Raw genomic sequence first — 144,179 nt, 5'->3', positions numbered from 1 at the left:
AAAGCATGAAAACATTTGCAAAGTCACTGATGTGAGTAGAACAGTGAGTTAATTAGATAGAGGGTTGTAAAAGGATTACCTTACAGAATTGAAGGTCCACTTGGGATTGTGAAACATAAATTTATAAGTGGATCCAGTCAGCATGGTTTTGTGTTTTTCTCTAATTTTGTTTAGCAGTAAGTGAGTAGGAAAAAAACAACAGAGGATGGTAGTAGTATCTTGGAGCTGGTGCTTAGTAGGAAAAGATTGCCCAGATAATGGGGCAAGGGTTTCAAAGGAAGAGAATGTGTTGAGTAGAACTGGTTTATCAAAGGGTCAAGATGGGGAAGGATAGAGAATATAGCCAGTACAAGGGTGATGACCTGGGAAAGAACTAAGACTTCAAAGTCTTAATATTGATGAAGAATAGGATTTGAGTAACAAAGAACAGGTAAAATGACAACAGATTGTGACTAGATAAATTCTTCCAGATTTTAGTCCCAGTAATTTAATAAGGAAGGGAGGTTTAGATTAAAAGGAATAGTGATAAGGGAACAGGCAGTGGAAGATGGAGAATAGATTTTGAATAGAGACAGCTAGGATAGAGATATAGACAAGTAGGTTAGAGAAGGCATGGCGGGGTGGGTGTTTGTTAATTGTTGACAAATGAATTCTGGTTGGGTTATCAACATCTCTAGGAGTCTGGCTTCAGCGTATAATTCTCTCAGGTCATTAGGCAAATAAATTGAGGGGATCAGTGTGGGGAGCTGATGGTTGCTTTTTCCTTTTCTCCGCAGACAGATCAGACCAGTAGCTAGGTAGAGTAAACAGGACAAAATAGCATTTCTCTGTCCCCTTCAGAAAGGAAATGTCTCTAGTAAATGGGAAGAGGTCAATCTAGGAGACTAGTTTGCTTTCTATTTTTCAGGGATATCTGGGGTGAAATCATACCTTTAACACTGGACAGATTAGTTAACTTCTGTGAGCCTCAGTCCCCTCATTCATAAAATAATAACACTAATAATAATAATAGCTATAGTTCCTATTTCATAGTGTTGTTATGGGACTCAAATGAAAAATGTCTATAAAGACATTTATATGTCTTTATAAATGACTAAAAAGTCATTATGTCTATAATGATTGTAAAGTCTAAAAGTACTTTGCCAACTTTAAAATGCTACAAGAGTGCCAGCTTCTTTATCTTCTGGAGGTGTTATGAATAGTAAGCCTCTCTTGTCACAGAAGGGATATTACTCTTCTCAGATTAGAGGAAGCTGGTGGCCCTAGGCCTGGAGCCACCTGAGTCCAAATCCAACATTTACTAGTTGTATTACTTTGGGAAAAACACTTAAACTCTTTTTGCTTAAATGTTTTCAGCTGTAAAATGGGGATCATACTAGATTTATCTTTTGTGGTTGCTGTAAGAATCAAATGAAAATATTTTCTCTTTATCTCCCTCTATTAACCTTTTCTTCTTGTGCCTTCCCTTCTTCTCTCTCCCTTTTCCTCCCTCAACCCTCTTGGCTAGTTATTAAGAAATTCTTTCCTTCATCTAGACTGTACCTTAAGGTAACAAAAGCCCGACTAAGAGCAGGAATCATCTTTGAACTAGAATTCTACTGTTTTCTCCTCCAAGTCCCTCAGTTCAACTTTCTTCTAACCTCTGATCAGAAATCCATTAGAGAATCTTATGTTCTGTCCCATCTCCTCTCACTCCCTCCCCCAGAGAAACAAGGTTCTACTGCGGTAAGAAAATGCAGTGTGTGTGTGTGTGTGTGTGTGTGTAATTCTCCCTCTTTTCCCCATGTAATAGATGAATTGTGATTATTTTTCTACTCCCCTCCTCCCAATCTCCCATCCCCAACAACCCCTTATAGTTTGGTCTCTTAGACATTTACATAGTGCTTTAAATTTTACAAAACTCTTTACATACATTATCTCCTACTATAATTATCCCATAGGGAGGAGTAAGGATCAAGTACTTTTAAGAGAAAAAAATAGTGTCACATCACAGCACTGTCATATGGCTGAAAAAAAAGTAAGCTGCTCATGAAGTGAACGATAGGTAATTAGTGGACAATCCATATGTTTCATTGATATTGCTTTCAATGTCAAGAGGACAGGTGTCAACACTTTGGATAGGACTTCCTGTGAAGGGCTTAAGGAGGATATGGATGAGACACAAAGGATTAGAAGGCATGGATGGAGGTGTTACCTACATAAGATTTTAAAATCCATTGAAAAGATTTCAAAAAAACAATTGTAGGTATGTAGGAAAAATCATCCATTCCAATCTTTTCATTTTACAAATAAGGAAACTAAGAATGAAGTGACTTGTCCAAAATCACAGATTTAAGTATTTGACCCCAGGTTTTCTGATTCCAAATACAGTGGTTTTTTAATTTTTGTTTTGTTTTGTTTTTTACACTATTCTTGTTAACTGTTATCACTGTTACACTGGGCATAAGCGTAGGAGGGAAGACAGGGAAAGCATACATCTATTTGGAGAAACAAGTTCAGAACTTATTTTTTAAGTTTTTACTTTGTTTTGTTTTGTTTTCTATAGTAACTGCAACTAAAAAAAAAGAAAGAAGGAAAATAAATACATTGCTCATTGCTCAGCTTCTTTAACAGAGGAAAAGAAATCCCCTCCAAATATGTTATGTGCTAATGTCATAAACAGCTGTTAGTCCTGCTCAGTGGGAGGTAGCCTAGAATGTACTATTCTTAGATCTAGAAAACATAAGTAGGTCGTGTTGCAACGACTCTTGTAAACATCATTTTTTTCACACTCAAGCAGATAAAAGGTCAGAAAGGTATACATATATGTTTTAAAGAATATAAAATTTTTGAAACATTTAGTTGCCCATTACTCTCAAGTTCAAGTAGGGAAATTATATGTTGTATTTGGAGGGCAACACAGCCATTTCTTACCCTGAACCCAATTTGAAGATAAGGAATTCTCTGAAAATCAATAGACACCATTATTAGCTGCACTTTCCATTTAAGGATCCAGAGACAATATTGAACAGGTCTATATTAATGCCCAAGATACTGCCCCTTAGGCAAAGTTCTTCTTGTTCACCTTGTAAATGTGCAAAAATGTTATCTTACTTCCTAGACCTAATTATGAGTGTCCAATTACTCTTTGAGGAATTATAGTTCTAATCCCAGGGAAAAATGACCCCAAAGTTCCCATATTCTTTCCCTTTCCCTGAGATAACCGTGTTGTTTCTTAACTTCAATTTATCCATTTATTTTAATGTTATCACTTTTTAATCTTAACTCTATATTCATTTCCTAATATACTTCTCTCACTCATACATAGTACTCTACCACATAACAAAAACAGCTAAGTCAAACCAAACAGCATAAGGACTGAATTTGACAACACATGTACCATTCTGCACCTATAAATGACCCCTCCTTCTAGAGAGAGAGGAAGAAAGTGGATTTTGTATTCTGTCCTTCATTTAATCTGAAGGTCAGCCACCTTTTTGTGATGTCTTCTGTAATCATTCTGTGTATTGTTCTTTTGGTTTCACTTTTTGGTCTTAATTATTTCTTCTCATGCTTTTCCAAGTTGCTCATATTCTTTATTTCATACAGAGCAGTTATATTCCATTATATTCATATACTTGTTCAGCTAAAATATCTCTTTATTTCAGACTTTTGCTATCACAAAGAGCACAGCTATTGATATTTTGGTAGATAATGCCATTTGTTTATTTTCATATCCTGAGCATGTATGTTCATTTTTATAGTTAATGCTGATCCATTTGTTCTTAGGACCAAAAGCTAAGACCAAATGAAATCATTCAGAAACAGCAAAGAATGTTTTCACCTATTAGTTGTTATGTTTTCTAAATCATGAATATGTTTTCCAACCTGATTAATGTCCAAAAGAGAGCTAGACAGTGCAGTAGATAGAGACCTAGAGTTAGGAAGACTTGTCTTTCTGAGTTCAAATATAAATTTAAACACTTACTAATTCTGTGACCCTGGGCAAGTTAACCCTATTTGCCTCAGTTTCTTCATCTGTAAAATGATCTGGAGAAGAAAATGGCAAACCATTCCAGTATTTTTGCCAAGAAAACCATAAATGTGTTCATGAAGAATTGGACACAACTGAAAATGACTGAACAACCACAACAATACCTCAATCCAAACAATAATAAGATTAATGTTTTTCGCAGACATTTCTGGTTAGAATTTTGTGATAATTCAAAAGGAGCATATGAAAAGAGGGATTGAATTATTTTTATCCATCATAAAAAAATTAACCATGAATTTTAAATCTGGGAGTATTCTGAGGCCAGATGGTATTTGCTTAGTAGTAAACACATTCTTGGGTGCTTTTTCTTCAGTAACTATGTTCAGTGTATTGTGAAGAAATCATTTACTTATAAAAACTTATTTTACAACAGTGATATGATTGTTCCAGAAAAGAATAAATATGTAAGCACATCTTTGATGCTTTCCTCAAAGTAATGAAATTCATTTTTATTTAATGACTCTTGTGAAATAGGCAGTACAAAATTATTATTTTTATTTTTCAGATAAGGAAACTGAGATTTAGAAATGTTAAATAACAACCAGAGTGATAGAATTAGAAAGTTTTAGAGCTGGAGGCCAAGTGTATTCTTCTGTAATTTATCATCCCTCACCCCCATTTTAATAATACTGTCTCTTAAAGACTTTGTTTATATCTAACAAAAAATTAGAGATTACAAGAAAAAAAATAAAAAGATGAACTTGTAATTCAGTGAATCAAATCAAGAAGTATTTAACCAAGCATCTATTGTGGGGTCAGTCCTAGCTTGGGCACTGAAGGAGGAATAAAAGCAGCAACATATCAGCTCTCTTTGTCCTCTGGAAGTTTCCAGTACAACTTTGGAAACAAATTTCATATGCTTGCAATAGTGAGATAGCAATATAGGACAGTAAGTATGAGATCCTTCAAGCAAAGACTAATGGAAAATGTCTTGGCTCTGAGTCAGAATGTCTTGGATTCAAGTGCTTTCTCTGACACTAGTTGTTATATGATCATAGACAAGTCACATCTCCCAGAGTCTCTCAGGTACCTAATATAAATGGCATACTCTTCATCTGCAAGATGGAGAAAGTTTCCACATGTCAGCATGACCAGTTAATGATGTAATCTAGTATTAATTTTATGATATATCCTCTAAATGCAATAGATCATAGAATGATTATATGATTCTTTGGTTTCTATAATAATTACCATTCCTTTTGAAGGAAGTTTGTTTAGGGAAGATTGCCTTTAAAATTTTTTTTTAAATTTCTAAATAATATTAGGAGACAGACAACTTATTTAGCAGGATGTACAGCAGCAAAATCTCTGTTATTAGGGACTCATTGAAGGCCATAAGAAAGAGAATCAGCTAAAATACAAGTAATAGTGTAGTTATTATATATCTTTTAATAATAGAGAGAATGTCTCAAAAGCCTTTTAAAATTTATGATCCATCATTTTAACATATAAGAATACTATTCTTCTGTCATACTTGGACCATTTTGAATGCTTCCTTTGGTCTATTTATTTTAGAAAATCTTATCCTTGAAATTCACCTGAGTTTATGATTTTTTCCAAGCATAATGGGCATCCAATAGAATAAATCCTTAAGGGGAGGATTATCTTTTCCAGCTTTTTTAGAAAGCATGGTATAATAGATAGAGCTCTATACTTGTTTTCAGGAGACCTATTTACTTATTAGTTTTGTGATTATGGACAAGTTACTTTAACCTTGGCAACATCTCTTATTTATATATTCCCTTCTCTCCTGAACACAGTGACGACTCTAATTATAAGTCCTCCTCAACTTTTGCTTGCACTATTGTGATAATCTTCACAAGGTCTCCTCATCTCATGTCTAGTTTCAGCTGCCAAATTGATTTTCCTAAAACATAGAGTCGACCTCCAGGAAAAAGACAAAATTCATCTGTTTAGTATTTAAAGCCCTTGACCACATGGACCCTTTCTACTTTTTCAGTTTTCTTATAGTTTACTCTCTCATACATGTTCTAAAATCCATCAGTGATGATCTACTTGCTGTTCCTCAGAAATAACACTCCATCTCCAAACTTTATGCACTTGCAATGGTTGCCCACCATACCTAGAATGCTTTCCCTTTTCATCTCTGTCTTCTAGTTTTCTTGAATTCTTTGAAGACCAGATAAAATCCTCCCTTCTGAAAGAGGCTTTTCTTTGTGTCCTCGGAGAAGGTACTTTCCCTCTTCCTGCCAAGTACCTTCCCTCCTACATTAGTTTTTCTTTTCCTCCTGTCCTGTCCTGTCCTGTCCTGTCCTGTCCTGTCCTCTCCTCTTCTCTCCTCTCCTTTCTTCTCCTCTCCTCTCCTTTCCTTGTTCCTGCCTTTCTTTATATCTAGCATATAGCACAGTGCTTGGAACATAGTAGGCATTTAATAAATGTTTATTGATTTGATTGGCATATAGGAAACATTTAATAAATTATTGTTGACTGATTTAATGTCTTTATTTCACCTAGCTATGTATTTTTAAAGGGTTATTTAAAGTGGATTTTTCCTCAAAAGTATTTTATTTTTCTAATTACACGTAAAGATAGTTTTCAGCATTGATTTTTGTAAAGTTAGGGTTAGGGTTTTCTTCCTTTATCCTTTTCTTCCCCCATTCCCAAGATAGCAGGCAATTTGATATAGGTTATACATATACAATCATTTTAAACCCTTTTTCATATTCATCATGTTGTGAAAAAAAAATCAGAACAAAAAGGAAAAAAGAAACACAAGAAAGAAAAACCAAGCAAACAAACAAAAGTGAAAATATTATTCTTCAATCCATATTTAATCTCCATAGTTCTCCCTCTGGATGTAGATAACATTTTCTAGTCTATTGGAATTGTTTTGCATCACCACATTGATGAGAAGATTAATTATGAATTTATGAACAATTAATTTAAACTTGCACGGCCTCTGTATCATCATCTATAAAATGGTTCTGATACTACTTGCATTTCATTGGATTGTTATAAGGAGTGTGCTTTGCAAGCCTTAAATTATTATACAAATGTGAGTTAGTATTACCAAGACCAGCCTAGTACTATGCCTTTTAATACATGCTCCTTTATTAAATTAAGCTTTGTTTAATCATATCATTCTATTGAAATTCAACTTCTTTTAAAAAAAACAATTCATCTAACTATTATTTAAATAACAACACATCAATGATGGTGAATTAGTATTTTAAAAACTTGTTCCAAGGCTATCATCTACTCATGACATAAGAAGGCTTTTCCTCATATTCCCCACTTTTTTGAGAACTTTTTTCTTTTTGGTGCTCCTTAGTTTTAGAATAAACAGCTATTCAAGATCTTGGCAATCATTCATCATTTGCAGGTATTCATGTCCTTTAAAGCCCTTTTCTGATGATGTTGGAATTGAATATAGGGGCCAATATGCTGTGGATATCACAAAGACCACAGACAATTCTAAGAGAGCTTAGTCTTTTTTTTGAAACATAGACACACAGACCTTGATCCAGACATGCCTAAACACACACAAACACACACTCACGCACGCGCGCACACACACACACACACACACACACACACACATACACACAGAGACGTATGCTTCCTGGAAACAAAGTTAATAAGTTTGCTTCTCTGGATTTCAGCTTGAAAATTTTAGTGCCAGCTTAATAAAACATTTACAAAAATATTCTGGCAGGGAATTCCTTCTCCTGAAGATGGAGGATCTCTATTCTTAGGTCTTCATGGGGGGAGAGGGTATATACATTTTTCTGTGGTTTCTCCTAGGAGTGTAATCATGTTAACTAACCACCAAGACATGTTATTCAGCATATCTTAAATGGTTGTGCTATTTGTGAAAGTTGGGGAATTGGTGGGAGGGTTGAATGTAGTCATGATTCTGTTTCTTCTTCCAAAAATACATCAAGGAAAAAGTTGTAAATATGAAATGAGTTAATTAATTTACATCCTTGGAAAATATTATTTAAATTAGGGTTATAGTTAATATATAGTCACATCACTATATAGCCACACTTTACATTTCTTACCCTGAAGGGAGAAACAGACATTTTTGGAAGAAACTGGAGATGTTGGTAAGGCTGGAATTGATGAGATCTGATAATACTGCATCACCAAATCTCAGATTTGAAAGGTACCTCAAAGGCCATCTGGTATAACTCAGTCAATAAATGGTCACCTAAGTTTTACCTGGAAATCTATAGAGAGAGGGGAGTACAATTAGTAAGGGAAGTCATTTTACCCTTGGAGAGTTCCAAGTTCAAAAGCTTGGGAAAATTTTCTTTATCTCAAAATGTGTGTTTTTTTCAGTTTCACCCCTTTTCTTTTCTGACTCTCTCCTCTGAGGACAAGAGGAATGAGTCCATTACTTCCATATGAGAGCTACTCATATATTTAAAGAAAGTCATCATGTTATCATTCAGCCTTTTCTTCTGGAGGCAAAACATCCACATTTCACTCAACCAATCCACATATGACATGAATTCTAGGCCTCCTTTTCCTATTTTATGCCTCCTGTCCGTGCTTGCCTTCTTCTATACTTTTTCCTATATATTCTCTAGTCTTTTAGTGTTTTTCTTCTAAACTGTAATGGTCAGAACTGAACTCCAGATGTAGTCTAACTAGGGCAGAGTTCAATTAGAATGATATTCTAACTATGAAAACTGACATTCAGATTTGTGTAAAATGTACAGTATGTCTTCAGTATCCAGTTACAACCTTAGAGGTACAGGGAGGAGAAGGAACAGAATAAACAAGAAATACCTTGCCCTCCTCGTTGCAGAATGAGAATATGGCTAAATCTTAGTCCTGGGGAAAAAGTGAGGGGAAAAAAAAAACTTGCTTTCTTCCTTCTCTTAGAGGAGAGGAAGAGGACTATGGAATAGAACATGGCATAAACAGTTGAACATGATCATTGTATTGATTGATTTTCCTTTATTTTTCTTTGTTAATGGGACAGAGTATTAGAGAAGGCACTAAAGGTTTTCTATCTTTAGGCAAGCACACTAACTATCTTGATTCTGGGTGTAAAGTTGTGACACTGAGAATGGAGCCTGATGCTATATTAATTACTAGTGATAGGCCAGAAGCTTAACACCTCTTGAAAAGTCACCACTGAAATTTCCCAGCAAGTCATAAAATTGTAGAATTCACAGACTCATGTTCTCATTTTCAAAATCAAGGCAGAGGAAGGAAGGAAGAAGCTGTTTCAATTTCTAATCTTGCAAAACATTTCCCAGAGAGTATAGTGTTTAACCACAAAAGATGTTTAATGTATTATTGCTGGGAGAAGATACAGTTAGAGTTTCAATGTCAAATGTTGATTCTTTTTTTAAAATGATTTTTATTGATACTTTTTGTCCTTACATAAGTTATTCAGCCCTACAACTTCCAAGTGAATACGTCCATTTCAAAGTGAAATAATAACACAAAAACATCTAATAAAGTGAAGATGTCAAATGTTGATCCTTGACTCTTTTCAGGGTTTATTTAAGGTGCAGGATTTATAGCTTGAAATAGGAGATCAGATTCTCTTCCCTATCTTCTGTGAAGTATAACAACTAGAGTTAATGAAGTTAAATTAGGTACCCTTAGATAATTACCATAAATACTTTGATTGATAGAGAAATCACTTAAGTAAATGCTCCCTCCACTGGTATACATTAACAACCCACCACAAATAACATTAAAGATATTCCTTTGGGTGTTTTAACATTTCATGATATTTTAGTTATAGAGATAGTGGAAGAAAATGAAGTCCAAAGAAGCTATATGATGTGTCTAAGATCATACAGGTAGTATATATGTAGGGTTGGATTTGATTTTTTTGTATTCTAGGCTAAATTGGCCTCCTAGTTCTAACTCTATGATCCTATTACAGACCCAAAGAACACTCAAACTTTTTTTCATGTGATTCATGAGTAATTTGCATTTTTGAGCAGAAGACTATAAAATTTTGCCTCTGTCCTGTCTTTATTTCCTGCTTCTATGCACAGTTATTATTTTGATACAGTAATCAATATACTTGTCAACTTTATGCAATGGCTTGTCATTACGGGAATTTCCCACATCTCTCTTTGGACAGAATAATCCAACTGAGTTTATATTTAAAAGGGCAAATTTCCAGGTCACATGACAGATAAAATGGACAAGTAGATATTTTCTCTAATCTACTCACTGAAAAATCCCTAGAAGAGGGATTGTGTAAGAGAGCTAGTCTCTGCAGGACAAGAACCCAAGAAGTTGAAAAAGGTAATATGAATTAACAGTGTAGATCAGTAATCCTTAACCTATTCACTTAAAATTTCAATTTCCACAATCCATCATTGTTCACAAGCTGACCCAAAAGACTGCTCTGCTACTCACTTATTAATTTCCTTTTACCCAGTGACAGCATACTCTGCACCCCAACATCTCTGACGATAAGCAGTGGATTTCAGTTTTGTCACAATCACTTTCAGAAGAAGGGAAGATTCAGGAGGGACCATGCTCTACTTGGGAATGACCTTATTAATCCAGAGAACTAAAGATAGAAGTAAATTGGGTAGGGCATCTGTATATACTCAGGGCTGCCTGGTCTTGAAAGAAAGAGTACTAGAATGCATTTCAGGTAAGTCCTGTCTCTCCAAAAGTCCTTTGGGACTAGAATTGAGGTTAGTAAAAAAAAAATCAATTACCCAAAGTGGAAGAAAAATATGACATACTTTGAGATCCAGGAATAAACCCACCACAAAAGTCAGAAAGTGAGTGATAGGGAAATATGAGGGGGGAAGATCCCTGAACTACCAAAGCTCTTAAGAGAAAGGAAACTCAGTTAAAAATCTAGAATTCAAGCAGATAAATCTTTAGGAAAGATACTACTATCAGAAGAGAGATAGTTACAAACTTCTCTAAATAAATATTCCAAGGTAAAGGAAATTGAATCAACATGTGGTGAAAGACAGAACCTTGTGGATTCTCAAGAGATCATTAAATCATAAGATGTTCTGAAAGAGTTCAAAAGAGAAAACAGAGTCTGGAAAGAAGTTAAAAGGAAAAAAATGGCAAAATTTATGGCTTGCACAATAAAAATAATTAGTAGAATAGAAAAACAGGAATCCATGATAGTGTCTTTCCAAAGAAGTAAAAGGGGACAATTGATTGAGAACACAATATACTGAAGTGAAGGCCTATTTGAAAGAAGAGAAACAAAAAGCAATAACTTTAAGAAAACATATGCCTCCCAGAAGACCAGAAGAACATGAAAAATTAAAAAAAATCTGACTACTACAATGCAAGAAACAATACAAGAAAACTATTCAGAACATATGAATACAGAAAACAAAACTGTAATCAAGAAAAATCTAAAAAATCACTCCAGAAACCTAATAAAACAAAAAATCTTTTGCTTCAATTTCCAAGAAACATAGTAATTTCAATTTCAGTGACAATTTCAACAACAAATAGCATCCAGTCTTCTGCAAGTAACCAGAAAAGGGACCTTCAAATATAAGGAGATAGAAATTTAAATAATAAGACTTTTCTGTACCCATCAAAAATGGAACAATGTGTTCTGAAGAACAAAGGAGCTCATTATAAAAACCAAAAAGGCATAACCAGAAAACCTGAACTTAATGATAAAAAAAGGACATTGTAAAAAACAGAGATCTTTGAAACATTCCTTAAAATGATATAAGCAGGAAATCAAACTAGCAAATACTCAACCCTAGAAAGATCACAAAGGTAAACAAATGCAATTACTAAGGCAAGCACTAGTAATGATGTAAATTACCCCATAGCTAGAAACAACAAAGAAAAAAATAGGCTGGGGAAAAAACCAAACAAAAACAAAACTACACTGCATAATTTAAAAGAAGAAAAAAAAAGGCAACAGATAAGCGTATTGGCCCTAGAGTTAGGAGAATCTTAGTTCAAATTTGAATTCATTCTCTTGACATGTCCTAGCTGTGTGGGCAAATCACTTAACCCTTTATGCTTCCAAAAATATACCAACAGAGGATTCATTAACAAATTTCTTTCTAAATGTTCACTAGGGGGTAAATCTAAATTGGAACTCAAAGAAAAAGGAATAATGGTAGCAGAAGAACTGGTCTGGAAAACCATGGACTAAATCTCTCTCCTCCACATGAATCAATGTATTTTGTGGAACTAAGCTACAGAATGGAAGAGAGCATAAAAGCAGAGAAGAAAAGTGGAAGATAGAAGGGAATATGTGATGAACATTTATTAACAAATGGTAAAACAACAAAGGAAAAATAACTCATGCTGTCTCTCAGAAAGAAGAGAAGCCACAGAAGAATGAGCAAGGTGGCAAAGAGAGGATTTGAAAAAGGGAGAAAGAAAAGGGAACATGTCAGCTCACTAGTAAGAAGGAGTCTCTTTGAAGAACATACCCAAGAGGGGTGTGATATAATCTTTAATGGAAAATAGGGACCTTATAATTAATGTAATTTTCAGGGAATTTGTGCTCATGAAGATTACTTTCTTTGAGAGAATTATTGCTGTATTGTCATTTGTTGTTCATTTTCAAAGAAGTCCATGACGTTTTAGGGTGGATAGCTTGACTTCTGCATGAATTGGATTTAAATGAGGCAGAGCTGTACAAAGTTATTAATTTCACTCTCTCCTTTAGTCATTGAAGTGCAGTAGAAGGACAAAAGTCCGGATGACTGGTCCAGGATGTAATGGATGACCTTGAAGTCTTCCATGTCTGACCAAGCTCTAAGCATTCCATGATGCCTCCTTCAGTCAGCATATACATTTTTTGGCTAGCTAGACTTCCTATAGAAACTTCTTTGTAGAAACAAAAATTTGAGACTGGAATTGTATCTCTAAAGACAATATTTTGCCCCAGGAGAAGTGGAATCTGAGTTCCAGGAACAACCAGAACAACCAGGGAAAGCATGTATCTACAGAGGAGATTCCATAACAGATGGGAAAGAAAATAATTATAGAGAGTCCATTGGGTGGCCTCTCCCAATAAATTAAGTAAAACTATAATACTAGGGAAAGGATTGACAAGTAGAGGTGAGGGTGAGAGAGAAAGGTGCCCATGAGAATAGGTTTATCTTAAAGTAGATTAAGTGAAAATAATTGTAAAGATAAAATTTATCTTATAAGAGAAAAATGAAAAAGATATAATAGAGTAAAAAATAGAGGAAAACATAAATCTAATTCTTATAATTTTAAATGCGAAGAGATTAGAAAATCCATTAGAATTAAAGAGTGATTGGGTAGAGTGATAACCTACAATCTGTTGCTTAGAGAAAAATACTGAAAAGGAAAGACACACATATAATAAAAATGAGAAGATTTATATCCACCAATTAAATCCAAAAGAGGAGTTGAAATGATGCTATCACATTAAAGAAAAGACAAAAATTAATAATACAAATAGGGATAAGATTTGAAAGCAAATTATGCCGAAAAGAATCAAATTCAACAAACCAACACCAAAAGCAAACCTTTATACTCTAAATGCCACAACATTCAAATTTATAAAGGAAAAAATTTATTGAATTACAAGAAGACATAGAAAGTAGCACAGTAATAGCAGATGACTTTAATGTCTCTGGTTCAGATTTTGATAAATATTTAAAGGGACAACTAGAGAGATAATTTAAAACTTAATTTGCTTATTCATTTAATCTGACCACCAATTTGATAGTTTTTTTCCCCCAAAACACATTGAATTGAGCAGCTTTTTTGTTGAATTGATAAAGTTGTTCATTGTTTTAGCATTGTATATACAGTCAAACTGTATTATATGTTGAATGTAATACTTCAAAAATTTATATTCCGACATCCATGTTAAGTACTAGCTATGTAGACATATTGTAGTATAAGCAATTTGGGTGAATAATGATCGAGGGAAGTGTTTCTTAAATTTGGCTTGTCATTTCCTTCATAAATCCTGGTTTACCCTAATTTTATACAAAGAGAAAATATCTGGATAAAAAGTAACATAAAAGAGGCAAGGATTAGGATTTGGTGGAGAGGAGGAAAGAGATTACTACATGAATTTGGAATATCCAGGCAAAGGCTCAGAGTCAAAGATTCGACTGTATGTGAGGAATCTGCCAGATGGCAACCAACTAGTTGTGAATGTTTGACTGTACTAAAATTATTACTCACTCTCTGTCACTCCAGGCTGCTATATTGTTACAAGGCATGCGGTGACAGAAACTGTATCAAGATTGCCCATTGCTGGAAGAAACATAAAATTCATCAAGCCATGTTGGGCTTATGTTATAATGAAGATACAGAGAGTTGTATGTTCCCTTTAATAATGTCACCGAGCTTTGAAGAATAGAAAATGTACATCTGTGAATATAAACACATGCAAGTTTTTTTGTGTGCATGAATTAGAGTGAACTTCCATTACCACATTGGTCCAAATATAAATCACAATTCCTCTTCTCCCCTCTAAATCTGGCCCTGTAAAAAACCTGAGTCTAATAACACCCTTAAGTGTTGGTCAGGAATAAGGGAACAATGAAAGGGAGTCTGCCAGATGGTACATTATAAGTTGTTATTTATTTTAATTTTAATTTTTTTTTAGCATCAACATGTAATGTTATTAGAAACATGAAGACAGTGTGATGTAGCAGAAAGAGTACTGGAGTTGAAGTCAGGAGGGTTCAAATATGAGCCCTATCTCTTGCTATTTGTGTGACCTAGTCCCTCTTTGGGTGTCAGTGTCCTTATCTATTAAATTAGGGAATTGGGCTATATATCTTCTAAGATACCTTTCTAGTCTAAAGCTATTATTCCATAAACAGTTTAGAAAACAGTAATGAAAGAGGTAGTCCTAATGTGGCAGATGGGATGATAGAGTGAGGTTAGAAGCTTTCCTTGGAAGGGAAAATGGCATCCAGATGGTAGATGTCATCTTTGTCAATAATCTGGATATTGAACAAATTGTTCAAGAGAGAAAATGTAATGATAAAAATGAATAAAACATTCAAGCGGAAAGAAATGTGAAAAGCCCTGCTTTGATAGTGAATACATTTTCTGCTAATTTAGTGTGATATTTCCCCGTGAAAGTACATATGTACATACTTATACATAAACATATTTAGAAATATATAGATATAGACTAGACCTGTCATCTTATTGATACAGAAAACTCTTGAGGAGGAAATTCCCCTCCAAATTCAGTTCTCTGCCATTTATAATCTTAATTGTTTAGAATATTTTGAGGTTAAGTGATGTCCAGGGTCACACATTCAGTATATGTCAGAGGCTCAACTTGAACTCAGGCTTTCTAAACTGGCCAAGGTCAGCTCTCCTTTTATCACTCACACAGTCTATTGCACATACATATATGTTTGCATGTATGCATACATACATACATTTCTTTTCTGAGAGACCTCATTTTAGAGCTGTCATCTATAGTCAGGGATAATTTGTTATGGCAATCTGGATAGAATAAATTTGTAATTATATAGAAATCTTACTGGTTTATGCAGTACTACTAATCTATAAAATTTTACTGAATAAAATTATAATATATGGATGATTATAAGGAGATGATTATAAATTCTTTAAGAGAAAAAATTCAACAACACTCACACTCTTTTAAATATATAAAAGATATGTTAATTATCAGTTATATCTAATCATCATGTGACATCCCATCTGGTGTTGTTCCCTCAGCCTGCACTAATATTAAGTAGGTTGGGTGCCCAGAGGGAATACTATTATTTTTAGAGTTCTCAGTGCAGTCCTGAGGATGGTTATTCTCTTTATACCACTAACTCATGAGCTCTTACCTGTCTGCTTCTTGTTAACAATTAGACAGTAGAATAAAATCTTTTTTCTTTTTTTCTTTTAGCTTTTTATTTTAAAAAATATGTATAAATAGTTTTCAACATTCACCCCAACCTATTCCTTAGACAGCAAATAATCCAATATATGTTAAACATGTGCAATTTTTCTATACATATTCCCACAATTATCATGCTGCACAAGAAAAATTAGGTCAAAAAGGAAAGAAAATGAGAAAGAAAACAAAAAGCAAGCAAACAACAAAAAAAGGTGAGAATACTATGCTGTGATCCATTCAGTTCCCACAGTCTTCTCTCTGGGTGCAGATGGCTCTTTTCATCACAAGTTTGTTGGAACTGGCTTGAATCACCTGGCAATTAATAAGAGTCATGTCCATCAGAACTAATCACCATATGATCTTCTTGTTGCTCTGAACAATGTTCTCTGAGTTCTACTCACTTCACTTAACATTAGTTCATATAAGTCTCTTCAGGCCTTTCTGAAATCAGTCTGCTGATTGTTTTTTATAGAATAATAATAAGGAATCAATTCTTTAGCATAGAAAAATATTTACTCAGAGACATAATAGGAAGAAAAGTTACAAAGCATTTCCTCTAAAAACATGGTATATACACATCTTACAAAGACAGTTTGTGAGGGGAAAGAATAGGCACAGATTTAAAGTATAATGGTTGTAGGGTACATATTGAGCCAAGTTAACTCACCAATTTGAATCTGCAGGTTCATGATTTTGGGGAGGCTTTTTGGTCTCTTTTGTTTGTTTTGATTTCTGGAGGGTCTTCATGAACTCTGCTAAGGAGTTTAGCACTGATGATGGAAAGTTGCTCCCGTGCTCAACTGAATTGATTTCTTGCAAAGTATGATGTCTTAGATGAATAGGTGAATTCACTGTTGGAATGAGTCAAGCAGATTCATTGGCTACTGAGCTAGCCAGGGCTCAATGAGTGCTGGGATGGATCAGGCAGTTTGCTTAGCTACTGGACCCAGCTGCAACTTGGCTAAGATGGTTGTTTAGTTCCTAGGCAGCTCATTTCAGAATGGCTAATGTGACCACTGTGCTCATCACAAACCATAGTTTCTCTGCTCGACAGGTCAAGCTGCTGGACACCCAGCAGTGGCTTTTTCATGGACAATTATAGCTTTTTACCACCTTCAGCTACGTTTGTCTAGGTGGTACTATTTCTTCAACTGGAGTTCTGTAAAGATCTTTTTTAGCTGAAGTGCCATAAGTCTTTCAGAAAGAGAAATGATTCTACCTAGGATTGGCAGAAGCCTCTCCTTATTAATTCCTTCAGAGTCTATAACTCTGATCTCCAGGAAGGAAGTAGGAGAGATTTAACCTCCCCTGTTTATTATTTCTTCCTGATTTATGGGTGACTTTCCTCAGTTTTAATCTCTATTTTATTTATGATGATCAGTCATATTCCCATTGAGTTTTATGTAGATGAGTGGTTGGAGTTAAATTTTTTGAAATAATCTGTTCTCTGGAGAAAGGTAATGGTCTTGCTGGCCTTTTCATAGATATTTGAACTATTTAAGACTAAGATTCTTTTTTTACATTCTTTTTTATTACAACTTTTTATTTTCAAAACATATGCATGGATAATTTTTCAATATTGACCCTTGCAAAATCTTGTGTTCCAAAATTTTCCCTCTCTTCTCCCCACCCCCTCCCTTAGATGGCAAGTAACCTATGTTAAACATGTTAAAATATATATGTTAAATCCAATATATGTATACGTATTTACACAATTATCATGTTGCACAAGAAAAATTAGATCAAAAAGGAAAAAAATAAGAAAGAAAACAAAATGCAAATAACAAAAAGAGTGAAAATGCTATATTTTCATCCACACTCAGTTCCCACAATCCTCTCTCTGGATGTAGATGGCTCTCTTCATCACAAGATCATTGGAACTGGTCTCAGTCATTTCACTGCTGATGAGAACCATGTCCATCAGAATTAATCATCATATAATCTTGCTGTTGCCGTATACAGTGATCTCCTGGTTCTGCTCATTTCACTTAGCATCAGTTCATGTAAGTCTCTCCAGACCTTTCTGAAATCATCTTGCTGATTATTTCTTATAGAACAATAATATCCATAATATTCATATAACATAACTTATTCAGCCATTCTCCAATTGATGGGCATCCACTTTTTAGTTTCCAGTTTCTTGCCACTACAAAAAGAGCTGCCACAACATTTTTGCACATGTGGGACCCTTTCTCTCCTTTATGATCTCTTTGGGATAAAGTAGAAACACTGCTGGGTCAGAGGTTTTGCACATTTTGATAGCCTTTTGAGCATAATTCCAGGTTGCTCTTCAGAATGGTTTGATCAGTTCACAACTCCAGCAACAATGTATTAGTGTCCTAGTTTTCCCACATCCCCTCCAACTTTTATCATTATCTTTTCCTGTCATCTTAGCCAATCTGAGAGGTATGTAATAGTACTTCAGAGTTGTCTTAATTTGCATTTCTCTAAGCAGTAGTGATTTAGAATGCCTTTTCATATGACTAGAAATGGTTTCAATTTTTTCATCTGAAAATTAAGACTAAGATTCTTTATGAGAATTAGAGAGTTTCCTTTGCCTCTTAAAAGGCTTTCCCTTTGCATTTCAACAATTTAAGTAATTAAAAAACTAGGTGAAGCTTTGTCAGGTTCGTTCCACTTACTTTGTATATGCAGGGCAAAGGACTTAGAATCTGAAATATGAATTTAAGTCCTAGCTCTTCCATTTACCAGTAATGTGAATTTAGGCAAATGATGTACATTTTCTGAATCTTAGCTTCCTCATTTGAAGAATGGTAGATGGCACAGTGGATAGAGCACCCAACTTGAAGTCAGGAAGACTGATCTTCTTAAGTTCAAATCTAACCTCATTTATTAGCTTTGTGAGCCTCGGCAAGTCACTTAATCCTGTTTGGCTCAGTTTTCTCATCTGTAAAATGAGCTGGAGAAGGAAGCACAAAATACTTCAGTAACTTTGCCAAGAAAACTGCAAATTGAGTCAAGGAGAAGAGGACATGACTAAAAAATGACCATACAACAAAACAAAGGGTGCTATTGTGAAAAGAATACTGAATTTGGAATTGGGAAAACCAGGGTTCAGATCTCACCTCTGAAATTTTCTAGCCATATTATTTTGGCTAAATGACTAAATATGTCTGAGTATCAGTTTCCCTACCAGTCAAAAGGAATTAATGATAGCACCTATCTTATTCTATTGTCATAAGGCTCAAATGAGATAAATATGTTTAAAAAGAGGAGAAGGGTAGGGATTGGACCTGGGATTTCAATTGCTAGATAGAAACTCTGTCTACTAAAGCAGGGAAACTTTTCTGCAATTTATAGTATTAAAAGAGTAGCCAAGGAGCAGTGGTAGGTTAAATAATCTGCCATAATCTTTGTAAAAATAAAACTCCAGTTGCCTCATAGGCACAAGGAGGGATAGCTAGCATTAATGTAACACTTTAAAGAGGGCAAAGTTCTTTACAAATATTATCTCATTTTATCCTTACAACAACCCTGGGAGGTAGGTGCCACCTCAGGAAGCTCTTGATTTCAGGCCTAATGCTTTCTCCACTGCTTCACTTAGCTGCCATTATTAGCCTACCCCAACTAAAATCCGATCAGATAATCTAAATAATTAACAAACTACTCTCTATAGTTATTTAAAAGTAAAAAGTATTATTTGAAGAGATACTCTATAATTTATATTTCTCATGAACTTTGTGTGTGTGTGTGTGTGTGTGTGTGTGTGTGTATGTGTGTGTGTGTGTGTGTGTCCAGCTTGTTTTAGTGGAAAGGATTGGATTAAGTCAGAAAGATCTTGATTTAAATCCTTCTTCAGACGTATTCTAATTGAGTGACCATTTCTAAATCCTTTAACCTCTCAATGTCCCAGACAAGTCTCTAAGATTATAAATTGTTCATCTGCATTTTATGAAGAAAGGTCAGGGAATTCCCTATACTGCCTGAGGAAAAAAAAAAAACATTCTCTTTATGAATATTGGCTGACTTTGTTCCAACTTGTCCAACTAAGTGAGTTTTTACTACAGAAACATACTAATAATTTTTCTTGTTATAGAAGGGTACCAATCACATTTTCCACAGTTGTCTTAGATTAAAATATATACTAGTGTGATGACCTACAGAGAAAACCATAGTTGAAATATCATGCAGCAACAGGTGCAAATGCTAGTATATTTGTCTGGCCTCTAGTCAGTTCTGAAAAAACTAAAGATGACTTCATTCAGGACTGGACAAGAATTTTCTAGTTCAATTAGTTCAGTCCTGGTGTAGTGCTCTAATGCTTGGTTCTGTTCCTGGTGTGAGTGCTGAGCATGACATCCAAATGTCCTGTTACAGTGTTAATCTTAATCTTTTCTTAATTCTTGAGACTCAAAAGCAAACCCAGCAGTCCATATTTGTTAAAACCTTCTACACATGGATTCAGTGAAAGATTACAAGCTCCAAATCAAACACTGCTAAAATCAGTGGAAAACAGAATTTTTGAGATCATCATGATTTTAATAGCAATTGATAACAAAGAACAGAATTATCTTGTGTAAGTTAGTACAACCCTCTGGCCTTCCAAAGCACAAATAGCCATCCATCTGTCCAGGTTTCTCCTTGGAAATGCTTGGCTAATGACATCACTATGATTGCCACCACCCTTGTGGCCCTCCTCCCAGGGGCTGACTACTTTAGTTGCTGCTCAGAGACTGGGAGTCCAGACTGCACTGGGAAGGGCAGTGAGAGCAGAGCAAAAGCTCAGGATCAAGATCCAAACCAGAGTGTATCATCTATCCTCAACTGGTAACGAACAATTGTGATTTAATGTTTATGTTGAATATCTGTATGCGTGTGTGTGTGTAAAAGTTGTAAATGAGAGTAAGAAAAATTGATTTTGAAAAATGTGCTTAGAGGAAATAAACATTATATAATTAATATTCCTTAAAAAATAAAGTGAATAGTTTTTTCAGGGTTCTCACCCCCCACATTCTATGAGGTTATTTTCCTTTTAGACTGGACCTCTGAGGTTTTTTTCAGCTCTAAATCTATGAGCCTCTTACCTTACTGGGGGAATGCTACATCAAGAGGTAGTGCGATAGAGTGAAAAGTGTACAGGATTCAAGGGTGGAGGGTTGTGTTTAATTGCTGTCTCCACACCTGTGTTACTTTTGCCTCCTTTTCTTCCCCTTTAAAGTGAGGGTACTGGACTAGATGAATTTTAAGGACCTTTCCAATCCAAAATCTATGAGTCCATGAGAGGATACACAAGTAAAATTGGATGGAAGATTGAGAATTTGGCTCTGAGTTTGAAAAGTGGTGAAAATTGTCTTTAAGTAAATTAATCAAGAAGGATCTATTAAGCAACTACTATATGTCAGATGAAAGAGAGCCATGATATAGTGAATAGAGAGCCACTGGCCCCAGAGACAGGAAACCGTGAACCTTCCTGTAACAGGACTAGTCCTCCCTCTGATATGCACTGGCTCTCTGACCTTGAACAACAATCTAAACAACTTGTTAAGACTATAAATTGCAGAGAAAATGCTATCCTTTATTGGTAATCAGAGTTTCCACACCTAGGAATTCCTTATACCAATGATGGGCCAATACCAATACAGTACAATGGATAGTGCGCTGGGCCTGGAGTCAGGAAGACTCATTTTTCTGAATTGATACCTGGTCTCAGACACTTACTAGCTGCAGGACCTTGGGCAAGTCACCTGTTTGCCTCAATTTCTTTTTCTGTAAAGTGAACTAGAAAAGGAAATTGCAAACCACTCCAGAATCTTTGCCAAGAAAACCCTAGTTGAGGTGAACAAGAATTGGATATGATAGAAATGACCAAACCAATGATACTAATGATATCACATCTTTAGTCCCCATCTCTTTGTGCCAGGTATAGTGCTAAATTCTTGAAGAAAATTTGCTAGGAAATAAAAGTTTGCTGTTCCTAATTCTTAATAACTTTGCTTTTTATATAAGAAACAGCAGCTTTGTAAAAATGACCTGCGAGTTCTTAAAAACTGTCACAGGCTGATAATCTTCATTTATTTATTTATTTTAGTTTCCAAAGTGCCCTTGTACTACATTTTCTTGGTTTAATGATGAAAATACTTTAAAATTGGTTTTCAAGTGTGAGAATGCGAGATGCTTTATGATGCATAGTAACAAGTCTATTTAAGGTCACCCTCAAAGAGCAAGTAAGTCTGCAAGATAAGCAATAAGAAAGAGGCAATATGTCAGCCAGCCTATCAGAAGAGAATACTCTACTGGGAATTTACAGCTATTCTATTCTACTAAATTTGTTAATCCCAGTAATCAGTCATCACAGAATTTCAGAGCTGGAAAGACTCTCATGGTTTATCTAACCCCACACGTTCTTTTATACTCACTATTGTCGTACACAGTTCTGTTCAAGAAATGAGCTCGGTTCAGCCTCAGTGCTTAGACTTAGGATCTAGAGCTAAAAGAGACCTTAGAAATAATTCATTTCACCCCACTTGTTTTCCAGTGGAGGTGACACCCAAAAAAGTAAAATGATTTGCTGAAGGTCATACAGGCTTTTTGACATCAAATCTAGTGCTCTTCCCATGTCACTTTGTCTCTCTTGCTAAGTGAGTGATCTTTGAATAAACTATTAAATTTCTCTGAGACTCTTCTTCCTTCATTGGAAAACTGGAATGATAGTTGTATTATAGGGTTATCATGAATATTAAATGGCATAAAATGTGTAAAAATTTTCTGAAAACTATAAATTAGTTTACACATGTAAAGTATTAGAATTATTTCCTTCATCTCCAAAGTCCTGCTGACTTATTGCTGTGTATGGTTCTATCTTTAAAATACCATATTAATCATAGTAGCAGATATTCAGTAGAACTTTTCAAAAATGTTCTTATTTGAGCCACACAGATTTCTTGTTAGGTAGGAAGGGCAGGTATTATTATTCTTAGTTTATAGATTAAAAAAATGAAAACTTAGAAAGTTAAAGCGATGTGCCTTAAGTAATATAGTTTGTAAAATGGAATGCTGGGATTTGAACGAAGGACTTCTGGCCTATTTTTCTTTCTCTTCATTTTTCGCTATTTCCCCCCCCCTCCATTCTTCTATCAGTCAGTTGAACAGAAAAAAATCTAATAAAAATGTAATTTAATTACTTAAAAATAATTTTTTATTGATACCTTTTATTTTTACATTGCTTTGCAAGTCCCCCTTTTATCTAACTGATTAAAAAAAACTGAATTTACTGGGTTGGATTGTATGTGTGTGTGTGTGTGTGTGTGTGTGTGTGTGGTCTATAAAGAGATCCATCATGGTTCTGCATTCAGAGGACCTGAATTCAAGTCCTATCTCCATAGCTGTCCCAATTTATTTGGTTTTTGGAGAAAAAGCATATAGTCACAGTGTTATCTATATCATGGATGATTAGTAAGTGCTTAAATCTGATCAAATTCATAAAAATGTTAGTATAATACCATTCTTTAATATTTCTTGAGCACCCCAAAATATGCCAGGTACTGTGCAATATTTGATACCAAGAGATAGCCCCCTCCTTTTTTTTTTGAGAAGCTTATAATCTTAACACAGCATGACTAAAACTAAATAGCACAAACTCTTACCAAAATAATAGTGCATCCAAATTTAGCACTTACTACGACCGACTATTATGTGAGAGATTTTTTCAGGATTATATTGATGTGATGTTTGCAAAATTGCAGGTATTGGAGAAGGTGGGAAGCTTCCCTGTACTCCTGCCTTCAGAACAGCATCCATAAACTTCTAAGAAAGAAATAGCATCCATTCCAAGCAATAAAAGGAGCTTTACAGCTTCAGTGTATATTTCTTTTTTGCTCACTGACAGGAGGTAAAGGACAGACAGTTGCCCGGGAAGGTTCCCTCAAGTTTCCTTCTGATTCATCTTGAACATGGAGAGATCCACGAGGGAACTGTTTCTCAACTTTACTGTGGTCCTAATAACTGTGATCCTCATATGGCTGCTAGTGAGATCATATCAATACTAAGAAGTTGAAGCTGGAGATCCTGCCCTTGATGAGCACAGAGGAATCCTTAAGAACATGGGAGCTTTCCTGGGCTGCAGTATGCCTAGGGATGCCTTTGCCTGCAATTACCTATGTTTGGATGTAGCTAGGGTAGGATGAGGGTTTTATCTTTGCAGAATCATCTCTGTCCTGTGCCAAATCTGTGTTTTAGGGCTTTGAGTCTGTGATCCCATGCTTCTATGATATGTGGCAATGTGATTTTATGTTTTTCCAAAATTTCTTCGGCAAAAGTTGCTTTCAAGTGAGCATTGGATATGTTATCTGACACTATAGATATTAATAATAAAAAAAATCACTTGTTTGAAATGGGGATCTTTGTGAAACAGGATTGTACAATGTGCCCTCTCCATCCCTCCACAGCTCCCTATTTGTCAGCCCCTCTGCCAGCCTCTATCCCCATTGTTGTTTCAAGAGTAAATTAAAAATCAGCTCTTTGGTAGAAAATGTGATGTAATTAGTCACTATGGCTGTCATTTAAATAAAAAAATTTAAACCTCAAAAAACATCATTTGGAATTCTCTTTCCTCTCTACTAACATCATCTCTTTTGACTACAACCTGGGATTAATCAGTAGAGGGGGTTCTAAACTAGGAAGAGGAATTTCAAAAGCTTGTAAGCAAAATCCTGCTTCCTAAGAAGGGGGAGCTCACCCACTTATGACCAGGGTAGGGATTCTAAGCATGAAAATGACAAAGGGCTTGACTACAACACAAGCATTCTTGGGTTTTGAGTAAACAGTTTCCAAATCCACAGCTAAACCACAATAAACAGTCTTCAGTTGGCATTGTGGTTGTTCAGTGAGGCACAGAAGCAGAGTTAGTTTCTCCAGGAGCAGCAGTGGAGCACCTGGTTAGGTTCACTTGTCAACCAAGTAATTCTTGGCAGCTACAAGCAAGGGGATGAAGGGGTAGGGTGAGGGGGTAGGGATGAAGGTTCGAGGGAGTGAGAGGGGTGGAGAGGGGAGTTGTGCCTTAAACTCAAGGCACAGCTTCCTTGGCGGACCTTACTTCTGGAAAACCAGCTATCTCCTAAAAATATCTGCACAGTTTGTTAATTGTCTTCCCCATCATACTGTGAATTCCTTGAGGGCAGAGGCTATATTTTGCCTTTTTTTTGTATCCATAGCACTTAGCACAGTGCCTGATACCTAGTAGGTGCTTAACAAATGCTTATTGACTGACTGACTAACTGATTGAAATAATTTCAAGAAGTAGAAAGTACTAAAAACTGGAGCAACCAGGAAAGGTTTTATATATGAAATAAAATTGTAAAGGTTGGTGGGAGCTAGCTCATAGAGGACAAGATTTTGAAATTTATCCTCTTGGTAACAGGATACAAACAGAAATATAAGCTCCTAAGAGTCATTGCTGACCACCTTTTTATCTTTGTATGCTGGGTGACAAAACAAAGAGCAGGAATAAGCAGTTATTAGTTTTCTAGTAGGAGCCAGGAACTATATTAATTGTTTTACAAATATTATCTCATTTGATCCTTATAAAAACTGTGAATTAGGTGCTATTATCACACCTTTAACAGTCATGAAAGCCAAGAGAAGCAGAGATTTACTGTTTTGCTCAGGGTTACAGAGCTTCTGAATATCGGAGGCTGGATTTGAATTCAGACATTTGTGATCCTAAGCCTAAAGTTCTATTCACCAGCTGCTTACTAAGTCACTTTCACAGTGACTTGCACATAGTAGATACTTAATGTTTTTTAATGGAGTATTAGGTGAATTAGGGGTCACTGAAAATTTTTGAGTAGGAAGAGGACATTATCAGTTCTAGGTAGGAAAACAATCACTCTAGGTCCCATTTTCTTATTTTGTTTTGCTTTGTTTTTGATTAATTAATTTATTTACTTAATATTTTCCCCAGTTGTATTCAAAATAATTTTTTTACATTTGGTTTTTTTATTATAGCTTTTTATTTACAAGATATATGTATGAGTAATTTTTCAGCATTGACAACTTCAAAACCTTTTTTTCCAATTTTTTCCCTCCTTCCCCTCACCCCTTCCCCCAGATGTCAGGTAGACCAATACATGTTAAATATGTTAAAGTATATGTTAAATACAATATATGTATACATATCCAAATAGTTATTTTGCTGCACAAGAAGAATTAGATTTTGAAAAAATGTACAATTAGCCTATGAAGGAAATAAAAAATGCAGGCAGACAAAAACAGAGGGATTGGAAATGCTATGTAGTGGTTCACACTCATTTCCCAGAGTTCTTTCACTGGGTGTAGCTGGTTCTATTTATTATTGAACAAATGGAACTGATTTAGTTCATCTCATTGTTGAAGAGAGCCACGTCCATCAGAATTGATCATCATATAATATTGTTATTGAAGTATATAATAATTTCCTGGTCCTGCTCATTTCACTTAGCATCAGTTCATGTAAGTCTCTCCAGGCCTTTCTGAAGTCATGCTGCTGATCTTTTCTTTTCTTTTTAAAAAATAATTATAACTTTTTATTGACAGTTCATATGCATGGGTAATTTTTTACAACATTATCCCTTGCACTCACTTCTATTCCGATTTTTCCCTTCCCTCTCTCCACCCCCTACCCTAGATGGCAAGCAGTTTTATACATGTTAAATATGTTATAGTATATCCTAGATAGAATATATGTGTGCAGAACCGAACAGTTCTCTTGTTGCAAAGGAAGAATTGGATTCCCTGCTGGTTATTTCTTATAGAACAATAATAGTCCATAACATTCATATACCACAATTTATTCAGCCATTCTCCAATTGATGGGCATCCACTCAGTTTCCAGTTTCTGGCCACTACAAAGAGGGCTGCCACAAACATTTTGGCACATACAGGTTCCTTTCCCTTCTTTAGTATCTCTTTGGCATATAAGCTCAGTAGTAATACTGCTGGATCAAAGGATATGCACAGTTTGATAACTTTTTAAGCATAGTTCCAAATCACTCTCCAGAATGACTGGATGTGGTTCACAATTCCACCAACAATGTATCAGTGTCCCAGTTTTCCCACATCCGCTCCTGTTGGCATTATCTTTTCCTGTCATCCTAACCAATCTGAGAGGTGTATAGTGGTATCTCAGAGTTATTTTAATTTGCATTTCTCTGATTAATAATGACTTGGAGCATCTTTTCATATGGCTAGAAATAGTTTCAATTTCTTCATCTGAAAATTGTCTTTGATCATTTATCAACTGGAGAATGGCTTGATTTCTTATAAATTAGAGTCAATTCTCTATATATTTTATCAGGTAAAGACCTGAAATGAGGTCTTTATCAGAACCTTTTGACTGTAAAAATGTTTTCCTAGTTTATTGTTTCCCTTCTAATCTTGTCTGCATTAGTTTTGTTTGTACAAAAGCTTTTCAACTTGATATAATCAAAATTTTCTATTTTGTGATCAATAATGATCTCTAGTTCTTCTTTGGTCACAAATTTCTTCTTCTTCCACAGGTCTGAGAAGTAAATTATTCTCTGTTCTTCTAATTTATTTATAATCTCATTCTTTATGCCTAGATCATTAACCCATTTTGACCTTATCTTGGTGTATGGTGTTAAGTGTGTGTGTAGTGTAGTGTTCTCTTTTCTCAAATAGCATCGTTCTCTGGGAGAAGGTTTCTTGGGGAGCTTCTGGAGGCAGTCTTAGTTTCAGTTCAAAGTAAGAATCATCTCAAATACAGCCAGGTGTTAAAGGTTCAGATCCTTTTATTGTCTCTTCCAAAATAGCCCGGTTAGTTTTCTTAGAGGCCTATCTCTCTGCTTGGTTCCAAGAGCTCTTGCAGCTTGTCTTTTGTCACCTCCAGATTCAGCTTTAGGCTCCAGCTCCCTCTGAATCTTCTCCCGACTGAATTCTGACTCTGTTAATCTCCCCAACTGACTTACTTCTGACTCCTCCACTGATTGACTTCACTGACTCTAAGAACTTCTTATATATGATCTCTTAAAGGTGTGAACTCAAAGGTTGATTCCTCCTCTGAGAGAGTGGGATTGTGGAAGGTGTAACTTGGTGAATCTTCCAGACTTGTGAACTCTAATGTGTGAGCTAATGTGTGAACTCTCAAAGGTGTAAACTTAAGCATTGTTTCTATCAATTCCAGTGAGTTAACACTTTGTAAGGATTCTAACAAGTGTGGGTCAATGCCTAATTTCTGTCATATTAATTTTCAATTTTCCCAGCAGTTTTTGTCAAACAGTGAATTCTTATCTCAAAAGCTGGGGTCTTTGGGTTTGTCAAACACTAGATTATTAAAGTTATTGACTATTTTGTCCTTTGAACCTAATCTATTCTACTGATCAACTAGTTTATTTCTTAGCCAATACCAAATGGTTTTGGTAACAGCTGCTTTATAATATAGTTTTAGATCTGATACAGCTAGGCCACCTTCATTTGATTTTTTTTTTCATTAGTTCCCTTGAAAGTCTTGACTTTTTTGTTCTTCCAGATGAATTTTGTTGTTATTTTTTTTCTAGGTCATTAAAATAGTTTTTTGTGAGTCTGGTTGGTATAGCACTAAATAAATAGATTAGTTTTCTTTATTATATTTGCTTGACCTATCCAAGAGCTCTTAATATTTTTCCAATTGATTAGATCTGATTTTATTTGTGTGGAAAGTGTTTTGTAGTTTTGCTCAGATAGTTCCTGACTTTCCCTTGGCAGATAGATTCCCAACTATTGTCAGTTATTTTAAATGGAATTTCTCTTTGTAACTCTAACTGTTGGATTTTGTTAGTGATAGATAAGAATGCTGATGACTTATATGGGTTTATTTTGTATCCTGCAACGTTGCTAAAGGTGCGGATTATTTCTAATATCTTTTTAGTAGAATCTCTGGGATTCTCTAAGTATACCATCATATCATCAGCAAAGAGTGATAATTTGGTTTCCTCATTACCTATTCTAATTCTTTTAATCTCTTTCTCAACTCTTATTGCTGAAGCTAGCACTTCTAATACAATATTGAATAATAATGGTGATTGTGGGCAAACTTGTTTCACTCCTGGTCTTATTGGGAATGGTTGTAGTTTATCCCCATTACATATGATGCTTACTGATGGTTTTAAATAGATGCTACTGATTATTTTAAGGAACAGTCCATTTATTCCTATACTCTCAAGTGTTTTTTTTAATAGGAATGGATGTTGGATTTTATCAAATGCTTTTTCTGCATCTATTAAAATGATCATATGGTTTTTGTTAATTTGATTATTGATATAGTCAATTATGCATTCCTGGTATAAATCCTACTTGATCATGGTGTATTATCCTGGGGATAATTTTCTGTAATCTTTTTGCTAATATTTTATTTAAGATTTTAGCATCAATATTCATTAAGAAGATTGGTCTATAATTTTCTTTCTCTGTTTTCAACCTACCTGGTTTAGGTATCAGTACCATGTCTGTGTCATAAAAGGAATATGGTAGGAGTCCTTCATTCCCTATTTTTTTCAAATAGTTTATATAACATTGGAGTTAATTGTTCTTTAAATGTTTGGTAGAGTTCACATGTAAATCCATCTGATCCTGGGGATATTTTCTTAGGGAGTTGATTAATAGCTTGTTCTATTTCTTTTTCTAAAATGGGATTATTTAAACAATTTACTTCCTCCTTTGTTAATCTAGGAAGCCTATATTTTTGAAGGTAGTCATCCATTTCACTTAGGTTATCAAATTTATTGGCATAAAGTTGAGCAAAGTAACTTCTAATTATCGCTCTAATTTCCTCTTCATTGGTGGAAAGTTCTCCCTTTTCATTTTTAAGACTAACAATTTGATTTTACTCTTTCCTTTTTCTAATCAGATTTACCAAAGGTTTATCCATTTTATTGTTTTTTTTTTCATAAAAGCAACTCAGTTTTATTTATTAATTCAATGGTTTTTTTTTTTTTACTTTCAGTTTTATCAATTTCTCCTTTTAATTTTAGAATTTCAAGTTTAGTATTTGATTGAGGGTTTTTAATTTGGTCCTTTTCTAGCTTTTTAAGTTGTAGGCCTAATTTATTGATCTTCTCTTTCTCTATTTTATTCAAATAAGCTTCTAAAGATATAAATTTCCCCCTATTACTGCTTTGGCTGCATCCCACAAATTTTGGTATGCTGTCTCATTGTTGTCATTCTCTTGGGTGAAATTCTTAATTGTGTCTATGATTTGCTGTTTCACCCAATCATTCTTTAGGATGAGATTATTTAATTTCCAATTACTTTTTGGTCTATTTACCCCTAGTTTTTTATTGAATGTAGTTTTTATTGCATTATGATCTGAAAAGAAAGCATTTACTATTTCTGTCTTTCTGCATTTAATTTTGAGGTCTTTACATCCAAATATATGGTCAGTTTTTGTATAGGTTCCATGAACTGCTGAGAAGAAAATGTGCTCCTTTTTGTCTCCATTTAGTTTTCTCCAAAGATCTATCATACCCACCTTTTCTAATATTCTATTTACCTCTTTAACTTCTTTATTATTTGTTTTATGGTTTGATTTATCTAATTCTGAGAGTGCAAAGTTGAAATCTCCCACTATTATAGTTTTGTTGTCTATTTCTTCTTGCAATTCTCTTAATTCCTCCTTTAGGAAGTTAGATGCTATACCACTTGGTGCATATATGTTTAGTATTGATATTGCTTCATTGTCTATGCTACCCTTTAGCGAGATATCATTTTCTTCCTTATCTCTTTTAATTAGATCAGTTTTTGCTTTTGCTTGATCTGAGATAAGGATGGCTACCCCTGCTTTTTTGACTTCACCTGAAGCATAATAGATTCTGCTTCAGCTTTTTACCTTTATTCTGTATTTATCTCCTGCTTTAAATGTGTTTCCTATAAACAACATATTGTAGGGTTCTGGTTTTTGATCCAGCCTGCTATCCACCTCCGCTTTTTAGGACAGTTCATCTCATTCATATTTATGGTTAAAATTACTAATTCTGTATTTCCTGCCATCTTCTTATCCCCAGATTATGCTTTTCTTTTTCTTACCTCTCTTACCCCCCTCCCCAGTATTAAATTTATGGGCACACTTGCTTCACACAGCTCTCCCTCTTTAGAATCCCTCCCACCCCCTTTGAATCTCTTCCCCTTTCTACTTTTCCCTTATTACTCTTTTCTTTTTTCCTTTTTCTCTCCCACTTTTTAATGAGGTGAGAGAAGTTTCACTGTAAACCAAATATGTCAATTATTTTCTCTTTGAGTTTACATTTGTTTTTAAGATTTTTTAGTTCTAGATTCTCTCCCTTATCCCCACCCACAATTAAAAAACTACATGTGAAGTTATGCAAAACTTTTCCACAACAGTCAGGTTGTGAAAGAAAACATAGATCTTCCACCCTAATGAAAATAAAAACCTCAAGAAAAATTATGTTAAAAATAGAGAGAGAGAGAGTAATAGAGAATGCTTCAATCTACATGCACACTATCAGTTCCTTCTCTGGATAGGGATAGGATTTTTATAAATCCTTCAGAATAGGTGTGGATGATTGTACTATTGAGAATAATAAAGTCATTTAAAGCTGGTCATCTCAGAATATTGCTATTACTTTGTATATAGTATATTTCACTTTGTTCATGGAGGACTTTGCAGTTTTTTTTTTTTTTCCCTGAGTGCATCCTGTTCATCTAGGTCTCATTTTCTTTAACTCCCTTTGAGAAGGTTGGACAAAATGATCTTGAAGCTTCCTTTCTCCTCTAAATTTTGTCATTCCATGATCCATTGTATAATATAATATTTGACATCAGTCAAAGTTTGTCAACTGCCTAGGACTTGAGCTGGAATGTCTAGACTACATTTCTGTTAATTTATGTGTATGCATTAAAAATACTTTATGCCTATGGATATTTGTTATCATTATGCAAATAAAGTTAATCACTGGCTAAATAAATGTACTACAAACTGGGAATGAAATATTCAAGAGAACCTTCCATATACATTTATAGAATTAACAGAAATTTGCCATTTTGGATCCCTGCTAAATGGCGTAGCTAAATAGAGGGATCGCTCTAAATCTTGGAGAACACTTTTATTAGTTATACTTGGCTCTTGAGCAGGACTAAAGACATAACTCAAGGATCATTAAATTTCTTCTGTGGTGCGTCTGGGTTCAAATCTGGCCTCAAACATTTACTAGCTGTGTGACCTGGGCAAGTCACTTAACCCTGCTTACCTCAGTTCTTTAACTGTAAAATGAACTAGAGAAAGAAATGGTGAGCTACTTCAGTGTTTTTGCCAAGATAACCCCAGAATGAGGTTACAAATGACTGAAATGACTTAACATTTCCTAAAATCACCAACAAGATTACATCTACATTGACAAAATAGAAAGCAAATTTAAGGATTTACATAGATAATTTAGGTCTCAAATTATGCCCTTAGGGGCAAAACTGAATGCTTCAGATTGACTATCTTCAATGATCTGATCCACTAATTAAATAGTTCAGGCAGTTTTTCAGGGTCTATTAAAGAACAGCTGAAGTTTCATAGAAAGACTGGTAAACAATATTAATAGCCTTTATTTGCCCATGGTTGTTCCTGCCACTGTGTCACTACATCTTAAATACTTCCTCCTCTTTCTCCCTCAAATACTCTTTTCTGAAAATATATGCCCAATTTTTTTAACTGAATAATTTACTGTTTTAATTTTTCAATTATCCTTAGAGACTAATCTAACCTTCTTCTCCAAATGACCTTTTCCTCATCTCTCTAATTTTGTTACCTAATTTTTCCCTTTGCTTTACTCCACTACAATTACATTACAATTAATCTGGATAATTTTTGAAAGCAGTTGATGAAAAAAAAAAGGAAAAGGACCTATTTGTCCAAAAATAAGTAGTAAAGAACTGGAAATTGAGGCAATGTCTATTAATTGGGAAATGGCTGAACAAATTGTGGTAATGTAATGTAATATAATATAATGTAATGGATATAATGGAATAGTATTGTGCTATAAGAAATAACAAGTAGGTGGATTTCAGAAAATCCTGCAAAAACTTTTATGAATGACACAAAATAAAGTGAGCAGAACCAAGAGAATATTGAACATATTAATAGCAACACTGTATAAAGATCAACTATATATGACTTAGCTATTCCCAGAAATACAATGATCTAAGACAATTCCAGAGATCTCAGGAAAAATGCTATTCACCTCCAAAGAAAGAACTGATAAGAGTCTGAATGCAGATGGAAGCATAATATTTTTGCTTAATTTTTCCATGTTTTTTTTTCTTTTGGTCTGTTTGTTCTATTATAACATGATTAATATGGAAACAGTTTTACATGATTTCACATATGTAAATCTGTATTGAATTGTTTGCCATTTGAGGGTGGAGGAAGGGAGGGAAAATTTGGAATTGAAAACTTTAAAATGAATGTAAAATTTTTCTTATATATGATTTAAAAATAAAATTATATATATATATATATATATATATATATATATATATATATATATTCACACATGTGTGTTGATAGCATTTCCATGGAGGCTAATTTGGTTCCTTCTTTATCTCAAATTTATTATTGTCATCCTGGGTTGTTTTTCTTATTTTGTTGCTTGTGGAGTTGCATAGATATTTTGGAAGGGCTTTCGTTTGTTCAGGGTCAAGATGTATGGTCTGTGTGTGGGCACACGATTAATGCTGTTGGACAGTTAACAATAAAGGAGGCATTGGTTGTCTAGTTTTTAAAGGCAGTCAAAAGATAATCAGATGCTGACTTCTCATTTAATCATTGGAAAGAGAAGACAGCTTGTATATCTAACAGCTATTTCTTCATGAAATATGGATTGTTTCACTTTCTTTTGATCTTTTAGCCATTATCAACCTGTCTACTACTGACAGGGTTTATAAACCATTCAACATTGCCTGATGAATTGGACATGCTTTGAAGGTTAGTCATCAAAAAGCTGCAATGGGTAGAAATGGACCATTGTTTCAAACTAGAATCAAATTACTGCTATAAAGCAAATTGGGCAATTTTTGCTTATGCTATAGTACAAAGTATTTTAATTTTAACTATTCACTCTTCTAAAAAAGTCTAAAGTTTGGTCTATTTATCTCAGAATACACTAACAAATTCGATTCAACAAACATCTTTTTAAAAAGTTTGATGGATAATTTTTGCTTTTTATATTATTAAATTGCAATTATTGAATTACACCAATTAAAATACACTTAAGCAAAACAAAATAGCACATTGACCATACTGGGATCAATGCCCTATTTTGTTGATTGTCCCTTTCCCCACATGTTCTCTATCCCCCCCACCCCCGTCAAGATTTCTTCAGACACTATAGAGCAAAAGTAATTTTATTCAAGAATGTATTTCCATTGTGTGCTTTTCTGTATTATATTAGAAAATAAGTGTGCATTGTAGAAGAGGCTTATAATGGATTCATGATATCATTTTGGGGAGAATAGTTTGTGTTGAGCAGATTATAGCTCATTTTTGCCTTTTTTACCTGAGAGAATCTTTTCTATATCTTCTCATACTTTCTTTAAAGGAAAATCTAAAGGAAAATTCTAAAAGGAAAAAAAAGGAAAATACCCAATGTGTATGGAATCTTATTTGGGGGGGGTGTCTTTTAATATTATATGGATACCATTGGACTGGTCCCTTATTTTTGAAATATGATTTGCTCCACCCCTATTTCTAGTTATCTAGATCTTTCTTTCTTTCCTTCCTTCCTTCCTTCCTTCCTTCCTTCCTTCCTTCCTTCCCTTCTTCCTTCCTTCCTTCCTTCCCTTCTTCCTTCCTTCCTTCCTTCCTTCCTTCCTTCCTTCCTTCCTTCCTTCCTTCCTTCCTTCCTTTCTTTCTTTCTTTCTTTCTTTCTTTCTTTCTTTCCTTCTTTCGCTGAGGCAATTGGGGTTAAGTGATTTGCCCAGGGTCACACAGCTAAGAAGTGTTAAGTGTCTAAGACCAGATTGAACTCAGGTCCTCCTGACTTCAGGACTGGTGCTCAATCTACTGCACCACCTAGCTGCCCCTATCTAGATCTTTTAAACAACATGTTGAATGTGAGTCTTCTTTGGTAAAAATATCCAGCAGAGGAAATACTTGGGCAGGCTGTTTTCAAGGAAGTTTCACAATCAGTGTCTCTATTGCTTTAAGAATTTATAAAAGCCAATAGTTCTTCCCAGCTTCTTCCTTCAATATCCCCCTCTACATCTTTTATCACATACTTTATAGAATCTACTCTATACCCAGGGATTGGAAACTTGACATTAAAATTCTTCTTAATATAGTCCCAGTCCTAGGTGGGTTTGAAAGTCCCTGAAAAGTAGATCTATGAATCCTGTATATGTCACAGGAGTTATGACTTTTGATTGGTTGAGAGATTTCTGATATGGAGAAATGAAGGAAAAGAGAGTGAAACGATGAGAGAGGGCATAGATTTTGAATGACAAATAGGAAGCCTCCAAAGTTATAGGTATATGGGGAAAAACCAGCAATCAACATGTCCCCTGATTCACAATGTCTATACCTCAGAGATCAGTAAGAGTGATCCCTAAGTGAGCTGAGATTTCATTTCATTCCTGGGTCAGAGTCTTCTTTCTAACCTTCTGTAGTCCATGACCTACAATACTCTTCATGGATCCCTCAACTACTCTGTTACTTGCTTTGAGACACATATACATATGTATACATATATGCTCATAATTTGTAATTTTCTTTTGTGTAATAAGCATATGGTAGGATTATTGTTATTGTTCAGATGTGTCCAATTCTTCATGATCCCATTTGGAATTTTCATTGCAAAGATACTGGAGAGATTTGCCATTTTCCTTTTCTAGTTGATTTTACAAATGAGAAAACTGAAGCAAACAGGGTTAAATGATTTGCCTAAGCTCACATAATTAGTAAACATCTGCAATTGGAATTGAATTCAGGAAAATGAGTCTTCAGGCCTGAACCAGCTAGCTGTCTTATATATTAGGAGGAGAACCTTAATGTGGTCAAAATCAGGCAATTTACAATTTAGGTCTGGGGCAGAAGTACTTCCCTCCCTATAGTGATTAGGAAAAGTGGTTTTTATACTAACCCTCCCCCCTAAAGAATCATGTCCCTAAAATCCAAAAATGTGAGATACATTAGATGGATCTCATTCTAAGCCCAATATCTCTCTTAAAGATAGAAAAGTGAGGGAGTAATTGTCTAGTTAGAATTATTTATCTGTTTCTCACAAAGGCAGAATTTCAATCTCCCTGAGAGCTGTGGAAGGGCATTCCAGATACATCTGTATCCAAACATCATCTCTGTCTCTGCCTCTCTGTCTCTGTCTCTGTCTCTCTGTCTTTGTCTCTGTTTCTGTCTCTCTCCATCTGTCTATATATCCATCTATCTAGCTATTTAGCTATCTTAATGGGCTACCTGTGTTCTGTTATGATATCATTTGTTACATTTGTTCTACCCCTTTAGGAAGAAAAAAAGATTGCATTTTTTTTTTCTGAGTAAATAAAATGAAAATTACTTTTAGTAGCAACACCTCTATATAATGCATGCATGAAAGAATAGTAGTAGTATATAATTCAAACTCTAGCCAGTAGCATCTGACTGAAATCTTGCTTGTAAATTGCCTGATTTCCATTCATTTACACACTTTATTTTCAAATGCAGAGCTGAGATTCACAGACAAATCCTGGAATAAAATGGAAAAATATCTATTTTCAGCACACTGAATATTGTAACTATGTGGTGCCTGGTCTTTAGTTACAAATAAAGGTCAGCAACAAAAAAAAAACAAGCCAAAGAGTGAGATATTTTATTTAGACTTATTTCTGGAAGTGGTATATTTTAAGAAAAACATTAATAAGCTAGATAATTTCTGGTGGAGGCTGAACAAGATGCTGAAAGATCTCAAAATCATGTCATATAAGAATTGACTGGAAGAACTGAGAATGTTTATCCTAGAGCAGTGAAAACTGGGTCAGAGGGGAAGGGTATTATGGGCATCTTTGGTTTTTGAAGGCTGTCATAGGAGAGATATAAATTAAGCTTATTCTTCTTGGTTTTAGAAAGCCAAAATAGAGATCAAAGAGGCAAACTTGGTTGGTATAAGGGAAAACTACCCAACAAGTTGCCTCTCTTGGGAAGTCTTTAATTAAAAACTAGATGATAACTTTTGTGGTATATTACAGTACAATTTCTTGTTTAGATATGGGTTGGACTATTGACAATTTGCTCTAATTCTGAAATTTTGTGACTGTAACATCATTATTGTGGATATTTGCTTTGCTAGTGGTAATCCCATCTATACCTACTCATTTGTATATTTCCTGCTCAAGACCCATTGTGAATCTAGAGCAGAGGTTCTTCACCTGGATTTAGGCATGTTTTAAAAAAAATTTTAATTTAGAATATTTGATTCACCAGGTCACCAAAAGGGTTCAGGACCCCAAAAAAGAAGAATTAGAGTTAAAGGATATATCCAAAGCATCAGGGGACTTCCTCTTTGACTAGTTCATAATCTCAGCAACCCACTCATTCTACCCATTTATGATTTCTCACTCTTGGTACATGACTAGTCTGCTTCCTTTTGTGATGTTATTCTTAATGACGCCTTTATACTATTTCAAGATGATAACATACTCTAGTTGCCAAATTTCCCATGACAGTTGCCAGCAATTTTGATTCCTATGAGGTCATAGCAAGCACAATTCATAGGCATTGAATATTAATTAATTTATCAGCAAGTATTCTTGCACTAGACTTGTGCAGAAATTATAGAATCAAAAATGAAAGGTTTCTGTTCCAAAACACTGTTCTACATCCAGAAATAGGGGACAATACATATATATATTTTATATACCTACAAGTATGCACAAAATAATTATATATAAAATAAATTCAAAGTACTTTAAAGAAAATTTTATTCTATTTTCAGCCCTGAATTGTCTCCCTCTCCTTTTCCTTCCTCACAAATTGAGAAGGCAAGAAAAATAAAACCCATTACAAATACATAGAGAATGTGAAATAAATTCCCACATTAGCCACATCAAGAAAAAAAGAAGGAAGAAAGAGAGAAAGAATTCAGGAAGGAAATAAAGGAAGAGGGAAAATATGCATCAGTTTTTAATCTGAATCTATCAGATTCCTAACTCAAGGTGGATAGCATGTTTCCTAAGGTCTTTTCATAATATTCTGAAATTATGGTTGGTCATTGTATTGATCAGTTGCTGTCTCGAAACTTTACAAAATACAAAAAATCTTCTCTACTGAGTTATTTGTAATGAAGGTGGAAAGGCTAAATTGGAATCCGGTGACCATGTGTTTAAATGCCAGGTGGAAGAGTGTCTATTTAATTCATACAGGTAATAGGGAATCACTGGTGTCTATTGAATAGAGGAGTGACATAGTCAGACTTGTTCATTAGGAATATCACTTTGACAGCAAGCTGAAGGATGTACTGGAAGAGTAGAGTTGGGAGTTGAGACAAGGATGATAAATGGGAGACTAGGGTAATAAGCTAGGCAAGAAGTAATCAGTACCTGAACTAGGGTGGTAACCCTAAGAGAATATATATATATATATATATATATATATAACATATATACACACGTACATATATACAAACTATATATATATATATATATATATATATATATATATATATATTTTAACTATACCTATAATTTCCTCCGTGTAAAGGGATGCCCAGTGAGGAAGCTCCTTCGCTCAATGTAGACTGACTTGTTCTTCAAATTGTTGTCTCAGAGAAATGCCTGGAGACACTGACTATCTTGCCGCATCAGGATGACACTGCTTATCAGAATTGGGACTTAAATGTATTGGGGAATTCTCTTGATTGAGAAAAAAAGGATTACTTGAAAGAGGTACACCTGTTAGTTATGGGATCCAGTGATTATAGATCAAAGTTAGAAGACCAAACTGAAAATAGATAAATACATTAGCATGCTAAAAAAGTTATTAATTTTGAATAGCATTTCAGTTTCTTATGTTATAAATCTGATTAAAATTTTTTTTATTATAACTTTTTACTGACAGAGCCCATGCCTGGGTAATTTTTTTTACAACATTATCCCTTACACTCACTTCTGTTCCGATTTTTCCCCTCCCTCCCTTCACCCCCTCCCCCAGATGGCAAGCAGTCCTATAAAAATTAAATATGTCACAGTGTATCCTAGATACAATATATGTGTGCAGAATCGAACAGTTCTCTTGTTGCACAGGAAGAATTAGATTCAGAAGGTAAAAATAACCTGGGAAGAAAAACAAAAATGCAAGCAGTTTACATTCATTTCCCAGTGTTATTTCTTTGGGTGTTGCTGCTTCTGTCCATCCCTGATCAATTGAAACTGAGTTAGACGTCTTTGTCGAAGAAATCCACTTCCATCAGAATACATTCTCATACAGTATTGTTGTTGAGTTATATAATGATCTCCTGGTTCTGCTCATTTCACATAGCATCAGTTCACGTAAGTCTCTCCAAGCCTCTTTGTATTCATCCTGCTGGTCATTTCTTACAGAACAATAATATTCTATAGCATTCATATACCACAATTTACTCAACCATTCTCCAATTGATGGGCATCCATTCATTTTTCAGGTTCTAGCCACTACAAACAGGGCTGCCACAAACATTTTGGCACATACAGGTCCCTTTCCCTTCTTTAATTAGATCTGATTTTTATAACCTTTCAGACCTTCTTAGAGAAAATAGCAAATCATCAGCATGGTGCAGCAACTTAAGATGGCAAGTAAATTATTTCACATGAGATGGGAGAGTAGAGAAAGACAGGGAGCAGCCAAGGAGGAAAAAAAAATATTTAGAATTCATTTGGTGGTATTTACTATCAGAATAAGAAAACAGTCCTTGCTCAAGGGTAGAAGATTACGGAAAGTGAAAAAACTTCATATCTTGTCCAAGGAGGTAGGATTGTCTGCTTTAACATATCTTTGAATAGTTCGTTGATGTTTTCTTTCTCCTTTTTGTATTAGGCTGCCATGTAGTTGGGAGTTTAGTACATCAAAATAATTCTCATTCCTATTTTTCACCTACAAACCCAAGTTCATGCTAAAAAATGTCTTTTGTAACATTTCATGATAAATTCATTGAACCTACTCTTTGAACAAGCCAGCCTGATCTATTTCTCTCCTTCAATTATGGGTTCTGTTTATTAGCTCTGCAGTATCTGAAAAAGATGGACTAACTCAATGTTCTACTCATCTAAGAGGACACCATAATCCAGGTAAGTTTTTCATTTGGTTTATTTTTCTAAAGTGGATGACTAAATTGATGTATTTTGACTGACTTTGAATTTCACTGGAGGCATTCCAGTGTTCTAGAGTTTAATGAAATTACCATGCTGTTATTTCTAAGCAGATATGATTAATAATAATAATAATAATCTTGTTCACATTTCCATAATTTTAGGGTTTACAAAGTGGTTTCCCCCCCACAATGACCCTATAAAGCAGGTATTAGTATTGTTATTATTATTATGCCATTTTATATATAAAGACTTTCTTTATATATAAAGAGGAGCAGAGAAATTAAATGACTTACCTAGGCTCCTACTATTAGCAAAGATTGAATCAAGACCTGGAACTTAGATTTTCTGACTCTTAAGACCCTGTTCTTTTCACTATACTACATTGACTTTCATGACATTGATAAATATTTTATAACTCCTTGCTTTATGTCTTGATTGATGTCAGTACTTGGTGAATTGTTAAGATTATTTCCATGGTTGCACCTCTCATAGAAGCTTGCTTGATGTTAATATATTAAAATCTTGTTTGACCAAGTTAGAGTTTATTTTAAAATGAATAGTGAGTGAGATTTTTAATTTCTACACTTCTAAGATAGTTGTGAAATTTAAAAAATTCAAGAGAATGTAAGCAAAATGAATAGGTCATTCCCAAAAGATTTTGTAGAGAAAAATAAATAGATGGATTGGTAATTGCTGATGTCCTTTTAGTCACCCCCTTTTTTTGGGGTGATAGTACCATTCATGACTTTTCCTATTCTTTTAAAATTTTTTTCCTTTTGAAGGTATCTTGAAATATTGCTTTTGATTTGAGTCTTTAAAATATGTATCAGCCAGCACAGTTTTCTTCTGTTTCTTTTGAATATATGTAGCAGAATTTTAAAAATGATTGCTTATTCTACTATAAAAAGAATGACTACAAATATTTTTGAATACATGGATCCCTTTTTTTCTTTCTTTGATCTTGGTATATAGATATAAAAGTAATATTTCCGGGTCAAAGACTTTGCACAGTTTAGTGAATTTGGGGTATAATTGCAATTTGTTTTCTATAATAGCTGGACTAATTCACAGTAGTATATCTATATTTTTTGCAACCCTTTCAACTTTTGTCATTTTCTTTTTATGTCATCTTTGCCAAACTGATGTGTGTGAGGTTGAAACTCAGAGTGGCTTTAATTCACATGTCTCTAATTACTTAAGATTTGGAGCATTAAAAAATTTGGTTTTTGATAGCTTGAATTCTGTCCTTTGGAAACTCTGTTGATATTATATATATATATTATTTATCTATTGGGGAATGACTTTTTATTTTTGAAATAGTTTACTATATATTGTTCCTTGGATATACACTTCTGAAATAAAATTTGCATATTGAAATATATTTCCTTAAAGCCTTTTGCATTTATTGCCTTCTTTCCTTTTCTCTCTTTTCCTTCATCACCTTGACATTTCAGTTGCCCTAAATATATTTATTTTAATACCATGGGGATTAAAACTGCCTTCAACTGGCTCTCCTTTCAAGTCAAGGATCTTTTATCTGCAGCCAATTGGCTCTCCAAAATAAATAAGCATTCTTTCCAACTTCTTAACCTACTGTAAAAAATAAGAGTACAAGTCTTCTAGTTTGAGATATACAAATACATGAGTACCGACCTATGAGATTCCAGAATAAAGCACTTCTTTCAAAAAACAGTAGGATTTTTCTCTATATCAGATTGCTTGATGCCTTTAAAGGCGAGGTGGGAAGAGAGAGAAAAGAAAAAAAATGTAAATCAAAATCTTATAATAGTAAAATAAAATAGAGAATGAAATTTTTTTTTAAAAAGCAATAGAATTTGGGGAAAGTAAAAAGGAACTTGGGGTCCAACATGATGGAATACCAATGAAATAAGTTGAATTACTGGTCCTTGGATAAATTTACTGGCCATTAGATTTGGCATTTTAAAAGTCATTGGTTCCCTTGGAGAGAGTGATTTCAGTTGAGTCATGAGGTTGGAAACCAGAGGATTTAGAAGAGGATGAAAAAAAGGAAATGTGGAGGTAGTGTTAGTCTTTCCTAGAAATTTTGTTGTGTTGGAGAGAAGAAGAACAATTTCTTAAGGGAATGCTAGGAATGATAGGGCCAAATAAAAAAAAATTTTAAAGGAATGAAGAAGTACTAAAGATAAGGGATATAGATAGCCTTTTCTAGAAGTTGGGATGAAAAAAAAAAGGGAGATCTAGAATAATAGCTTGAGGGTTTGGTAAAGCCAAATGAAAATTTCTTAAGGACAGAGGATAGGAAATATAATCTGTTTTCAGACCTATACTCAACGTTTTTCTAGTTTATTAGAAAATTTCAGAGCTTAATCTTAATTGGCACAGCTTCTTAAAATCTTTGAAGTTTCATGGAATAGTAGACAGAGCCCTAACTTGGAGTCAGAAGATACATATTCAATCTCAGCTCTACTATTTGCTACCTGTGTGGCAGTGATCAAGTCACCTATTCTCAGTTTTCTCATCTGTAAAATGAAGAGTTGAACTAGTAAAAGATTCTTAAACTTTGATCCTTAAAGTAGTTAGGTGGTGCAGTGGATGAAATGCTGGACCGAGGGTCAGAAAGTCCTGAGTGTAAATGTGGTCTCAAACACACTGGAAAAGTCTTTTAACCTCTTTTTGCTTTAATTTCCTTATCTGTGAAATGAGGATAAAATAGCACTTCCTTTCCAGAATTGTTGCAAGGATAAAATGAGATGATATTTGTAAAACTCTGTGCAAGCCTCAAAACACTATGTAAATGCTAGCTCCATAGAATTTGATTTAAAAATTGATAACATATTTTAGCATAATTGATTTTATTTTATGAATTTAATTAAAAATATTATTTTGAGAAGGGGTCCATATGCTTCACCACACTGCCAAAGGGATCCATGATACAAAAAAGATTAAGAACCTAGAAATGGTATCTAAAGTTTATTCCCTTTTAGCATGGTGATTATGTGAGTGGATTTCAGGTGAGCAAGGCAGCCTGTCAAAGACCTAGAAGCCAGATATATCCTGTTAGGTTAAGGGAATGTCAAGGAGACCAGGAAAGGATGGAGTATATCTGGATAGATATTTCTCCTCCCTCAAACCCTCTCCTGTTTTTTCTTCCCTATCAATATTAAAGGCACCACCGTTCTTCCATGTGTCCTGGTATGTGACCTTGACATTGTCCTTGAATTTTTATTCTTTGTCACTGCCCCCATCCTCCGGCTAATCAATTGCTAAATCCTGTTGCATTTATATTGACAATATCTCTTATATATGTCCCCTCTCCCCTTCTACTGGTTGACCTTCCTAAGTTGTTTCTCCCCATTCTAGTTTATCTGTCACTCAGTTGTCATATTGATTTTTTCTAAGAAACAGATCTGACCATGTCACCTCATCATTCAGTAAACTCCTGTAGTTCCCTATTAACTTCTGAAGTCACATATAAAATCCCCTGCTTTGTTTTAAATGTCAATTACTATCTGGCCCCTTCCTACTTTTCTAGTCTTATACTTTATTACCTTATTCCCCTGCACATGCTCTGTGACAAAGTAACACAGTCCTGCTTGCTGTTTCTCACACAAGACACTCCATTTCTCAATTCTGCATTTTTATTAGCTGTTTCCCATGCTAGAATAATCTCTCTTCTCATTTCTGCCCCCTGCTTTCTTGGTGTCCTTTAATGCTCAGCTATTAAAATCCTACTGTCTGTAAGAATCTTTTCTTAATTACCCTAAATGCTGGTTATATCTGAGATTGCTATTTTATAACCGGCCATATGTGTTCCTATCATTTTTTAAAATTTTTCTTTCTTTTTCTTTTTTTAATTTTTATGTTTTTATTGAACTAAATACAAGATAAGAAAAAAACGAATAGAAAAAAGAGAAAGAAAAATAAAACAGAACATTGTCAATGCCCAGTAGAATATCAGGGAGAATTCAAACTATATAACAATAAATTTCCATTCCAAGAAAGCGTGTGTTGTAATGAAAGAAATCATATTCATGACTGTCTACCTTTTCTTTGTTTCCTTGTAGGTTTTTTGTTCTCTGCTGTGTACATTTTTACTTTATTCTTTTTTTCTCCTTTCATCCCTCCACCTGCTCCAAGCAGACTAGTTAAGTCCAGATATATTTATATATACATATATATACAACACATACACATATATACATACACATACCTATTTCTCTCTCTCTCTGTCTCTCTCTCTCCTTCTCCATATACATTCATACAAACCCACCCACATATACCTATATTTATATATACACATACACAGAACAACATGCAGGCATATCTATACACACATGTATCACATATACACACATATTTACCCATGTGTAAACATCCATTTAAAACAAAATTAGTAGATTATGTAGATTTCTCTCTTGATTGACTAAATTTGACTTTATCTAAGAGCAATGATTACTAGACTTACTTTTTTTTCTAATAAATTCTAATCCTGGTCCTTGTAGTGTTTGTGTAACTCTTCTACATTAATTCTACTCCTTAACTTTCCTAGCTATTACTTAAACTCTCCCCACTCATAGATCCCTTATCTTCTTCCCCTACCTTTTGCTTCCACTTCCCCTAAACCTCCCCCATTATTTCTATACAGATTTTGAGAGGGTGCTATATCCTTCATGGTATCTATGGAGTATTACCTATTTAATCCATTTCTTATGTGATTAGGTTTTTGGAGCTATGAGCCCTTCTCCCCCCTTTAATGTCTCTATGTCTATTCTTTCTCTACACCTTATTTGTATAACACAATTAAAATATATATATTATAACTTTCCCTGGACAATTTTGCTTTTTAGAGTGAGAACATACTCCACTCTGCCCCAGTCTTTCTTTTGAACTACCTAATTACTGATATAATCTTAAATATATAGTACACATTTCCATGTACATACAATGCTAAATTCTTTGAAATTAATTTTTGATATTGGCTTTTATATGTTAAATTTTCTATTAAGTTTGGGTTTGGTTGAAAGTGCTAAAAATCTGAAAGTTCATTGAATGTCCATTTTTTCATTCAATGTTATGGATAATTTTTTGGATATGATATTTTTGGCTGTAGATCTAATTCTTTTGACTGCCAGGATATATGATTCCAGGACTTGCAGTCTTTTATTGTGGCTGCTGCTAAGTCCTGTATAATTCTAATTGTAACTCCAGCACATTTGAATTTTTTTTCTTTTTCTTTTTCTTTCTTTTTTTTTTTTATTTTGCAAAATTTTCTCTTTGATCTGGGGGTTTTGAAATTTGGCAATAATATTTCTATGTGTTTTCCACAAAGTATCTCTTTAAAGTGGTGATTGGTGGACTTTTTCTGCTTCTACTTTCCCCTCATGTTCTATCACTCTGGGACAATTTTTTTGGATTATTTCTGGCATTGTTGTGTCTAAGTTCTTTTTGCTGGTCACAGCTTTGGTAACAATTATTCTTGTATTTTCTCTTCTTGATCTGTTCTCCACATCTGTTGTTTTTCTTCTATTTCTCATTCTGTTCTATTTTTTCATTCTTTAGAATCTGTTTTGTTATTTCTTGGTTTCTCTTAGCTTCACTGGCTTCCCCTTGCCCAATTCTAGTTTTCTTCTTTAAGACTGTGAATCTTCTTTTCAAGTTAGTTTTCCCCCATAATCTTCTTGTTTTTCTTGGATAGTTTTTTAAATTTAAATTTTAGTTTTTCCTTAATCTTTCTCATTTGATTTTTAAAGTCTTTTTTTTTTTTTTGGAGTTCTTCCATAAACTCTCTAGGCAGGGAGCCATTTACCATTATTCTTTGGGGTAGATGAAGATTTTTTTTTACTTCAGTGTTCTCCTCTGAAGATGAATCTGGATCTTTCCTGTTATCATAGTAAGTTTCTATAGTTGAGTTATTTCTTCTTTTCCTGTTAATTTTTTTTATGAGAACAATTAGTGTCAGCACCTCTAATTGTGAGGTGGGAAAGATGGTGTTTCTATCTTCACTTCAGCACTTTCCTCTGATCTGGAACCCCAACCAAGAACAACCCTCTCCTGCAAATGTATGCAGCCATCAGCATCCCTGCTCCTGCACCCCTAGTGTGATGGTTCCTTCTCACCTAAATCTGAATCTCTGCAGCACAGCTAGGCCTGGCATTCCTAATCAACCCAGTTCACTTGGTTCCACCCCTTCCATCCCACTCCTCACATTGTCTAGAAGGTAAAAGTTTCTCCTGCTGAGGTTCCAGCCAAACCCAACTAGCTCCCTGTAGCTAGTCCCAACTTGGTGTTTCTGCAGAGCTGGCCTGGAGGTGTTTGCATTTCACACAGGTGAATCCCTCCATTACATAATAGGAGTAATTTTTGCCTTTCTTCAACCCTAACTATAACCCCTAACCCTAAAATACATCCTAACCCTAATCCTAACCCTAAAATGTGTCCTTACCTTAGCTCTAACTCCAACCCTAACTTTAAACTCTAACCCAGCACTAGGCCTAGAGCCTGGAACTTAGTAAAGCCTTAGTTAATGTTTGTTTCCTTGACTTATAGAATTATTTGGAGTCTTTTACAAAATAAGTACTTGAATGACTGTTAAATTGAATTTAATTAACTTTTCTGGCTTCTTCCTATTATCTAGCTTGCTAAAGCTTCCCTTAACTTAAAAGAACTGCCACCCCCATCAGCTACCATCATAATTTTCTTTTCCCACTGCCAAACTTCCTTATAATCTAGGTTTTCTGCTTCCTCTCATTCATCACTCCCTCATTTCTTAACTGGTATTCTAACCTGCTAAGATTTTATGTAACTATTCTCTACAAACTCACCATTATTCTTGTGACTTCCAGACCAAATTTTTTCAGTATCCATCCTATTTGACCTTTCTTCACTATTTGCTAGTATTGATGACCCTGATCTTAAAACTCCTTTAAAACTTCTGTAGATTCCTTTCTTATGTACTTGTCTATTTCTTTTATATCTTCTTTATCATTCCTTCTAATTATGGATTTTCCCCAAGATGCTGTGTTGTGCACCTTAATCTTATCACACTCTCTTTCAGTGAGGAAGTTAAGGATCAGTGGAGAATTATAGAGATTTCTGGAGTCAGAAGATATGGCTTCAGATCCTCTCTTTGACTATATGATATAGTCATATATCATGATAGTTATAACTATATGATCTTGGATAAGCCGTTTTAACTTGTTACACTTCAGTTTCCTTATCTGTAAAATCAGGGGAATGAACTAGACCTTTAGACTATCATTTAGCTCTAGCTCCCTCCCTTCCTTCCTTCCTTTCTCCCTCCCTTCCTCCCTCCTTCCCTTCTTTCCTTCCTCCCTTCCTTCCTATTCCCAGTGTCTAGCACAGTACTCAGTACATAGTGAGCATTTAAAAATGCTTGTTTTTTGAGGATCCTTTCATCTTTTCTATTCTCGTGGTTTCAATTATTGCCTCTATTTATAAGAAAAGCTGCCCAAGAATAGTTTAAGCCACCTGGCCCAGATGGACTACATCCTTGAGTAATAACAATAACAATAATAATGGTGATAATGATACAATTAAACAATTCATATTTAAATAGAACTTTTGTAGAATAGAATTTAAATAGAACTTTTATAGAAAGAGAAGTTTTATGAATTACTTTAGTATATTACTTCACTTGATCCATACTACACCTGTGTAAGGTAGGTACTATTATTATTTCTATTTTATAAACTAGGAAATTAATGCTCAGAATGGTTGTCTTTTGCCTTGATTCACAGTCATTAAATGTCTGAGGCAAGATTTGAGCTGAGGTCTTTGTGGCCCAGAAGTCTACTGCTGTAGCCACTGTGATGCATTAGAATTGTCAGATTTGATTCATAAGTCATCATTAGAGATCTTGGAAAGATTATGAAAAAAATGGAAAATTTACTGCAAGATTGGAGAAGGGCAAATGTTGACCTAATTTGTTTAAAGTTACACAACTACTTAGTGATAGAATTTGGATCAGGACCCAGCTCTTCTGACTCAGAGCTCTTAGATTAAATTACTAAAAGAGGATGTTCCTAGAGGAAAAGGTAACATGAAAAAAGACTCTGGAAGGGACCTGGAGATCATCTAACCAAACTTCCTTATTTTTCAGATGAAGAAATGGAGACCAAGAGATTTGCTCCAAGTCTCATCTCAGCAGAAGGAGTTGGGACAGGATGTTAGGCTTTCCTTTCCAATGCCAGGATGTTTTTCATTTGTTTGTTTAACAACAGCACAGGACATCAGAAAATTGCATTATTTTGAAGGGAGTGTAAGAGGATCTGTCTTCATAAATTGTAGGTGTTAAAATTGTGAAGCTAGTAGCTGGTTTTCTCTCCTTGCTCTCAAGGAAATGATCTAAATATGAGCCATTTGGAGCTCTGTAGCCTTGGCCAAGCATGCTTCCCAGTGAAACAGTATCTTTTCTCTCTTAAGGATCTAAAGAAATTCTTTCCACTGCTTCCCCTTACTGGAGATGGAAAATAGACTTGACTGCCAGAAAGAAGCCTAACCTCGCTGCTGACACATCCTTTCCTTTCACCATGCAGAAATCCCTGGATTCAATCAATCCTGATCCTAACCTATAAAGTTAACCTAAGCAGGAAGATAAACAAGTAGTTTGGATCTAAGTGGCATTGGGTTTGGAGACAGGAAGACCCAAGTTCAAATGTGACTTCAGACATCTACTAGATGTGTAAATTTGAGCAAGCCACTTAACTTCTGTTTCCCTCAGTTTTCTTGTCTGTAAAATGAGTTTAATAATAGCTTTTATCTCCCAGGATTGTTGTGAGGATTAAATGAGATAATATTTGTAAAATGCTTAGCACAATGTCTGCCGCCTATATGCACTATAAATGTTACCTGTTATTGTTATTAGTTAAAGAAAAACTCTTTTGCACAGGTTTGATAGGACAAATTTGCCTTTGTACATTGACATATCTTTTGATTTAAACATTAGAAAAATCTTTGCTGATTTATAGGTAGCTTGAATTTAATCTCTACAAGTCAACTTTATTCTACTCATCTTTCCTCTAAAGCAATCCAGTAAGAATCTAGTATGTCTCAGGAATTAGAGGCAGGATGTGATAGTGAAGCAGAAGTAGGCTTCAGAGTCAGGAAAACTTTGATTCAAAGCCCTACTTCAGGCCCATGTTGAATTTTGTGACCCTACACAAGTCCCTTAACCTCTTAACAATCTTAATTGGTTACATGAGCCAGATTTGTCTTAAGTTATAAAGTAATTGATGATTTGCACTGAGAGAGGGAGTTTCTTATATCAATAAAATAACAGATCTATCTCTAAAACATGGGAGTTATTAAGGATCAAAAGACAAAATGAAAAATAATTCTTGTATAATTCTAACAGTTCCCACCCTTAAGGAGGTCCAGTTCTACTGGAATGTAATTTTCTTACCTTACTTTCTTAGTCATTTGTTTTGTGTAGGAGCTGTGCTGTCTGAGTTGTATCCAACTCTTTTTGAGTACATTTGGAGTTTAGTTGGCAAAGATACTGGAGTAGTTTGCTATTTCCTTCTCCAGTTTATTTTGCAGATAAGGAAACAGACAAATTGGGTTAAGTGATTTGTTCAGTGTTACACAGCTAGTATCTGAATTTGAACTCGGGTCTTCCTGATTCCAGACTTGGTACTTTATCCACTGCACCACCTACCTACCCTTAAGTAGTTTGCTTTGGACTGTTTAACTCTCTTCTTTGTGGTTTTCTTTCATCTAGTTTGCCTCTCTTTCACTTGTCCTGCTGGGTCTGAAAATAATCCTTCTCAAAGTACTGTCACTAGGCACAGAGAATGATAAAAAAAACCCAAACATAAAAACAAAAGAACCCCAATCTGCTACTGCAGTTATTAACCTTCCACTACTTCCTAGCTGGCACAAGCTGTCAATTCTTGTCAAAACAACTGCAGGGAATCTGTCATACAACTCTAATGGGAACAGAGAAGAAAAAAGGACTTATTCCTGCAGAAATTGCAAAATTCTGTAACTGGGTCATCTCAGTTTCTACTTTTTCTCTTAAAGATATAGCATAGGTTTTCTTTTACTACAAGAACACAGCATGTCATTTCCACTAAAACTTCATTTGTTGCAAAGATGTGAACACAGCATTTGTGAAGTAGTGTTTACAGAATATTGTGTAAGGGAGATACGAAGTTCATTTGATCCTGTCCTCATGGAGTTCAGAAGCTAATGAAGTATCTGTGTGTATATATGTGGGGATGCGGGGAGATGATATGTAGCAATCCTAGGCTACCTCAACTTTGAGACAATCCGAAGTTTTCAGCTTGGGTCCTCAGGAAGTTGAATACTCTCTGAAATTGTAGCAGTCTTGGGCTATCTCACCTTTGAGATAGTCCCACGTTTTCAGCTTGGGTCCTCAGGAAGGTAACTACTCTTTTAAATTCTATGTTTTAGAGGTATTCTGTGGGTCTACCTTCCTACAACTTAATTAATATACCTCTCAGCAGTATGTTTATGTTAAATAGACAGCCAATAGACCTAATTAGTTCAAAGCAAAGCTCTTTTCTAAGATGATCTAGTAAGAACATTAGGCAAACAGTATTTTCCCCCATAAATTTCCCACAAATATTTATCAATTGGCCCAAAGTGCACAAACTTAAAGTATACTGGTAGAGAGCCAAATGTGTAGAGAACACATGTGGTTACAACAGTTCACTCTTTTGGCACTGAAGGAGCTCCAGTTTCTTTTCCTTTCTCATTCTATCCTCTGTTTCATGCTAAGAGTAATATTTTTGCTGGGTGGATCAGTAGGCTGAGCTCCTTGGGTCTGGTTTTCTCCATGGCTCTACTCTTCACTGCCAGGAGACTATTTCCTGAATCTAAAGTCAGTTATCTTCTCACAATCCCTAAATCAAATATCCACCTATGAAGTTCTGTGTTTCTTTCTGTCTTTTTAAAAAGGCTGCCAAGGGTTTTGCTTATTTTAAACAGCCAGTAGATAGCTGGCATTTAAGTGGCACGATATGTAGAACATTGGCTCTGGAGTCTAAAATACCTAAGTTCAAATCCAGTCTGAGGTATTTACCAGCTGTGTGATTTGGGTAACTCAAATAACTCTTATTTGCCTTAGTCATCTTGCCTCTAAAATGAGGATAATAATAGTACACACCTTCCAGGGCTGTTGTGAGGAATCAAATGAAATAATAATTGTAAAGTCCTTATTATAGTGATTGGCAGATTTTAAATACTTATATAAATGTTAGCTATTATTATTATTATTAGTATACTTATAGTTTGTTTTCTAGTTGCATCAAAATTCTTATTTTATTTTAAATCAAACTACACATTTTGAAAAGGGCATGAACATATATCTGCATTTAATTTTCTTGCCTCCCTCTAAATTCAGAGAAATCAGCATTCAATATGTCTTACTGCTAGTTTGGAATCAGAAGTCCTATGTTTGAATTCTGCATTATCTGAGTAGTTTTGGACAAGTCACTTTGCTTTTTTGAAATCTTTTCCAGATCTAAGTGCTATCCTATGTGTGAATAAGAATTGGGTTGATGATATTTATAGGGAAAGGAAACGTCAGGTAGAGAGAATTCTGAGAATAGAAATAGAAGTAGGAAAGTACAAGGTGGTATGGTGAATAGCAAATTTAATAATAATAAGTAGGGGCAGTTAGATAGTGTAGTGGATAGAGTACCAGCCCTGAAGTCAGGAGGACCTACGTTCAAATCTGGCCTCAGACATGTAACACTTCCTAGCTGTGTGACTATAGGCAACTCACTTGACCCCAATTGCCTCACTTCCCCCCCAAATAATAGCTAATATGTAGTCCTATTAAGTTTGTAAAATACAAGCATACATGATTTCATTTGAACTTCATGGCAATACTCTGGGGTAAGAGATTATTACTACTACTGAGATTATTATTCCCATTTTTATAGATAAGGAAGACAAGACTTAGAGGAGTTAAGTGATTTGCTTGGCTTCATATAGCTAGTATGAATGTGAGATGAATTTTGAATCTAGATCTTCTGATTTCATGTCCATACTTTGGCATATTAGTATAGAATATAGAAACCATACAGGGGAATCATAAGAAATAAGGCTTATGGGGTAGACTGAGGACAGATGTTAGAAGGCTATATACAGAACTTTGGCTGTTTTCAACAGATATACAAGATCATTGAAGATTTTCAAGTAAAAGACTGATGGAATCATAACTGTATATTAAGAGCATTCACTTGGCAGTCATGAATGCTTTGTAGGAAAAGAGACTAAAGGAAGAGAGGTAAGTTGCAAAGCTATTGAAGTAGATATTAAGTCTGAAGAGGAAGTTGGAATTTATAGCAATGGAAAGGAGGAGAGGTATCCTGGATGTAGAGCTGACTATATTTAGTGGTGGAGTGAATGTGGAGAGAGAGGAAACTATAGATCAGCAACATGGCTAATGATGCCCACAAAGTGTATGTTTTAGATGAAAATACATGGATGAATTTGACAAATTGGTCAATAATATATTTCTTCTTCACATTGTTATACATGAACAGGAATGAGAACTAGTCCAGAGAAAATTGTAATCAGTGAAATTTTCCTTAGTTTCTACAACCTCCCTTTTAAAAAAAGCACCCTTTCTCTGATTTTCAGCCCATTATCATTCAGTAACCTAATATCTTCTCACTTTCCTCCACATTCTTGTCCATTCCTCATTAAACCTTGCTCTCAAAGGACCAGAGAGGAGAAACATGACGGAGAATACTGACGTGAAGGTTAAAATGGGAAGAGACATGTAATTTTATTATTGGAGTCCATTATGACAATGACAATGAAAAAATAGATGAGTTTGGGAAACAAATTGCATAAAGAATGACACAAAACATTAAGTATTAATGATAGGAACATTTCTATTACAGCTCTGTCAAAAACAGAGCACTTAATAACTTCTTGACTTGCATTATCCTTTTTAAAGGTGGAAGGGGGAATTCTATTCTCAATCTAATTTTAACTAACATGAAACAACTGATTATTGGGGTGGAAATAATGAAAACATTAGAAAGAAGTGACCTTCCATTATAGATTCTGTGATAAAAAAACTAGAAGCAATTTGGGTATAAACATGGCTAATATGAAAATACTTTTAATGAATGCACATGTATAATCTATGTAAAATTGCTCACTTTTCAATGAAGACTGAGAGGAAAGAGGGAGGAAGGGAATATTTATATATTCCCCTCCCTCAAAAAAATCTGGGCATACTGTGATATGCACTCTGTATATCAGGGAAGCAGACATCAAGGGGTTCAAAGGAAAAATAGTAGAATCCCACAGTCTAAATGTTCCATGGGAAGTTAACTCAAGAAGGATGAGAAATGAAATTCTGAATACCACAAAGAGAAACAATTTCAATGAAGAGGAAAAACTGGATATGTCTTGGGAAGAAACTGATGTGAATGTCTGAGGAATTTGAAAATAAATCTGGTTTTTAAAAAGAAATTAACCGAGGATCCAAGAGGACACAAAGCCAGGTAACAGAAAATAAGTATAGGAGCATGACATGATGTAATCTTTTAAAAATAGTGTTAAAATGTTAAATCTTATAATAACCTGATGCTGTTGAAGGAATTTAAGGGCAAAGCTAAGTTAAGGTTTTAACTATAATGAGATAAGAAGAAAATCAAAATAGGAAACGGAACTTTGGGTAGATGAGATGATGACAACTGAAAGCAGAGACAAGGTAGAATTGTTCAATTTTTAATTTTCTTTCCAAAGAAAATTAAAAATCTTATTTGTTCTTTCCATCCCTGTTAACTATTGTTCTATATCTCTTCTTTCTTATCTGACTAAACTCCTTGAAAAGATTATCTACAACAGACCCCTCTACTTTTTCTCCTCTTATTCATTCATTATTCTCTTAAAATCTGGCTTTTGACCTCACTAACCTCAACATTTCACTGAAACTTCTCTCTCCAAAGTTACCAATGGTCTCTTAATTGTAAAATCCAGTGCTATTTCCCCCCTAATTCTTGTTCTCCTTGATCTCTCTGGAGATTTTGATGCTGCTGATCACCCTCTCGTTTTTTATACTTCCTTTTCTCTAGATTTTTGGTACACTATTTTCTCTTATTTCTCCTCATTCAGAGTCTCACAGCAAGTGTTGGAGGCATAATCTGAGACCAGGTACCTTTGACTTCAAGTATTCACTTTATTCCTTTGTCTTTCTTTCATGACACCACTTTAAGGGTGGTTTGACCATTTTTACTCTGGAGGGAAAAATGGAATTTTCCTTATCGTTCTTATTAGTCAACGTGAATTGTCACCTGAAAAAGTCAGTACCTAAAGGCCATTCTTTTTATGACATTTGAAATCCAATGTGGATTCTTTTGCTTTTCAGTTCTGTGAAGGTTGTTTGCTATTTCCTTATCATCCAGTCAGAGAGCTGGCCACAGTGCTGAAACAAGTTAGGGAAGTTTTTACTAAATTTGCTATCTTACTGAATTATTGAGATGAGGAAGACTTCAGCCTTCTCGTTTTAAATACAAGTTCAGTAAAACCCAGAAGTACTTGTAAAGGACACATAGTGAACAGGGTCTAGAACCCAGACCTGCTGTCTCCCAATACAGAACTCTTTCTTGTGGTATTTCCAGTGCTCTTATCTATATCATACTCCTAAACACTTGATTGTACAGTTTTTCACTTGTCTCCAATTGCTTCATATGTCTTTATCTTTATGTTGGGATTGTAAATTTTTTTGCCTTATTCTTTTGTATCTTCCTTTCTTCCTCTTTTCCCTCAAGTCCTGAGCAACTAATATGTACTATAAATATTCATTGGCTAATTGATCCAAAATGAAATAGAGTAATTTAAAATAATGGGTTCCCCATTTTTAAGATTGTTCGGGAAAATTGTTTGAGATGCTGAGGAATAATTTCTGACCAAACAGAGAAGGATGAAACTATATGACCTCAGCAGTTCCTTCCAATTTTGAGATTCTGACTTTTCTACTTCATTCCTTGCCTTTTTATTACTCCTTTTTCTTGGGATCTCTTTTCCAGTGTCTAACTCTATGTCCTTTATTTTGTTCCTTAGTTGCTCATAGCTTCTAATAATGATGCCTCTGTCTCCTCCACATGCTCTCCCCCTGCAAATATATAATCTTAGGCACTGCTCAATGCTCATGTACATTATTAGGCAATCTATTAAATGGTTCCAGGTCAATGTTATTGCATGTGCTAATGGATTGACCTATTTTTAGTCTTCATGACAAATGAAGCACAATGCAGATAAGTTCCATTATGAAAGAAGTCCTTGGCATGGGAGCACTATAATGGAAGTTAAACATGGAGTAGGGTTTGGGGAGTCAGATACAACTAGGACTCTGAGCATCTAGCAGTCAGTATAAGATCTCAGGCACCTAGGAATTGGTTAAGAAGCATTATAATTGGGCGATCAAAATTTATTAAAGCAAATTTATAGATATCGTAGCAGTGACTGTATTCATTTCCCTAATAACCCTTTACAAAACAGTATCTGATAGCTATCCTTTGGATGGCATATTTATGAAGATTTTTTCCTTTATGTTTACATATGTAGTTATTCAGAGATACCCAGAAAGACCTATCTAAAATCTATGGGAGATGATGATGATGATTATGACAATAGCTTAGGGGTGGGCCATAGCTAGGACAAAGGTTAAATAAATGTCTCTATAATATGCTTTAGATACATATCTTCATCTTTCCTATTTCTCCAAGTATCTTCTTTCTTCCTTATTTTCATCCTCCCACAATGTTATTTTCTTTTTTTTAATTGCTGCATGAAAATGTCATTGTGGTATGATTAGATACATAGTTCCTGTACTTTTCCCATGGATATAATCCCTCTAACAGATAAAAATCCAGGAATCGTCTACTGTCTATACAAGGCTCCTGGGTCCTATATTTATCATTATTATTTTGAGTCACACATGAATTTTTATAGTAGATATAATGCTGGCCTTATATTTAGGAAGGCTTGAGTTAGAAATCTACCTCTAACTCTGAGCAGTCACATAATAGTTCAATAGGTCAAATCACATAGTAATTCAAAACCTCAGATCCCTCAACAATGAAATAGAGATAGCAACAGCAGCTGCTGCTTAGAGTTGTTGTGAGGAGCAAATGAAATAACCCATATTATGGGCTTTACACACTTCCAAATACTGTGATATTTATTATTGTAGTTATCTTAATTTTTAAACCTCACATGGACATTTTTCTATGTTCTGTTCTTTAGTTAATCAGGAAATATACATTTATATAGTACACAGCATTAACTCTGTGCCAGATGCTCACTGTACTAAGAGTTTTTTCAAATACCCAATCCTCACAACAACACTGGAAAGTGGATGCTGTTATTATCTTCATTTTTACAGAAGTAAACAAGTTATATGACTCACCCAGGTTCATACAGCTAGAAAGTGTCTGTGGCTGGACTTGAACTTGGATCTCCCTGATTCCAGACCCATATTTCGACACATCATGTCACCTAGCTGCCATGAACAACTCTTCTCTAGATGTGCCATTCTTAATTGAATCCTAGATTTAGAGCTGGAAGGAACTTTAATGGCTTTCATTTTGCAGATGAGGAAAATAAGGCTCAGAGAGTTTAAATGACTTTCTATATTTACATAGGTACTAAGTGGTAGAGGCAAGATTATAACCCAGGTTATCTTATTCCAAATCAAGAATTCCATAGCACTTTACAAATACCATCTCATTTGATTTCTCACGATAACATTGGGATGAAGATTCTATAATTATTCTCATTTGATTTATAGATGAGAAAATTGATACAGGTTAAAGGTAAGGGACTTTCCTAAGATCATATAACTACTTAGTGTCATAGGTTGGTGTTGAACTCAGATTTCATGATTTCAAGTCTAAGTTTTCAATCCAATGTGTCATCTACCCTCAAGGAGCTTGCCATTTATTTTTTTGTTGGTAATTGTATCAGAAAAACCTAGTTGTTTCTGGAAAAATATAACAGGTTACAAGAAAAACTTCAATTCTTTATGATTTTTCAGTGAGTGACGAGTTGAAAGGAAACATGTGAAGCATGTTTGGGCTGGTACCTCTAGTATATCAACATGACCTATGAAGGCATTACTCACTGGGTGTATAATTAGGCTTTCTCATACCTTCTTGGTGACTGGATCTGTTTATTTAAATCAGATTGCTCACTCTTGACAAAGAATGTAAATATAGTCTAGATTCTAAGTCAATTCTCTCTTGCTTCCTATGCTTCACAATTAGTTTTATTTAGTCAATTTTAGCTAAGTGGTGCAGTATACCATAGTCTGTGCAATCTAAGTGCAAATCCTCCCTTTGATGCTTATTAGCTGTGTGATATTGGACAAGTCCCTTTGCTTCTCTGTTTCTTAGTTTCCACATCTGTAAGGTGGGGAGAGTAATAGCACTTATCTCATAAGGCTTTTGTGAGGATCAATAGATTTAATGCATTTAAAATGCTTTGCAAACTTTAAAGCATTATATAATGCTAGCTATTATTGTTTTCCTCCTGGAACCACAAAGCCAGGAACAGAAACAATAAGAACACTTTACCAACCTCCTTTCAGACACAGCCAAATCATATCTTCCTTTAAAAAAACATTATATAATCTCTGGCAAAGGATGAGAACATCAGCAAGAATTCATGATCTATATGATGAAAAAAAATCTACAATCGCTTAAAAGAAAACAACATATTGGTTGAAGAGCAAAAAGGGTATGCCAAGAAGTCCCTGGAGTGTAAAGAAAACCTTATTGTTGATTCTGTAATTATTGAACAAGCTAGTCCCAAATCTCATGACATATGTACTATCTTTGTTGATTATCACAAAGGCTTTGATACAGTTCCACTCTCATGACTTAATCACAAATATATAAAATAAATTCAGGCATAGAGTGCTGAGTATTTATTTTATATCCACATGGAAAATTGTTACATATATAAAACTTGCTACTAATATAATAATATCAAGAACAAGTCTTATAAAATGTAGCATTCTTCAGAGAGACACTTTAAGTGCATCATGGGCTAGTCTTAAACCTATTATCATCTCTCCTACATAAAACTGAGAATGGCTCCTGAATATGAAGTAGTTAAACCAATACTGAGAGTCAGAATTGTGTAGTATATAAGTATCCTGGCCTGAAATTAAAAAGACCTGGTTCAAATCCATTCTAAGTGAGTCATTTAAGCTCTCTATTCCTTGGTTTCCTCTTCTATAAAATGTGACAATTGTATTCAATGATATTCAAGTCTGTTATCCTGTGATATCATTAACCAGTTGATGAGTATGGATGGCGTCAAGCTATATGGTTCCACTAAAAGACAAATTTTAAAAGTCAATCTTAGGGAATTTTTCTCCTCTTCTATCAAAATATTATTTGGACTCAAAAAAGGATACAGTTCTTAATGTATGCCATGGAAAGAGAGAGATTGAAGGCCTTAATCTTGAATTCACATTGAGGTCATAATGAACCAATAAATAAAAGTGATACTTACAAGTAGTTTGATCTACTCCAGGAAGGACATTGAGAATAATGATATCAAGGAGAAACAGATTGGTAGAACAATATGTTGACAATTGAAGTATTGAATAAGTGGTTGAATTATGTGGGTTTGTTTGTGGAAATAGAGGGATTTATGATAGCAATTTAGGATCAGGTTATTGCTACCAGAAATTACAATAAGGTTATCTTTAAGGAACCCAGGGTTAGTGATCAATGTAGATTATGCAAGATAATGATTGGGACAGTGCAATATATATAACTGTAGCTTACCAAAATTTAGTACTACTTAACACCTAAGCCATGATCTAATGGGTAGAATTAAACATCAGTAATCACCATCTTTAATAGCCTGAAAAAAAGAAAATAATACTATATATAGTCACCTCGACAGTATCTGGAAGAAATCAGCCAATAAACTGTATTGGATTCACTGGACAAAATCTTTCTCATAATTGACTACGTATAACATTGCTTCATAAAATGTTAAGTCCAATGTTTTAGTAGATGTCATCTCCCAAATACACATAATTTCTAAGTTACATGGAATGGAAAACTTCTGAAATATAGAAATTTGTTTGAAGACATCACAAATTTATGAGGAAACAAAATGAAGGGCATATCATCTGTCTGTTAACCAAAATTGTATCAAGGATGCTTTGAACGAGCTTGTAGAGAAGGAGCTTATATCTTAATACTTTTATTTAGCTCTAAAAAGCAGCTTATTGTATCTATCTGCACAATAGCCTGTACAACATCAGATGTAAAAGAATCATAGCAAGATATCTTACTCTATTATTTCTATATGAGCTTCACTGTCATTTATATCGTTGGGTTGCCATGGAGATTTGATTCCACTGATCTTTTGGACATGGCCTTGGAAGAAGAGTATGAGATCACAGGACTATCAATTCTAAACCTTAGCCACTTAGAGAGATCTCCAGATTTTAAACAGGACATCTCTGGGGAATGTCACAGAAATGTAGTCCTGAGGCTTCCCTCAATATTGTCAGAATAAAAAAAATCACATAATTAATTCCTCCAATATTTATTGAATGACTACCATTTGTGACACATTGCACATGATGGGTGGGTTTGTGATGAGCTCTCCAATGGCATCCCTTTCTTGATCAAAGCTGATAAAAGGCCTAGAAAGGATGGGATTGTAATTGTACAAATTAGGATAATTAAAGGTACAACTCTCAATATATAGTCTTCCATTTAAAAAATATTTTAAAAAAGAGCTCTTTCCACCATGGTCAGAAGGACACAGGAAATCCCATTCCATTATTTTTGCTGCTCAGTTCAGTCATGCCAATTTGAAGATTTCTTTTGAGAGCATTAATGATGTGGGGCCCCAGATTTACCTTTAAGAGATGTGGACTCAAGTACTCAATCTGCCACTTGCTTCTAAACTTCTATTCCTAATCTGTGAAATGTATCTAATAATTTCTTTACTACCTACTTTAAAGTATTATCATGAACACCCCAGCAAATAATTTGCATGATGACATTATAAGTATAAATAATTGTACAGATATGAAATATTATCATTATTCAAATTGATTGTAAGTCATAGAGAGTTAGATACAACTGAAACGATTGAACAAACTGAGGTCTAGAGAAGTAACTTGCCCGATATAAGTAGCTAGTAGCAGAGCTAAGTGATCACTTATGAGGACATAAAAGTTGACAACATTAGAAATGATTTGGAGCAGCTGTCTTCTACCACTTTCTGATAAAAGAAATATGTGCCTGCCTTCTATTTTTCCCTTGTCCACATGAGGAATCATACTTTTACATTTGGGTGCTCTGCCCAAAAGAATATAAATTTCTTGAAATAAGCTCTAGAAAACCAGGCTTTGGTAAAGCTGGAATTCAAATAGAGCTATTTGTTTATGCCTCAAGTCCAAATCAATCTGGCTCTCACTAATTGGCTAATAATAGGTCACAACCCATGTTGTTGGTCCTTGTTTTGGTACTGATGGCACATAGTGAGTGTAAGTAACAATTGTCTCTTTTGGTTCTCTTTTGATCAGAAATCCTGAGAGTCTCCCTCTTAGAAATTATTATTTTTTGAGTAAGTAAAAGAGGCCATTCTTCCCCCCCTCCACTTCTTACTTAGCCTTAAATAACTCAATAGGTGTTACCTCAGATAAATTGAGACCTGGGAAGGATTTTAGCTAAAAAAGGGCAAGGTCTTCCACTGCACCTGGTGCATCATCTCTAGCCATCTTGGCCTTTGTCTTAATATTGGACTTTCATAACTCTGGAGCAGAATAAGGCTGGTGACTCTGCATAGCTCTGCCTCTCTTAAATCAAATTCATTTGCAAGTCAAGAAATCTCCTTCCTGATGTTATTGGTCCTTTTAGGCAAGAAGAAATAGGTAGTGCTCAGAGTTCTTTACTCAGGCCCAACTCCTGACCCTGGAGCAGAAAGTTTGGTTTTGTATCCTAAATAGGAGTATTCTGAATTTGATTCCTATATAGGAATGAATTGGCTATAAATCAGAATTTAATTTATTATTTTCTTCATCTAAACTTAAAAGCAAGTGATGAAAAAATGGTAATAATGCAGATTAATTTTCTATAGAGTCAAAAGAAATCCCCACACATTCAATACTTCTATATCTGTCACACACTCCAACACTTTATCTAATTCATTCATTCAGTTAATATATTTGTCAAATACCTACTAATTGCCAGGTACTGAGCTAAGTGTTGGGGATGCAAAAAAATTGGTAAAATATGATCCCTGTTCTCAAAGAGCTCTCTTCTTCTATGTGTTATCTAGACCTTTTCCTTGGGAATAGCAGATTTCATATCTATTGCGATGTGGAGGTTGTACATTGTCTCAGAACTCCCTCAGTAGTCGGCCAAGTTCCCAGAGGATGATTCACTACTTCTCCCTTCTGGTTGTGGATCTCACAGGAGGATACTTCATGAATGGCTCTCGGAAATAAAATTTGAGTGCTGGGAAGATTCTGGACCATGATTTTTATGCTTCTCAATGAAGTTACCTGTTTAGCTGCCAGCTCTTCTTCCAAGTGGAGAGAAACCACATAACAAGAAAAAAAAGGAGGAATTCTTTGAAGTCTGATCTTATTGTTTTGGTTATTAATTAGATTTGAGGAAGGAACTGTGCTCTCTAGTGATAGAACAAACCTCCACTGTAGTGAATAACAAGTACTTGAAATATTGAAGTAAATATATAATATAAAGCTTTTATTATTTTGGATTATTGGTCTTCTCATTGTCAGTTCTGAATTTGGCAAGTGTTGAAGGGGCTGATGGAAAACCAACAAATTTTCAAATTCTGGCTTTCTGAGAATATTGATATTACAATTAAGTTCTCCCCTGTCATTCCTTACTTTTGTTGATTATGTTTTTCTCTTTCCTATGACTAGAATACTATAGTTCTTCAACTCATAAATCCACATGAGAAATTAATTTCCTTCTCATCTTTTATTAAAATTCTCATTCTTAACAAAGAGGCTTGGGAAGACTTACATGAACTAATGCTGAGTGAAATGAGCAGAACCAGGAGATCGTTATACACTTCAACAACAATACTGTATGAGGATGTATTCTGATGGAAGTGGATATCTTCGACAAAAAGAAGATCTAATTCATTTCCAATTGATCAACGATGGATAGAATCAGCTATACCCAGAGAAGGAACACTGGGAAATGAGTGTGAACTGTTTGTATTTTTGTTTTTCTTCCCAGGTTATTTTTACCTTCTGAATCCAGTTCTTCCTGTGCAACAAGAGAACTGTTCAGTTCTGCACACATATATTGTATCTATGATATACTATAATATAGTTAACATGTATAAGACTGCCTGCCATCTAGGGGAGGGGGTGGAAGGAGGGAAGGGAAAAGTTGGAACAGAAGTGAGTACATGGGATAATGTTGTAAAAACTTACCCATGCATATGTACTGTCAATAAAAAGTTATAATAAAAAAAATCAATGAGGTAAGCATGCAAGGATTATTGAAAGTGAATGCTGAGATGAAGTCAAGAATATTTAAAATTAAATGTTGTGGAGTTATAAGGAAAGGATTTAGTGATCTAGTCAAATCAATTCAATTTAATTCAGCAAACATTTATTAAAGAAAAATATTTATCATTGTTTGTTAAACTCATAATAAAAAGAAAAGGGTGATGAAAAAACAAAAAAATTCTCATTCTAACCTGGACTTTTGAGTAGGGTGGAATCATAACATTATAGAATGAAAACTTTAAGGCAATTCCACCCCACTTTTCTTTTAGCACGTTGTCACAAAACACTCTCAAAATTATTTGAGCAGAGAATTATGAGGGATATGTGACTTTTCTATGCCCTTGAAGGATAATAATTACATTGGTCATGGTTAACAACTTCATATCTTGGGCTTTGTGTCAAGGAGAAAAAAATTCTTGCACTTCATGTAGCCACTTCATTGGTCTGTTAGTGTTGCTCTCTTGTGCTCTCTCAGACTCACCAGAAGATCTATACTCAATGATCACATTAATCTCCAAGAAGTGAATCCTAGACTTGGAAATCTCATTTTCACTTGAACTTAATCTGCTGGACACCTTGTCAACTTGCTCTTAAAGTTCAGTCAATTTTGTTGTGAGAAAATCTTTCTTTGCTATCATTTTGTGCTATACTTAGAGGGAAATAAATCTATCTTAAGTTTCCCTGAAAAAACAAAAAGGAATTCAATTCAATTTAATTCCCACTTAGTAAGTGATAGTTGTTGGAAATATAAATTTAGAACAATTCCAGGGTTTACTTTTCTCCAAATTGCACTATTTTTAGTGGGACAAGCTCTCAGAGGATGATATATTACTTCTGCCCTAAGATTTTTAGAGGTAATCCGAAGATGGTACAGGCATCTTATTGTTCATAAACCCCAGAGTTAACTACTTTTTAGGAAAAGGTATTTAGTAAGTAGGCATAACAAGGCCCACCTATTACACAAATATATCATTTCCCTTAGGAGTGTGGATCCAAACTTAGAGAGCACATCTGACCAAAAGGGAAATTCACATCTCCTGGTAACTGAGCATCTTTTTCTCCCTTGATGGGATCCTCATGAAGTTTCCTTTTAGTTTTCTATTGAGTACTGAGGGTTGAAGAATTCTTTAGCTGCCTTTCTCATTGTATTTATTATACCTGTGGTATCTCTCTCAGCTTCAGATATAGAAACAGCTAACAGCTACAGCTACTCCTGCTGAGGACAATGTTACCAACTCCTCTTAATAATGGTTCCTAATGATGGCTTCAAAGAATCACCTTCTTTATCCTCAGGGACTTGACTAGAGCTTTTCCACCAGTAGACTAGCCCAGTGTTGGAATATTTCCTTATGAACTGTATTGTTGGGTTAAAATTGACCCAAGAATTTGTCTGATTTTTTTTTCTCCAAGCAATCATAAGAAATTTCCCATATAGTGTAGTTTCTCTTTATCCCATGATAAAATTACTTTGATCCTCCCAAATTGATTAAGAACTTGTTTGCACCTAATTTATACCTTTATTGATTCAATGAAGAAGTCTGAGCCTTCTATATTTTCTTTGATTGGGATAGGGTTAGAAGCTACCATGTTTACATAGAAATAGAATAGAAAACAGTCCAATCTTTCAAAAAGCTTATATCTTAAAAGCTCTTATCCAAAAAGTGGAAATAGATACAAAATATACTCTAATACAAGAGAGGTGATAGGAGAAAATAAGAGCTTAAGACAAAATGATCTAAGGAAATTTGGGATGCATAATAGTACAATAAATTTGGAGTCAAGAAATGCAGGGTTCCATTTCTGACTCTGCTATACACTAGAGATATGATTATGACAAAAATCACTTCCTTTCTCTTAAGCTCAATTTTCTCATTTGCAATGGGAATGATAGTTAAAACCTGTAGTACTTGTCTTACTGGATTGTTCCAAAATTCAAATAAGATAGTGTATGTAGAAGTCTTTTGTCATAAATGCCATTTATTATTAACTTGAGGATATGATTCATCACTTGAGCTAATATAATTGGGAAGGCTTCATGGAAGAAAAAGCACCTCAGCTGGGACTTGAAGGTAAGGATTTCAGCAGAAAGAAGTAAGGAAGAGGGACATCCCAGCATATGAGATGCTTTCTATAGGAATACATCAAAATGGGAAGGGACAGAACAAGATCAAGCAAGAACTAGTAGCCTTTTGCCAACCACATGCCATGGTTTAGGAGAAAAGCCTACTTTAAGACTGAAAAGGTAAGGGAGAATCATACTGTGGAGGACCTTAGATGCCAATCTAAGAGGTTTGTATTTTATTCCATACAATAGGGAACCACTAAAGGTATTTGAGTGAAGGAATGATATAATTAGACATACATTAGACAGGTAGGTAGGCAGGAAACAAATATTTATTAAACACCCACTATGTGCCAGGTACTGGGTTAAACCCTTTACAAATATGATCTCATTTTATCCTTCTGACAACCCTTGGAGATAAGGGCTGTTTTTATCCCAATTTTACAGTTGAGATTGACAGAGACAAACAGAAATTAAGTGACTTGCCCATGATCACACAGCTTGAGTTAGATCTAGTATCTACTATACTATATAGCTGCCAGAAAACTATAGGAAAACTATTTTTGCAGATGGATGAAGGAAGCTTTGGAAAGTGGGAAGGCCAGAGGAAGAGGGCCAATTAGGAGGCTATTGCAAATAGGACTTTCAAAAAAGTCAAAGAAGTTGGGCTGGCCAACTGTGCTAATAGCAATAGATCTTTATTTGGAGCCTGTTATAACTCTCACAAAGGAAAAGCACAGGTCTACTCTTGCCTCAACCCAGGAGCAAGGACAGCGGCAACTAGGAATACTGTAGACACCTAATATGTGAGTGATTGAAATGTCATAATGTTTATATATCTGTGTCTGAAGTGTAATAATTATGCAAATTTTTTACCTCAAGTCTTGAAATGTATAGTAAAGTTAAGATTAAGGACTGGTTCTGAAGTAAACTCTTTTCAGTTTCCCCTTATGAATAGGGATGGAGGCTAAAGTAGCATCTATCAGACAATGGATACTTCCTGAAAAGTCTGGGATTCACCTAAAAATTTCTATCCAGGCTAAGTCCACATTTTGATGGTTTTATAAACTCTCAAGTGTTTGCCTTTTCCAGCCATTAAGGCAAAACTTGAGCCCCGTAGGGCTCCTCCTCCCACCAGTCCTACTAGGGTTTAGGAAGTGAAAAGTATGCTTCGTAGAAATGAAGACTCTCTGTTTCCTGTGTCCAGGGTGTTTAGTCCAATATTCAATCCATTCTAGCTGTTCCCTTGCCAGAGGGTGGAGGAATTGAATGACCTTTGCTTAACTGGATGAGTTTACTCTGAAATCCATTGAGAAAGATTTTATTTGCTTGTCTTCAGTGTCATAAAGAATAAAAGCTGAATGATATGCTGCAAAATTAGTCACTGAGAAACCAAATGCAATACATGATGATCAGGCCAGAGGTGTTGTGGTATAATGTAAATAAACCCTGATAACAAGGAAGTTGAAGCTGGTGAATCATTATACCAGAAAGTTCTGAGCTGGAGTAGTTCCAAAGCTGACTGAGTAACTGCACTATATCTGGCACTAACATTGTAAGTTTCAGAACAGCAAGGCTACCAGGCTGTCAGGAATAGAGCAGGTAAAAGCTTTTGCACTGATCAGCAATGAGATCAGACCTGTGAATAGTCATTGCACTTACAGCTTGGGTGAGACAGGGAAACCCAATCTCATCTCCTCTCTAAAACAAGTGAGCAAGCAAGCAAGCAAGCAAAAACTATTGATGGGCTATTTAGTAAGCATAAAATGTTGCTCATTTTGATATTTGATGGCTCTACATTGTTATAATGTTCTGGGTCCAATGAATCACACGATTAATAGTGACTATGTCTAAGAGGGAAGAGTGCCTCAAAGTCTCTGGTTATATTTGTCTTTCTGCACACATGGGAGGTCTGCAGTGCAAGACCATATTCTTTAGTATAAGAACACATGTGTTCATCTTCTGTAGAAGGAGATGGGATGTGCTTACCATTTAGCTAGGGATGTTTGGATAGAACTCTTTTCTTCTTTTTCCCATAATTAAAATTTTAAGTGAGTATTCTCCAGTAAGAAAATATGGCCATGGAAACAGAGCAACTCATTCAGGATGTTTAGAAAGGAACAAAGGTACACATTTTCACTCTTTTTACCTTTTATATTCCTGTCTCCCCCAACTTCTCCTTCAGTGATCTTGGTGAAAATACATATTCCCCAAAGACATGTGAGTGAGAATTCTAGTAATTCTAATTATATACAAAAAATTAATTAGTCTCCATTCATTTCAAAATATGCACAGTCCTGTTAAGGAACAATAGAAGGACCATACTTAAATAGTCAGAGGAAAAAAATTGGGAATGAACTTGAGTCATGTCATCAGCTACAAAGAGACAAGAACTTGTTAAAGTGACAAACAAGATAAGAACCATTTCACATTGAAACAGGTAAGCAAGAAATTGAAAAGGACGACAGACACATGTGACTGTCAAGAACTGATTGTGTGTATGAAGTGATACCTTAGTTGTCACAGGGAGGTTATGGGAACTAGAGATACTGAGGAAGTGAGCTCCCAAGATGGAGTGTCTCCATGTTCACCAGCTTTTCCATTTACTTCCCATCTGTGCTGGGCTACTCAGGTATCAGTGCACATTACTGTCTCCTCCTTTTGTCCAGACTCAGAAGGTTGTAGGACAATAACAGATGTGATGAAAAATAAATCCACCTGATGTTTGAATGATAATAAGAAAAGTACCTAAGATACCTGGAAAAGGCAAAGCAGCCAAGAAGCAGGTAAAATGCTCACTAAGTTCCATGGGACAGCTATAAAAGAGAGTAAAGTTTTTATATTGCATCTTCATCCACTCTCTCCCCTATGTGAGACAATCTTATCAGGTATTAAGAAAAATAGACTGAATTCCATTCTTTCATTAAAACATCAATTGGCGTGGGTCGTAGTTGGAACAAAGAACTCTCTCTGAAAAGACATTTTTCCTCTGAAACAAAACAAAGAAATTTTATCTCTGAGCAAAACTATATGATATATAGTCAACTCCAAGTTTCCTTCCTATGAAACCCTCACCCACTCGCCCAGATGCATATCTAAAAATTCTGTGTGAACAAATGAATAAAAAACAAATCCACTAAGTTCTCTTTTAGAATGACATGTAATTTATTTATATGACTGACAATTACTTGGTCAGTATTCAAAAGTAATTTTCATATGCCAGTGATAACACAAACTTCTAATAATACTAAAATTAATAGAAGGTATAAAATACCATGGGTATTAAATACCATGGTAAACATCAATTGACAGACTACATTCATCATTCCAAACTAAATGGGGAAGAGAGAGGGGCGGGGTATTTTAAAAAATGGTTTTATTTCCCTCCTCCTCTTTTTAATTGTTACCATTTCAGGATTTGTTTTTTCCCTCTTTTAAGTAACATCCCATAATAGAGGATTAAAATTTTAATTTAAAGCAAAAATTGCAGAAGGGAATCTTTTAGGTTTCTCTTTTGCCACCAGTTTTTACACACAATATTCATGCATGCTTCCTCCCGACACACACAGTAAGCTGTCCCATTCAGCACTCAATTCCCCAAACACAAGAGTTTGGATCAGAACCAGGCTGTAGACTAAGCCTAAGTGTCAATAGGAGTCAGGCAGTGGAAAAATCCTTTGGAAGGGATACATCTTCTGTTAGTGTTCAGGCATCACAGATGGATTTAGGCCCCACAGCCAATTCAGTAATAGGAGTAAGATAATTTGATATTTAGATGGCTAGGATGGATCATGACTAGGAGACATCACAATGGAATTCTGCCCTCTTTTGAATGAGTAGCCCCTACAAAAGCTTGCATCTGGTAAGCCTCATTACATATTCATGAAGCACAACTATGCTTGCAAGGAAAAGTTTGGCTTATCATGTGTCTGTTTGCATTACATTAAAGTGATATACTTCATTGGAATGAGGCCCAAGCACTGACTTGGCTTGGAATGCCAATAGCAGCAGTCAAAAAAAAAATATCAATAAGTTAAGAGTCTTTCACAGTACAAGATTCAGCTAGTTATTTCACATATACAAAACACAGCTATAGAGAAATACAATTCTTTGATAATGAATTATGAGGGGGGGGGAATAATCTAAAAAAATAGAAAAAACTCTCTTCATACCTGGATGTCAAGATGTAACACTGCAAATTGCCACAATATGAGCACAATTTGATGGCAGATCCCCCAGAAATAGTATCTGGGCATCTGATACATATAATAACTAAAATAGATAAAAAATACTGCACCAAATAGCATGCAAACAATTGCCATGGTCATTCAGTATGGGAGTTGTGACTTAAGCAGAGCTCTAACACAATAAGTGAGGCAGTGTTCCAGTGTTTTCCAGTAGAATAATAGTGATTGATTACATATTGATTAAACCTTCTGAGGCAGCAAAATGGGGGCATAATGCCATGTTTGGATTCTGCAGCTGTTTTAAGATTCTCTTGCGGAATTTTTCCCGCACACGATTAAACTCCATTATGTCCATGGGATCCTCTTCAATCCAAAACTTATGAAATTCATGCATCAAATAACCTGAGAGAGAGAAAATAATGTTAAGAAAATAGGAAAAAAATCTCCTCATTAATCTCTAATTTAAAATCATCTTGTTTGGCAGAGAAGAGGGATAAAACTACAATGACACATTATTTTTTTCCTAGAATGGAACTTATTTGTACAAGAGATACCAAGGAATATCCCAAGAAATAAAGTTACTGTTGGACGGACAGATAATAGATCCATGAATTCCTTGGTATGAGTATTCCCCTTCTATCATGCCTACGTATATTATACAGGTCTTATCTATGGGTTTCTTATAAATTCTCTAAAAAAAATTCTACTAAATCTATTGACAGTCTTTTATTTAAAAAAAATTTCATGGATATCAAATCCAATTTTATGAACCCTTAAACATATCTGTGGTGTCATAGATGCAGACATTTCCTCCAAAAGTGGACAAGAAGCCACCATAATCCATCTTTGATTTACGAGAGATGGCTAAATGACTACTTCTTTTATTATTCACTAGACATAATTAATAAAATGATTAATTACCCAGAAATTATATCTCTTGAATTTTCAATTTGTCACCTATTTATAGATGATTTAAAAACTGTGATTCTTAGCCTTGTCAATCCCCTTTACTGATATTCTGCCATGTTGTTGAGATTATGTTCAAAGCCTTCACAGTGTTCCATTGACATAGCCAATGAGAACTCAGAGTAAACTTCTTGACAGGAGACAGTAATTTATGAAGGCCTTTAAACACAATTATTTAAAATGTAGGTTTCCTAAAAAATAATTAAATGTTGCATTTATGAGAGGTTGTAAAATTATGATGATTTCTTTTATAATAGGAGACATAATTTTTGTTAGCTTTGGACTATGGATTATATTTAGAATAACTTTTGAAGGACCAAAAACTCTATTTTGCTTTTTTCCTTCTAATTAAATTAACATAATAGTCTAATTTTTCAAAATTATTCAGTTTCTTTCTTGACATCTGCTTGATTGAATTTTTATCTGTCCAAGCATAATTTAAAATTTCAATATGACAATATATTAAAAGATAAGAAAGCTACTTCTATTATGAACAGTTCAGAGTAATCCTTAAGAAACATACAATTGTTAGCAAGACATCCATGATAAAGCATCATTTGTTCATTGTCAATTACCCTTTTGATCCAAACAATTTACTTATAAAATCATGACCTATATTAGAAAAACCTCTTAGAAGAATACATTATAAATACTTAATAAAAAAGCCCTTTCATTTTATTCCTTTTTAAATTTAAAACTCATATATGGGTAGTTAAAATAAAGGTAAAGTCATATTACTTAGTAAATTTACAGAATATTGAGCTAATTTTAACCATTCCAGAAATTTTCATTTTAAGAAATGATCCTAGCTAGTGCTTCGAAGAAGTCATAAAGATGCAAAGGACACAAAGACCATATTCTAATGAATTTGTTCTTAAGTGTAGTCTGTGGGTCTTTAAGGGATCCCTTTCAGGGGTGTCTCTGAGGTCAAAATTATTTAAAAAATAATGATGTTTTAATTTCCAACTTGTATAATATTGATAGAAATTGCCAACATAAACAAAAGTTCTTTGGAGAAGTTCTTCATAATTTTAATGTGTGTAAAGTGGTCTTAAAATAAAAAAGTATGAGAACTACTGCTTTAGTGGTTCTCTTTAATGAAACCCTAGCTCATACAATTTTAACCATTCTGGAAAGTCTTCCATATAGTTCCTGAGACTGCCTGTTTGCTGTCCAGTGATAAGCCTTAAAAACTAGGAAGGTGAAGAATTCTTTGTGTGTTGAGATCCATGAAACAAAACTTAAATACACACACAGAGTATACGCATATGTATGTGTGTACACATGTATCTTTACATATGTTTAATTTGTTTGTATGTATACATGATATGTATATAAAATATTACTGAATGAAGTGAACCATACCATTATGGACACCATCACCAAAAAAACAGAACACTTAAAGGAGTGATAATTCACAACTCTTCTTTGAAGAGACAAAGAAGTTGGGTTTATCATGTGCCCAAAGGCAAAAAAAAAAAATTAAAAATTGGGCAGGGGATTTGGACCCGTGATTAAATTAATGCAGTGAAAAATATTGATTTCATCTTCTAAGGTAAATCTGTACTTGCTCAACAATTTATAGTCTTGGATAGTCTAAAGCATCAAGAGGTTGTGAGTGACCTGCCAATAAGCATCAGAGGTAGAATTTGAACTCTCATCTTCTTGATACTGAGGCTTCCATTATGTCATAGTCTCTCAACAACAGCATAGGATTTATAGATAGAAGGGCTGTTAAAGGCCAATCTAATCTTATCACCTTCATTTTATAGAGGAGGGAACTAAGACTTAGGTTAAGTAATCCAATATCATACAGAATCATTAAATCATAGATCCAGGGCTGGAACAAGCCTCAGAATCCAGCTAGCTTAATTCACCCATTTTATAGAGAAGGAAACTGAAGCTCCCAGACAGTGACTTTCCCAATGTCACATAGGTAATAAGAGACAAGAAGTAGGAGGTGGGAGGCATTAGCATCTGAACTCCGGTCTTAAGCCTCTAGACTCAAAACTCTTTCCACTTTAACATACATCATTTCACACAATGTTTATAAAGTACAAGATGAGTCCAAATGAGAAGTCCACATGAAGTAATTACAGGTCATGCAACAATGTTTATTGATTATAAAGAGATCAAAAAATTCTATGAAGAAAAGATCCTCTAAAATAAGCCAAAGTATATACATTGATAAAATAATAATACCCATCATTCATATAGAGCTTACCACAAGCCAGTGAATGAGCTAAACTCTTTATTCATTTTCTCGCTTGATTCTCACAGGAACCCTGGGAGGTAGGTAATATTATTACTCCCATTTTATATTGAAGGGAATTGAGGCAAAAGTGGTTTAATGACATTAGCACACAGCTAATAAATGTCTGAGGCTGGATTTGAATTCAGGTCATTCTGACTCCAGACCCAATCAACTGTTATTAACTGTGCCACATAGCTTCCTTACTTTAGTGAATAGGTAGACACAGAAAAGAAATTTTAAAAATTCAGAAAATATACTTTAAGATTAAGAAATGCAATAGGCTAATGGATTTTAGACAATTTAGTAAACATTTTCAAACATTATGGACATGGAAATGAAGAGGATAGGAGGGGAAAGCAAATCTGCAGAAAAACTAAGCCAGACCATCAAAAAAGCATTTACAGATAAAGGTGGATGACAACAGGTGAAAAATTGAGCAGGTTTATAAGCAGGGTTATAACAAAGTATTTCCATTACTGATAACAACAATATTGAAGCCCTAATATCTCAGTCTCTGATGTACTAAATAAATATGGAGAAATGTCACCAAAGAAGTTGAAGATGGAAAAAGTAAGGGACTCCACTAAGTAAAGACAGAAGAATTTCATGTTAGTGATTGCACAATTTTGACAACAATTAGGGATTAAATTTCAATATATTAAAAACAAAGCAAGAGCATAAATGATTGGAAAAAATGCATAGGCGACATTATCATCTGCCACCAAAAAGCCTGAGAGCATAAATAAGTATGGATCTTTATGTCTGCCTTCTCATCAATGTCAAACCTTTGTAAGAATTATCTGCACAAATCTTGATGACATCCATAGTGGAAACATGAGAATAGAAGAAGTAGAAATTCACATATAATCTGTAGTAGATCCTTGTATACATTTTTTCAACCACACAACTGAATGATTATAAGAGGAGTCCAGTAAAATCATGCTATTTTAAAAATTAGACTCAGCAGCACAAAACATAGCCTTAAAAGTTTTTCTCCAAAAAAGAACATCCCATGTATACATTAAGATCATATGAGGTTCCCTGATATATGCAGCGATGATTATGTTCAGTGATCTTGTGATGACCAATGTTAACTGAGGAAAATTTTAATACCAATAATATTCCAGTAATTCTATGAAGCTGTGAATTAGAGATGCCATACATATTCTCTAAAGAATAAAAATTTGCGGTGATTTGAAGGGCAATGGAGAAATGCGTGGTAAGTATAAGAAAGCCATGCCATATAACAACTGAGGATTTGTCTGTGAGAGAAAGAGTAAAAGATATCTATGGAACACATGAATGAAAACAAAGTGAGCTAATTATATACTAGTTGGGCAGGAGAGAAAAATCTTTGAATAAAGGCACTAATTTTACTAAAATAGTTATTAAATTATTTGTTTCTAAACTCTTGCCATGGTTTTAGTAAGAACTTTGATAAACTGGAGAGCACTCCAGAGAAGTGGAGAATGGCAATCAGGAAAGAGAACGTCCTTAAGATAGAGACTCAACTGAAAGAACTTTGAGGGACATAATATGTGTCCAAAATTTTGAAAGGATATTACATGAAAGGAGGATTTCTTGTTTTGTTTGTTCTTACTGTAAAGGAAGAAGTGAGAACACTGCTAGAGGTTGTAAAGAGGCAGAATGGAGCTGAATATAAAGAAAAATTTTCTAGCAATTAGAGTTTCTAAAATCAAAATGCTCTATTTAGGGAGTTAGATGGGATGCCCAAACTAAAGGTCTTCAAGCAAACTGAATAAGAACTTGTAGAGGATGATTTGTAAGAGATTCTTATTAAAATATGGGGTGAAATAAAAGATTGCTGAAATACCTTCCAACTTTAAGATTCTGCCATGCTGCGACCACACATCTCTAGTCCAGATAAAGCACAAAATATAGGTGGATGACTAATCTCAGGAAGGCAGAATCTCAAACTTTCTATGATCTGAACGTAAGATTTCCCCCCAAGAATGAGCATGAAGACTAATAAAGAAAAACTGGATTTTTTGGTTATTGTTTAGTTGTTTTTTTTTTTTTTTCAGTCAAGTCTGACTTTTCCTGACCCCATTTGGGGTTTTCTTCTCCAGCTTATTTTATACCTGAAGAAACTGAGGCAAAGGGGATTAAGTGACTATCTGGAGCTGGTATTTTTTAAAATGCCTTTAGACCAAAAGTTCTTAACCTGGGGTCTATGGAATTAGTTTTTAAAATATTTTAATAACTACTTCAATATAATTGCTTTCATTTGAAATCCTATGTATTCGAAATTTATTCATTTAAAAGCAGTAATCTGAGAAGGAGTTCATATTCTTCACCAACCTCCCAAACAGTTACAAAATAGAAGTTCTTAAATTTTTTCTCTTTCTATTTAAGAATAAGAAAAGAAAATTGAAAACCAGAGACAATTGAAAAAATCTAATATTCCTATTTGGATGCTATTCTCTCTTTGGAAGTCCACAGTATTAAACGGCTTGGAGGCTAGTCCTTGACAATTTAAGCAATAAGCTCAAATAAAATAGCAGCCAACATTAATAAGCAATATTACAAAAGTCAACTTACAGAAAGTTTGCTGGAAGTGAGACAAGGTTGGGGCTTCAGGTGCAACATTGTAGAAATGAGTTTTCAGAGCACCGCTTACCAGCAGGTTATAGGCCAGGTCAGTAATATTAATGCCCACAATGGCAAAAGAGTACCTGTAAAAAGCCAGTCACACTATTTACTGTACATTAAATATTGGGGCTTAGCACATCAGAAATGGGTAGCATGATTTTTTTTTCCCTTTAAAGGCAATATAGTTAAATTTATTTCTCAGGTGGACAGATTCCCTCCTTTTGCAAACACTACAGTTTAACAAATATATCTTGTTCCAACATGCCTGCTGAGGACATATTATTGCTGCTTGGTCTCTATCCATTGAAACTGAAAGAAAATTAGCTTTAAGACCCTCAAATATTCCATGGCTATATCAATGCTACACAAGACTAAAAACTTCCCCTTCAGGAATAACTTTGGAGTTAAGGACCACTCCAAAGTCATTGTAATCAAAGTCAAATAGCCTGGCAAGCTCTTGAAATGAATTTTACTAGTAGCCCACTATGTTATTTACTATTAACCTAGCATTTAATTTATGCAAATTTAAAAAGGGGCTTTTAAAAATAATTAATATACATTTACAACTTTCTATATTTTTCTACCTAGGTAAAGGATAAGTACAATATGCAACTAAAATGTTTTCAAAACCTTTAAATGGATTTTTGTACTTCACTTAGCTTCTAAGGACTAGGATTTGATTATGAACTTCTTTTTTTGCTTTCTATAGTCCCTAGTATAATGCCTTATACATAGTAGATTCTCAAAAAATTACCACATGGTTCCAGTCCCTTAAACTTTCAATTTTTGTACAAAATTACAAACTTACCCAATTGCTTTATCCAACCTTTTCTTTTCCCATTCTGCTTTGCTGAATTTGCTGAAAAATTAAGTTTTCTGTAATTGATATATGCCATTTTCTATTTTTCTTCACATTAAAATGTTAACCAAAATACTTTTATGGCATCTGTAACCCAACTTTGAAATATTTCATTTTCCCTTTGTAATTGAATATACTTTAAAATTCATGATTAATTTCTGTGGAAATCTATGCAATGCGATACTTTTCACACTTCCAACACAGACACTGAATTCATTCTAGTGTGGGATAAAAATAAACCAATACTGATGTTTACCTATTAAGGTATTTTCTCAGATAACAATTTGTTCCATAGCATCTAGTAGGGTTCTTGGCACACAATAGGCACTCAACAAATGATTGGTGGCTTAAATTGAATTATTGTAGCTGAACAAAATAATGTTCATATCTTTCACTTAACATTGAGAGCATGGAGTTGGTACTGTTTCCTGAAATGATGCAAAGTTTCAACAGAACTGTTATTTCACTGATGTGGGCATTCCTTCAACTAATACTCCCTTATGCCTTAATACATGTGTTCATGAATTGCTTTGTCCAAAAAATTCATTACCTATCAACTTTCCTTCAGCTGATAATGAATCTTTTTGGACTTAACTTGATTGGATGAAAGGCATGTAGCCAAACACTGGGAATATACTCTCAAGAATAATGGAATCATTGATTAGAGCTGGAAGGGCCCACTAGAAATGATCTAATACAAACTTGTGGTTTTATAAATAAGGAAATTGAGGACTAAAGAGTTTTAAGTGATTCATTCAGGGTTTATTCCAAATCCAGCCTTTTTTCTAGTCATTGTAAAGCCTTTCTCTTAAGGTCTGCCTCAGTCTGCATTCATCTGGCTCTGTGACCCCAGGGTCTTCTCTCTCACAATGAGACATTAGAAGTTGTTAGCATAGTCTTTTAAACATGCTGTATTTTTTTCAGAACAATCCACACACAAACACACACACACACATGCCCTTCCCATATACACACCCACATAGATAATATATTCACATAAACTACACACACACATAAAGTATTGCAAGCACAAAGCAGTACTATCATACTCTCAAGTAGTGAGTAAAGCAATATTTTGCCACTCTACCTTAATGTATTCACTTTCTATTCCTGTGAGCGAACTGCTAACTACAATTTAAAATAAATTTATAACATGTGTCAAAACATGCTATAGCTTTTCAGAACACAAGCAACTACATCGTAAACAGAAAATGAGCAAAGGAAGCTCCTTCTAAATTAAATTTAAAAAATAAGATAAATTTTGGCTGAAATTTAGAAAAGCATCTTGGGTAAAAGTTCGTATATGTGATTTCCTTCCTTTGTGGCAAAATCATAAAAATAACCAATGTGGCCCCTACCATACTTATCAAACTGAAGTTGTGTTAACACTAGGAAAACAAGAAAAGATCATTTACCAAGCAGAGAAAATCCATTGTATGACTTTTAAGATGCCATAAATCAAACATGAGGGTCAGACAGGAAGAACATCTTTTGATTTCTTTCATCCTATTCAGACACTAGTGAAACAATGGCTAGGAGGAAAATTTTCTCTTGAAGGACATAAATCTATTATTCTTGCTTCTCAAGTTTCTTGCATCTGAGTGATGCAAGCAAATAGAGCAGGCTTGTACTATGCCTACTTACTAAAGACCACATGTATTCAAAGCAATATTTTTTTCATGGCTAGGCTATTGTCTCTGTCCAAAACCCTCACAGTTTGGGACTTGACACTAATTGTGTTGACAGTTTAGATACCCTTACTCCCATTGTTAACAAAAGAATAGTGACTCTTAAAGGGCTATCTTCTATTTTTGAATCAGGTCATATTTAGCAATGTTTTCACAATCCATATATTATTTCACCTTTAAGATTTCTCTAACAATTGAGGATCAGAGGAAAGAGATTTTGACTAAAATATATGTATGGGTATAGCAACAGCCTATTGCAGCCTTAGGTAACACAATTTAGGATGCCTTGCTTTGGGAATGACTTACATAAAGGAAGAAAAAAACAAAGAGCTTGTTTAAAAACATGAATAATGCATTTCCATTATCCCCCCCAGAACAAACCATAAGAGGTTCTTCATTTTCTGTCAGATGCTCCCTTTGGCAATGCCAGCCATGTGCTCACAGAGCACATCCCTAATTAGTTTTATCATTGGGTGATTTAGAATCCTTCTGTACCAATAACATGCAATGTAGAATACATTCTATAGGAGTGATTAGATATTGGTCACATGAGGTTAAGCGATAGCTATATTTTTGTAGTGCTTTTTTTTTTTTTTTTTTCAAAAGGGAGTAGAAAAGAAAGAAAGCAATTCTCTTTGGCATATTTTACTTGTGAAGTGCCATATAATTTAACAAACCCTAGCCAGTTAGATCCATTAGTCAGACTCAGACTAAAATAAGTATCATATTGAGGAAATAAAAATACTCTATCTATGCACTTTCAGGGGAAAATGCTATAGTATAATTTGACTTTGTTTAACAAACACATTAATTAACAAACTAACTTCTTTAAGAGGTAGAGCAGAAAAAAATGGGTAATTTTGTGGCCATAAAACAATGGAGCTTCTTTTAAATGCAGTGACCAGTATCTATAACCACTATCTAGTCTCTATATTACTGGTAGTAATTTTGATGAATATGAAACAGATTCAGTTTGGCAAATGCTTGAATAGGAGAATTCTCTAGGGAAGGCAGATACATTTAAAGGGTTACATTTTTCTCATCTCTCCAATCTCTCTTACCCTGCCCCCCAACCACATATAACTTTCAGAATTTATTCATTATTTTGGGTTTGATCATGGCCACAAATGGTGGAATTTTCAATGTTCTAGGGAAGATTTTAAAAAATGTTATCTTTCATTTTGAATTAAGATTCTGTAAAATATCTATGACATATTTTCTGCCAGTCCCTTGAATTTCATCCTAAGAAAGCTTGCCAAATATGCTAAGATGAAGCCCAAGATAAATGATATGTTAAAACAAGCAATTTGGAACTGCTTGCTTTTGTTAAGATTTTTAATCAGACAATTTTAAAAAAATCTTGCTTTAGATAAAATTTCTAGAAATGAGATAAAGTAAATATAACTTAAAATTCAAAGAAAAATACCTTATTTCTTCTTTAGTGACCTCCCTTTATGTGTACAAGAAAAGAAAATTTTTAAAGGGTAAATTAAAAAAAGTACAAATGAACTGAAAACCAGAATATGAAATAAAATGAAAGCAAGCAAACTTAAGAATCTCTGCCCCTCTTTTCATTATCACTACTCTCCCAACCATTCTACTCTTTTTGCTATCTCTATTGCTTTTCTTGTCAACCTCTAGGTTATCTTCCATGACAATTTGGAATACTATGAGTATTTCTAATTCCTTCCCTCTTTCAGAAGGTGCTATAGAAGCTCTGGATTATTACAAAAGAGTGTCTACAATTTACCCAGTTTATTTGAAATTGGTCTTCAATGTTATTTCTGTCTAGTTTTAGACCTATCCCAATCCCACTCATAGAGCCAGTCACTTCTATGGTTTTTGTGGATGTGGATGAGCCACAGGCACCTACATACAGCATCTACTTCTAGCTCTAGACAAATTTGCAATTTCAATCCGTGAAATATTTCTTAACCAATTTAGTCAAATGTACAAGCCACACAAGAACAGAAGTTTATGGTCAAACAATTACATCAATTCTAGGAATCTTAGACCTTAAGAATCACCTGTATTTTGGATGAAGGGAATCGGAGAGCACCTGTTGAGCTGTAACCACGTCCCATTCAGCAAAATACCTGTTGTTGAAGAAAAATATTGAATGAATGTGCACTTCATATATTTCAAGGACAATTTTAGTGATTGATGTTGGCACAAGAGCTTCACCCACTTTAGCTTCTTTAAAAGCAGTTTTTCAGGAAACAATGATAATTTTACCTTTAAACACAGTATTAGAATAGGTATGCTAGTTGGGCTCTGTAGATTTAGCAATGTTTCTAGTATCTTGAAAAATATTGTTATTCCTTAGAGGTGAAAGGTAATGCATTCTTCTCAGGTTTATGAATTAGACCAAGGGAGGAAGGACTAAGTTGGGTTTCATGTGATCCATATTCTATATTCAAATTTCATTCTGTGACTGAATCACCAAGTAATCTTCTCTTTTTGAATCTTAGATTTGAAAAATCCTGGGAGGTTTTCTTGAAGAAAACACACTGATCATTTGAACTTTGGAACAAAAGTGGAAAAGAATTACAAACATTTGAAAATATAATATACTTTGTGATGAGTGATATTGTTTCATCACTTCATCATTTAGTTCACACAAATAAGTGAAATGCTTTCAAACTTCTAAAATTCAAAATAAATGTTTCATAAACATATTTTAAAAACAAAATATTATGTAATATTTAATTTTGTGTGCTCTATAACTATGTCTTTATTTAATTAGGGTAGGAAAGAGATGAATATTTTAATATTTTACACATAGATATATATTTCTTACTATAGAGATTTATATTATACCTTTCTGACAGAGAGATTTTGTGTCTATTTAATATCTGGTATCATGTGCATATTTAGCCAAATGAAAAAGGTAAAAAATATTTTTGAGTTTTCTAACAGCTGGAAATTATTTCAACATTAAAGTTCAGAGGGTTTGATTAAGAGACTTAGCCAGAATGAGGGAGTTTGTTTTGCATATCTATACATATTTGTAATGCCTTTTTCTTGCCTTCTAAAAGGAAGAAGGAATTGAAAATAAAATAATATTGCCTTAATTAAAGAAAAAAGCTATAGCCAAATGCTATATTGCTTTTCTTTCAGATAATGAAGAAAAGGGGCTGGTGACAGAAAATTATGAAATATAACTAGTTACAACTCAGAACTAGGCTTAGAAGATAATCATCAAGTAGCACTAAATGTTTTCTCCGTTCTCCCACCTCTGGCCGGTAGACCTGAAATTTTTTGTTTGTTTTTGATGTTCTTGGGGAGCAGTATAGTAATGATAGTCCTGACCACCAGGGGATGCCATACAGAATACCAGCGATTGTCTCTTAGCAACTGATGTTTACATGTAGGAGGAAAGGAGGCTGGATATGTAACTTTTTTTTTTTTTTAATTTTATTTAATTTTATTATTATAGTAACTTTTTATTGACAGAATCCATGCCAGGGTAATTTTTTTTTTTTACAACATTATCCCTTGCACTCACTTCTGTTCCGATTTTTCCCTCCCACCCTCCACCCCCTCCCCTATATGGCAAGCAGTCCTATATATGTTGAATATGTCCTAGTATTGGATATGTAACTTTAGGCAATTTCATTCCACTGGATTCCTGGAAGGGCCATATTCTAGGGAGGATCACAGTCTGCATATCTGGGTTTTAGTAGACCACAATCTGGGGTTTTCCTGGTAGGATTCCTGGTAAGATAAGAGAATGGATAAAAGGATTCTTTCTTCCCAGTTTAGGTATTAGCCAGGGTTCCCCGCCTTGTCCCTTGGGCCAGACATCTCTCCTGAGTCCCAGCAATGAATGCTAGTTCTATATAACCATAATAATAAACAATGTCAACTTATACTTTATATCGCTTTAGATATATTATCTCACATTAGAATACCACAACCACCATTTTATACCAATTACATGAATTCTACAGATGGCAAAATAGAGAAGGAAACAGGTGATCCTCAGAGAAATGAAATAATTTGTTCTGGCCACACAACTAGTTATGAAAGAGCATGTACAGAAATAGCACCATAGTTAAAAAATGAAATTGGCCTCATTTACCAGTGATCTAAATGAATAATAGTATTGGTTATGTCTAAGTCTCCATTTTGCAACTTCCCTGGGAAATTAACCTTAATAAGTAGATCTGATTATTTTGCAATTTTGGCTTATGGGACTGTAGATATGCAGGCACAATCTGAGTGTGATTTATATTTGGTGCTAAGGTTTGGCTGCTGTTTGGCTTATGCTTTGATTTTTGAATCTTAAAGTGTTAAAAAACCCAAATTGTTACCTTGGTAAAATATATTTTTTTATTTTACTTTTCTAACTCCTTTGTTTCTTGTTTGCTTTTCTTATTATATTATAATCTGTTGTAAACAATTTACAACATGATTTAAAGTCTTTCAAGTACACATTATAAAAAAGCTCAGAATGAAAAAGATTTTATTAAAAAATAAAAAATGCAGGGGACAGCTAGGTGATGCAGTAGATAGAGCACCAGCCCTGAAGTCAGGAGGATCTGAGTTCAAATATGGTCTCAGACACTTAATACTTCCTAGCTGTGTGACCTTGGGCAAGTCATTTAACTCCAATTGCCTCAGGGGAAAAAATAATAATAAATGCAAGTCCATTTTCTAAAACTCAGAAACACTTTTGGGATTGAGTCTCACAGGTATCTACTCATCATATAGGGAACTGAACACTAGTCTGGAAATCAGGAACCTTGTGTTCTAATCTCAGTTTTGTCAATAACTAACTGTGGGAACCTAGGTAGATCAATTGATTTCTAATGATTTTAGTTTTTTGAAAAATGAAAAGGTTGGACCAAATAATTTCTAAGACTTCCACTAAGATTCAGTGAATTTAAAAGAATCATATAGGATATGCAACAATAAAGATAAAAAAGATAAGTGAATTTTATAATTAAGACTAACATCTAAATGTTTCCCCATGTGTTAGCCAAGAAACACTTTGAAATTGTATTAAAGAGAACTTGAACTACTCAAGTTTGCTCAAGTAAATATTTTAAAAAATAGAATAGTGGTTCTGTCATTTTTCTTTTAAATACAGCTGACCTTCTGCATACTTACTCCAAATTATACAGTCCCAGAAGTCCCATCCCTCGAAAATCTGTTTTAGGATCGTCACCTTGGAAACCAATTTCACACCACTGCTTAGAAATCCGAGCTTCCAGAGGAGTATCAGGCTTTAAGAATTTCCATAACTGGAGATGAGAGACCAATATAACTTGTTAATGAATATATGTAACATATACTTTGAGAAAAAATTTCAAGGTCTTAAACCTTCTGTATTGAGATTTAAAAAAAACTGTATTAAGAAGAATGGCTGATTATATTCTTCTTGAGAAGAATTACTTTTAGTTATTTATATTACTGAGAAAGCAGGTTAGGGTAGGAGACTTGTAAGCATGGATAACTGATATCAATAGATCATCTTCAAAACTCTCTTTAGTCAGTAGTTAAAAGCTCTTAAACTAAACCTATTAATAGAGTTGTTAATAAAATGAGAAAAAGAAATAACTTGATTTTTAGTAATTTGGGAAAGGTCAAAGAGTTAAAGGACAAGAAGAGAGGTATGTGTAATGAATAGTTCTTAAATTATATACTTGCTCTCTCACATAGTCAAGTGCTGTTGAAACAGTGATAATTACTCATATTTATGTTAATAAAAAATAAACTCCAAGAGGAAATATCACTTTAAATGATTCAAAATTAACTCCAATAAGAAATGTCACTTAAAATATGATTCTTTTCATAGTCTTATAGAATAGATCCTATTTTCCTCTTGTTTCCCCTTTCTTTTAAGTTTGAAAATGTTATCACATTTACAATGAAATAATTACAACAATGTACAAAAGGTCAAAAGAAAAAATAGGAAAAATCAATGATCATTACTTTGAAAGTCTTGATAATTCAAATTATCTTTGTCAATCAATGAAATCAAGCAATATAATATTCTTAACATATTATTAGTTGCCAACATAATAGACATAGGCACAATTGCCTATCACTCAAAGCTGAAGTGATGATATTTTAAAATTTGTCCAAATACAAATGAAGATTTTTCAAAGCAATCCTCTATCTGGTGCTCCAACTTTTCTAATTTTCTTTTTCCTCTTTGCTGATAAATCACCTAGACTACACCCCAACTATCTCAGTGTGACTGTTCCTCCAAGGTTCCATCCTAGGTCCTTTACTCTAATACACTGTCTTTCATTGATCTCATCAGTTCCCATGTGTTTAATGAGCTCCATGGTGATGATTCTCTGATCTATGTATCTAGCCTTTGTCTCTCCTTTGAGATTCAGCCTAGCATCATCAATTGCTTACTGCATATTTCAAACTGAATATCTAGGATATATCTTAAACAGAACTCATCATCTTTCCCTAAAACCCTTCTTTTACAGCCTTCCTTATTACTGTAGAAGACATTGCCATTTTTATAATCTCCTAGATTTGTAACATTGATGTTATTCTGGACTCATTATTCTTGACCCCATCTATCAATCAATATTAAGTGTCTATATCCAATTAGTTTTCAAATATTGTCATCTCAATCTACATAACTTCTGTCATATCCAAGCTCTTTGCCTTGCTCATTAACTACAACCTTAATTCAGGTCACCATCACTTGTCAACTAGATCATTGCAATGGCTTCCTAATTGGTCTCCTCTCCTTACATCTTTTCCTATGCTATTTCATCTTCCACACTGTTCCTAAGGTAAAGAGTGTATGTTTCATCATACTACTCACCTATTCATTCACCTCACTGGTTTTTCGTTGCTTCTATGATAAAGCATAAACTCTGTTTTACTTTGGCCTTTCTATATCCAGGGTCTATCTCAAGTGCTTGGTGCATAATATGTGCTTAATATATGCTTATTAAATAAACATTTTCCTTTCTACCATTTATTATTTCATAAATATTTCTGTCTGCCTCATTCCTATACCTCCTCCTTAGAAATAATTATCCATTTTCATGTTAAAATACAATTTCAAGCACAAACCTTGAAGACTTCAAGGATCTGTGTGTGGCAAGTCCCTCTATGCTCTATGATTTCCTTAACTGAGAGTAATTCATTCCCTTAAATCCAATCTGGTTATGAGCCTCTCTGAAGTTAGCTACTTTAATTTTTGAGTGATGACAGATATGACACTTTGACAAAACATCTGCTTTACCCAGGACTTGTGTTCTAATAGTGCACCTTTTGAGGGCCAAGATCACTGTCACAAGATAACATAAGAGATAGACTTTACATGGAGAAAGGTCAAGTAATTCAAATATCAATATCTTGATCAAGAGTTAAGTGCTACAAAATCCTGTACATGACATTTATGTGAATTAAAATATGGTTTTCAACTAATAAAAATTCAAATAAAAGCTTGTAAGTTGTCCCAGTTATTTTGGGATCTAATCCAAAGAATTCATCTAATATGATATTTTATCTTTATGCCATTAGATGGTAAATATAATGTTCCCAGAAAAATGGCAGAAATAAAAGGTATTTGAAATAAAATATGTTCAAAGCAAATTTTCCTGTGTTGGTATGAGAAAATACTTTTGAACCCTAGTTTCTCAATTACAATTTTACATAGTTTTTTACATTTATCAAAACAGAAATTAGATCTCATTTCAGTAAAACCCTTAGGGTAGATAATTATTGAATGTTGTTTTTGTTGTTCACTCATTTCATTTGTGTCTGACTCTGACCCCATTTGGGGTTTTCTTGGCAAAGATGCTGAAGTGATTTGTCATTATTGAATGTAGTCAGCAACTTTTGCTTCAATAAAAGTATTCTTAATTTCTCATCTATAAGTAACTAAGAGAACAAACTAATTGAACATCTTCATTGGGAAAATAAATTCAAACAGGAATGAAGAAAGTAAATAAGCTTCTTGTATTCAGTTTTCTCAGTTATATTAAATGTACTAATAGTCTAACCAATATTAAGATGATCTTTTCCTAAGGAATCAAATGCAGGAATTTCTTTTCTGCAGGTAGCTTGAATGTTAAAAACTATCTTTGCATGTATTTCAAAAATTAAAATTAATTTAAAAATATTATTAAAATTTTTTTAAAAATTTAAAAAAAATTGTAACTGGAAGGGACTTTGTAGATCCAACAAATTCCTGATTTACAAATCAGGAAGCTGAAGCCTAAAGAGGCTTACTAACATATTTAAGTTCATACAAGTAAAAAGTAGAAGATTTAGGATTTGAACCCTTGTCTTCTTGCCACTACCAACCAATTCAAGGTTCAGCAGAAAGAGTGCTAGATTTGTCATTAGAGACTTTAGGTTTGAATCCAGGTTCTGCCACTTACTTTCTTCATGAACTTGGTTGTCATAGCCCCTCCAGGTCTCAGTTTTCTTATCTAGAAAATTAGAGATTAAAGTCCTTTCTAGTTCTAGATCTATGACCTTTCAGTATCAGCTATTATATTAATAATTTTATCTCACATGAAACATGATATTCACTGTTTTACTAATTTTTGAACTTTTTGAAATTCTCCCTTGACAAATTACGTGACTAGAGAGTCTGGCCTAAATTTTGAAGGTAAGAACCATTTTGATTTTATAATGAAACTTCATAAAGGCATATTAGTAAGTGTCATAGGTTAGAAATGCTGGAGTAATTTTTACTTCTACTTTTCTTTCATTCCTTAAATCCAATATATTCCCAAATCCTACCTATTCTTTCTTCAATATTCCTCTTAAATTTGCTAATTCTTCCTAATATCTAGGCCATTATTATAAATTATTGTAAATTGCTTTACTTTAAAGATTAATTTTTTCCTAGTTCATTACTTTCATTGTTTTACTCTTATATTAAGTTAAAATAGCCAAAAATCCAGGTAGCTATTGTCCTGCATATCAAATCCAAATATATTTGTCTGGTTTTTAGAAACTATCCATAAACTGACAATTCTTAATAATGCTTATTTCCTGAAACATTTACTTGTAATGTCTGGGCTAGCTCTTTTGAGGACCTTAGGATCACACAAAGTCCTTGGTTTTAGGATGGAGAAATGAAGGAGAGAGGAGAGTCGCCACATGACTGGTCCAAGATGGTGTCTGGAGCCTGGTGTCTGGAGCTTTAAGTCTTCTGTGGCTGAGAACTGCTGCTAAGATCTGCGGCTGAGAGAGAGACCTCTGTCCCTGGTATTCCCCTTAAAAATCCCAGCACAACTACATCACCACACCACACTGGGCATGTGCAGCTGTAGAACATCCCATCACTACATTACCCTAAGTATATGCCTATTAGATTGACCACATCATTATATTACATCAAGTATGTGCTTAGAGAACCACCATCTCAGACCAAGTAGGTACTTAACTACAAACACCCTGCTGTATACCCTTTCAGAGTCCCAAATGCTACATCTCCTGCTTGCTTTTGTTTTAGAACACAGGTGATCATGCCCTCCCTGACTTCTCAGGAAGGGAGGTTAAAATACTAAAAGAAACAAAGCCTTACTCCTTATCCAGTGCCTGTGGCTAGAATTTTATTAAAGGTCATTAAGCCAGCAGTACAATTATTTGGGATAAGTCCTGACAAGATATACACCTTTTATACCAATGCACAAATTAATGTATGCTGTGAAACCACCCAGAATGGCAAATTTTATTGGCCATGGCTCCAAATTTTACACAGGGGTCTCCATTAAAGATAACCTGGCTATTACATAATTGGCGATGGATTCTTGAAGAAAATGTTTCTAGAGTTTTTCTTAAAGGACCAACTATCTTTACAGATGCATCCAAACATAACATTTGTGCTGTATACTCTCATGACTTAAGCATAAAGAGAGTAGTCAGAACTTCTTTTCAGTCCACTCAGCAGAATGAATTGTATGCAATCATTCTAGCTCTTACTTATTATCCAGGAGATATAAATATAATATCTGATTCAACCTATTCAGTAGGTGTGGTACAAAGTATTGCCACAGCCCAAATAAAATTTGTATATTCTAATATATATCAGCTCTTTAAGGAACTTCAAGAGCAAGTGAGAAAACATCCAGGTAAGATTTATATCTTGCATATCCATTCTCATAGTGGACTTCCAGGTCCTATTTTTTTATGGATGTTCAAAGGCAGATAGCCTTCTAACCATGTTAGCCAATACTCCTTTAATTCAGGCAGCCCAAGAATCTCATTCTTAATATTATCAGGCTGCTTGAACTTTATGTTTGTAATTTGGGATAATAAAAGAGGAAACTAGGAACATAGTAAAAGCTTATACAACTTGCCTTCCTTTCCACGCTCCTACACTGCCTCCAGGGAAGAACCCTCATGGTTTGAGATCCAGTGAAATCTGGCAAATGGATGTGACCCATTATAAATCTTTTGGTCGTCTGTCTTTTATCCTTGTTGTAGTAGACACCTTTTCAGGAATTATTTTTGCAATACCAGCAGTAGAAGAGAGAGCCCTCTGTCCCTGGGACTCCCCTTAAATACCCCAGCATGACTACATCACCACACCATACTGGGCATGTGCAGCTATAGAACAGCACATCACCATATTACCCTAAGTATATGCCAACTAGATTGACCACATCATTACATTATATCAAGTATGTGCTTAGGGAATCACCATCACACACCCAGTAGGTGCTTAACTACAAACACTCTGCTGTCTTCAAGTACATCTTTTCAGAGTTGCAGCCGGCTACATTTACTCTATATTCTAGTCAAGCCATTTCTTTAGTGTTTCCTACATATTCCTACTTTTATGTCCTTGCTCATTTGATTCCCTACTTCAATTCTAAACATGCCCCCTCCATTTTGATTACCAAGATATAACTGGCCTATCCTGGGCTATCCTGAATTATGATGGTAAGCAACAATTAAAATGTTCATTACAGCATATAGGTAAGTGTTCTATGAGCATGCTAATTAATGCTAGTTTTTTTTCTTCCCTCAAATTCTACTGCACTTTTTGTGACCATGACGGTTTGAAATGCTTCCTATGTATAAGTGTTATTGTTTCGATTAGTATTATTGCTTCAATTATTGCAAGCTTTGAGGAAATGAACCATATCATGCTTTTTTTTGTATTCTATACATTTTTTAATATCCAATACTTTATGGAAACATAAAATAGCCAAAAATGCACTGAATAATTTAAAGAATTTAAGCTTAATGGGTGAACCTTTATTTAGGAGTTTGATTTATTTGTCTAAAGGCACTGTCTAAATCTGTCTAAAGCACATTGACACTTGTAAAATCACTTATGCTTCACTGAAGATGAGTGATTGAATCTCAACAAATAGGAATGTACCGACTAACTTGGGACATTACAAAAACATTTGGGCATTGAATGATGGGCTCACATTCTTAGGGATTTGAGTTACTCTTTTGTACTGAACATATAAAAGGGTGTCAGTTGAAGAGACAGCCTTTTGGGAGAATCCACTAGAGTCAAACAGAAACTAGCAGCAGAAAATCAGAAGAATAGACCTAAGTCTAGGGGAAGAATAGACCCACTTCCAAGGTAGGAAAATCTGTGCTTGCAGATAACCATGTCATCCCATTCAGAACACTCCAAAGACTTTTCTAAAACAGAAAAATGGGACTTTCTATGCTCTTTCACAAAAGCCTGAGTGGAGCTTCTGAACCCTAGTTTCTTATATACTATCCAATAATCATACCCAATATGCATTATCATGGATAACTAAATCAGTTGTATATGTCTACTTACTCATGTAATGACAAAGAAAATTGCAACTGGATAAATATTTTTACAATTTAGATTTCTATTTTTTTTCAAATAGATAAATTTAAAGTGGGTAAACAAATGTTTTCTAGCCTTCTCTTTTCACTATTTATTTTAGAATAGATCATTAGAAGCCCCAAAACTACACTTATTAAAAAAATCAATTTATATTACACATAAGCAATTTTCAGAAGCCATACTTTATCTTCTAGGAAATCACTGGTTTTAATACAAAATTTAATATTTTAAAGAATAATTTATTAATGTTTTATGTTACATTCTCAGAGTATATATTACTCAAACACTGTTCAATGCCATTTTATACTTCTTTCTCCAACAGTTCAGATATATCAAATACAAATTGTGACTTCCTCTTTTAATATCCTTCTAGTTGCATGAATAAATAATCACCATTAAGATGTTGGGTAATTTCCCAAGGGAGCTATTGCTTAAAGCAGAAACCAACTTCATCTTCTTTGATGTGTATAAAGAGTGATAAATGAAAATCCCAGGTCACTACTTGGCAAACAGTATTTCTTGTTTTAACATTTAAAACCATTTAACCAGCCTGAATTTCAGTCAAATATCCAACACTCAGGGAAATAAACCTGGATGTTTTCTCAGAAGGTTTAGACATTCAAAATTGGGCCCTACTCTTAAGAAAATGCATGGGAAAAGAAAGTAGAGAAAGAAATGAAAATTATTTTTCCAACAGTTAAGCCAGCAAGAAAATTACAGGAAATCATAAAAGTCTTACTATAATAGGTTCCAAATACAATCCACATACTAACCTTCAAAAGCATTTCTTCATGTTGGGGATTATCTGAATCGTATGGCTCTCTACGGAGTTTTTCAACCTCTGCAATGAGGTTTCGATACCCTACAATTTGCAGAAGACAAGCCTGGAGAGAGATCCCCAACCTAAAGCATTCACAAATAGAAAAAGAACAATAAATAACAATGGAAGCTGGTATTTTGATGACATCTGTTCATTAAATTCATCTTCAGTAGGATCATTTTCATGAAAAAAACTATCAGAAAATTTTTCACATATTTTGAAATTTGTTATTGTAACAACTACAGCCATAGGAAAATTGATTAAAAAGTGCATCTTATTTTGATTTTCACTTAAGCCAAGATGTCTCAAATGATTAATCTTATAGAAGAGTTTTGTTTGCTGGGTTTTTTTTTTTGATAGATTCTATAATGTCTTTGAGATGTTACACTAATGATAGAATCAGAAAATCTTAGAGGTAGAAAATTCTGTATTGGCTATGTAGTTCAACCACCTACCTGATACAGAAATTTCTTATATAGTGAATATGGCAGGCATTTATCCAAGTTTTGTGCAAAAACTTTTAATAATGGAGAGTTTACTATCCAATAAGAAGTTCTACAGAGATGTTGGGCTGACCTCATTGTTGTATGCCTGTGAAACCTGGACAGTATACTAGTACCATCTCAGGAGATGGAATCACTTCAATTTAAATTGTCTTAGGAAGATTCTGAAGATCAATTGACATTATAAGACACCATACACTGAGGTCCTTTCTCAGACTAAACTGCTGAGCATTCCAACTGTAGAAAGCACAGGTATATGAGATGAGCAGAGTTGGAGAATTCACCCCAAATGTAATCATGGACTATTTGTGCCCAACCAGTGGTAGAGCATTCTGAGCTCATATTGGTCTTATCAGTCACAGCTGGAAACACTGTAATTCGAGTCTAGCATAGTGATGTCATTTTGGTCCTCTTTGAGAATGAAGGATACCAATCAACCAACCAACCCCAAAAGATAGTCTACTCCAGCAGCGGACAACTGTTGTCAAAAGAAAGGTCCTTCTTACATCGAGCTAGAATTGGCTTTTATAATTTCTACCATTTCGTTGCATTGTACTGGAGTATTAGAAATGTTGCCACATTCTATTTGACAGTCCTATAAGTATTCTTTTCCGCCTTCTCCTCTTCAGATTAAATATGTGCAGTTTCCTTCTCTGTTCCTCATATTTCATGATTTCAATTCCCTTCATCTTCTTACTCAGTTCTCTTTACTACTCACTGTAGTTTGTCAGTTTCCTTTTGAAAATGTGACTTGCAAAATTAAACACAAGACTCAAGATACAGAAAGCATAAAGTAAGACTATTACTTCCTGAGATTTTTATTAAAGCAACCCAAGATTTCATAAGCTTTTTAAATGCTGTTTTGTTCACATCAATTAAGCTTATGTTCAAGTAAAACTCCTATGTATTTTTCAAATGAACAACTGTCAAATCAGTTAGATCTCTTTTACCATATATTTATACTTTCTTTTTTTTAAAGTAAATTTTGGTGATAACTTCATTTGTATTTTGCTTAGTTTTGTCTATGTCAATATCTCTTTGTTCTTTTTAAAAAAGTCATACGTTAAAACAAAGATTTTTTTAAAGAAAAAAAAGAAGAGAAAATATTCATTAAAAGTGATCAATACAATAAGAAAATCTGGTTGTCTGTATTGCTCCTCACTATAGACCTCATCCTCTACAAAAGAGGCAAGAAGTTCTACCTTTTTGTATCTCTTCTTTAGGGAAAATCTTGCTCTTTCCAGTTTCAAAAAATTCATTTTAGTTTTTTTGTGGTTGTCTTTCCCCATATTTTCCTGACGTCATCATATCCATTGTTTTCCTAGTTCTGTTCACAGCATTTTGCATTAATTTGGGACATTAAAAAAAACAAAGCCTAAACATAGGACTTTATCTTCAGCCATGCTCAATTTTACCATTTTAGTTTCAAGTTCATTTCTATTCCACTGAGCCTGTTGGGTGTATTTATTTATAATAGTGGTAGTTCCTTTTTATCTTCTTCCAAGTTACTGATAAAATTGTTGAACATGATAGGACAAAGGATAGAACCCTATGGTACTACCCTAGAAATCTCCATTCAGCAGGATATGGAACCATTAATAGATAACACAGATTTAATAATTCTACCATTAATAAGGTGAAACAAAATAGAGATAAATGTTAAGTCTAGTACTTAGATAGCGATTCACATAGAAACACAAAGGAGTTTTAATGGATTTCAAATTCCATGTGAGTCAATCATATGATATAGCCATTTAAAAAGTTTTTTATCTTATCCTGCAATGATTAAAGTATGATGTCTATAGCAAGGGCAATAATGGTTCTACTCAATTCTGCTCTTGTTACATTATATATGGAGTCATTTGATCAGGCCCAGGATGACATCTGATGAGTGACACTGACAAGCTGGAATACATCCAAACGAAATTGATCTATGAAATATTTAAGAGACTTGAAATGCCATATTATACAAAGATCTATTGAAAGAATTTGGGATGTTTAGCTTGGAGAGGGTAAGATTTAGGGGTGATATAGTAGTCATCTTCAACAATCTGAAGGGTTACCATCAGGAAGAAAACCTGGACATTCCTTGTGGTTTCAGTGAGTAAAAATTTCATGAAATTAGATTTCAGTTTGATATTAAAATAATTTTCAAACAAATCAGAGCTTTAAAAAATGGAAGAGCTTTCCTTGGAAGAGCATGCATTACCCATCACTTAAGAACCTGAAGTGAATTCTGTGTGACAAATTTTTGGTTATACTATAGATGCAGATTGATATTATCAGGTATGATTTCTGACATAAAAGGTCTATTACTATGCTACAATTCAGATGATGTTTATGAGTATTAAATAAACTTACATAAAAAAGAAGATAGATGTCAATATCATGTAACAATTCTGTATAGTTCTCAAACATTTTATTTCTGAAAATTCTTTAATTCATGATCTCATTTAAATTATTACTATTAATCATAATGGTAATATTTGACATTTACATGGACATTTAAAGTTTACAATGTGTTTCAAAGACATTATCTCATTTGAGTCCTACAATGGCTTTGTGAGTCTGGTATTATTATCCTCATTTTATAGATTAGGAACTGGAAAAGTTAAGTGATTTGCTTATGATCATATAACTATTCAGTATCTATGGCAGGATTTGAATACAGATCTTCCTGATTTTAAATAGAACTCTCTTCATGCTACTCAGCATCTCACCTATTTCAAAACACAGAACATTTGTGGTGGTGAGAGTAACAGAATAAAATAAATATAGTATATTAATCTAGACCAGGTAAATGGGCAGAAAGATTAAGTGATGTCTTAATTTGAGGGTTAAAATCGAATTAAATTAACTCCTCATGTTGTCTGTACTATTCCTAAGGTGCTGAACTGTTATACTACCCAAAGTTCCTAGGTAGTGCCTTGTGGAACAAAAGGCAGAGTCAAAAGATTTGGGTTTGAATCTTAACTATTCCACTTATGAACTCTGTGAACTTGGATAAATCACTTCTGCTTCTTGAGTTTATGTCATTTGTAAAATAGGGATATCACCTATCTTCCAGAGATTTTGTGAGCATCAAAGAAGACCATATATGTTCAAAAATCAATATACAAATATTAGTTGTACTTACTATTGTTATTTATCTTTGTAGGGAGTCCATCAATATTTAATTAAATGAAAAAAAGATTTAGTTGAATGATATTCATGTTCATTTGCATGACATTGGCATATTGCATCAATTTCCAAATTATGGATAACAGAGTGACACTTTATTCAAGAAATGGAGATAATAAAGAGAATGCTTAGCTGTGTGGTATCCATGATTAAAATACAAAGTTTACATTTGCACTTATATAATACTTATAACTTTTACAATACCTTATTTTTTTTCTGCGGCAACTGAGATCAGGTAATTTGCCCAGGATCACACAGTTAGAAGTAAGTATCTGAGGCTACATTTGAACTCAGGTCCTCCTGATTTTAGGGCTGGCGCTCTATCCATTGCGCCACCTAGCTGACTCAATATCTTGTTTCTTTAAATCCTCAAAACATAGTTGGGGAAAGCAATATAAATATCATTATTCTCATTCTGCATATGATGAAATTGAGGTTCAGGGAAATTACATGACTTGTGCAAAGTCTAACAATCAGTAAATGGGATGAACAGGATTTAAACCTAGGCCTCCAAATTTCATATCCAGGGTTCTTTGCATTTGACATATGATTTCTCTGAAAAATGGAAGGAAAAGTGGAAGAGGCAGGAGAAAGCAACAAAGGAACCAGTTCTGTTTACGCTGATTTGTACCCTCATAAAGTATCCCCCCCAATTCTTTCAATGAAAGGGCTAGCAAGAGCTCTTGAGTATACATACTCACATATACATGTATGGATTATTTCTTTTATTATATTTATATTCTTAGTGCTTAGCACAGTAGTTTAGCACATAATAATATTTGCTATATTCATACCATAATTTTCATAGATGAAATATAGTCAGGATAAACTTAATCTAATTAAATCTTTCTCAGTACTTATTTATTGGGCCATTATGCACATTCAGGCCCAATTATTATCTTATGTCTTAAATTCTTATTTGAATTTGATAGAAAATGAATTGAGATTCTCCCAAATTTCTTCAGAAAAAAAATATCAACCATATAATTTTAATATGGAATTTACCACATGATAATAATGGAGGAAGGAAATAAGCATTTATTAAGTACCAACTATCTACTAAACATTGTCCTAAATGCCTTACAAATGTTATCTCATTTGATCCTCATAATAACCCTGGGAAGTAGGTATTATTTTGTCACTTTTCACAGTAGAGAAAACTGAGGCACACTAGTTCTTGCCCTGGGTCACACAGCTAGTAAGTGTCTGAGGTCAGATTTGAACTCAACTTCTTGATTTAGGTCAAGTATTCTCTGTTGCTTTTGTTGTTTAATCATTTCAGTCATGCCTGACTTTTTATGACCCAATTTGAGGCTTTCTTGGCAAAGATATAGGAATAATTTACTGTTTCATTCTACCCAGGGTCACATAGTTAGTAAGTGGATTTGAATTCAAGTCTTCTTGACTCTAGACCCACTGTATTACCTAGCTGTCTTGGTATTCTCTCTACCATAACATTAATTCACTCTCTGTAAATAAACATAAGGTAAAAATAAGAAAGGCAGCATAAAGGTATATCTAAAATGCTAGAATCAGGGAGACCTGAATTTAAGTCCTATTTCTGACACATACTAGCTAGATATGTGAGGACAAGCATTTAACTTTGCAAGCACCACTTTGAGACTGCAAGGTGCATAAGTATTGTCTACATTGATAGCAGAAGTTTCCACAAGGAGTTCCCTGTTAAGATGAAATAATAATTTGGATCAGAAAAGGCAAAAAAGGAAAAGGAAATGAAGGAAGTAAAAGGATGGAATTTAACCAATTCCAGAATTGGAATTCTGTTTAAAAACAAAAGTGCTCTAGAACAGTGAATGATGCCAAAATAAATCCCTTTAAAATTTAAAAAAAAAATTAATTCATTATTAATTAATTGATTAAATTTATTTTTAAAATTTTAAAATTTAAAATCTAAAAGATTCCTGTTGGCTACAATTCTTGGATGTTGCTGCTTGCCATGTTCCTCATTTGCAAATATTTAAAATAGTACTGTCTATACATCAGAAAATTTCTGATGTACAGCTTTTATCATCTTCATTTTACAGATGAGGAAACTGAGAGGCTCACCTAGGTTAAATGATTTGTCTATGATCACAGAGCTATTGTCACAGAAGAAATTATAATCCAGATCTTTCTATTTCCATATGTGCCATTTTCTCCCCTGCAAGAGACATGTCAAATACCTGGCTCCCAATTACATTCATTCCATCACTAGATAAGTGTTTCTAGCTCATCAATCTTGGATTCTTTCTGAAATTCCCTTTACTAAATACCTTTGCCAAAATATGACTTAAAAGTCATGGAAAATGAAGGCTTAATGTGAACTAATTAAAGCTGAGAGTGGAGCAGCTTTCTATGCAAGTATCCCTGAAGCAGGAGGAGCTGTCCACCAGATTATCAATTTCTCCTGAACTATATAAAGGCTCATTCCTTGATAGAGCTGAGGACAGACAGGTGTAGTGACAATGGGAAAATTCTCTGTTAATGTGAAGCAGACACCAGATAAAGAAGCCATGCAAGTGTTCTTATCCTCCTGGTTGTATAGGAAGCATCTTTTGTGACATCTTTCTGTGTCAGAAGCACTAGTCCTCAACCCCGAAAGGATGAATATGAAATCACTTATCTGTCTTCAACTTTCAGTTTTAGACAGTTTCCCAGAGCACTAAGATTTTAAATGACATGTTTATGTGTGTTAGAAACAATACTAGAAACCAAGTTTTCCTGACTTCATCCACTATTGCCCATCCCATTTATGAAACCACATCTATGATATGTATTAATTTTCAGTAGTCGGTTGGGATTGTTTGATTTGAAAATCAGAGAAACATGGGTCTTGTATTCTAAGAAAACAAAAGGAAAATTAATAGGTCGATTTTCTATCTTGAGAGCTGGCATAATGTTATGGAGTGGTGCTGAATTCAGATAGAAATGACATAAGGATTCTTGTGGGTAAATATTGACTTAGGAAAGCCACATATTAACATTGTCTAGATCCTATCGTATTTTTATTTATTTGTTAAATATTCCCCAATTATATTTTAATCTGGAAGTAATCTGAAGTGAATGTAGTCAGGTGTTTGACACATCTCTTGTAGGACATAAAATGGTAGATATGGAACTTGAAAGATTTGGGTTTTCATCCTGTCTCTGACAACAGCTGTGTGACTATGAATAAATCCCTTATCTTGGCTGAGTCTCAGTTCCTTTTCTATAAAATAAAGATGATAAAAGCTCTAGCAACTATGTCACAAATTTGTTGTGAAGCTCGATGGCAAAATGAATAGGGCCCTGAACCTGGTCTTAGGAAGATCTGTGTACAAATAGGATCTGAAGCACTTACTGATGTGATCATAGAGTCACCCAATCTCTGTCTTCCTCAGCTTTCTCATTTGTAAAATGGGGATGATGGCAGCATCTGTCTCCCAGTATTGTTGTGAGAATCACCATGACATAATATTTATAAAGCACTTCCAAACTTTAAAGCACTATATAGACTCTAGTTATAATACATAAACACTTTGAAAACCTAAAGGAACCACATGTACATGAGCTATTATTATGAGCATGAATGAAATAAATGAAAAGTATTTAAGAGTTTATTATTACCAAGTACTGCTTGACATCATTTATGCAGATGAATATAGAAAGAAGTACCATCTTTTATATTTTTGATTCAACAAATGCTTACTGTGGATTTATGTCGGGATTGATTTTTTTCAGTTCCATGATGTCATCAACAGTCTTTTCAATTGCATCAGGGTGAACACTTATTGAAGTCTGCAACAGCTGCAAAGCATGTTGAAAGCAGTTACTTCTTTGGTCAATTGCTTTTCTTTAAGAGCTCAAACAATGGTAATTTTAAACAATATCTGTGTTTATAGAACTTTGAATCAGAAGGAAGAAGTGAGGAGTCTAGTTCAACCTCCTCATTTGACAGATGAGCAAACTGATGACAATCAGTGAAATAACTTGTCCCAAGGTCACAGGAAATTCAGGATTTGCTTCCAGCTTTTCCAACTCTAAATCCAGTTTCTATCCACTATACCACCCTGATGGCTAAGGTGTCCATGTTTCTATTGCATATGAAATTATAAAATTTAGTAGCAAAAAATTACTACAAATAATCCACACGAATGCTTAAGAAATTAATATCTACATAAAAGATAATGGTATTTTCTCTAAAGAAAAATTATCTGAATTATCTAGAAAAATTTCTTATCAAAAACATATATAATGATATAAGTAGTAGAAATGGCTTTTATGAATTCTGATAGGATTTCTTTTTGAGAATTTCCAACCTTAATTTTTTCTAACTTAGTTTGAATGAACACTCTTGTTAATGAATATGTTTTTCTTTTTTAAAAAGTTAAAAAAATTTAAATTAAATTTTTTAAATTTTTATAATTTTTTCTAAATAGTAAGAAGCAGCATGACACCATGGAAAGGGCTCTCAATTTGGAACTACAGAACCTGGGTTTTAATCCAAGTATTGCAACTAAGCACTTGTTTTCAAGGGGAAGTTACTTTTTTTCTCCAGGCCTTAGTTTACCTCATCAGTAGAATGAGAGGATTGGGCTTGTTGTTTAGTTGTTTTTCAGTTGTATTCAGTTCAATTCAGTTTGTGACCCCTTTTGAGTTTTTCTTTGCAAAGATACTGTTATGCCACAGTTCTCTTTTATTGTCCTGACTCAATTTCCCTAATTATCCTGACTCAGTTCTGCCTTGGTTTCCCTGCTTCTTAGTTCTGCAAAACCTCCCCTCTCTCTTTATCAGAATACTCTTTAAGGATAAAAGATCTTATATTTTAGAATATCAGAATGCCTCTCCCCATTTCTGGTGCTTCCTCCTGATTATGTCATCCCCTCTCCGGAGGCTCATCCCACCCTGTCAGAATCCCATTCCCGATCTCAGTACCCTTGACTCTGTCCCTGCCTCAGTCTACCCTCTGCATCTAAGCCATGTGTATATATTTCATTGAGAACTCTGTTTGGTGAATTCTTGGAGATGATAGTCTCATTCAGCCCTAGGACCAAATATGGAGCCATTTGATCCCAGCATGTCTCTCCATTTAAAAAATTATTAAATACTCTCTAATCTCTATCTTGCTCAGTCTCTCCAGCATTACAATACTTGAGTGGTTTGCCATTTTCTTTTTGAGCTCCTTTTACAGATAAGTAAACTGAGGCAAACAGGGTTAAGTAACTTGCCAGGATCATACATGGCATGGGTACTCAGGTTTGCCTGACTCCAAGTCTGGCACTCAGTTCACTCTGCCACCTAGATGTTCTGAAGGTTGGACCAGATTACTTTTAATATTCCTTCTAGCGTTAAATCCTTATGATCATATATACACATATATACACAATCAAACTTTCCAAAACTAACGTTTTATCTTCTAAACAAAAATGGCTTCTAATAGAACTATAATAAAACACATAATGTTTAAAAAGGGGCATATGGGAAAACTCATTTGATAGATAACTAAATTAGAGAATGATTAAAAAAAATCAAAATTCACAAAGAAAAACAAAAGAAACCGAGAAGTCATCTTTAAAAGCAGTTATTGATTTCTTGCTTCACAAGGAGTGCTAAATTCTATGTATTAAAAGGCTAGTGTATGTTCAAAGTGCAGGTTTTATTACTGGGAAATTCTGACTATGTAATGAATTGATTTAGATGTAAAGAAAATTCCACTCCCTAGATGTGTGACCCTGAGCAAGCCACTTAACCCCAATTGCCTCAGCAAAAAACAAAAACAAAAACAATTTCAATTGTATTTCTCATTTCCTCTTCACTTGCTTATCTAAAAAGAATTCACTCTTTTAAAAAAACAATGCTGTTATTTCCCAATGATCCTCTCCCTGCTGCTTATGGAACCCTCCCTTGTCTTAATGAAGCATAATCAAACAAAACAAATAAACATATTATCCATTTCTACAAATCTATGTCTCATTCCACACCCATTACCTACCACTGTTCTGTGAAGGGGAATAAATGAATACAGGGGACTTGTATTCAGTTCCTCCTGTTGTAAAGCAAATATTAAAAAAGCATTGTCCAGTAATATTAATTTTGTACTTTGTAAAAATGTAAGAGGATAATTTCCATGAAGTATTTTGCCAGTTTAGAGAAATGGACATCAGAAATATAAGCTTCCCTATTTGGTTGTGCCAAATATTTTGTGTATTGTTAGAAAAAAAACCATGCAAAGGGTCTGCAACTGGACCCCATATTAGAGTTTGAAGCAGGTAAACATTCTCATCGAGTCTTGGTGATCACATAGTTCTGAATGCATTTTAGTCACATCCTATTTTGAAGGTGGAAAATGAGCATCAAATGAAAGTTACCTGGAACTCCATGAAAAAATGTAGAACTTAACTCACCTTACTTTTTGAGTCCTTCAATGATGATTCTGTTAAAGAAATAAATGAAAATGTCATTCAAAAATTTTTTTTCCTTTTTTTTGTTCTTTTTCCTAGATATTATATTTTGTGCACATTAGATATAAAATTACTTTACTTGGACATGACCTCATATAATTTTTTCCACCTTTCCCAATTCTGTTGTGCTTTGTCTATTTTGTCATTCATTTTAAAGTTATTTACCTATTTTCATGGTTCTGCCAGCTCCTGGCTTATTATTGTAACAGATTCTTTGTAGTTCACATCGTCCTGTTAGTTTCCTCACCACAAATTTCATACAGCGCCACAGGCACTTGCAGTAAAAATACACGCAAACCTGGATCAGCATCCTTGAAAGAAGGGAAAAAAAACCAAACCAAGATTTCAAATGAAACAGTGGGATCATAATGATTGCTTTGAAAAGTACCACCACCAAGAGGAAAATAAGCTGCTATCACTAGGAAGGCCAAACATGACACATTAGGATTTCTAAGCATGTTAAAAAACAAAACAAAACAGAATTATAGAGATTAAAAGGGAGGAAAGTACCTGAGAGGTTACCTGGCTCTCCCCTTAGCTCAACAAGAATCTCAAATACAGCAAGTTGTCAGCTTCAGCTCAAAGGTGCAGCTCAACATACTTTAGGATAGCTCTAATTATCATGAAACTTTTTTTTTCCATCATGCCTAAATCTCTCTTAATGTTCATTTTTTGATCATAACTCTGTCCTATGGGACCAAGCAGAATAAATTCAATTTCATCAAATGCTGAAGACTGATAAGATGTTTCCATTTACTCTAAGTCTTCTCTTCTCCAGGATAATGACCAAATCTCTTCAAATCTATTGACATTTGTTCTTGAGGCTTTAAGTTGCAGAATTTTTCCTAGATGATACTTTAAGTTGGAAGGGACCTTAAATATCCATCCTAGTCACAAATCTGTTTTGCTACTCTTTGACAGAGGGTCACTGGCTTAGAGAGGCCAGGTAGTCCAGTGGATAGAGTGCTAAACCTGGAAAAAGGAAGATTCATCTTCCTAAGATCAAATCTGGCCTTGGACACTTAGTAGCTGTGTGACCCTGGGAAAATCACTTAACCTTCTTTGGCTCAGTTTCCTCATTTGTAAAATGTGCTGGAAAAGGAAATGATAAATCAGTGCAGTATTTTTGCCAGGAAAACACCAAAAAAGAGACATACACAATGGAAAAGATGCAATATCAACATCATATTTCCACTCTGCTCTTTCTCTTCAACTACAAACTAACTCATACAACTAGAACCTTACCAACATCAAGGCTTTTTTTTTTTTTTTTTTTTTTTTTTTTTTTTTAATTTAATAGCCTTTTATTTACAGGTTATATGCATGGGTAACTTTACAGCATTAACAATTGCTAAACCTCTTGTTCCAATTTTTCACCCCTTACACCCCCACCCCCTCCCCTAGATGGCAGGATGACTAGTAGATGTTAAATACATTAAAATATAAATTAGATACACAATAAGTATACACAACATCAAGGCTTTAAAATCATTCATACCAGTGCCTAAGATTCAATTACTAGTGGTCTAAGGGAATAAAGGACAAAATCAGTGTCCTATAGGAGTAAAGGATAGTTCAACTAGGATTCTTGGGATAGGAACCAGTTCTGGTTCACAATGTCTTTTTCTGCGAACTTTGGGATGGTGTTTTATACAGAAAAGCATCACTATGACTTTTTAAAAGGCATGATCAAATGATAGAAGCAGAGACAAGTAATTTATGACATATTTAAAAGGCTGTTATAGTATTGTGAGCATATCAGAAATGCCAAAGCTCAGAATATTCTAAGGCTGACAATAAATGAAAGACAACAACAAAAATTTTTTTTTAAATTATGGATTGGAGGGAAGGGGAGAAGAAACTCAAGAAAGAATAGGACAATGAAAATGTACAATGGAGGGAAAGAACTACTCAATTCCCATTTTAGATCTGTTTTACTTAACAAAAATAATGATCTTCAGACTAGAAAAAATAGAACAAAAATAGTTCACAGGAAATTGACTCGAGATAAGTGAAGAGATGATAAGAAAATGTACCCAGCCTGACTTCTATAAAAGTTTAAATCACCAGACCAAAGGTATCAAAAGAATTTAATAGCTACTATTTTTTTTTTGGTTGTCAGATGTAATCTTTAAAACTGGGCTACCAAAAGAGGTCCCAATGAATTGTAAGAAAAGTAAATGAAACCAATTTTCAAAAAAAGAAGAAAATGTTTTCTTCAAACAAAATGCTAATGTAGCTTAATGTAATGAACACTATGTGTGATATTGGGGTCAAAATAATATGGGTTCAAATCTTGCCTCTGATATTTTATTCATTATATAAACACAGGCAAATCATTTAATACCTTAGAACCTCAGTTTTCTTGTCCACAAAATAAATTCAATTGTACCTTCTATGCAATAGAATTTTTATGAGAATCAAATGATGCAATGGATGTAAAATGTTTTTGCAAATTTTAAAATGCTTTATAAATTTGAACCCTTCTTTCTGAAAAATTCTAAAGCCCATTAAAAGGATGGTTTGGCAACATTTAGAAAAGCAAACATTTGATCTTTAGTAAACAGCTTGAGTTCCTTGAGAAAAAATTATTCCAGACTTTTCTTCTTCCCTTTTCTTACACAGGATCAGATTTAGATTTAGAAGTGTTTGGTTAATTCAAATTTTACAAATAAAGAAGGCTATGAAAGATGACATTTTTTTCTTTTCTTTTTTTTTTTTTTTTTTTTTTTTTTTGAGGCAATTGCCCAAGGTCACACAGCTATTCTGAGGCTGGATTTGAATTTAGGCCTTCCTGATTCCAAGGTCAATATTCTGTCCATTGTGCCACATGGCTGTCCAAAAGATGACATTTCTTTGTTGTTTTTTTATTAAAGTTTTTTTTTTCAAAACATATGCATAGATAATTTTCAACATTCAAGAGAAGAAAACTTAAGTCTAGTGGTTTAAATTAGGTAATATATCTTTTGAATATGTTAATGACTTTAGAGAATGGTAAATTAAGATAAACTACACTAGACTTTGGTCCTTTGAATGGTCTTTTTTATTGCTAGGGCCAGAGAAGTTTCTTAGGAAGGAAACTTGTGAGGAAGAAGGAAATAATGATTTTGTAAGTAGCTATTGTTTTAAAAAAAAACAAAACAAAACCAATGCCAAACAACAACAAAAATGCCTAGACTTACCTATCCATATTTATTGTACTGCCCATAAAAACTTCCTATCACTAAATCATTTCAATAAATGCGGATGAAGCACTAACTTTGTGCAAGGCCTTTTGCTAGGAAGTAGGAATAGTAAGATGCAACACTCTTTGCCCTCAAAGAGTTCACATTCTACATTTACTAAGACAAGGAATTGACTGTCCTTTCCTACTTCTACAAACCTCTCAAGCTGCCTTTGTGATTCACTTAACCTAATTTCACTTTTTTGTTACAGAATAAGCTCGGTATGATTTATTAATGCTCTATAGTCCACTAAGGTTGATCATGGGTCCCTTTTGGGATTGTGACAAAATGACCTCCTTACTATTAATATCTATATTATCACCATCTAAGAAATGGCAAAATTTCAAAAAATAGGATTCTGAGAGACTATTCCCTGGGAATAAGGGAGGTCTTTCACTTTTTTGTTACAGAATAAGCTCGGTATGATTTATTAATGCTCTATAGTCCACTAAGGTTGATCATGGGTCCCTTTTGGGATTGTGACAAAATGACCTCCTTACTATTAATATCTATATTATCACCATCTAAGAAATGGCAAAATTTCAAAAAATAGGATTCTGAGAGACTATTCCCTGGGAATAAGGGAGGTATTTAATAGAAAAGCTGCATTTATATTCTTTGATGATGACTATCACACTCTCCACACCAAATATTCCAAACCTTTTCTTTTCTCTTTACATCATCTACTCCATCAATAACTCATCCAAAATTGGACCTTTCCTCCTAGTTTATTGAGAATATCAATATTATTTGTCATTAACGCCTTCCTTAATCCAGATTTTAAAATGCTATCCCGTTATTCTCCATTCTCTTCTCCTTTCCTCCAGTCTCCAAGAATGGTCTATATCCTTGCCCAAACCAACCTCTACTTGTGTTCTTAATCCCATCTTTCCTGAAAACTTTCCCTATCCATAATTCCTTCCCTCTCATTTTCAATCTATCCCTATCCACTGTCTTCTTCCCTATTACTATTAACAATTCTGTTCTCTATCATCTTTAAAAAGCAAACCAATAAAAAAAAAACCTCCTTCACTTAATTTTTTTCTTCTCAATTTTCCCTTTTGTTATAGTCAAACTCTGAGAAAGAGACATTTGCATTCATTAGCTCTATTTCCATGTCTCCCATTGACTTCTGAGCTCCTTATCAATTGGATTCTGACCTCAATACTCCAATAAAACATCTCTCCCCAAGATCATCAATGATTCCTTAATTACAAAATCAAATGAAATTTTCTTAGTCTTTATTTTACTTGATTTTTTTTTTTTTTTTTTTGCTGAGGCAATTGAGGTTAAGTCACCTGCCCAGGGTCATACAGCTAGGAAGTATCTGAGATAAGTATCTGAGATAAGATTTGAATTCAGGTCCTCCTGACTTCACGGCTGGTGCTGTTTCCACTGCACCACCTAGCTGCCCCCACTTGATTTTTTAAAACAGATTTTAGCACTATTAGTCTTAGTCTCTTTTGAGATATTACCTTCTTCCTTAACTTCTGAGATTTTCTCTTATTTGGTTCTCTTCCTCATGACTTGATAGTCTAATGTCTCATGTATTACTGGTGAGGTTGTGAATTGATTCAGCCATTTTATGGAGCAGTTTGGAGATATGTCCAAAGGCTTATAAAGCTGTGCATACCCTATGACTAGAAGTACCACTTTTAAGTCTGTAATCCAAAAAATAATTTTTAAAAAGACAACAGAAAGAAAAAGTACCTATATATAAAAAATGTTTATAGTAGCTTTTTTTTTTTTTTTTTTTTTTTTTCTGAGCAAAGAATGGGAAATTGAGGGAATACCCATCAATTGGGGAATGACTGAACAAATTATGTATGTGATTATGGTGGAATACTATTGTGCTATAAGAAATAATTAACAGTCCAGCAAGGTCTCTACTTGATCTATATTCCCCAAAAATAATTAAAAAGGGAAAAGGACCCACATGTGCAAAAATGTTTATAGCAACCCTTTCTGCAGTGACAAGGAACTGGAAATTGATTGGATGTCCCTCAGTTTGGGAAAAGAATAGTTATGGTATATGAATGTAATGGAATATCATTGTTCTGTAAGAAATGATGAGCAGGGTGATTTCAGAAAGGCCTGGAAAGAATTACATGAACTGATGCTGAGTGAAGTGAGCAAAACCAAGAGAATATTATAGCCAGTAACAACAAGATTGTGTAGTGATTAACTTTGATGATCTTGGCTCTTTTCAACAATGAGGACATTTAAGGCAATTCCAATAGAGTTGTGATGGAAAGTGACGTCCACATCAGAGGAAGAACCATGGAGACTGAATGTGGATTAAAGCATAATATTTTTGACTTTTTGTTATTGTTTGCTTGTTTTTTTTCCTTTTGATCTGATTATTCTTGTGCAACATGACAAACATGTAAACATATTTAGAAAAATTGCTTGGTTAACCTATATCATATTTCTTGTTGTTTTGGAGAGGTAGAAGAGAAAGAGAAAAATTTGGAATACAAGGTTTTGCAAAGGTGAATGTTGAAAACTATCTTTGCATGAATTTGGAAAAAAATAAAATATATTAAAAAAAGAAAAAATGTATCATCAGTGCTTAACAGAATGCCCTCAAAAAAACCTGGAATGACTTATATAAGCTGATACAAAGTGAAATGTACTGTGCACAAAGTAACAGCATCATTATAAGATGATCATCTGTGAATGACTTAGCTATTCTCATCAATACAATTATCCAAAACAACACTGAAAGACTTATGATGAAAAAATATATCCCCAAAGAAAGAATTGATGGTCTCTGAATACAGGCTGAAACATACTTTTAAAACTGTCTTTATTTTTCTTTAGGAGTGTTTTTTGGTTTATATTTTGTCTTACAATATGTCTAATATGGAAATGTTTTGCATGCCTACACATATATAATCTTTATTGAATTGCTTGCCTTTTGAATTAAGGGGCTGGGGATGGAGAAGAGCATCTGGAACTCAAAGTTTTAAAAATGAATGCTAAAAATTCTTTTCACATGTAATGAAAGAAAAATAAAATACTAAATAATTTAAAACCCCTCTCCCCAAATAATCTCTAGCTTCTTTCAAGGCTCAGTTTAGGCTCTATCTTTTCTGACACCTTTCCTGATTCCTTTTCATTAGTGCTTACTCTTTCCTGAAATTATCTTATCTTTAAGTGTCTATGTTGTATTCAACTAGCACAGGGTGGGCTTCCTGAGAACAAGTACTATTTCATTTCTGCTTCTTTCCCCCTAGAATCTAGAACATTTCTTGGTACTTAATAGTAGATGCTTAATTATGTTCATTTAATTTGTATTGATGACTTAATCTTGACAAAGATACCCACTTTGTGCAAAGCAAATCAGTTGACTTTTCTAACACTATTAGAAAAAAAATATTTTAAATTGTGGTCATATATATAGCCATAAACTATGTGCCTTGTACTTCTAATAAGAGATCCTCAATAAATGTTAATTTTATTCATTCACCTTCCCACCCTTTTCTTCTTTTCCCTCTAACTCTTCACACTGATTATACTTTCTAAGCATAAACATGAGATAACTGGCTGTTCTTTGCTAGTAATTCAGTGGACAAAGTGCTAAGCCTTGGGTCAAAAATTAAGTTCAAATTTGATCTCAGATCTTTATGAGCTATGTGATCCTGGGCAAGTCAACTAACATTTATTTGCCTCAGTTTCCCTAACTATGAAAGTATAGTATCAAACCTACTTTCCAGAGTTATTATGAGGATCAAATGAGAATATCTGCAAAAGTGCCTTGCACATAGTACACTGTATAAATAGACACTGTATAAATATGTGTGTATGTATATACACAAATGTGAACACACAGGTATGTATATGCATGTGTACATCATGTATGTACAAGTATATATATTCATGATTATGTGTATATACAGACATGTATATTTGTATATGTTATATAAACAAGTTTATATGTATAATTTTGGGATTTAGTTATTTTCCATTTCTCAATTCTAGGTTTAACCTTCTTAGTTCTATGGGAAAATTCTCACTTAACTCACTAAAATATTCTGTGTGATCCCAGGATTATAAATAAGTGTTCAATGTCCAAAGAGGGAAAAAAAAACACGCTTAGTTATCTTCTATCTCCACATAAAAATGCATATGGGAAGACTGCTGTGGTGGAGTAGAAAAGATAGTGATTTTTTTAATGTGAAGGCCTGAGATTGAACTAACCCTTCTCTTTGCTAGCTGTGTGACTTTGGGTAAGTCATTTATGCTTTTTAAACTTCAGCTTCCTCATCTGTAAAATGGGAATAAAACAATCTATATTCAGGGTTACATTCACAAGGTAGCGAATACAAAGTGCATTGTAAACTAAAAACATGATATTGGTTATTTATCATGTCAGGTTAAATACATGTCAAAACATAAGGAAGTTTTAATATTTTGAGACTGCTCATGCAATTTGTGATTCAGTATATGAGTTCCAGCCGTTTGCAGGTAGAAAGAGATTAAGTATCTTGCTTGATTTGAACTCAGATCCTCTTGACTGCAAGCCCAGCATTCTCAGTTACAAGCCATGTTATACATATGGAGAGGTCTAAACTTGTGATTTCACTGTTAGTGAAGAAACTCCTACTAGCAACCGAAATCAGCAATTGTTCTACCTCTATATGAGAGGTGCCTGAGACAATAAGCAGTATCAGAGACAGATTTGAATCCAGCTTTGCCTGATTCCCTGTCCCCTTTCCATATGGCTTACGTAGAAACAAAATAATTTTGAAAACTACTGCTCTAAATGCTACGATGATGATGCTATTAAAAAACAAAAAAACAAAAAACTGTCTGTCCCAAAGGGGTTGACCTTAATTTTCTATTAGCAGAATCTGATTTGGTGTATTTTTTCCCATAAATCCAGGACAAACTCTATTGGCATGCTTTGTTCCTGCTATATATTCTCAGAAGGTATCAGAAGGCTCAGTAAAGAAGATGACTTATGGCTCTATCAGGAGTTCCCAGCAAGGTTCTTTGGCCGTCATTATGTTCATTTTTTATTATTTAACATTCATCCTCCTGCTTGTACCTACAATAGCTACCCAAAGCAAATTATTCAAAATGGATCACACGGCTGCTACAAAATAAGAGAGAGGCTAATTTTCTATGAGGCACAAGTTAAGATAGCAGTTTCTGCAGGAATGAGTCTGTTGAAAAGGAAAAGAGAGCAAAAGCCAGGACTAATAGCAAGTGTGGGGGTGGGGGAAGTGGAGGAGTGGAAGGGGGGAGGTCAGGAGAGGAAAGAGAGGGCTGGTACCTTGTAATGTCATACTACGCCTCCACTTTATGTGTGGGTGAGTGACATCGCCTTTAGCGACATAGAAAGAAAAATGGCTTATTTTGAAAAGTTTCAATAAATGAGCTAATGGAAATTAATTCTTGCTTGAAGAAATCCTGCAATAAATAAAAAGTAAACCAATGAAGAGAAGGGTTAATGCTATAGAAACAACAAACAATATGGTAAAACACAGATAACAATGAGAAATTTTCGTTTTGTTTCCATAACCATCAGAGCTTACACAACAAAATCACTCTGTGTATAGGGAGCAAGAGGAAATATCATACTCCTCAGGGCCTTCATTGTTTCATACAGTGTTCTGAAACCACCACATTATTTTAGTTACAGGGAAGCTGCTTCCATTTAAGCTCTTCATTAGGTGATGCTGGCATCTCAGCATGGAATCCTTTTCCAATGTGACTCTAGTTCATTGCCTGAGGTTTCCTTGTGAGGAAAGACGCTGGGAGAAGACTGTTCAGGAGTCTCTACACAGAGCCCCTGGCAGTGTTTTGTGGCAAAGGCTTGTATCTTCTCACAAGGGCAAGGAAGAAGAACCTGTTTCATCAAACTTTAAATAAGGAAAACATCTAATAAAATTTAGGAATCAGAGAATTAGCATGGGAAAGTCAGAAGTTCAGGTGGTTCCAACTCAGACATTAGTGATTTGTGTAAACATGAGCAAGTCACTTACTGTGGAGAAGGAATATCAGCAATAAGCTCCAAAGACAAAAGGAGGAATTTAGATATGGGCCTAGGGAAAATCAGGTTATGTAGTCCAGAATTGTTTATCTGAGGACAGTGTAAAACTGATTTTGTTACTACTGCTATTTGAGGATTTAATAATCTTTCATGGAATTTTTGTCTAATACTTTTGAAATCCTGAAACTGTAGCAAAAAGATATATCACATATGAATGGAGTTCCTATAAGCTCATTCTATGACTTTTTCAAAACATAAAGATGAAAGACCCATACTTCTGTGAAGATTAAAAACATGCTTTTATTTTTCTAAATCCACATATTCTCTTTCCCATTCCATTTATTCCCTTTTCCTTAATTGATTGCCAAACTATGGCATCATGACAAATGTTAACTTGTGTGATCAGAGTATACTTACCCAATGTGCTCCCCAAATTACAATTTTAATAATTAACATTTTTCTATTTGTATTAAATCATAATATATTAAAAGCAACCTTGACTTCAATTCCAATAAATGCATTCAATATATTTTTATTAAATATGGGCATTTCTTCCTTTTCCTTGGGGAGAGATAGGGTACTTTTTTAAAAAAGGGAATACCTTTTCAGTCAGTCAATATAATTGTTATCATGGGAGACATTTTGCTTGATATAAATTTCAAGATTTCTGGAAGTTACTGGTCTATAGTTTATGAGATCCATCATCTTCCCTCAGAAGTTTTATTACTATGATGCTGGGAAATATAGGAAGGGTTAGTGAAAACTAATTTTGGCTTAGATAAAACAAAGAAGACTATGTAATGGCCACTTCAATCATGATCTTTATAGTTAATATATTTTTCAAAATATCCAGATATAGGTCATAAAAATAAAAATTTACTAACCTTTCTTATCTTACTGATTGTTGTAGTTGAGTGGGGCAAGAAAAGGGATTCCAAAAATCACAGATTAATGAGCTTGATATTTCTATATAGAACAATTCTACAATTGATTGTTAAATGAAACACTTTTAAATGCTTAGAAAGGAATGATCATTAGGAGTCAGAATGGTTTTTCTAAGAAGTTAGGCCAGATGAACCTCATTTCTTTTTTTTTTTTTTTTTGGCAGGATTACCAGAAAATCAGGGGAATATTACAGCCATAGTATGTTGAGATTTCAGCAAAGCCTGTGACAAAATTTTAGAATACCCTTATGGGTAAATGTGAGCTGAATTATAGAAGAGTGAGATGAATTCACAAATGGTTGGATGATTGAACCTAAAAAAATGTTCATTAATGAATTGAATTCAGCATCATAGCATATTTCTAGGGAACATGTCACAGGGATCTAGTCTAACATGATGAAATATAATTAGGATGAAACAGAGAATCCTGCATTTTGTTTAAAAAGAATCAAATGCACAAATAAAAGATGAAAGAGTAAGCAATCCAAAGGAAAGACCAGAGGTTTTAATTGTTCATGCCTGCTCTCTCTTCCATTTCTGGCTTTTAGAATCCCTGTTTCTTTTAGGACTTGGCTCAAATGCTACTTCCTCCAGGAAGCCTTTCCTGATCCCTTCATCTGCTGGTGATATCCCATTTAAGGTGACCTCTCATCTACCCTGTATTTTTCTTATATATTTTACTTTACATAATCTCTCCCATTAGAATGTAAGGGAACATTTTTGCTTTTTCTTTTTGTTTCTAGTCCTTTTCATAGTTCCTGGCTTAGTAAGTGCTTAATAAATTTTTGTTGATTGTTGAATGATTAACTACAAGCTTCATAATAATCAACAATACTAGTCAGTATCTATAATAATAAATATCATTTATGTGTCACTTTGAGATTTGCAAAGGGTTTTATATAAATTCATTTGAGGGTCAACCCCTCCCCCCCCAATGAGGTAGATATTTTAGTCCGGAGTACATTTAGACATCCTTGACATTTTACAAGTTAGGAAATAGACTTGGGATGGGGGGAATGGTCACTTACCTAGTTAAAGTGAAAAATAGGAGTTGAAACCAATTGTCCCTGGACCTGAAGTTCAGCATACTTTCCAGTATGCAGTATTGCCCCTCTGTGAGCATCAATGGTCTGATATTGAATATACTGAATGTGCTTTTAGTTTGGTACTGAACAGCAAATTTAGGTCCTTTTACTAATTTAATATCAAGTCTCAATGCAAATGCCAAAATATCTTGTTTATTGTGCTAACCTGTTTTTCTTGTTCCGTGTTTTTAAACAAATAAACACTTTTGAGATAAAAGGAAAATAAATGATTTAGGATGAAATAAGCTCATCATTCTTCTCACTGGAACACAGAGTATCACAATGATGGATTTCCATTCACTGTGCCAAGATTAAATCATTGTATTCTAATTGATTCAAATATATTCCTGCTAAGGAACAGCAATGAATTTTTTCATTTCAGCAATAAAAACTAAGATTTGGAAGGTCCCTCACTCAGAGGTCAATTGGTTCCACCCTCTCCTCTACCAGAACATAATCCTTTCTACTCCATGAATGAAATTAAGTTTCTTTTAGGGTTTGTGATATGAAAATATGAGGTACATTAAATGATGATTTAATTATTTATTTTTGAGTATGGGTCTTCCTATCTTGCCCAGGCTGAAAATTTAAGGCTATTCATGTTCCAATCCCACTATTAATCAGTTTTGACCTGCTCCAATCTGGTGGATTTGCCACTTTTTAGGTGCCTGCCATTTTCTTGCTCTGGAAGATGGGGCTCCCCTATTGGTGTTTTAGTACAGCAGCTCAGAATCCCCATGCTTGAATAATTCCCCAACCTCATCCTCTCCCAGTAGCAGGGGTTTTGGCAGTATACCACCATGCCCAGCTCAAATTTGATTAAATTTGCAAAGAAAGCAAAGTAGGGGCAATCTACACAAGCACTGATGATAGTATAATATTAGACACAGTACAGTTTAGTGGAGAGAACACTGGATTTAGAATGGAGAAGACCCAAGCCCTAATTATATACTAGATATTAATTACAATTGTGACCCTCTTGCAAGCCTATTTCCTCATCTCTAAAATGGCATCTTCCTTACAGAAATATGCTGAGAATGAGGTGTGATAAGGCATAGTAAGTGCATTGCCAATCTAAATACTATGGGGCTAGAAAAAAAGCTAAAAGTAAGAGATCCACAACTTGGGGTGGAAAAAGTATAAGACTATATAAAACCTAGCATACAGTAGGCCCTTAATAAATGTTTATTGATTAGTTGATTGAATTTTGCTACACATAGCTGGGACCTTTTGATTTTGTGAAATTTCCTCTGGCACACAGCAGGTTGGAAAGTAATAATGCCAGAAACCACTTCATAGCCTTTGCTCACAAGTAGGTTGGTTTCAAAGTAGCTGTTTTAAAATAAAATAAAAACCAATCCATTAATACAGGAAAATTTTTTCAAGGTTTTTCATATACCTTATTGAAGGTCCTGAATTTATTTCTGAGCTCCCTCTCTAGACACTTTAGCTTTCTATTAACCTGATATTGCCATGGAAAGAAACTAGACTCACATCAGGGCATGTTTTATCAAGTATTCCTGCAATCATTTTTAAAAAAAATCTTTTTTTCCCTATAGCTGATATAATCAGATTGAGACATATTCTGAATAACAAGAGAATATTAAACCCTATAAGTCTGTTGAATAAATGACATCAAAAGAGGTTCCATAATTCTAAGATTTTATATACCAAAGAAACATTTTCACATTATAAAACAGAGCATCAGTGAATCCTGAGGGCTCTAGAGAGGAATAACATGAAGGAATTGTGGGAAAGAGCAAAAAGAATAAAAAAACAGAGACAATTGAAATAATATTTTCTAAAGTAATTGAGATCATCTGGAGAAAGTTAAGCAGGGCAAGAAAGGAGAGTGCACATGGTGCTTAGGAGTCTTAGAAGAAAGGCTCTAATTCCTATTTATTTATTCCATCTTCTAATTCTATGCTTACATCAAAAGCATCAATAATGTGGGTTATGATAAGAAATTTAAAAAAAAGATTTAGGAAGGAAAAAATGCAGGACAGAATTGATGAATCAAAAATGCTTGCATTCAGAGGTCTATACACATTTTTTTTTGAAAGCAAGATGAATCAATCAACACATTCTTATTGAAGACCTACCGTGTGCTAAGAAGTATTTGAACTAAGTTTAAAAGATCAGAAATATTTTTAACAATTCTGTTTTTAAAGTAGTTTTGGTGTTCCTTACACATGCCTTATCTTAACTAACTCTCCTGGTCCCCAACCTTAGACCATCACAGTTGAATGCTGTTTTCCAAAACTCAGTTCAAATGACACATCCTCCAAAAATATTTCCTGAATTCTCATATTAAGAAATAATAATTTCTTCCACAATCTCCACAAAAAATTTTACTTGTATATTTCTTATACATTTATGCTCTATTTATATTAGTTATTTGTGTATCCTTGAAGATATATGAATATATTTATCTTTGAATATCCTCAAATCAATTTTAATATTTTTAGCTTAATTTTTTTATAAAAGGGTGGTCATTCTCTTGGACCTTTTCTTCAGCTTTTGTCATTGACTATACTCTTCTATTAATTGGATATTCACTCCTCACTTAATTTTAGTGATACAATATTGAACGATCGTTCTGTTAACTTTTAAAAGCATTCTCTGATGCTCACAATGGCTCCTCAGTCTCTTCTTAGTTACTTAATTTGGGTGTTTTCCCGAGGGTCTTACATTCACCCTCTTATATTCTTTCTTCTAAATTTTGTCCCTTGACAATTCCATTTACTCTTTCAGCTTCAGCTACCATTTTTGTGACTTCTAAATCTACATTTATAGTCCTGGCATCTCTTTTCAGATACTGATACATATCCCCACTTTTGCTACAAGTTCATTCCTGGATACATGTCTTAACTAAGACCTTAAACCAAACCATGTAATTCTGATCAAGATAACTACCCAAATGGGAGACAAGCCAGATCACTCATCTCTCATACATCTATTCTAGCACAACTCCAGTTTGCAACAGACTGAAAAATAATCAGGAATCCATTACAGTATTTTTTTTTTTTTTTTTGCTCCAGAATGGTGCAAAAAACCATCCAGAAACCTGATGATAATTCCCACCAGCAAAAGTGTAGCAAAAATATTCCTATTAGGGCAGAGTAGCTTTTCACCATAATCAGAGACAGTCTAGAAGTACATGTAACCTTCAAGACCCTGAGTCTAGAGGCAGAAAGATCAGAGAGCTCCCCCAAGAAAGTCCCAGGGTGGTGACCTTAGAAGCTTTGGGATATGCTAGTGGCTACTATATCATGCAGCACTTGCACTAAGTAACACTGGGTTTTTGGGTCCCTAACACTCTATCCTGAAACTCCAAACAGAGCCTTGAAGATTGAACACTCTGGGCCTTAAGAATACATGGAGGCACAACAATACTATATGATGACCAGTTCCGATGGACCAAGCCATCCTCAGCAACGAGATCAACTAAATCATTTCCAATGGAGCAGTAATGAACTGAACCAGTTATGCCCAGAAAAAGAACTCTGGGAGATGACTAAAAACCATTACATTGAATTCCCAATCCCTATATTTATGCACACCTGCATTTTTGATTTCCTTCACAAGCTAATTGTACAATATTTCAGAGTCTGATTCTTTTTGTACAGCAAAATAACGTTTTGGTCATGTATACTTATTGTGTATCTAATTTATATTTTAATATATTTAACATCTACTGGTCATCCTGCCATCTAGGGGAGGGGGTGGGGGGGTAAGAGGTGAAAAATTGGAACAAGAGGTTTGGCAATTGTTAATGCTGTAAAGTTACCCATGCATATATCCTGTAAATAAAAGGCTATTAAAAAAAAAAAAGATTACAAAAAAAAAAAAAAAAAAAAAAAAGAATACATGGAGGCCTTATCTTAGGAGGTATAGGATTAGTACAGAAACGCAGGGGAAGATGGACTTTAAACAAGTACTATATGAATTCCTAGAAGAAATGAAGCAAAATATAAAAGATGAAATAAAAGCACTTGAGCAAAGAATTAAAAGGAAAAAATGTCAAATCTCACTTGAAAAGAGAGTCCTTGAAAACTAGAAGAGACCAATCAGAATTCAGTGACATCATGAGATAATAAAACATATTAGAACAAAGCCAAAAGATGGAAAACAGTAAAAGAAAATGTAAGATATCTGATATAAAAAAAATGACCAAACTGGAAAGCAGGTCAAAGAGGAATAGTTTAAAAATCACTGGACTCCCTGAAAATCACAATGTTTTAAAAAAGATTTTGGCGTTATATTTCAAGAAATCATGAGTAAAAACTGAATAGATCTAATATAACTAGAAGACAAAATCACCCATCACTTGCTGAAAGGAACACTAAATGATAAAATTCCAGAAATGTCATAAAAATTCATAGCATATATCAAAGCAGACATATTGGAAGCCAGAAATAAGTTCATGTACTAAGGATCCAGTGTCATGACATTGTAAGATGTCAAATTTTACTAAAAATCAAGAGACCTTGAAATACAATATTCTAAAGGGCAAAAAAAGAAAAACAGATTTACAAAAAATTAAATATAATCCTACAGGAGAAAAATGGACCTTTAAAGATCCTTCTAAGAATTTCTGTTGAAAAGGTCAGATCTGAATAAAAACTTTTAAATACAAATGCAAACATCTAGAGAACTTAGAAAGGTAAAGCTGTTTGAGCATTTCTATTAGGAAGGCACTATATGAGGAGGTATGTTAACATTTCAAAGAGGTAAAGGAACCAAATGGCTCTTCAGAACTTAAATATCTTTAATGCATAGTAAATGTAAAAATAGAGGTCCTGAAGAATAGATTGATTCTGTTTTGAGGGTTTGAAGAGATTAAAAAATGAATGGTAAAGGAAATGCACAAGCATAGAAAAGAGGAAGAAGGGAATGAACTTTGCTATTTTCTATTAGTGTGGTGCATGAGAAGAAATGTATACAAAAATGAAGAAATAGGATATGGACAACAGATTAAACCTTATTCTTATCTGAAAAGGACAAAGGAACGTTGAATACATATATGTATCCATTCACAATTTGGTATAGAAATATCAATCATTCTCTTACTATTGAATAAGATAAAAGAAAAGAAATAGCAACTAAGGAGCTATCTCAAATTGACTTTTAGACATTTGTGGGTTGGCTATAGAAATTGTGGTATATGAATGTAAGAGATTGTTATTGTATCATAAGATATAAAGGAAACATTTCAAAGAATCTTGGATATTAAAAATAGATACAGAATGAAAGGATCAGAAAAAGACAACAATGTTGTAAAGAAAAGCTACTTTGAAAGAATTAAGAGCTCTGATCAAACCAATGACCAATTATGTCTTCAGAAGACTTCTGATGAAGCCTATTATCTACTTCCTTACAGAGAAAAGATAGGAATAAGGTGCAGAAAGGGACATAGTTTTGGACAGTGCCTCTGTGTGGCTATTATTTCCTGTTTATTTTTTTTTTTCTTATAAGGATTTAAATTTTTTTCTAAGTTTTTAATTGGGAGCAGAGACAGAGAGTTTGGTAATAGTAATATCAAAAAGAAAAAGGGACACCAAAATATTTTCTAAAATGCACAAAAAAAATAGAACAGAGATTTTAAAAGAGCAAACAAATGTTTTGAAAATAACATTGTATGTAGAATTTATGACATATTTTTAAAAAAGTGATATGGTTTCATAGAACATCTTTTTGTATTACATGCATGATAATGATCCTTACTGTTGCTTAAGTTCAGAATTTTAATAATCTAAATTTAACAGAATTTTAAAAGCAATGAACTTAACAAATCAAACTTCTCATCTTAACCACTAAACTCATTTTTCTTTCTGATTTTACTACTGTCACTACCATTTATTTATTATTCTATAGTCCTTTGAATCTTTGTTCTTAACCTTCATATCCAATCAGTTCAATGCATCTTGTCAATTCTGCTTTCATACTTCTCTTATCCATTCCCTCTTTTCATTTCCCAAAGTCAACAATCTAATATACCTCATTATTTTCTTTGTGGAATAATAATATGGTAGTGTCCTATTAATCTTCATGTTTCCTTTGTCTGCCCTTTCCAATACAAATCACTGCTAGAATGTTATTTCTCTGCTCAAAAACTTTCAGGGGGTTCCTACTGATCTCCAGGTTGCCTGGAATTCAAAGGCCTCCACAATTTGGAACCATAATATCTTTCCAGCCCTATTTCATATTATTCCTTTCAAGAGAGTAAAAGCAGTGTGTTCTCAAGTCAAATATATAATTATCTCCTGAATATTTCCCAAGCTGCTATCGAAAACCTTCCCTAATCCCCTCAGTAGATAACAACCTACCTCTGTAGACCTAACATAGTACTTTGTTGTATTTCTACTGTATCTATTTTACAGGATGTCCCCAAAGTTACAATGCAATTTTGATTTAATATTAAGTTTAATAAAAATGCAGTTTTTAGCTATTAAAACTTAAAACTTCACTAAGACTTTTGGGACATTGTATATTATAAATATTTGTTTAAGTTCCATTGGGCAGGGATCCATCAATCATTGCCTCCCCTGTACAACTCTTTGCACTGAATGAGGTAGTCTTTCATAAATGGTTGTTGATTAGGAAGTATTTGCAGAACTGAGAAGAAATAGTGACAGAATAAGAAGATACCAAGAAAATCCTGTAACCAAAAAAGAAGTCTAAACGGTTTATCTATCAAGAAAGCACGAACCCTAAATTTGTGATATTTTAAATTGCTTAATTCAGGAAAGGCATTCAACATAAAACTTCACTGATTTTAACAAAACAAAATCTTTCCACAACTAATGTCTAGAGTGCTGTCTTTCATGAAATTGAAGACATGAACAAGGCTGAATTTTATTCTCTTGTTCCTTCATATTTGTGGTTGCTCCTCTTTTTCTTCTGCTTCTCTTTTCATTTTAAAAGACTCCTCATGAGAATTTAAGTAGAATTAAGCTGCAGCACTATACAACTGTGATAAAAATAGTATTTCTCCAAAAACACAATCTCATTAACTTATATATTGAGTTATCTGGAAAGATGATAATAGTAACTAGTGCATACCAATGTGTGCCATTAAGCTAAAAAAAAAATCTTACCTCAGGAAGTGCTTCATTGTGGCGTTAATGATTTCCCAAATACTATACAGAATCTTCTTCAAATAATCACTTGACAATTATTTGGGCAGAAGTTTATTTAGGCTGTAGAAATAAATGAGATAAGTTTATCAAAAGGGGAAAAACCCAGCTGAAGGAACTCTGAATACATGTGGGCATGGATGCGCCTATGTGTGCACCTCTACACATATCTCACATACACAAAGTAGATCATATGATATAGTCATGAAATTAAAATGCTAATACAACTCAATGCACTTTCATCTATATGAAAATATTGAGGCTTCTTGTTTCTTTATTTACACTAAGTGACTTTGTGGCACATGTTTAGGGAATTACTGCTATCATCCACAGACTATAACATTATTATATTTGGAGTGTCTATACTACAACCTGAAGAACAAGAAAGGTAAGACAAATAAAACACCAAACTAAAAAAGCTATTGAACCCTAGAACTCAGTTCCTTTGTGAAAAGAAGAGTTGAACAAAGTAATTTCTAAGGTTTCCTAATTCTAAGATTTGATGATTCTATATATGAAGCAATGTAACTGAGACACTGGAATAGAAATCAGAAGATTTGTGTTCAAGCTGCTACTTTGGCACTTACTCTCTAGCTGTATGGCCATAGATTATCACTTATGGAGGCCCCATCTATAATACGAGAATGTACTTTTATAACTGCAAAGCACTATGTAAGTGTGAGCTGTTATTATTTAGCCATAAGCATCCAGGTAACATCAGTCTTGCAAATGAGATGAAAAGCAGTCTAAAAGCAAGCAATAAAGCATCTAAAAGCAACAAAAGTAACTCTTATAAAGCTCAGCAATTTAGTCAACATGGAAAGTATAGAGAGATTCATTCTACCTTGTCAAGCATATCTTCTCAAGAAGATATCTGATTTAATTTTAAACAGATATTTTATTATTGGTCAGGGGAAAGTCTAAAGCTCTTACCATTAAAATTACCATCAAAGATGAAAAAGGTGAACAGCTGATGTAAAAAATTTAGCAGTCCTGAGGAAATGGGCAGAAAAGAACTCATTCCTCATGGAATGATATGGTAATTGAAGGCCAAACTGCTAATGCTGGATAAGATAGAGGGGTCAGTAAAGAAATCTGGGGCCATTAATGTAAGGACAAAAAGTGTCTACCTCTGAAGGAAAATTACTAAGAAGAGGTAAAATAAAAAAAAATCAATTATTTCAGTGATTTCAAGAATTTAAGTAAAGGACCAATATTATGCTCTATATATTTCACTAGTCTTTGAGTGATCACTATATAGAACAATAATTGATATTTATAATATTCAGATTCATTAAAGGATAAATGACATTCAAAACTCTCCATTTATTAGGGTGGACAAATGTAATATATTTTAATTTTTTTCTTTTGGAATGATTAAAATAAACTTTAAAAATGTAATTTACAGTTAAACCATAGGTCTGATACCTATTCCTATCTCTATCCTGGAAATTATCTTGGATTTTTAATTTTTTTTTTAAGCTCTGAAAGGACCTTATAGAGCACCACTATTTCATTCTACTCTTCTTATGAGTAAACAAACAGGAGTCTCAAGGAAGTGGAAAGACTTGCCCCCAAATCACATAACTAGTTAATACTTGTCATATAGTAGGCATGTAATGAAATTGCTTCATTGTTTAAGTGAATTAATTATGAAGTCCTGACTAAAATGATGGTTTCCTGACTTCTAGCCCCAGTACCTCTTCAACTATACCATAGATCCCTGCAGAATAGTGAGTTTCCCAGTTTTGCTAGACAAGTCCTGCCAAACAAATAGAAAAAAGGGCATACATAAGTTTCTTTGCAAGTCTCATATTGACTCAAAAACCACGGGTTAATATCTATGCTTTATTTTATTTTTATTTATTTTGTTAAAGATTCTCCAATTACATTTCAATCGGGCTTCAGGCTGCACTTAGAGTTATAGGCTGCAGAAAGCTGCATATTTACTCTCTCTATGCTATTCAAAGTTCATTTACATTTCTTCAGTAATCATAGGATTCATAGGCTTTAGAAACCCTTAGAGAACAACTCCCTCATTTTATAGGAGAAAGATTGACATTGGTAGAAGCAATTACTAGAACTGGGATTTAAACCAGCTCTCCTAACTTCCAGTCCAGAATTCTTTCTGTTCTAACATGTTTTGTATTTTTTGGGAAACAGAACTTTTGTCAATCAACAACCAATAAAAATAAGTATTGAATGTCTTAATTCACAGCACTCCCCAGGCAGTATGCCATATTTTAAATACACCAGGAATGCTCATAATTTTGAAGGAATATTTAATGAATTCTTCAATGAAGTAAAGATTACTTTTGTAAAATGAAGAATCTTTGAGATTCTTTTAAAATGAGTGCTTCACCTCCCTCCCCAATCCCCCTATTTCAAGCCAATTCAATTTAAGTGCATACTATATTCCACTCCTAGGGAAACAAACAAAAAAAGCAAAATACTTCTTGTCTTTAAGGAAGTCACATTCTATTAAGTGGGTGGGTGGGTGGGCGAGGGGTATAAACAGATAATATTCAAAGTATATCATTTGCAAAGTAAGTAAAAAAATAACTGGCTACAGGGAAGAGTGCTAACAGCTGAGGAATCTGGAAAGGAATTGGGTAGGAGTCAGCACTTGGGCAGAGGCTTGAGTGGAGCAAAGTGGGCTAAGAAGTGGAAATGAGGAAGAGAAACTTTCTAGGTGTCAGACAGAATAGCCTCTGGAAAGGCATGATCAAAGAAATTAAATAGGTAGAGGAAAATAGCAAATTGACTTGTTTGCCTAAAAGAAAGATTGTATAAAGGAAAGTAACTTGAATTCTGTTTTCAAAAAATAGACTGGATGAATAATGGGAAGGGCTTTCTGGGACTAATGTAAGAGTTACATCAGGTATGGGGAACTTGCAAGCATGGAAACTTTCCCAAACTTCTTCCATAATTTGTAGTCTTCAAGAGTGGCCTTGAGCACTGAGAATTTAACTAACCCCCTTGTCTGTGTTTATGCAGCTCATATTTATTACATAAAAAGTCTTGAACCAAAACTTTCTATATTCTAAGGTCAGACCTCATCTCCATTATGCCAGATTCTCTCTCAGAATATTCTAAGTGGATAATAACTATTTGCTGTTTCTTGACAATTTCCATAAACTATAGAATCTTTGAATAAATTTCAGGACAACTTGTGTTTCTGGACAAGTTTAATAGAATATAAACATTGAGTTGTTTTTTCAAATAATCCTAGTATAATCTTTTATTGAACTTGTCATGATTGACAGAAAAATGTCTAGATATGCCCAGGAGTACAATCTGAGATCACATAACAGATGAGCTAATTGTCCCATAAGGAAATCAAATCCATGACGTTAGCCTCATTAGCTCAGTGCTCTGACCAAAAGGGCTAACTGCCTCAAACATGGGTATGCATTTGGAGGGGGGTGGTGCAAGACAATTGGGGCTAAGCGACTTGCTCTGGGTCACATAGCTAGTAAGTATTAAGGTCTGATTTGAATTCAGGTCCTCCTGATTTCAAGACCAGTGCTCTAGATTCACTGCACCATCTAGATGCCCCTATTGCTCTGTACTTAAGGTCACTTGAAGCATGCAGATCCTATGAACTTGGTGACTTTGTGTAATTTGTTTATTACATTTCACTCTGTAAAACTCTGATTTCCTTCCTGATGAATACTTCATAAAGATGATAGGAGGCTGTGAAAAAGTGCTTTGAGCTCAAATAAAAATCAGTAAAGCTTAACCATATTAAAAAGGCATAGAGAACAATAAGGTTATTTTTATAAGATTCATACAGTGTCATGGGTTAGTAAGACTGATAAAACAAGGGGATACTTAAACCTTGGAGCCACATTTTAATTGGGATGAGAATAAATACTATCTGAAACCAAAGACAATATCACATTCCATACTTCTAATCAATGAAAACATTTAACTAAATTTCCTGTACTCTTCCATTTCTAGATCATACTCTATTTACACATTCCTGAAAATTTTTTTCTTTTAAAAAATCACTACAAAGTGCCATATGAACTATACTTTTCCTTTCCTATTGCTTAGTCCTAGGAAACATAGATAATTTCTGAGGCAAACCCCATTTTTTTTGAAATGGAAAATTATAAGCATTTTTTAAATTAAAGGAACATGATTATACAATAAGTATCTCTATTACCTATAATAATATCTAGTAGCACTGTCCTACATTGGCTAAAATACTTCTATACAAATTGGTACTAATATTACAGTACAGTAACTAATCCTAGAGGTCAACTGAAGGATTCCTTGGTATCCTACTTAGGGTCATCTGGACTGGCTGTGTATTCCAGTTAATAGGGATTGGGGAGGGGAGTTGTTTCTGGAAACTACCTATTGATAAGGCAACATGGGAATTTATCCTTGTGGTATGATGGAGGTTGTAATTCCTCCAACCCTTGGTAATATGGCATTGAGATTCAGTGTCTTGATAGAATTAAAGTACCTCCTGGTTACTTTACACATCCCAGAATGAAAGCTAGATCAAGAAGAATAAATACCTTTCTAGTTTGAATTCCTATGCTAAAAATGTTTTTTCTTTTAAATTATTGTGCCTTATTTAGAATTCCTGTCAGGTGAAAGAAGTCATGATCACAGAGAGTTAGAAAGACTTTGTCCAGAACAAGTCAGATCATCACTTTTATTTATTTATTTGGTCAAGATTAATAGAAAGTTACATCAGAAGAATTATATACTGTCAATAGTTTAGAATGCTGGGACAAGAGTGGGGAAATTCTGAGTTCAAATTGTGACCTCAGACTCTCATTTAGCTATGTGCCTATATGCAGTCATTTAACATCCATCAACTGTAAAATATTAGAACCTCTTTCCCAGAATTGTTATGAGGTTAAAATGAGAGAATCTTTGTAAAGTATTCTGCAAAAACTTAAAGCACTATATAAATGATAGTTATCATTATTATTATGCTGTTATTGTCTAGTAGGGGTCCTCAAACTATGGCCTGTGGGCCAGATGCAGCAGGTGAGGATGTTTATCCCCCTCACCCAGGGCTATGAAGTTTCTTAGCTTTTGTTTTTACTATAGTCCGGCCTTCCAACGGTCTGAGGGACAGTGAACGGGCCTCCTATTTAAAAAGTTTGAGGACCCCTGGTAGAATTTAACAAAGGCTTTGACAAAATATCTTTTATCTTGTATTGAACTACTTTTTATTTGTTTTTATACAGCTAGGTGGTACAGTGGACAGAGCACCAGGCTGAAGTCAGGAAGATATAAGTTTAAATCCGGTCTCAGACACTTTCTAGCTGTATGACCCTGGGCAAGTCACTCAATCCTGTTTGCCTCAGTTTCCTCATCTAGGAAATGAGCTGGAGAAGGAAATTGAAAACCAATCTGTATTTTTGCCTGAAAAGCCCCCAAATGGGGTCATGAAGAGTCAGACAAAATTAAAAAGATTGAACAACAACAAATACTTATTTTGTTGTAAAAAAATTTACATTTTTATATGACTTTGTGTTCTCCCTCTTTAGAATGTAAGCTCCTTCTGAGGAGGGATTGCTTTATTTATTGTATTTGCATCCATGGTACCTAGCATAATGCCTGGTATATCTGTTGATGTGATTCTGGATTGATGGATGTGAAAGCTGGATTGGTATGGTCTAGATCAAAGAAGTTAAACATATTAACCCACAAGTCACATGCTGCTCACAATATTCCTAAGTGCACCCAAACCAGATGAAAATGTATCTCCTATTTTATCTTAATATATGGCTTTGTAAACATAAAAAGAAACATAAAAACATGTGTTGACTTCTAAGTCAATAAGTGGCCGGCAAGACTTTTTTATATTTGATTTCTGAAACCTATTTCTATTTGAGTTTGAAATTACTGAATTTGATAATGCCTTTAGGTGGATATGAAATCAGGTGAGTAGTTAGGTCCAAAGAGTAGTTGTTAATGATTCAATGTCAGCTTTAAATGATGTCTCCAGGAGAGTATCTCAGGGATCTGTGTTTAGGTTCAGTGCTGCAGAACAGTTTTTTTTTATTAATGCCTTGAGAAAAGTGCTAGACAACATATTTATGAAATTGGCAGATGACATAAATTTAGGAAGCTGATAAAAAGACAGCTTAGAGCTTGATGTACAGGATGTCTTAACAGACCTCTGTGGATGTTAGATCGGGCTTCCCTGGGTGGTAATGGGTTTCCTCATTTTGGAGGGAACTTCATTTATGTCAAGGATTGGATAATAACTTGTCAGATATGCCATAGACATTATTCATGCTGAGGTACAGGCTTGTGTCTTCCTAATACTGAGATTTGGGGCTCCTGTTGATTTTGTCACTGATTTATGCTCCTAGCTTTTTTGACATGGCATAATCTAATCATGACTAATATCTGCACACAAAAATAAAATTGATTATAAACTAAATATCCCCAGTGAGTAATTCTGATTTGAACTCTCGTTTGTTTGATGTTACAATACTTCAATCTTTTAAACAAGTGCTAAATAGCAAAACTTCTTAAAACTCTGGGTTGCAATCCCATATATGGAGTCATGTAACTAAATGTGGGAGTCAAAAAATTTGGCAATGGTGAAAGGTTTCTGAACACAACGACCAAAAATTAATTCAAAATCAAATGTGTAATGAATCCAAGGTATTTCTGGCAGCACTTGCCTATCTTACATCACGTGACCTCATTGCAGCTTTGATTCTGAATATATAGCAAGTGTGAAAGCCAGAAACACCTTGGCTCAGATTTGAGTTGGGGTCATGTAAAAATTTCTTGGATGAAAAAGGATCATGAGTAGAAAAGTTTAGGAAGCCCTGCTATGTAGCATGTGTCAGTTTTTAAACTACTGTTAATACGTTTTGATTTTAAAATCAATTTTTTAAATAATTTGAGACATTCCCTCTTATCCTAGACATAGATCCACACTTAGATATCAGAAAACAGGGGTGGGAACTATTAAAATGAAGTTTTGAATTGGCAGACAAGCTAATTAGAAAAATCATGGAAAAACTTGCAAAAGCTACATTAAATGAAAATTAAAACAGCAGAGATTATTGGAAGCAAATCTGAAATGTGGAACTGCACATACGTCTAATTTATATCTGGGAATTTGTTGCAGGATCCACAGATTAAGAGCTGTTATGTCAATGGAATAAATATCTACCTTTCACTAGAATAAATAGGCTAACATTTGGTGCACAGCATCTTGGGAAATTCTTTGGTTTATGAGACACAATTTTAATATTTTGTCATGATACCAAATGATAACTTTCTAATAATATTATTAGATCACATATATTGCATATTACAGAATTATTAGCATTCCAATATACAATATGCAATCTTTCTCTTTTAGGATCTGGAAAAATTGAAATATATCTATATCTATCTATCTATCTATATATTTCTGTGAAGCAGAAATGTAGGAATGCAAAAGAATGATAAGGATCACTTTGTTTTTGATATAGTACTATTCTTTTATAGCAGAGAGTTGAAAAAAAGACAAATTATCTTGGAAAATAATGACTTGAAAAGACCCTTCAAATAGCTAAAATGTTGTCATATGGAAAAAAGGATTAGATTTATACTGATTAGCCCCAGAGAACATAACTATAAAATAGTGGAAGTTTACAGGGATTTTCAAGGAACTAGTTGCTGACAGTTTCAACAAAAAAGTATATCACTCTAGTTGGTCTGTAAACAGGTATTAATGACTATTATGTTCCAGGTATTGGATTAAGTGCTATGGCACAAAAAGAGGCAAAAGACAGACCCTGCCCTCCAATCTAACGGAAGGAAGGCTATCATAATCTAATGGAAGAAAAGAAAACAAACGGATAAATATATACAAAAAACTTTATACAAGACAAAAAGAAAATAAGTTAGGAGAAGGAAGACACTAAAATTAAGAGGGGTTGGGAAAAGCTTCTTGTAAAAGAGAATATTTGAAGTCAGGGAAGCCAGAAAGTAAAAACTAGAAATGAGAGCATTTCAGGCCTGAGACAGGCAGATAAATTGTTTTGTTCTTGGAAGGGAAAGGAGACCAATGTCAATGAAAAGAAGAGTATGTCAAGGAATAAGGTATAAGTAGGTTGTAAAAGTAGGAAGAATGAGGTTGCAAAGAGGTTGAATGTCAAGTAGAGGATTTGTTCTTAATAGCTGGAAACAATAGGGAGGGAGTTCTGGAGTTTATTGAGCAGGAGAGGTGATTTGATGGACCTTTGCTTGAGGAAAATCCTTTTGGTGGTTGAATAGAGGATGGCTCTAGCAAGAAACTGGTTTTTATAAGAACCATCCTCTTTCCCCTGCTGTGAACCACTCCTCCCATGCAGAGATTTTTTTTTCTTTTTAATTAAGCAGGAAGCAGGACTAAAGAAGGAATAAATAGGCCTGCTCAAATACAGCAGATCTGGACAGTAATAAAATGGGGAATTGACTGCAAAACTCAGGGCAGCACAGTATCCATTTCAAAAAGGCAGATCCTATTCATTGAGCTATTTTGAATGAAGAGGAGAAGAACTTGGATGAATTACCAGTATTTGTACCATAAGAGTAACAGCAGCATTTATGTAGCACTTTAAAATTTGCAAAGTGCTGTGCAAATATTATCTCATTTTCTCTCTATAAGAACCCTCATAGGAAAGTGTTACTATTACCCCTTTTTACAGATGAGGATATTAAGGCAAACCAAAGTTAAGTCTTGTTCAAGATATGAGTAAGGCAGGATTTGAACTGAATCCAGGTCCAATCCTATATTCACTGTGCCACCTAGCTTCCTGTGAACCAACCATATATAAAAATTCTGGATTTATCTAAATTTAGTCATCTTACTTGCAAAGAGGGAAAGCAAGCAATATTGTAAAAAATCTTTGAATAATGAATACACTAATCACCTATGCAAATTCTGCACCTGTTATCCAGCCCACTCAATAACATACGCATTCATTCATAAAGAAGTCTCCAGGGCTAAACTCTGATACTCTCTCGTTCTTACCTTACAGGCAATAGCCTGTTTCTTTCTTTTTTTTGGGGGGGGGGAATTAAATTAACCAGGGCTTGTTTTTTTATGTTGTTTTATTTTTGACAGGACCTCATGTTGTTTATGTCTATGATATCTATCATAAAAATATATGGCAGAAAAAGTCTAAGAAAATTGTCATAATGGCCAGGAACAAGAAGTGAATATGAAAAGGGAATATTGCTCCAAAAATAGAGGATGATCTTGATTGTTCACCATTGATTAGGGAGAATATGGCTAGTTTTGCTAATTAAGAGTTTAATTATTATTTATTTATTATTAATTAAGAAAGACATTATACAGACACTGGAAGCACAAATAAAAAGCTTCTCCCAGTTGTAGACAAAAAATACTAGTCTATGATCCTCTTTGAAATGTATAGCATTAGCAGTCTTGGGAATTTAGGTTGGTGTCAACAGAGGTCAGGAAATAAATTGGAAGCTTAGTTCTGCTCTGCAGTAAAAGTATATTAGCTTTCTGGGTTTTCTGGAGGCTTTTCTCCTCCATTCTGTATGTTACTCTCATGGGAGAAAGAAGAGAAGAGTAAATTATCTCTCTGAAGCAAGGCTAAAAATAGCTCACCTAGCAAAAAAAGAGAATTAAGAAAAGATTGTCTTTATTGGCACTAAAACACATTGCTGTGTGTTTTAAGTGAATTCAGTTATGGTTTAATGTTGTGAACTTAATCTTAAGATTTTTTTTTTAACGTAAAAATTGCAATATCCTGTTTCTTTGGGGGGAAAAGTTAAATCAATCAGAGATGTCTTTTTTTTTTTTTTTTTTTTACAGAACTTCATATCATTTATGACTATGATTTCTATCAGAAAAACATATGACAGGAAAAATATAAGGAAATTGTTATAATATTCAGGAGCAAGAAGTGAGTATGAAGAGTATATTATTCCAAAAATAGATGCTAATTCTGATTGTCCATCAATGATTAGGGAGAATATGATAGGTTTGATAATGAAGAGTTTCAAACCATTAAGAATTAGGCAGTTGTGGATATAATGAGTAGACATTAGGATAATGGATTTGACATCAAGAAGACCAAGGTTCAAATCCTGCCTTTGACATTTATCACCTGTGTCAGTAAAAGTCATCTGACATCTATAAAACGGAGAGAATGATACCTATAAATATCTACCTCACAGGGTTGCTATGAGGTTCAAATGGGATAACATACATAAAATATTTACAAGTTTCAAAGCATCATATAAATGTCCATTATTTTCATTAGGCCTATGCTATAGAGAATAGTAAAAAGCAATAACAAAAAAAGCTCACAGTAGGGCAAGCATTGTTCACTGTTCTCAATAAATATTTGTTAAAAGAGTATCATTTTAGCCCAGGATAAACTACCTAGTAGATTCTTAATTCTTTATATGGGTAAAATCAGGACAGAACAAACCCATTATGCATTTATTCATGTTCTGTGAGCTTGAGGTCTTTCTTGGCTCTTTGGAAGCCACCTCATTTTCACCCACTGATTGCCTGCCTGAACACTTCCAGGTTCCTGCTTTTTCTTCTCACTGTGAGGAAGCTCCAAACATGTGGGGCTTGAGAAAATATCCTTATCCCCTAGAGCTGGCTATGAAGGTACAGACCTGAGAAAACATGGGAGAAAAACATGGAGGGAAACTAGGAAAAAAATTCTATTTTCTCTTTTGATATGCCAAAGTAAGACAGTGATCCCTTGCTTTGGGACACAAAGTATTCCTTGCTTCAAGGTCAAAAAGAGGAATAAAACCCCATAATAGTTGACATTTACAAAGGTTTTTAAATTTGTGAAATGTTTCTATACATTAGTTCATTAAAAACCCTCAAGAATTTTGCTACTCAGGTATTATTATCCTCATTTTATAGATGAGGAAACAGATTTAGTGTTTAAATGACATGCTATGGCCACATAATGGATGTCAGATATGGCATTTGAAGCCAGGTTTTTCTGACTTTTATTTTGTCTACCATGACACTCAGCTAACCAATAAGTATTTATTAAATGATTACTGCATACCAAGCATTATGCTATGTCCTCAGGGTACATATATAGCCAAAAATGTAATAACTGTTTTTGAGGTCACATTCTAAAGGAAGAAATGACATGCAAAGGTACAAGATATATAATTGGAGATAATATCATAGAGAAGGCACTAGCAAATGTAGGATTTAAATGGAGTCTTGAAGGAATCCTGAGAATTCAGGAAGCAGAGATATGGAAGAAAGCCACAAAACCAAGATATTCTTAATAAATACAATAAATGGGAAATGCAAATAATAAGTAACTCATTTCCCTATTGTATGGATGAATGAAAAATTTTAGAATATTTTAAAAGAAAATTTCTCCTTGTTGAGAGAGGTAGAAACTACCTTGATAACACAGAAATGCCTGCTGGTTCCTGAACAACCAGAGTAGTACAGGATTACTCACTGTGTTCTACTCCAATAGGTAAAGGTTATCTCATTTAGGTCATATTGACTCAGGTTACAATGGCTCTCATTTCTAGTAACCCCTGGGTTGTAGGTTATATTGCTTTGAACATTTCTTAGTCTAACATATTAAAATGAAGCTATGGTACAGAGGAATGGAGAAGCAATAAATATGGAGTCAGAGGACTGGAATTCAAAACCTAGCTCTGACAGTAATCACCTTGGATAAAGCTTCATCTTTCTGAGCATATAACATGAAGGAGCTGGACTATTATAACCTACACTTAAGATGTAAGTTGTTAAGGGGGATAGAGAGGAGTTTCCATCTGTGTCAGTACACATGTGTACTCATTAGTACTCATATTAATGAAATTATGAATATATGTATTTCATATTTCATTTCAGAAGAATGAATGATCACCCAACATTTCACTGAAACTTCCCTTGAATCCATATGACTCTATTTTTAAAATTAAAGAATCAGAAACTTAAAGAGGAAAGGGAACTTTGCTCTTATCTAGACCAATCACTTCATTTTACAATTGAGGAAATGGGAATCTAGACCAGTTAAGTGACTTGCACAAGTCACAAAGGTAATGTCTGAGCCCACATTTTAATCCCTTTTGACTCAGTGCTCTTCCCAGTATACTATAATGCAGAAAAGGAAGTGAATTTTCAACAGTGACACAATATATATCTATAAACATCAATTGTAAGTGACATGTTCAGTAAAATTGTTTTTAAGAAAACATTCCCTCATTCCACTCATCTAATTAGTTGTGAAATCCTATGTATTTCTTCCAATTGCTAGTATAAAATCATCTCTTCTTTTTCAATGCATATATTGTATATTAAACAGAAAATGAAACTTTGTGGATCCCCAATTCTAGCTAATTTGAAGAGCATTGATGATTGAGAAATCCTGAGAATCCATAAGTGAGTGAGCAAGTCTTTTCTGGCTCAGCCTTATCCACTTATCCATATGATAACTCCTCTCTATACAAACCCCAGAAGGAGAATGTTCCAGAATCACATTTCTATTGCTTTGCAATATCAAAAATATTTTGCATAAACATTATATTAGCAGATAATTATCAACAAATATAATATAGAAATGGCTTCCTTATACTCTTTATGAACTAGAATGATTTTATTTCTATTTTCTTTTTTTTTAATGGAATTACTTCTAAAATATACCAGACACACTTCCTTGATTCTTAAGTATAGGCAATACATGGAACGTAAGTCTGACTCTGATTCCTCTTCATAGCATTATTCTGGTCCTAGATTCTCAAAGGCTATTGGAATTCATGTCATTACAATCCATGAAATAAAGACACTAAAACATCCCCAGCTTAGTTCAGAGTTCTTGATAAACATCTCCAAACTTATTACCATGAAGATAATTGTTCCTTAAAAGTCACCTTCTCTTAAAGAAGATAAGACAGTGAAGTTATAGGAAGAATTCGATAAACATCCTCCAGATAAAATAAGTATATTCTTTGGAACTTGTGATTTGAATGCAAAGGTGGGCATAGGAAAGGAAAGAGAAAATATTTTTGGAAAATATAGTTCAGAAGTAAGAAATGAAGGAAATCAAAAGACTTTTTAAGTAGGAATTTAATACCAATGCATGATGAATATTTTCTTCAAGAAACAAATTGGGAGGTACTGGACAAAGTGAGCACAAAATAACAAAAAATGAAACAGATTATATTATGATGGAGAGGAAAATATTCATTACTGATATAGTTGTTGCTGAGTCATTTCAGTTGTGTCTGACTATTTGTGACTCCATTTGGAATTTTCTTGGCAAAGATACTGGAGTGATTTGCCATGTCCTTTCTCAGCTCATTTTACACATGAGAATTGAGACAAACAAGATTGTGACTTGTCCAAGATCACACAGCTAATTAGTGTTTGAGGCCACATTTGAACTTTGGGAAGATGAATCTTCCTGACTTCAAACCATGCCTATCTGCCCTTACTGATAGGGAGTATGTTTAAATTAGCTATCTATGTAATCAGATCACCAACGTATTAAGAGCAAAAATCGCAAAGCTGGAAATATCAAAATGAGAAAAAAGACAATGAATAATGACAGATCCAACTTAAGGTATTCAAACTGAGAATTCAAAAAAAAGGAGAGGAATATATGGGGCAAGTAATACATGGAGAAATAAACATACACATAAATTATAATAATTTCCTAAAGAAGTTTAATTGATATAGAACAACTGCCATAATAAGAACAAAAGAGTCTGTAAACTATCTCATCCAGTCAGCAAATACTATTAAATCCTTAATTTGTGTTAAGTACTGTGCTAAGCACTGAACATAACAAAAACGGGTATATATATGCAAAAACATAATCCTTGACCTCAAGGAGTTCACAACCAAGGAAAAATGATCTCTTTATCAAGAATAAACACAAATATGTAAAATAAATTAATTTGCTATTCATGACTACCATGAGCTTTCTTCATTGTAATTTAGTTGACACACAATTTTATTTCTTTGGGTACTATGATATTGGATCACTTGTAACCAGCTATAGATCATTACCAAAAAAAAAAAAAAAATATGAATAGTAAAAAAAAAAAAAAGATGGGCTTTTGTTTTAGAGAACAGTTCATTTTCCATTCAGGATACGTGTTCAAGCTATTTGTACATATGAGCTCTATAGATTGCCCATATAAATACATGTCATAATTTTACTACTAGGCATTACTTATCCATTTGGCTTTTCCTGTGTGATTAGTTAGGTGAGTCTTTTCTGAATGATTATATATCCCCCTTTACGAAATTCTACAGTATTCTGTATTGATTATAAATACATGAAGTAGTAAATTGAAGCATATGGAATCAGAGTTAAAATCTTGATCTTATATAAAAAATGATTACTAGGTGAAATTGCTGATGATCATTTTCCAATTCTGAATAATGATTATAGATAACATGTATTTCTTTTCAAATTACTTTGATATAACTTTTTAAAGTTTCAGAAAAAAGTATCTGACATATTCTGCAATCTTAGATTTATTCTGTATTAAAAAATGTGATATTAAAATTTATCTTGAAAAATAAAATACTACAAATTTGGCTCCTAAATTCTGAAAAGAATTTTAGAATTACACTTGAAAACATAATAAGCCTACATTTTAATTAATTCTGGAGATGTAGTCTAATGTTTGTTATGTTAATTGGGTGGTGAAATAAGGTAAATTTTGGAGCACAGGATAGCATCATTGGAAATATTTATAAAAATTAAACAACATCTATGGGGAGAAAAAGAAAACAATGTATCAACAGGGACCAAATCACAGAATTTTTTTATTATTTATACAAAAGAATATCTCTTAAGGGTTACCTAATTTGCATAAATTCTTATATCAAACAGTCTAATTAACCAAGCACCCATTCTGAGAATTAGTACTAATAGAAATTATTTTCAAATTATATTGAAAGTTACAATCAAATGACCTTTAAATTTTGGCACATAGGCCTGTTGAAACTTTTTTTAAATAAAGAAATAAGAATCCTTAAGCATTTACCTTCTTCAGCATTGAAAGAATTAAAAAGGGAAATGTGACAAAACACCATGAAATTATATGAAAAATTTTGTCTAAAGACTCTGGAGCATACAGATGCCATTCAAATTTACTCTAATCCTATTAAGAATGATGTTGATCATATCACAAAGCATCAGGATTTACAATTTATTTCATAGAGACAGACATGCATGTAAAAAATAGTGTTTTAGAGAAAAATTATTTACCTTCCATTTTTTGAATAAAAAAAAAAGGATCAAGAAATAAATGGTTCACCCAAGGTCACACAGAAAATATAGATCTTATTAGCTTTCTGACTCCCATTAGCTTTCTGAGTTGGGGGGGGAAGGAACAGAAAAATTTAAATATTACTTAATTCATCTCAACAAATATTTATTTACCCTTAATTCTAAAGTTTCTTTTTTTTGGACCTATTTTTGCTATTCCTTAAAAAAGGATATGGGCTTCATTAGAGTGCATTAGTCTTATCTTAAGTTAACCTTAGAGATATTACCATGTTAAATTTTGCTTTGGTAAAATTTAGAACATGAATTTATTTTGAAAAAATTTCTTCAATGTCTTTTAATACAATCAACAAATTGAACAAAATTAAGTCTTGGTTGCTTCTTTTTTCATCTAGGTATAACTAAGACATGAAAAAATTATTCAAATTGTCTAACCCCAGTGACAAAAAATTAATTGTCATTAATTGTCAGTAAAGACAACTAACATAATCATGAATTAAGAGTCTATTTCTATTTTTAGGGAAAGTTATTCTTAAGGCTCTGCTTTTAACTTAATATACTTAAGATAAGTCTTAGCTTAAGATTCCTTAGAATGTGTCAACATGTGATACTTATAATACCTTAGGAATGAGCCTAAATCCTTGCAGTGAAAAACACAATTTGTTGAAAATCAAATACACTATAATTTACTGATGGGCACTAATAAAATCAAAGGTGCTGAGAGTCAGAAGAATTGAGATCCATACAGATTATCAGAGTTGAGGCCAGAAATGAAAGTGGATGGCTGATGAATTTGCTAATTGTTCATTCCTGCCTGGACAGCCACAAAAGTTCAGCTTTTTTTTTTTTTTTTTTTTTTTTTTTTTGAAATTTTCCTTCTCTTATTAACATAGTGCTGTAGTTCGGAAGTATAGCATGTGATATACTTACATACGTTTATATCTATATCTATCTATCTAGATATGTTTAGAACTAACTGTGTTTACTCATTCTGAATGGATACTCTCTGGTACTATAAGCATCTGCTCATTTTCCACAAATCACTATTTCTGCAAATCCTACATTGCATCCCCTTTCTTACCATCAGTATCTTCTTTACAGGGAGCAGGACCAAACTGGAAATTTGGACTAAACCAGTGCCTCATTTGCTATTGAAAAAAACAACACACCCACTATCTCTGTTGATGGCACCACCATCTCAGTCACACAGGCTCTCAATCTCCAACTCTCTTTTTCACTCTTCTCCCCCGCTCCCCATATCTAATCAGTTGCCAAGTCTCATCCATTTTTTTTTTTAATATCTGCAGTCTCTTGATATCTATCATCTCCTTCTACTTATATTGTCACTACCTTACTTTGGGCCTTTGTTACCACTCATCTGGTCTACTCTAATAGCCTCCTGCTATTTTACTGCTTTATTCTTTTTTACTGCTTTACTGTATCTCCCCTCTTCAACCTTTCCACAGATACAAAATAATCTTACTAAAGCTTATAAGGGGGACTTTGGCATTTTGCTACTCAAAATCCTTCAATTGCTAATCACTGCATATAAGAAAAAATATTAACTCCTAAACCTGGTATTTAAGGCCCTGAAAATTCTAACCCTAAATTTCCCTTTTTAAAAAAAAAAATATTTTTCCCAATTACATGTAAAAACACTTTTTAGCCATTTAAAAAATTCTTTTGAGTTCCAAATTTTCTCTCTTCCTTCTTTTCCTCCTTCTCTCCCATGAGATGGTAAGCAATTTTAGATATCTAACTTAAAATTTCATATTACTTCCATATACACATTCTGCATACTTGCTAAAGGACTGTCAGATATTCCCAAAATTAAACATACCATCTCTCAGTGTCCCATGTCTGGAAATCATCACCACCACATTTTTTACCTGTTGAAATCCCTTTCTACCTTCAAGGCACAGTTCAAATTTCCTTTTGTCCAAGAAGACTTCTTTAATACAACACCTGAAAGTGAGGTCTAAAAATGACCCTCCTTAAAACTTCTTAATTGCTTTCTGACTTCTCCTTTGTGCTATTCCCTATCCCTTAATTAAACTTTAGGATCCTTGAAGGCAGGAATTGTGTCATTCCTCCAATCCACCAACCCAGAATTTGACCCAGTGTCTTGAACATATTAATACATTTGTATTTATTTGAAGGCATGCAGGGGGTTCACTGGATAGAAATCTGGACTAGCATCAGAAAAATCTGAGTTCGAATGCTGATCCAGGCACTTACTAGTTGTGTGACTCTGGGCAAGTCATTTAACCCCATTTGTCTCAATTTCCTCTCTCTAAAATGGTGTAATAATAGCACTTACCCCTCAGGATTGTATTGAAGATCAAATGAGATAATATTTGTAAAATATTTAATACAGTGTCTGGCACACAGTGGATAATATATAAATGTTTGCTATCATCATCATCATTGCTATCATAATTTGAGCATTAAACATGCCAGTTCATTTCATCTCTGGACTTTATATATTCTGATCACTTCCTCAAATAAATAGCAATAATATTATATTTGATTGACTTTTGCTCCCAAAATTGAAGACCAAAATGCTTTATATACATATTGTGTGTGATGTTTCATATGCATCTATTAAACTTACTCACATTATAGAAACTATTTTCCTTAAAGAAATAGAGGGCAACTAACATCAATTAATATTTAATTTGCCTATTTTTAAGGACTGAAATGAATCCATTTAAACACAATTGTAATGGTTTGAACTGCCCAAATTAATTCCAGATTAGCAATGATTTATGCTCTAGCCAAGTCCCTATATGTAATCATGACCTTCAAAGGAAGAAGAAAATGTTTCTGGTGAGTTGGTAAAGATTTAAATGGAAAGTATGGAGGAATGCTGAGATACCTGATTGCTTATATGGCAGTACCTTCAAATAGATGATTGCTAGTAATAGAGAGGTAGGGGTTGATTGGGGAGATCTTTGTTTACTTTGACAAGATATAGCTGAGGGGACCTTGGGGATTTTAAAAGTTGCGTACATGCTCATGGTTACCTTTTCTGAAAAGGATATGGATAAGTCTTGGGGGTAACTCGGGTAGTTCCCTGATCAGTCTGATCTTATATCAATGACTTTTGTTGGGTATTGTTGATAATGGAACTAAGAGAATACAGATGAATTTTGTGACTCAAACTATTATGGGAAAGACATTTATAGCAGAAGCTATCTCCTTTGTTCTGGTCTCTAAAATGGAAAATTTCAGTCATAAACTCAGGGACTTTTCTCCTTTTTTAAGGCAGGACTGGAACACAAAAGAAAAAAATCTTAGGTCAATATTCTTAGATTGGTGATGATTGGCATTAGTTGTTTTCCATCTAAGAGCCAATGATGTCCCTTGAAACATAGGCACATGGAAGCTGCATGAGCACAGGGTTCAAAAGGACTTCTTGATCTCAAATTCTTAGCTCTAGACTTGGAAAGGAAGTAGTATAATCCTTCAGTCTAAGAGATGGCACCCAAAGCGGGGAGAACCCCATGGTTAAATGACAAGAGTTCCTGAACTCCAGACTTTTAAAGACAAGCATAATCTTGGGGGAAAGAGAGAGAGAGAGAGAGAGAGAGAGAGAGAGAGAGAGAGAGAGAGAGAGCTCCTAAGAATCAAGAGAAAGAAAAAAAAAAAGGATCACACACATGATCTTTGGGGCTAGAAAAACTACTATATGAAGAAAAGTTCTGGATTTTGTCCTTGGTCCAGATTACATTATCCTGTTACACAGGTGCAATGGGGAAAAGGCTGGCAACTGCAAATCATTTTCTTTCTGGGAAGAGTTTAAACCACAGAATAAAATGGAATGTTATCCTGGGGTAATTTCTTTTCTAAGAGGATTCTATATTCTAGATATAAAGACTTTAAGACCTTGAGGAAAGATAGGATTCACCTATCTTTCCTCAATAATTTGTGGGTTTCTGAGAGTCCTCTATGTGTTTTCTACATTTTTTATGGAGTGTAACAAAATCTATCCTGTGTTCAATATATAAATAGTTACCTTGAATGCTTGTATAGGGACTGGAGATTCTTTTACCTACATATGTAAATGCACAGGCACACACTATGCTCAAGATATATTCTAAGATTTCCCATAGGCAACTTCAAATGAGGCTATACAAGCCATAAAAACAAATGTGATAGGAAGGAGGCATTGACCCTGATATTTAAACCAATTCTTGTAAGTTCAAAACTTGGAGAAAAGGACTGATTGTGGGTTAAACAGTAAGGAGTTGATCATATAAGGCTCCAATCACAAGGACTCCAAGTAAATTGGACAAGATATTTGGGTTCTTGAGTTGAATTATTGACTTGAACTGTTTTATTTTTTAATATCTTTTTGGAGAGTGTGGCTTGGTGATGAAAATACTAGACTCTGAACTAGGTGGCCTGGGTTCAATGACCAGGTCTAGTTGTGTGATCCTTTTCCTCTGTGAGTCTGTTTTCTCTTCTATAAAATGGGATAATAATACTTGCCGTACAAAGTTGTTGTGTGGAAAATACATTAAGAAAAAGGTCTTTAGTTAACACTGTTTAGAATGTGGCCTCTTCAAACACGCAATTCTAATTCCACAGAATTCCTATTTAATAATACCCTCCTGGCTTCAGAAGCAGAAACAGGGTTAAGTTTTTTTTTTTTTTATAAACCTTATTTTGAAAACCAAATATATTATGAAGTGATTAAAATGTATAGTCTCTTTTCTGTTAATTCTACATTTAGATAGCAGCCATTCATCAAGGTTACATTATTCAACATTTATTAATAATTTGGAAGGTTCTTGTTTTTAAAATAATTCTAAGACTACCCCAAGTGTTTTTCTTATAGAAAATTATTTCAGTGATTTTCTTCCCAATAGGAGGTGTGCAAGATAGCTTCATTTATCAAGACTGAAGATCTATATTATACAAATACACATATTGGCAGGGGGAAAAGCTGCCAAGGAAACATCACATCATTTATTTACAGTGATCTTTGTTGGAAGATGGGTCTCTTAACAAGGGCATCTGTAAACTGAAGCATTTCGGTTGAACTATTTATGGGCTGATAGTCAAGACGGAGCTATTGCTTTATTATCATATTTAACCAGAGACTGAACATCAAACACAATAGAAAAATTCTGCACAGGTCTTCTGGGGGGGGGTTGTGTACCTACCTTTTTGAAAGGAAAAACCAAATCCTTCCATGGTAGGGCCACCATTAAGAAAAAAGAGCATCCGCATTTGCCTGTTTGCTAATTAATTCATAGCAATGGTGCAACGGAAATTAAGGCAAATAGAAGAAAATATGCCCTACAGCCCTTTGTTTCTAACATGAAGGTGCTTGGCATTAATTGGCCCTTCTTGCACTATTTAGATAGAACAATCCATGCAATTACTGAGAAGGATGGCATTTCTCATTCCTGTCCAAATACATTTAGACTCTGTAACCAAAGTAAAAAAAAATTGCATTGAAGAAGGTTCCTGTCTGGTTGACTGTGGAGCAACTTCTGAGCTGAATATGACTTAGTCACATTGTAACCATATGATATCAAAAGAAAATCGTGCATAAGAAAGATGTTCGTCTAGTCAGCAACATCAACCACACACTACCTGCTTTCCACCATGTTGGTAGCTCCTGTTAAGGACGGTTGTCAAGCTAGTAACACAAACACGCACACACTGCGGAGCTACGGAGCAGAGCCTGGAGATGAGCCCAAGACTTGCCTCCTTTTAATTTGCCTATTAGGCTGGGATTTGGAGGAGAGGGTTACTGGTAAGCAGTAGCCCCCTCTCCTTAACCTAGGAGTTTCCCCGAATTCAGAGAGCTGACAGCTCTGGGGAGAAGTTGATCCTGACTATTCAGTGCAGAAAAATGGGCATAAGTCTATTGATTAAACTCTTACAGAAAGGTAGAGAGGGCATTCCTCAATATTTATAAGGTGTCTTTCAGGATGCAACACAGGATTAGCAATTCCTCTGTGAGTAAAGCAATGCCGACACCTATACTTTAAAAACACGTACACCCAATAATAAAACACAATCCCTCCCAAACACACATCCCTGCTTTAAGGACCAGTCATCCAGCCCTACTCACAAGCTTCTTCCAATTCTATCTGCCCTAGGAAAGAAGAGATGTCATTTCCAGCAGGTAGTTTCAGCCTTGAAACTCTTTAAGCAGGTAACCTCAGAAACTACAAGCTTGAGGGTTAGAAGCCAATTAGCTTCCCGATTTCCTTCACCAACTGCCGGTGAACTCAGCAGCCTGGCAAACCTCTGATTAGGGAAGAGGGGGTGCTGAGGGACCCTGGGTCTGGCCACGCCCCCTTGCCCTCCTTTTACCCTGTTATCTCTTCTTGTCTCCACACCCCGCCTTCCCCTTCAGGATCCTTTAGTGTCCTGTCGCTAGGCGACTTGCACTCTGGCTGAACTGGAAACAACCTGGCACCCCAACCTGCAGACAACATTTGGGGGAACCGAGTGCGTGCTCTTTGGAAGTGTCAGGGTGCTAGACATTGCCTGCTAGGGCAGTCTGCGGAGTGGATAAACCCAATGCATTATTACCCCACCCATCCCATTCAGAAACCCGGTTCTCACCCTATTATGTTTTCTCCAGCACCCAGTTTGCGATTTGTGCTGCGTCCCAGTTCTACTGCAGCTCCTTTCTTCTCCCCGCCCCCCTCCTCGTCTCCTCTCTTTCTTGGGCATTCGCCTCCTTGCTGTTGCCTTCTTCCCTCCTCCCCAGCTCTGGGCCCCAGAGCACCAGCACTCACCTGTGTTCTGGCGGCTGCCGCAGGTTAAACTGTTCCCATAGGGCGGCCGCCCTGTCTCCATCCCTCCTTCCCGAGCCTCTCCAGACTGCACACTCTCTCGCTGCCTTCTCTAAGCAGCTCGCTCTCCGCGGTGGCAGCGGCAGAGAACAACTCTGTCACCGGGTGCCCCAGGCACGAGAAGAGCAGCCGCCTCAGATGCCGCACTGGATCCAGGCAGGCTGGGCGGGGGCGAGAATCTGGGTCATTCTGAGGAGAGCAGAGCTGGGCTGCAACCTGGGTGGCTCCTGGCGGGGAGGGAGCCGACACAGGCACGGCGAGTGCAAAGGCTTCCCACTGGACGACCAAAGCCTATCCAGCAACTGAGCATGCCCAGTCTGTGTAGGGTAGAGTCAATGAGGGTGCAAGATGCTCCAAATAGGAAGCGAGATAGACAGTATAAAAGGGACCTCAGAGATATTAACCTGCAAAAAGGTCAAGATAATAGGAAGAGAGTACTACTGCTCAGGCCAATCTTGATTTGTGGCTCTTTCTTGTATTACCTCCACCCCAAAGAAATGGACTGAGTGTCATGGCACTTCAAGGGTAGGTAGGTCTGACTTTGGGGCCTTCACTTAGTGAGCCCATCGCTTAATGAGTCCATTGGAATTTCTACTGGCAAATTACTTTGGAACCATTAAAACTATCCTGAGCAAAAACTCTAGACCACCCCTACTGCCTACTTCTCTCTTGCTACCATTCCTTTAGTCCCTGGGACAGAAGGAGAAAAATTATTGGAACACTTTATCTGGGCATGCCTTCCTTGGCAGTAACCTCTGCTCAGAATTTTTTTGACCTCATGAAAACTTGGGGCAGAAAGGTAGCACAATGGATAGAAAGAAGACTGGGATTGGAATAGGGAAGACTCAACTTCCTGAGCTCAAATCTTAATACTTAATACTTAATAATTGTGTGATCCTGGGCAAATCACTTAATTCTGTATGCCTCAGTTGCTTCATCTGTAAAATGAGCTGGAGAAGGAAATTGCAAACCACTCCAGTATCTTTGCCAAGAAAACTCCAAATGGGGTCAGGATGAGTTGGACCTGACTGAACAACAACATGAAAACCTATATGCCCTTGTCATATTACTTGAAGGCCTTCTTTCCCTTAATGAGTAAGTAGAGAAAAGGGTTAGTATATTGTACATTGGTCTAGGAAATAATTTCTTAACTGCCAAAATAACTCTGAGGGAAGATTTAATCTGGAAGATCAGTGGGAATGATATTGGGAAGGACTGGGAGGAAAACGTTCAGTGTTTCTGAACTTCTCAAAGCAGGCTTCCTGTGTACCTTTTATACAGTATTTGTGCCCTGAAACTAACTTAAAACTAACTTAACAAAAGTGACTTAACCTCACTGTGTTTCCTCACTTATCATATGAAGATTTGGATTATAGATAGATTTGGGTTTAAATCTCACCTCTTATGTGGAGACCTTAGAGTTTTAACTTCCTTCAACAATATTTTCCTCAACTGTATGATGAGGAAGTTGGATTTGATGGTTTTCAAGAATACGTTTAAGCTCCTGTTCTATTATTCTATGATGATATCCATTACAACTCTACAACCTATATGTAAACAAAAGAAACTATCATTCAGGCGTTCAAGCTTTTATCAATAAAGATTTACCTGGCTTCCCTTCATCACCTTATTCACACTTGACAGATAAGATTTTCTAAATACCTATAACTTCAGGTAAGCTATTTATGCTCTAGGTCTCTGTTTCTTCATCCACAAAATAAAAATATCAGCTTGGATTATTTCTGTGTCTCTATGTCAGCTCTGAAATTCTGATTTTCTTAAAAGTATCTTATCATTAGTTAAATGTCTTTGTTCTTGTGATTGAAAACAACTGGACTTTTTAAACCATGAAGCAAGGTATGTCTAAATAATGAATCATTGTTGTGATTTGTCCTTTGTTTTGAAGAGGACTAATGACATGATAGGGTGATGTCTTGATGTGCATGAGAATTAGATTGAAGTGAGATACAGTTGCATAGTCATCAGCCTCATTATCTCTTCCAGGGTCATAGAAGTCCAGTGGCAAGACAAAAGTCAGGAGGACTGATGATAGTCCAGGATTCAGTGGATAACCTTGGCATCTTCAATGTCTGACCAAGCTTTGAGTGCTACAATATCACTTCAATATATCCCAGGATCATATTAAATTTGTAAAAAAACAGGGTTACCTTGTTCATTTATTGAATTTATTCCTCACAATGACCTTTTTTGCACTGTGATGTTTGCTGAAACCCACGTGGTGTGCTGTTTTTCTTTGTCTCTTCATTTGAATTTTATTTCTTGTTTAATAAATCATATTTCACAAAAAATGCACTAGGGATAATTCTATTTGTATTATTTTGTGATGGCAACAAGCACCCCCTACAATTTTGTGTCATTACCCCACATTAATCTGAATGATCTACTTTACCCAAGTAATTAATTAGAATAGTAACACTGGTCCCAGGATGAACCTTCTTACAAGTGAAGTAATATGGATCCTGCTCTCCACCCACATCACCAACTTTGGCTGGAGGTTGAGGAGAGAGATTGCTTCCATCCAAAGCACAAATACAAGTTGCCTAGTAACAGTACAATGAAGTATCCTAATAGATCATGGAGGTAAAATGAGAACCTAAGGATGAAAGACATGTATGGGAGTGCCTTAACACAGAAAGACCACTCTTTTCTTCCTTTGCTTTGTCCATTTGGTCAATGAAGTATGATGATGTGAGGACAAAGGAAAAAAAATTTGTGAATGGCCTCAGAGTTTGTGGTTTCTTTGACTATCTATTCATTGTGCAAGGACTGAAAGATTTTAACTATGTAACAGCACTCTGTTAGCAGAAGACTAATTTATACAATGTAGGACGGTGACAATGTAAATAAAAAAATAGCTACAAGGAAGTTGAACTCTGAGTAACTGAAATACCAGTAACAGTCCTAGAGAACAGACAATGAAACATATCTTCCTCTTTTCATAATGGAGACTGTGACTACTGGAGTGGAATATTGTATACATTGTAGTCATGGTCATTGAATCCAACATTATTGCTTAACTATTTCAATCTAGAATGAGAGGGAATGGAATTTATTTCCAGAAATGACTGACACAAAACCAAAATTCATCTACAAAAAGTATTTCTGTGGCTTCAACAATGTTCTTTATGAGACATATTTAATACTCCTTCCCCACTCACACACAAACACACAATTTTGGTGCTGAAATGCTGACCACTAGCTTTTATAGATTGCTTCTTTTAGCCAGCTATATATAAGAATGTTACAGCAGAAGGGAGTCTTGCAGCTCATCTAATCCAATTCTCTCATTTTACAGATCAACAAACTGGAGCCTGGAGAATAAAATGATTCATCCAAGCTCACATAGCTAGCTGGTGGCAAAGTCCAGATCATCTTATTTCTAGTCCAGTGTACTGTATTCCCACCCCCCCAATATATCTTCTTGCAGAAACCTAACAACCTGTCTCATTATTCATTTCTGCCCTAACTTTCCTTCTATCATCCTGAACTCAACATACTTAGGCCAATTTCATGTTTTCTGTAGCATCATTTCAACTCATCTTAGCTTCCTGCCTCAACTGAGAAACCTACCTATATAGTCTTCTCTTCATATCTATCCTCTCCTTTATTCTTTCTCCTTCCTTTTCTTTAGTCTCATGGATTTGGGCAAAATTACCTTCATCTTATTCCTCATCAAAAAAATTGGATTTCATCTAG

At 34.4% G+C, this 144,179-nt stretch overlaps 2 protein-coding genes across 4 annotated transcripts; one reads left to right on the top strand and one right to left on the bottom strand.

Annotated features, from left to right (window-relative positions):
* The first annotated feature begins 23,702 nt into the window (after window positions 1–23,702).
* SLN (sarcolipin) lies at window positions 23,703–24,394 on the top strand. The gene has a single exon (XM_031961095.1). It carries the CDS (start codon window positions 23,765–23,767, stop codon window positions 23,858–23,860), a length of 96 nt encoding a protein of 31 aa, XP_031816955.1. The 5' UTR covers window positions 23,703–23,764; the 3' UTR covers window positions 23,861–24,394.
* Window positions 24,395–67,840: 43,446 nt separating this feature from the next.
* On the bottom strand, window positions 67,841–140,769 carry ELMOD1 (ELMO domain containing 1). Of its 3 annotated transcripts, none has more exons than XM_012545045.2 (12): window positions 140,406–140,769; window positions 118,352–118,453; window positions 100,163–100,308; window positions 99,941–99,969; window positions 97,246–97,343; window positions 89,828–89,957; window positions 82,385–82,518; window positions 79,297–79,365; window positions 78,696–78,719; window positions 75,531–75,581; window positions 74,672–74,805; window positions 67,841–69,291 (listed from the first exon to the last, which is right to left on the bottom strand). In XM_012545045.2, the coding sequence occupies exons 2-12, from the start codon at window positions 118,366–118,368 to the stop codon at window positions 69,119–69,121; spliced, it is 1,005 nt and encodes a 334-aa protein (XP_012400499.2). In that variant the 5' UTR covers window positions 118,369–118,453; window positions 140,406–140,769; the 3' UTR covers window positions 67,841–69,118. The 3 variants fall into 3 exon arrangements, with proteins under 3 accessions (XP_012400499.2, XP_031816953.1, XP_031816954.1); XM_031961093.1 differs by lacking the exon at window positions 140,406–140,769 and adding an exon at window positions 139,730–139,899; XM_031961094.1 differs by lacking the exon at window positions 78,696–78,719.
* Between the last annotated feature and the right edge of the window lie 3,410 nt (window positions 140,770–144,179).

The sequence above is a fragment of the Sarcophilus harrisii genome, chromosome 3 (genome assembly GCF_902635505.1).
Source record: "Sarcophilus harrisii chromosome 3, mSarHar1.11, whole genome shotgun sequence".
NCBI classification, from domain to species: Eukaryota; Metazoa; Chordata; class Mammalia; order Dasyuromorphia; family Dasyuridae; genus Sarcophilus; species Sarcophilus harrisii.
This window is presented reverse-complemented; position numbering and strand designations above follow the sequence as displayed.

Coding starts and splice junctions, on each gene's coding strand:
- ELMOD1 (XM_012545045.2), bottom strand. Junction 97,344..99,940: donor TGAAGGACTCAAAAAGTAAG/GTGAGTTAAGTT, acceptor CATGCTTTGCAG/CTGTTGCAGACTTCAATAAG. Junction 74,806..75,530: donor AGGTTGGATAAAGCAATTGG/GTAAGTTTGTAA, acceptor GGCTTTTTACAG/GTACTCTTTTGCCATTGTGG.
- SLN (XM_031961095.1), top strand. CDS start 23,765: ATGGAGAGATCCACGAGGGAACTGTTTCTCAACTTTACTGTGGTCCTA.